A 144179-nucleotide genomic window follows, 5' to 3' on the forward strand; every position below is an offset into this window, starting at 1 on the left:
TAAACCTTCCGGTCCCTTCTCCTTACAAGAAAAGAAAATAATACATCTCAAAACCATAGTGGAACATGTAATAGAACGAAGCAAGTCAAAACCTGTCACAAAATAAACTTGGAATATATTTGAGGTGAAAATGTCATTGAATATGCCGAAAGGCAATAACATGAGGAATATAAGTTGTGAGGCTATGAGTTATTGATAATAAATATGAACTAATATGCGATAATTGAGCTTCCGCTTCGCAAAAAAGACGAAATTTATGCAACACATTCGGCGCTAATAAGTATTTTAAAACTGGATTTAATCCGATGGTAGAGATGTGAATATGAAACGTCAAACTTAATTGCAGATCACTTTTATTTTAAAAAAATGCAAATAACTGTACAGAAAAGATTTTATACATCATTTTTACTATTATACAGAAAGAAGTCACTGATAGTTATTCGAAAAAATTTATTAAAGGAAATAGTTTTCCATTAAGTCATAATAATGAACCTAATGATGATCGTGATGGCCAAACCCTCCCTGTCATCCCAGAGAGTGACCTCCCAAGTCTCCTCCCAGACTTCCTTCATGTCCCTCAATATACACTGGTATCTTCTTTTCCACTACTACTGGAACCTTCACAGGGTAAGGATGAGGGACAGGAACTTTAACGGGGTACGGCTTAGGAACATGAACTGGGTGAGGTACAGCGACAGGAACCTTGACAGGAACCTTCATAGGATAGGGAACTGTTTTATCTACAGGGTAAGGAACGTTCTTTTCCACATATAGGGGGTAAGGTTTGGATACAGAGACTGGATAGGGCTTCTGTACGTGTACAGGGACAATAACCTTAACAGGAACAGGAACTTTCTTCTCAACAGGGACAGGATAAGGGTGAGGGACAGGAACTTTTACTTCCTTTGTGATTAAATAGCCTTCACGTGAGATTCGCCGCCCCCGAAACTGCCACCGCCGAGAGAGTGACCTCCCAAAGACAGACCTCCTCCGTGCCCTCCTAGGGATACACCACCTCCGTGTCCGCCAAGAGACAGATCTCCTCCATGAGCATCCAGAGACAGGCTTCTTCCGTGACCTCCGAGGGACAGGCCTCCTCTGTGACCTCCGAGGAACAGGCCTCCTCCGTGACCTCCGAGGAACAGGCCTCCTCTGTGACGTCCAAGGGACAGGCCTCCTCCGTGACCTCCGAGGGTCTGGCCTCCTCCGTGACCTCCGAGGAACAGGCCTCCTCCGTGACCTCCCAGAGTCAGGCCTCCTCCGTGACCTCCGAGGGACAGGCCTCCTCCGTGACCTCCGAGGGACAGGCCTCCTCCGTGACCTCCGAGGGACAGGCCTCCTCCGTGACCTCCGAGGGACAGGCCTCCTCCGTGACTTCCCAGAGACAGGCCTCCTCCGTGATCTCCGAGGGACAGGCCTCCTCCGTGACCTCCGAGGGACAGGCCTCCTCCGTGACCTCCGATGGACGGGCCTCCTCCTTGACCTCCGAGTGACAAGCCTCCTTCGTGACCTCCAAAAGACAGACCACCTCCATGACTTCCTAGGGACACGACTCCATGACCTCCCACGGACAAGCCTCCACCGTGTCCTCCCAAAGATATACCTCCTCCGTGCCCGAGAGCTCCTCCTCCGTAACCCAAGTGTTGGAGTCCTCTCTTATCTGTTTTCTTGTCCTTCTTCTGGTCTTCAGCCAGAACTAAGGATGCCGCTACCAGTAGAACAGTGTAGGTCTGCATATAAAATTTTTTATTTATAAGTTATTTAATTATATTGTATCTTGTGACACAATAGCAAGTTTCTCTATTTTAGAGATGGTATAATAAGTATCGTACGCTAAGAATAGGATCTTTTGATACTAATTTTTCCGATTTGAATTCTTTCCTTTAGAATTGCATTTGTTTTATCTGCATTAAAGCACGCAAAATAAATTCTGACGTTTTGTACTTACGAGAAGCTTCATGTCGGCGCGTGTAGAACAGGATGAGGCACTGAGATGCTTCTGCCTACCGAGATGCAGTGAGGGGCTTATATACTTTGAAGTGAAGGCTTCCTTATGGAATTCCTATGCTTTCTATGACCGGTAAACACAACTTCTCTGGCGCAGAACAGATCCCATTCTTCACCTCATTTAGAAAGTCTGATTGTTGATACGATAATAGACTTGATAGTCACGTTATGTATACTTCGGTTATTTAACTTAATCTAAATCATTTCATTTCCACTTTCTGCTACCCGATACCGTAGGCTAGAGATAGATGGAGAATGTTGGTTGTTTTCGGGAGGACAGCAATTGGATTCCATTTACCTGCTATCCAAATTTGAACGTTTTAATTGTTTCTCCCAAAATATAGATAATTAATATAAATAAATAGCGGTCTTTTAGAGAAATAATGAGAAGATGACACAGTCGAGACGACCTTCATATTACAATTTGACAGTCAAAGTGCCGGGTGTATCTATATCACTTGCGCGCGAACTGTTGTACGTAAACAAATCAATTGCGCGCGAGCATTCTACATGTAGGCATATCAGTTGCGCGAGGAAACTTTCGTATTAATGAATCTGTTATAGTTGGGTGTTAACGTCGAACAGTTTGAAAGTTTTCATTGCATTTGATTCTTTATTTCCTCCCGAGATTTGGGTTTGGTATACAATTACTTCTAACACAACCAGAAGTGCATGCCTAGCGCTGCATAAGGCATTCTCTCTTAATTTTAATTCTGCACATCCACATATTTATAATCCATTTACGCTATCATTCAGACACACCTAGTACGTATAGCCCATTTAAATGAATCAGAGATAATATTTCCACGATGAGTTCTACATATAGAAAACGGAAACTGTATATTAAAGAACTTCTTAATAAATACAAACAGGGAACAATAGCAGAAATGATTTTTGAAGATCGTTTCGTACTGTAATAGGAGAATATGAATATAAAATTATTGATAAGATTTTTATTCCCTTTGACGAGTAGACTACCAACTTCATGGTATGATTGAAAGAAACATTTTTATCCTTACTAGCCATTCTATGTCTCTATAAAATGGGAAGAAGAATGTTGCGAAAATATCATGACCGCGCGCAACTGATGAGTACTCACTAGTAACCATCGCGCGCAACTGATGCACAAAAGTCAGGTAAAAACTTTCCTTGCGCGCAACTGATTAAACTCCCCAATTGCCAGCCCTGAATTAAGTATACCTGTGAAAGTCAATATATTACCTATGTGAATTTTTAAAATCGCTGTCTATATTTTGAGTAATGTACCTTCATTCAGCGACATGATTGCGAAAAGATTTATACTATGTATCTTGTAGGATCGTCAGAAATAGGATTACTGTCACAATCGTCCTATTTAAGTCATCGGGATCCTTCGTGAAGGCTCCTCTGATTTCAGTTGATTAGGCCTACATTACCAGAGTTGTCAATTTGATTTGTCAGCAAACTACGCCAAATAAAACCTAACATTTATTGTCTTCTAGTGGATACCTTCCTGTTCTTTTCTTCGTTATGTTTCGCTTCCTCCTACCATACACACTTGAAAAACAAAGGTGATGTACAGGAGGTTATTATGTTTTTCCCAATATTGCACAGGCACACACTGCAGTCTCCCTGGTAATGTGGTCAGAATGGCACAGGGGCCCAGCTAGACTTACACAGGACAGTGTATGACGAAGGACAAACACCCAGTTCCGTGGATGCGACGTTAATATTTCTCCCACTTCTTTCTATTTTATTTTTCTTTAGGGTATGCGGTACTAAGTTCTAGTGAAACATTTCATTTCTTACCATTTTCAATTTCGACACCAAAAAAAAATTTGGCTCATGATAAATAACTGTGCAAAGTTTTATTTTATTATTCCAACTGTAGAGACCTAAATATCCGTTTTTTTAACCCTCGATACGCACCTGGGGTCGTTTTTGATCCCACGCCATATTTTATTTTTAATATCTACATCCATATAGGCCTATTGCGAAACATTCCTGTAACCTAGATATACTATCCTTAGTTATTTAATTTCCTTTACAATTATAATTATTATTTCATAATAAAATATTCAGTTTTATTTTTTCATATTTATTTTTTGGTGTCGTGGATGGTCCCAGCTATAGATCATGTCTTTATTTTTTAGTTAGATTTATTTTTAATTTAAATTTTTACTTGATTTTTTACATTTAGTGACAAAAAGAAACTCATTGCTGAATTACTCCAACTGAAATATACACAAAGCCATTGTTGTAACGGAAGTTTTGGAATACAAATATTCAGTTACAAGCTGAGAGTTGATGACAAAGCAACACAATTTCATTCATCATGGATGATTTTGTAAGGCTCGAAGAGAGATAGTTTGAAACAAGCGCTACAGGATATTACCAATAGTAGTCACGATAAAAGTAGGCCTACAGCTATGGGTAAAAGGTTGTAGATTCAAGAGTAATAATTGTTTGTATTTATAAAATAAGGTTCTGTATTTTTACTGCAGCAGGTGATGAAACTACAATGAGGTAAATCAACCTGACTACTCGTATATTTTACCTTTAAATCCAGTTCCCCACATATATATTTACATTTTTAATGTACGAAATTGTATTTCTCAGAAATTAAGTATGATAATACAATGACATTTTATTGCACGTTTTAAGCACTGTGTTCTATAGAAATGTGTGTTATTTTTGTCCTTCGCAAAATACAGCTAGTATAATTTTTATGTAGGACTTTAAGAAAAAATTTAAAAAACATATTTTAAGAATGTTTTCTTCCAAACCATAAATGATAACAAAAAATATATCCGCAATTCCAACACTCAGTTTTATTATTCAACTATACTAAGTTCGCGTCACGCTTGATCCGAAGAATGCCGGCGGAAGCACATCTGTAGAGCGCGCGGTAACACGCAGCATTTCAGATCCGTAATCTCCGGCGTATTGTACTCATACAACTTTCATTAGTTAATGGAATGCACACAATCATCATTTTATGTCACTAAGTTGTGTTGCGATAGCTGCCGAAAGTGGTGTCCGTTAGCATTCAGACATTCCCGACATTTTTGATGAAATTTGAATTCACCGGCAAAAGTTCTTCTTTCGTTATCCTTCTGATTTCTGTTCTTATATTGTCTTTGAGTTCATTGATGGTGTGTGGGTTATTTCTGTAGACTCTGTCTTTTAGGGCTCTCCAAAAATAATAATCGCACGCGGTAAGATCTAGGAAACGTGGGGGTCATAACCCTGTAAAAATAATTGTCATCAAAAACCTTCCTTATAGTCTCCAAAGAAGTACTTGCAGTATGGGCTGTAGCTGAATCATCTTGAAAATATGCACATTGTCCCTCCTATCAGATAACTGTTCGCAAATACTCGCACAGTTCTTTTTTGTACGATACCTCTCTGAATTTACACTAAAAAAAATATCGGTCCCTTTTTCCCCATGGAGAGCCATTCTACTTTTCGTGGTTGCAAAGTAACGACCAGGATAACCTAAATAGAATAAATCGCCTTATATTGCAGCACTGTCAAAAATGCTGATTATCTGTTGCACGTATGTCTTTCTTCATCCGTATTCAAGTTTAGGACATACCGAAATACAATGGTAAACAGAGAAAAAAATACCTAGTTAATGGTGCCTTGACACGGGTAATACATTATGTTGCTCCATAACTTACAAAACTAAGAACGAATACATTGCATTGGTTATCTGCTTTTGAATAAGCACGTTACAATTCCGCCTTTAGGATAGCTCAAGCTCACTGAACTGATACTACAATCGCGAAGAAAGAGGAAGATACCGTCCTCAAATTTGGAGAATATCTCGCTCAAATTGACTGGATTTAAAAAAAAAATAAATGTTACTTTACTTGCCAGCCCATCAGTTTCACAACATTGTCTTCAAATGTCCACCTGTTCTTACTTACGCGTTAGAGACATGCACCTTAAAGGAAAAAATTGTATCTTAAAGACATCACATAGCCTAACTTCTTCACAATTCAGTTCTCTTTTTAGCCTTATATCTTCTAACGGCCTTATATCAATTGCGAAATCATGTGGCATCGGTGGATGTGATGGTATTTAGCAACATGAGGTCGAGGATTTACGTTGGCGCTACCTGACACTTGACACATTGTGTCCCAAAAGTCATGGTGGGGTTTCAGAGGATTTTATTTTTGAATGAATAGAGGTATAAGTGTACAGTAATATTGGTGTCAGATGAAAATAAAACTCTCAAAGTTTTCGTCTGTAAGTTTGAGGCACTGAAAGAAACCAATGACGGTAACAATCGAACAAATGCAATATTATTCATTGTTACAATTACTTATACAAGATGGATGTCCAAAGAAAGAAAAGTCCAAAGTGTTTTGTGGTTGTCAAAATTTGAATCTGTGATTCGTGTACAAAGTGAACTTCGTCGCGTATCTAAGGAAGAAAAACCACACGAGAATAACATTCGTCGTTGGAATAGACAGTTAAAAGAGACTGGAAGTTTATTGCAAAAAATCATACTGGAAGACCATCAACAAATGATGAAATGGTAGAAGCCATCTAAAGAGCATTTTATCAGAGTGTAATGAACAAAAAAGTACAAATGTGACATGTCCGGCGATCGTGAAGGCCATTGCTTTCATCCACTCCTCCCAATCCAGCGGAAAATCTTTCATTAAGAACATCCAAAACGAAGTTGGCATGATGTGGAGGAGCACTATTTTACTGAGAGATCACATTGTCATCAAACTGGGGCATTGCTTTTTGCACTTTTTTTTAACATTCAATGACAATTTCCTAAACACGGAATACCTGATAGAAGGATGTATATGTGGGTTTTTGACACGCTACGTGTACGTGGCACTCTTCCCAGTGTACATGTTGTATCTGAACGACAGGGCCAACAAGATGTAGACCGTGAATGAAGTGGAGAATGTTCCTAAAATAACTGAACGCAACCCAACTACGCGAGCAATTGTGCAACACTTTCATCAAAGAGATGATGCCAAGCGGCTGGAATTCTGTGACTGAATCATTGCTAATGACCGATTGATTCCACATATGTTTACGGATGAATCAACATTTATAAGTAATGGAATCAACAATATGCGCAACTATCACCTTTGGGCAGATGAAAATCCTTATCCTACTGTGGACAGTAGGTCTAATTTTCAGCGTTGTTTCACAGTTAACATGTATTGTGGTACTATTGATTACCTTATCATCGGTCCACTTATTTTAGACGACAGATTGAATCGAGCACAATTTCTTGAGTTCATGAAATCCAGAATACATGGAGGATGTTCCTTTGGTAACACAGGCTGGTATCTACGGTACGTTTAACAGGATGGGACCCCTGCACATTCCAGTCGCCAGTGACTTACGAATAAGACGTATGTTTATATAATGTTTTTATTTAAATTGCTATCACCTCTCAAAGTATAGCCCTTAGATCCTGAATCATTGTGTATACTAATAGCAGACACTACAGAGAGCATTACACGAATTATGCTTAATCCCATATCAATACAATCTACAAGTTTCTACTTATTTACTTATAAATGGCTTTTAGAAAACCAGGAGCATCATTACTGCCCTCACATAAGCCCGCCGTCGGTCCATATCCTGGGCAAGATTAATCCATTTCCTTCCATCATATCCCATCTCCCTCAAATACATTTTAATATTATCCTCCCATCTATTCTCTCAAAGTAAGAATCAAAGTTTCACAGCCATACAGAACAATCAGTAATGTAACTTTCAGCTTCCTTGAAAGCAGACTAGATTATGAAAGCTTCTCAATAGAATAATAGCAAACATTTCCCGTATTTACTGTGCGTTTAATTTCCTCCCGAGTGGCATTTATATTTGAGTCCTAAGTTCCAAAACTTGTCTTAGCTCGAAAAATCTAAATTCCAGATAAGTACACTACTGCATTCTATGATCAATACACAATATACTGCCACAAAATGATGTTCCAAAAAAATTCCTCTGCCACTCAATTTAATAGGAGAAATATGTTTGATGTTCCAAAATGTCTCTTATTCTCCATTTTCCATAACTTGCCTACTCCATACTTTCTAGAACTGTTATTATAAAGGGGCACAATATTTTAGATATTCAGCCTCAAGTTATTCGCAAAGAGAATATCATTAAATAAGCAAAATTAAATGATGTTAATAACCTTCTAACAAAACATTTGTTTTTCTTTTTCTACTAATCATTGACCTCCATAAACAATGAATAACTTTTGATTTAAAGTCTTGTAACACAAAATTTAATTTACTTTCTAATTATGGAAGTATTTTGAGCTTTTTAGAAAGGTTTCAGTTTTTTCCTAACCACTGGCATTAAAATACTTCTTTAGCAATCTATAACTTTTGATTAGAATTCTTGTAATACAAAATTTAATTTACATTGAAGATTTTTGTGGTTTTCCAAATCATGCCTTATCCAACTACGTTGTTTTCAAAACCTGCCTTCTCCTAGGTATAGTTCCGAAACTTGACTTCTCTAATTTTAACATTTAAATAAAAACCTTACTGAGCAACAAAGCAACCTAACGAGCTTCTATTCCTACTTATATACTATGAAATATTTATTTTAAAGTGTGAAATAATTATTTTGACATAAAAAATTGGAAAAATACGTTTCTTCATTTTTTAAAAACTATCAAAAGTGGATAAGACACGTTTTTTTTAACTGTAGGACTAATTTGTTACTGTTGCTCCAAGATATTTGAATTTTTTCACCTTTCCAAAGGATAAATATCCAATTTTTATATTTCCATTTCGTACTATATTCTGGTCGCGAGACATAATCATATACTTTGTTTTTGTTGGATTTACTTCCAAACTCATCTTCCTACTCGCTTCAAGTAAAATCCCTCCACTAATAACACAAAAGTAATAGCTTCGTGGGAAGCAAACCATTTATAATATAAGTATTACAAATAATTGAATTACAGACTAAGTGGATCCCTTCGGTTAACCTTAGTTGCAATCTCTTCTACATCCACTCCAGATACAAAATGAACTGGTCATAGTCCAACTTCTCTTTGGCACAATGAAAACAATGTTAATCATGAAAGTGAGGCGAGGAACCGTGTTAAAATTTGACAAAATACTGGCAATTACAAGATCTCTGGATCATAGACGAGGACATTTGCTAATAAAAGGGAAGAAGACGCAGAGATGTTGTTGATAAGGCCTCTGACAAGACAGAGGCTACTGGACCATAACAAATAATATTACATTTAAAATCGCAATTACTGTGAATGCAGTAAACACGTACGGAAGCAATTGAGTAATCACCTAAGAAGAATGGCTCCAAATGGAACTCCACAAAATCTCTTAAATTAACGGATCGACCAGAGGATGGCCCAGAAAAAAATGGGAGGAGAAATTTCTTCGTCATTCCTTAGACACAATTGGCCCTGAGAATATGGGAGGAGAAATTTCTTCGTAATTCCCTAGGTAAAACTGGCCGAGAGCTCTAATCCACAAATCTAACGATGGTAACAAAATGACTCATTCATTCATAGTTTTCTGCCCAGAGGCAGTCTTTCACTGCAAACCAGCATTCTCCAATTTTTCCTATTTTCTGCCTTCCTCTTTGTCTCCGCATATGACCCATATATCTTAATGTCGTCTATCATCTGATTTCTTCTGTCCGAATTATTCTCCCGTTCACCATTCCTTCCAGTGCATCCTTCAGTAGGCAGTTTCTTCTCAGCCAGTGACCCACGCAATCCCGTTTTCTCTTCCTAATCAATTTCAGCATCATTCTTTCTTCATCCACTCTTTTCAACACAGCTTCATTTCTTATTCTGTCTGTCCATTTCACACGCTCCATTCTTCTCCACATCCACACTTCAGATGCTTATAGTCCCTTGTTTATACTTCATCCTAATGCCCATGTTTCTGCATCATATAGTGCCACACTACACACAAAGCACTTCGCTAGGATCTTCCTTAGTTCCTTTTCCAGACGTTCGCAGAAAATGCTCCTTTTTCTATTAAAAGCTCCCTTTGCCATCGAGATCCTCCTTTGACTTCCTGGAAGAAGTTCATGTTACTGCTTATTTGCAGTTCTTCTTGGGAAACATCAATGCGGTAGCTTTCCGCACACCACTCTCTCTTTGGCATCTTCAAAGATCCCAGGGGTTCCCAGCTTAGAAGTGAGTAGAGTGGATTTGACTAATTAGGCCCTCTGGACTTCACCGAAATTCACTTCAAGGGTTAAATATCAGTTCTATCAGGGTTTTTACCCGATCAGAGATCAATCAGTAAATCTAAATTAGCATTAGCCTATTATGATTCTCAATTTCTGAATTACAATAAGTCCATAATGGCCAATGGACGCTTAGCACGTCACATTATAATGAAACATATGTGTCGTGTATTACAAAATCTACATCGAAGTACCTTTGTCATTACTACGAGCTTATCATAGCAACGTACTTAGGCTACGTATTTCAACAGATTATCGGTCTCATGTCTCTGGAGACGCATAAAAGAAGTCGGTAGAGCTCTTCGTTTTCACTGCGACGGCGTACATAAGAGCAGTTGCCTTACAACAAGACAATGAGAACATCGCTGTTGATCTTCGTCTTCGCTGCATTCGTGCCCTTCGTCTTGCTTGGTAAGTTCAATACTTCATTGCTTGGCTCATTGTTACCGTTACCAAATCTTCCAAATTTAGCTGCCTGGTGCACGAAATTTTAAATATAAAAGTTCGTCTTCGATTAGGCCTAGTCCATCTGATTCCCGCACTCTGCTTTTTGAAGACAACTTTTCTTCCAGTTCTGTGTTCATTTTCCCTTCCTTTCTTCATTTCCATTTCTTGATTATCATCATTCTTGATATCTTATTCTTCCTCTATCTGTTCGTCTTCCTCCTTCAACTTACCTTCACATCCTTCTACATCATAGTCTCATTCACCTTATTCACCATTTCGTTTTTCATTTTTGTTTTCATACCGTCCTATCATGATAGGTTTCGGCAACGATTTTATCCACAACAGAGACTCTGAGTAACAGTCACACGAAATTGTATGACGTCACGCTCTTGAAGTATGAGCGTTACAGTCAGTTTAAAATATTAAGGCTATCATAAATATAAAAAAAAGTTCGAGTTTTTATGTAGTATAGTGAAATGTAGCCTATATGTAAATATACAGTGTGATGACTTGGAACACGCACCATAGGGATTTCAATGCTAAAATTTATTTTTTGTTATATTAGCTTCTCTAACTATCATACAAGAAAATGTCATGGAACTTTTTTGTAGAGAAACAATTCTGCATCCAATCTTAGCATTAAAAACAACTTTTGGCAATTGAATGCAAAGATATTGTTGTTTATGGTTCATTTCTCAATCTGAGAAAAGATATTCCAGGAAAGAAAAAGTTCAGATTATTAAACGGTATTGTACTGGAAACAGCAGCTAACAAATATCAGACGAGAATTTTATAATAGACTTGGTTATTGCTTAGCAGCAAATGGAGGTCTATTTGAACATTATTGTGATTTACTAACTTACCATGAAATAATGTAAACATTGCTATTGTCATTGTTTTTTATTTTAGTTGGTTATTTAACAATGCTGTATCAACTACTAGGTTATTTATCGTCGATGATATTGATGATAGCGAGATTATATTTGGCGAGATGAGGCCGAGGATTCGCCATAGATTACCTTGCATTCACATTACGGTTGGGGAAAACCTCGGAAAAAACCCAATCAGGTAATCAGCCCAAGCGGGCATCGAACTCGCGCCCGAACGCAACTTTAGACCGGCAGGCAAGCGCCTTAACCGACTGAGCCATGCCGGTGGCTTTGTTATTGTTAATTTGTAAAAAATGAATTCACATTGATGTCACATTCTTTTGTTTCCTCTTTAATTTTATCATAACTTGTTGTATCCTAAACTATTTTGTTTTAAACACAAATATCAGTTATTCATTACCTACTGTAATTAAGTTTTCATTAAAGATGGTTATAATTACTTTTTTAATTTTAATTAACTCCAAACACATTCATAATCAAAATGTTAATTTAATAGAAAAAATGAAAAGTCCACTGCAAGAAATGGGGAATGTCGAATTTACTTCATTTTGCAGAAAATAAAATAAAACTTTGACATTTCCCCTTTTTGTGTTGCATACCAATTCGTCAACACGATATACTAGATCTGGAACTATCGTCTTTCTTGCAGTGCAACGATGTATTGTACGGGTATTCTGCTCCCATTGATCTATAGTGCTGAACCTTCATCTCATTTTTCACAAATTTACGACATTCCATCTTTTGGCACAATGGACTTTTCAAATCGATACAGAATTTCTTCTCTCCAAAACTTTAATGACAATTTCTTCCATAATAATTAGGGGAGCTAATATAACAAAATATAAACTTTAGAATTGAAAACCTATGGTGCGTATTCTAAGTCACCACTCGGTATACTAAAATACAGCGAGTGAAATATATAGTTAAATATGTAAATTCATAAAAAAATCTAATATTATGCAAGGCAAAGCAATTATTTTAAGCAACATTTATAATGCTTACAAAATGATGGCATAGGCATTGTTGAATAGCATGTATCTTGTTGCACAATACACGACAGAATTATTATATACATTTCAAAGTTTTCTGAGACCATCGATTGCCGCTTGTCAAGAAAGAATATGTTTTTTTTTTTTTTTTTTTTTTTTTTTTAACTAATGGCAGGTGCTTGATTTTCGTCATTCACCCAGCAGACAGACTATGCTTATAGGTTGAAAATATACTTTCACGACGCATTATATCACTGGGACATATTTTAACATACGAATTTCCTAGCACATGTACCCACTGGCAGATGTTGAATATGCAGCGAACATCGCAATACATATGTTCTTACAGAATCTCTTTCTTGAGCTGGTAGGATCCTACATCTTCGTTAAAAACTTTTGTATCTTAGTACAGGTCAGTTTATTTTTTATGAAGTACACTTCGCATTTTTGCTCCAATTGTAATTTCACGACACATCCATTTTTCCTTGTTGAAGTTTTCACAAAATACAACTTCGTAGTCGATTGTGAAGAAGTTGCTAATCGCAACTAACGATTTTAAGTTTGTAGCCAGGGAAGACGCAATGATGCCATAGCGAAAAAAAGGCTCGTATGGTAACTTAGGCCTACAACACTTTCAACCACTCATATGATATTAAAACCAATTTAATACATTACATGACAAGAATGCATGTAGATTGCGAGCCTGTTTAAATAAGTAGCCTATGTTGGGGAGGGGTTGTTCGTAATAAAATATAAAAGACCAGTACCCCATATCAGTTTTCAAAATTCTTAGAAAAATCCACCACAAGATTCAATGTGAGTAAACTTTATTGTGTGGGGACGTGGCACAATTTTTGTTATTCTACAACCAAAATAGTGTGTTTGCTTGTAATAACCTTAAATCAGTCATGTCAACTGATGCCCATAGGCTCAAGCGCGCGCTTTAGAGCTCAGAAGAGCCTGAGCGCTTTACAACGGAAAGGAAAGAGACAGACGAAAGAGGAGTAATATGCCGTTGGTCGAGCTATATACAGGTTGGCCAGCACTGATTCAATGGATACTGGGAAGAGAACTTATTAAAACTGCATCCATGTTAATTTTTAGATTTGTCTGAGAAGTGTAAGTGCATTATAAGAAAGTAAGTTTTAATCTGAATGCTCATTTTTTACAAGTTTGCTTTTTTATTCAAAAGGAATATTTTCTCAACTTCCTTTTACAGAAAAGTAAAATTTTCATATATGTTTATTTAGAAGCCTTACAGGTACTGAAACAATGTTTTCGTAAATCTAGTAGGCCTATATCGTAAATACGCAATATTGAATATAGTGTACTGAAAATTTTGAAAATATTCGCATGGAAAATGTTTATAAGGAAATGAATTAACAAAGTAACTACTGTTACATCATAAAAAAAAGATATGTGCCCATGTGTTGTAAAAACGTCAGCTTTATAGACTCAGCAGATTTCCGGAAAATAATTTAATATTCTGATGATAGGAAGTTGCTCACCAATATCACCTTAAAACCATAATGCGATAAGAGTTTTATTATCGAATATTAGTTACATTTAAAACATATACATTGCTTTGTAATATAATATTATTTTGATTACTTACTTACACACTTACTTACTTACTTACTTACTTACTTACTTACTTACTTACTTACTTACTTACTTACTTACTTACTTACTTACTTACTTACTTACTGGCTTTTAAGGAACCCTGAGGTTCATTGCCGCTCTCAAATAAGCCCGCCATAGGTCCCTATCCTGAGCAAGATTAATCCAGTCTCTATCATCATATCCCACCTCCCTCAAATCCATTTTAATATTATCTTCCAATCTACGTCTCGGCCTCCCCAAAAGTCTTTTTCCCTCCGGCCTCCCAACTAACACTCTATATGCATTTCTAGATTCGCCCATACGTGCTATACGTCCTGTCCATCTCAAACGTCTGGATTTAATGTTCCTAATTATGTCAGGTGAAGAATACAATGCGTGCAGTTCTGCATTGTGTAACTTCCTCCATTCTCCTGTAACTTCATCCTTCTTAGCCCCAAATATTTTCCGAAGCACCTTATTCTTAAGCACCCTTAATCTATATTCCTCTCTCAAAGTGAGAGTCTCCAAGTTTCACAACCATAAAGAACAACCGGTGATATAACTATTTTATAAAATCTAACTTTCATATTTTTGACAGCAAACTGGATGATAAAAGCTTCTCACTGAATAATAATACGCATTTCTATATTTATTCTGCGTTTAATTTCCTCCCGAGTATCATTTATATTTGTTATTGGTGCTCCCAGATATTTGAACTTCTGCACCTCTTCAAAAGATAAATTTCCAATTTTTATATTTCCATTTCGTAGAATATTCTCGTCATGAAACATAATCATATACTTTGTCTTTTCGGGATTTACTTCCAAACCTATCTCTTGCTTCAAGTAAAATTTCCGTATTTTCCCTAATCGTTTCTGGATTTTCTCCTAACATATCCACGTTATCTACATAGACAAAAATCTGATGTAACCCGTTCAATTCCAAACCCTCTCTGTTATCCTGGACTTTCCTAATCGCATACTCTAGAGCAAAGTTAAAAAGTAAAGGTGATATTGCATCTCCTTGCTTTAGTCCACAGTGAATTGGAAACGCATGTGATAGAAACTGACCTATACGGACTCTGCTGTACGTTTCACTGAGACACATTTCAATTAATCGAACTAGTTTCTTGGGAATACCAAATTCAATAAGAATATTATATAAAACTTCTCTCTTAACCCAGTCATACGCCTTTTTGAAATCTATGAATAACTGATGCACTGTACCCTTATACTCCTATTTTTTTCTCCATTATCTGTCGAATACAAAATATCTGATCATTAGTTGATCTATTACGCCTAAAACCACACTGATGATCTCCAATAATTTCATCTTCATATGGAGTTAATCTTCTCAAAAGAATATTGGACAAAATTTTGTACGACGTCAACAAAAGTGATATTCCTCGAAAGTTACTACAGTTAATCTTCTCCCCCTTCTTGAAGATAGGTACGATTATGGACTCCTTTCATTGTTCTGGTACAATTTCCTTTTCTCAAATAGCAAGTACAAGCTTATAAATTTCGTTAGATAATGCTCTTCCACCCACTTGTATTATTTCTGCTGGAATTTAATCGATACCTGGAGACTTATAATTTTTCAGATTTTCTATCGCAATTTCGACTTCTGAAAGTGTGGGTTCGGGTATAAACAATAGATTAATAATAATAATAATAATAATAATAATAATAATAATAATAATAATAATAATAATAATAATAATAATAATAATAATAATAATAGTCGGCCTAGGTAGCGTAGTCGGTATAACGCTGGCCTTCTGTGCTCGAGGTTACGAGTTCGATCCCGGCCTTGGTCAATGGCATTTAAGTGTGTTTAAATGCGAGGCTCATGCCAGTAGGTTTACCGGCATGTAAAAGAACTCCTGCGGGACTAAATTCCGGCACACCGGCGAATCTGATATAACCTCTGCAGTTGCGACCGTCGTTGAATAAACCATAATTTAAATTTAATAATAATAATAATAATAATAATAATAATAATAATATAGTATTAACAATAGCGATGTCTTGCTTATTTACTTATTTACACATCTCATCTTTATGTTGGGAGGTATTTTCTAAATGGTTCAATAATTTGTGGAAGTAATATATTTTCCTCGTGAACCTCTCGCAGACTATGTTTGTAATTAGTAGATTAATATGATCTAATATTAAAATGTATTTTGTTTGACAACATGAAATTGGTTGTTTTGATCAAACTGTTTTCGATTCACGAGATCTAAACAAAAAAATATAAATTTGTATGATCACGTGAAATGATTAGTACAAATTCCGAAAACCGAATGTCACTTTGAAATATAAGTTATGCTTAAAAATACTTACTCCTAATAATTTTGCTATTCTAGTTGTAATTGCTCTCTCCGTACGTATAATTCCTTCATTATCTTCTTCCTTCAGTTCATTATAGCCTACACCAGCGTTTCTTTTTTTTTTAAGTGGGGACTACTTTTTTAAGTCACAACAGTTCCGCGGACCACCTTACTCTTGTTCCCTTAGAAAGCAAATTTATCATTTTTGTAATATATTTTAATATCAATATACTTATATTTTAAAACAGAATTAATCAATTAAAATTAATTTAATTAAATTAATTTTATATTAGTAATAACTATTTAAGCTGATGTTAATAGAAGTAAATTCATTTTTGTTTCTTTAATAATTCAAGGCTATTAGAGTTTGGATAATCTTTAACTTATTAACTAAAAGAAAAAATAAATGTTGGTACTCACATTAATGAAATGGATAAGCCTGCCGATTCTTGCACAGTTCCATATTTGGGCGTATGCAGGTAAGCTTAAGTCGGAGATTGCCAAATACATCGAGTCGATTTCGGTAGCCTACTTTGTTTTTATTAGAGTTAGTAATGAAAACCCTTTCTCACACAGATACGCAGAAACAAACTGAATTATAATCTCTAAAACACCATTGTACAGTTCACTGTATTCTCTTTTCACTTGCGATGCGATCCAGAAATTAACCATACCTTCCGCTTGGAATTTCATTTTAAGTCCGGTCTCATTCGAGAGTTCAATTAACTGTTCTCTGTCACTCAATTAAATTTTGTTAGTTTCAATATAGCAATGAAAGTGATCACGAACCCATGAAAATTCGTCATATTTACTTGGAAAATAAGTTTCAAATTGTGACCTCAGAGTTATATTATTGGTGTATGACGTATAGTACGTGACCATTTCAGTGTGCAGACTGGGTGTCGGCAAAACTATTAAGAAAGTCATAAATACATAAAAAGGTTCGGTCCTCTTTTATGAACTTGGGTGGCCCCTGGCTGGGTTACAGGGGCGGCGCCAGATGTGCAGGGAATAGATGGCGAGAAACACCACGTTCATAGTGCTTTAAATCCCTCTTTTGTAGTTGAGAGTAGAGTGGGAAGTCAGTAGACGGATAGGGTAATAAATTTCATAAAATTTCAGTAATGAGAAAGTGAAAGGCTATTGCCATGTGTCATTTCCAAACTCTGAGATTTTCAGCTAGGGGAAGTCGGGGGAATATGGGCACCTTAGTACTATTTCGGGTGCAATACCTCTCGGTTTTTTTTTAATAATTAATTTTACAGCTGGATTATCTTCCTGAACAATTTAGCTATATTATATAAGAATCCTGACTGCGTACTCCTAAACGTGTGCAAGTAAAACTGTAAAATGCAAGTTAATGTGTTTTGCCCATATTCCCCCGAATGTGGGGGTAAAATGGGCATTAATGATGTGAATCACAGCCAACTGAAAGAAGTGAAAAAACACTTAAAATACTTGAAAATATAACTGTATTAACTATATTATAATATATTGTATATGTAATTTGTGATGGTTATTGCGTAAGGCCTTTGGCAGATGATGTGACTCTTTGGCGATTAATGTCGTTTGGAGATTCTAAGACATTTTAATCAGTGGAAGGAATTGTATGAATTGTAGGTTAGCCACCTGATGCTGCAGTGCCAATGTAAGCATAATCAGGAATGACACTCATGTGCAGTGGAAAAGGGCCTGAAATCCGGAAGGCATTTACAGCCAGACATACATTGACACATATCTTCCATGCTTCTTTGACAATGAAAGCAAACTAGACCTTCGTAAAAGGATTCCTATGTTGCCTGAAGAAAGTTGTAGCACCACTGATGTAAGTTTCCTTCAGAGGACCAAACAGACCCTTATCTGCTGATTGAAGCCAGGCTGTGGTGTGTGGAGGAAGACAAAATATGCATAATCAGTTTCCTACAGCAAAGTTAAGAGTGTCAGGATTGCAACTATGTGAATCACGCCCATCAACTATCAAAATTCCAGGTGCATGCTTACTGATGTTGAAATAAACAACGAAGTTCTTGATTATTGAGAAAAATATACGAGGTGTGATCATTAAATTCAGATATTGTGTTTGCTGCGGGCGAAGGGATCACGTGATTGACACGCGTGCGCAGCAGTGATACTAGACGACCTTGAAGAGACACGAAACAAAGTTTCGAAGCGCTATCTTCATTGAGACCTGTGTTACACAAGGTTTTGTCAGCACGTGCATTCGCGCATTTGCGAAATCACGACGGACTCTAAATTGGAGCTGAAAGCCAACGTCAAATTCTTTGGGAAATCGGCAACCGTAACCCATGGAATGTTGAAGCAAGCCTACGGGAATGAAGCAATGAGACAGGCAAGGTGTTTCGAGTGGCGTTCGCATTTCAGAAATAGCAGAACATCGCTGAAGGACGACGAGAGGTCAGGTCGACCACACACGTGCAACACTGTCGAAAATGTCGAAAAAATCGACAAATTGTGCGTAATGATCCTCACGTCCATTTTGAATATGAACGACCACAACTCTGGACAAAGAACACACGAATGCTCCATGACGACACTGCGCCAGCTCACAGAGCTCTCGCAACACTCCAGTTTTGCACCCGTAATAAGATGGTCGTCGTTCCTCACCCCCCTTATTCACCAGATTTGGCCACCTGCGACTTTTTTTTTTGTTTCCGAAGATGAAATTCAAGCTAAAGGGTCACTGTTTTGTCACTGTGGAGGAGATCCAACGGGAATCGCAGAAGGTGCTTGACAGGCTTCAAGAACGCGACTTCCAGGAGGCATTCGAAAAATGGTAGACACGTTGGGATCAGTGTATAGCTGCCCAAGTGGACTACCTTAAAGGGGATGGCAGCCAAATTTAAATAAGGTAATTTTATTTCTACTTATGGGAGAGGTCTCGGAATTTATTGATGACACCTCGTCTCTCCGTTAATGTAGGCAGACTGCTTGTTGAAGTACACCTTACTGACAGCAGGCAGCTATTCTTGAAGTCATTATTGTCCTCACTCCTTTTACAATGATACTTGGAGGAAAGTAATTCCCTGCTGCATTGAAGCAGGCCACAAGGGTAATGGTTTTTCCCTTTTCTTTAGGGTAAAAGCAATGCACCGCTTTGTGTTCTTTGGGTTAAATGACATCTTTCGCTCTTGTAATCATTTGTAGGCCATTTTCATCAAGATTGAAGAGTCATTTTTATGAAGTGTAATGCTTGCCCATATTCCCCCGAACATTAGCGCCCATATTACCCCGATATGTAGGGTTTGCTTTCAACAGTTGGCACTACTGTAAACTATTCACAAAACAATGTCTGACGCAATAGAACGGCAGTTCAAGTTGTGTATTCTGTATGTATACTATCAGATTTAAACTATTTTCTAAAGTCCATGTGTAATCTATTGCATATAACATATATAAAATAAGTATTGTGAAATTTTATTATACTTGGAAGTCAATACTCACGTTCCAGATGGCTATTTTAACAATACGAGACAATACTGCACAGCGCGCTTCCCACAGCAACCATTACGATACTCTCACTTTATACTAACCGTTATTAGCGAAGAAACATAATTCGTTGCAAGAGTTTCGACATAAAACGTAATATTGTCCATATTCCCCACGTGCCCATATTCCCCCGAATTCCCCTATAGAATGATACACAATTCGTTTGAATTTTATTTTTTCTTCTGCCTTTTTTGGAGGACCATAAGGGCAGATCTTGAGGACCACAGGTGGTCCGCGGACCATAGTTTGAGAAACGCTGGCCTACATAATATTAACTATAGATTCCTGAAGCGTAACCTACTCTGAATGACACACTGTTTCTTTGTTGTAGGAGTCACTGCCATGCTATTTCCTCTCTTTGACATTATTGTAAAAGAAAATCTAAACACGAGAGAAATTAATATTACCATTTCCTCACATCGGCACTCTAATAGATAGTACATCCTTTAAAATCGCAATAGCTTTACGCCTTGGTTGTAAACTCTGCCAGCCACACCTATGTACTCGTATTTGCGGAGGAATTGCTTATATTTATGGACATCATGCACTCACCTGTGCGAGAAGCAAGGGTCGCATTCCCAGACGTACATCACTCAATAATATCATTAAAAGATCTCTGACTTCTTGTGGCATCCCGTCTCTTTTGGAATTAGTCCCGCGGATGATAAACGACCCGATGGTCTCACCTTAATTCCATGGTCTAGAGGAAAATCTTTAATTTGGGACTCCACTTGCGTTGACACTCTAGCTCCATCTCACTTGCCGAATACCTCCAGACGCGCAGCATCTGCTGCTGAATTAGCGGTGAAGAAAAAAGTCAATAAATGTGCTCATCTTTTAGAGAATTATATCTTTATCCCCTTTGTTGTGGAGACCTTCGGTCCTTGAAGTCATGACGCTAAAGTTTTGGTATCTCAAATCGGCCAAATTTTGATCTCCATTACTGGTGATCGTCGTTGCACTAATTATTTGCGTCAACGCTTAAGTATTGCTATTCAACGCGGAAATGCAATGAGCGGTTTAGGTACTCTTCCCGAATCCAGCCCTTTGGACGAACTCTTTATTCTGTAAAATTTATGAAGTATTATGTATGTAAATATTTGTATTTAGTTTTATATATGTGTAATACAATGTATATTAGTTTATATAACTCCATCATATACACTGTAAATTTTATGTCACAAAGCACATCAATGCAATTTCCATAAAATGAAGATATTAAAATGTGAAATGGTGTTTGTATCGATTACCCCAGTGCATGTATCACTCCGTATGCTATACTTATTTACACTTACCTGACTATAATCTTGAATCCTAACCACAACGCAACACAAAATAACTATTATATATTAATATTAATATTGATATGAATTAATTATTAATATGTTCAAATTTCACTAGTTGCCAGTAAATCAGAAATTTAGAACAATTTGAATTTTCAGAATTTGCACTACCGACAACAACTGTCACTGTTGCCAAGATAACAGAATATCACTACCAGTTGTAGTATTTCTCAGAACCGAAATTCGAAACGAAGTTTGGCAAAAGAAAATTCAACCTGCAAACTATAAAATTACCACTAGGTTAGGTTTCACCCTCTCGGTATTAAGAAAGCTGATCCGTATTATATTCCATAAGACTTTAATGTGCTGCCACCCACGTAACCTGTTTCAACTACGATGGAACGGCTTCTACGTAGCGCTGGCCTTGCACCTCGCATACATCGGTTCAGAAAAACCAAGGCTTAAGAGCATCTGAGTTGGTCAACCCTGACAAATTAGATCAAGACAGATAAAGCTAAATATTCGAATACATATCATGAGCTTATAGCCTATCATATTCCCTTGAGCACTGACTTACAAAAATAGTGTCTGACGAAAAATGTATCGGGGGTGAAAATGAACAAATTAATATGTGATTCAGTACTAGTGAAGAAATAGGGGATAAGAGTGATGGCAGAAGTGAGGAGAGATAGAAGTAATTATAAGTTGGAGATGAAAGTGAATGATTATGATTAAATAGTGTTGGTAAAAGATAGTATATAAATTAAGGGAATTTTAAACGATAAGAAGTACTTCAGTATAAGTCAATATAAGTGGTGAGGTGATCACGAGCTAGAAGGGAAACTTTTCAAGGTGTGAGGTTAGATAGTAAATTGAGGGTATGTATTATAGTAATAGGAGTAGTAAAGGTGAAATAAAATGACTGCACACGTCGATGAAAGTTTGTATGTGTTATTGTAACAATTAGAAGGTGATGGAAGCACGAATATAAAGATGTGGCGGCGACCCATTACTAAATAAGAACTGTAAAAATAAATAATATCGTATCATAATATCACATCCCCACTGAAAGTGTCATGCATGTTCCCTCATCGTACCCATACGAACCATGTAAGTATACACCAATCCGCTCTGCGTACTATCATTGTTTACAAAGTTTTTTTTTTTTTTTTTTTCCAGAAGTGGCAATTGACAACACGTTCGAAGAGCCTGAATCCATTCGACTCACGAGGCAATTACTGGGTTTAGTAAGTGTGAAGAATAATTTTCGTAATTACATACTGAGAGAAACTTTTGTGTGAGATCGTGTGTATTTGCTTGTTTTCCGCACACAGCCAATACGCGGTAAGTGTGAAATACCACATTCAGTATTCCCAACGTAACACACATAACAATTTCCCTCTTCTTACCTAAGCGCGACATTCATTTTACTGCTTTAGGCTTTTAACATATTATTTTTAGAGACGTTTAACATAGTAATAATTATAAATTGGAAACTTACCACTGCAATTTCACCTAAATTGCAATGTTAATTATTGTTTTTAAATATTTGCAAAAATTAAGTAAAGTCTACTACTCCACGAAACTTATTGCATTCCTGATACAAGTAACATTAAGGAAGCCGTGGAAAAATCAACGAGATTCCAGATGCCCAATGCAATATGTTATATAAATAATATTGTTAAAATATTAAAATGAAAAATAAATCATTACATAACCTTACCGTTTGTTTTAATTTCGCATTTATACACTTGGGGGGGGGGAAGGACAGACGTATATCACGGCCTGCTGGAGTATAGTAAACATAGAAAACATTTTACAGCAACAATGTTGAAGAAAGATATTTTGGTGTTCCGAAGTTGGCGTCATTAAACAGAAACCAACATGGAGATTTCATTGCAACTAATTAGAAATTCGTCTTTCAGGTATGTAATAAACGATCTTCGCACAAAATAATGTACGATACACGAGCGGTATGTTTGTTTTCATGTTCTCGGAAATTAAAAAAGCTCAACTACGTTTCGCTTTTTCAATCTTTTCCTCGACCATGAAAACGTCAACATACCGCTCTTGTAACGTATATTACTATTAAGTATTGGTAAAAAACAAAATCATGTTGTTTATCGTGGAAGAATTTCCTGTTAATATTCATGGATCCCAAGCCGTTTTTGCAATTGTAGCTAATTTCCTTACAGAGTGATACTTTTCTGAAAAACCAATGGGTCAACTATGTGATCCAGAAATGTATAAATGACACAATTCTCCTCGAAATTAAATTATGTGAAGTGTAAAATAATATCGAGATTGAAAGGTGAACATTTAACTGCTGAACTTCGGATTTCTGTCAGATTTTAAACTTCACTTTGAAGTCTTTGCATTTTCAGAAATTAACATCATTGATGATGATAATAGAAATGAAATAAGTCATATTAATACAATGATGATAATAATAATAATAATAATAATAATAATAATAATAATAATAATAATAATCAGGGCCCGCATTCTGATGACATGTCATCTTTTTTTCCTTGTATTGGAGATATTGCTCGTTTGTTTATAAATCCCGTGACGTCCACATTCTAAAAATCTATAATTTATAGGTTCGTTTTTTGTCTTTTTTTTCGCATTTTCTCAAGTTCTGGGTCAATATTATCTCATTAACGGGATTTCATAAACGCAATCAGTTTTCTGCATTATATTTTGTCGTATTTACTTTGATATACTGAAGAAACGACAGAAACCTACGGTAATATATATCACATCGCGTGGAGTTTTCGTCTGCTTGCTGCGAACGGAAACGAAACAACATAAATGGCGAACGATTATACCCAGTATTTAATCGAGCTTTAGGAAGTGCGTAATGATATCAGCAGCTAATGACATGATGCAGACGTTTAAATGTAGCCGAAAATAAGAGCGACGCGACTATAATAAACGAATTCTTCTCTTGTGACAAACTTTGCAACAATGAAATTTATAATTCTGATATACAGAATGATTTAGACCACCAATAAGAGTCATTATTTCGGAAACTAGTGCATGAAAATTTTCGAGACAAAAATATTTATAATTGAACCACATGTGAACTTTCACTTGAGCTTGATTTCATCAATCAGCCTTAACAGGAAATAGGGTCAGTGGCGTATTACTTTAAAATTCAAATGGGAGTCGTGGTCAAATATGGTACCATTTAATAAAGCTCTTCAAAACAAACAACTTTCATAGGAAACGTTTTTATTAATTCCTACTTTTTCAATGAGAAAACGTACGAAAAGATAATGGGTGATTCAAACCACCCGGGTAAGTCATTGGTTTCGGAAACTAGTGCATTAAAATTTTCAAGACAAAAATATTTTCAACTAAACCACATGTGAACTTTCACTAGAGCTTGATTTCAACAATCAGCTTTAACAGGATGTAGGGTCAGTGGCGTATCACTTTAAAATTTGAAATGGGAGTCTGGTAAAATAAGATATCATTTGATAGAGCTTTTCAAAACAAACAACTTTCATAGGAAACGTTTTTATTAATTCCTACTTTTTCAATTAAAAAACGTACGAGAAGGCAATGCCATTAATATCGAGAATTGTTAAATTAGAAATACTCGTATATAAAGAAGATAAGACCATTTAATGTTAACATAGTACACATGCATAATTATTACCTGGCTGAGTATAGACCTGGTGGCCGGCAGCACCGTCGAGGGATGAATAAAAGTAAATTAACCCTTCCTCTTTGCTAGCTCAACAGCGTTTCTTTTAGTCACAGAAATCCAGTACCTACAGTACGTAGACCAGGTCTACATGTACAGCTGTCAAAAAAAAAAAAGTGGCCGCACTCGTGAACAGCGAATATTTTCAAAGTCCACTTCGGGTCGCGGCGATGTTACACGATGCATGTGCTTGTACAAGCAATTCCCGAACTATGAAAGTGTCCCATGTCTGCGCCTCGTAGGCCAGCGGTAGAGTGCTTGTTTAGTGATTCAAAGGTTGTAGGTTCGGGCCTTCTTCAAGTTTTCATTTTATTTTTTAATCGTTCTTTAGCGATGTAAATGCTATTCAAATTATCATTTATATTCAGTTATCGTTCTTTATGGATATCACGTTATTTATATTTTGTTATCGTTCTTTAGAGATATGAATAAAATTCAAGTCATCATTTGTATTCTGTTATCGTTTTATAACGATATGAATAACAATTATTATTATTGTATCTCCAATGGTGGTTAGCCCTATTTTACATATGTATGTTAGGGCTATAGTTTCATACACAAAAAAGATAAGCATAAAGAGAAATAGAAAAGAAAATTAAATTAGCTTACGCGATGTAAACAAAACCTAAACAAACCGTAAATTAGGCATTGCGATTGCAAAATAAATATCAGGTATCAATTTGAAACATACAAAAACATTAACAACACACATACGTAACACTTCTATAACACAAATACGCAGCCTTCCGTATCATACATCATAAATTAATACACAATAGTCACACAAACACAATCAAACTATAATTATGACATTGCGACGACATCAAGCATCACATAACTGACTCACATACATAACAAATCAAGCATCCGTTACAACACATACACTTCAACATAGTAACCACACTTTTAAAAGTTACAAATTTGGCTCCAAGAAGAATAAATAGGACACTGTTACTAATTACTATTCTTCTACAATTTCTTAAAAATATCTGTAATAAATCTGTGAAATTCCGATATGAATAATATTCACGTTTTTTATACTGTTATCGTTCTTTAGCGATATAGATAATATTCAAGTTATCATTTATATTCTGTTTTCCTTCATTAGCATTATAAAATAATATTCAAGTTATTTATATTGTTATTGTTCTTTCGCAATATAAATAATCTGTATTTTATGTAAGTAATTATTATAACACAATTAACCATCTTTCTTTATAAAATAGGTTATTTTATTTAGATAATTAAATACGTATTATATAATATCTTATATTAATTAAACAAACCGATATTTATCATTTATATTCTGTTATCGTTCTTTAGTGATACTGTATAAATAATATTCAAGTTATTTATATTGTAATCGTTCTTTAGCGATATAAATAACATAAATTTAATATTAGGTTTGGAAAAATCCAGTTGCATAATACTGGTATTAGTTTTTCTTTTTGTATTATTACATTATACTATCTTGAACCACAATAAAATGAAAAGAAGTAACGAGGAATTGAACCTGAGACGTTGACATCTAAATTTCGACGTTCGTCCGCTGAGCTACGAGGGCAAAAGTGTGGAAACATTTTCGGAAAAATTGGCCCAATCACACTCTAAGATTTTCTGATTATTCGTAGAAGCTAGTCCAGGATGCGGGGGGCAAAGGCTAATTGAGATTTCCCGGTCTCTGATCGGGTCAGACATCCTGATAGAATTAATATTTAACCCTTGCCGTGACTTTCGGTGAAGTCCGGAGGGCCCAATTAGTCAAATCCACTCTCCTCATCTCCATGCTTGGGTCCCCTGGAATTTAATAAGATGCGAAAGAGATAGTGGTGTGCGGAAAGCAACGGGATGTTACCGCATTTAGGCCTATCCTTCCCAAGAAAAACTGCAAACATGAACAAAGGAAGCTTTTAATAGAAGAAGAAGGATCTTCTGCGGACCTCTGGAAAAAGAACTAAGGAAGAGACTAGTGAAGTGCTTTGTGTGGAGTGTGGCATTGTATGGGGAAGGAACATTGACATTACGACGAAATGAAGAGAAACGAATTGAAGCATTTGAAATGTGGATGTGGTGAAGAACGGTGCGTGTGAAGTGGACAGACAGAATAAGAAATAAAATTGTGTTTGAAAAAGTGTGTGAAGAAAGAATGATGCTGAAACTGATTAGAAAGAGAAAAAGGAATTGGTTGGATCTCTGGTTGAAAAGAATAATAGAAGACATTAGGATATGTGGATCATATGCGGAGACTAAGAGGAAGGCAGAAAATAGGAAAAATTGGAGATTGCTGGGTTTGCAATGAAAGACCTGCCCATGGACAGAACACTTATGTATGTGGGTATGTTCAGAATGCCTGGAATATCGTGTCTAAGAACAGTCGCTATTTGCAAAGACTAGTCGATTCCATGCCCACTCGGCTGCAAGATGATCGAGATAAGAGGAAGATAGACTAAATATTGAATTGTGGCTTTTTGTTTTGTTTTTTGAACGCTTAATTGTTTGAATGTTTTAAGGCAGACGCCAGTAAATTTGTTTTGTTTATGCCACGAAAGATATTTTTATTGAGAATAAAATCTTTTTTCTTTCCATTTGCAGCCACAATATCATAAGGATAAAGTCATGGCATAATATATTAATGAACCTGATGTTAATTACTAAAATAATCGTAAAAGAGAAAGGAGCCATTATGTATAGTTTGTCTCTCTCAAAAACAACAAAAAAGAACATAAAAAGCACGAGGTTGTAGTCGAACGCAGGACCTCATGAATAAGAGGCCTGAACGCTACCATTACGCTATCGAATCACAGAGAGAATACTTCAATTATAACTGTAGATATCAGGCAACGTGGTCCAACAACATGTAACATCGCCTGTCTCCGAATTATAGCGAAGATACCCGAAGGGAACTTTGTTCCAATCCACACCTGTGGAGTAACGGTTAGCACGTCTGGCCGCGAAACCAGGTGGCCCGGGTTCGATTACCGGTCGGGGCAAGTTACCTGGTTGAGGTTTTTACCGGGGTTTTCCCTCAACCCAATATGAGCAAATGCTGGGTAACTTTCGGTGCTGGACCCCGGACTCATTTCACCGGCATTATCACCTTCATCTCATTCAGACGCTAAATAACCAAGCTGTTGATAAAGCGTCGTAAAATAACCTACTGAAAAAAACTTTGTTCCAGGAGAGCGGCCACTTTTTCTTTTGACAGCTGTACAATGCACTTAGCCAGGTAATACGCTCAGGTGGAATTGCCTAGATTAAGAAGGAACTGTTTTGTTTTCTCTGCACCTACGTACGTACATTTTTCAAGTTTTGCAATTACTTTTGTGACTAATAAAATAAGTACCTAAAAGTTAAGAGTGATTACAAATACCTTCTAGTACTTCAAACAGTAATGGTTTACACAAATCAAGAATGTATTGATGTGTTGATGGTATTGGGCGAATCTCGTACAAACTTTCGGGCTTCCGAGCTTTTGTACCCACAAAAGTGCTCGTCAGTCTTGCAATGTTTCCATGCGTCTTGCTGCTCGTGTACAGGAGTGGCAAAAAAAAACTGGACCGCCGGAATAATCAAAGTCCTCGAAATGAGCCACTGCACATGCCACGCCCGCATTCACAAGGTAGCGAGTAATCTATTGAAATTGTTGTAGTTTCAACTGCTGACGTAGCCCATTTCGAAAGCCATTAGAAAATAAGCTGAAATTCATGTTCTGGGAATAATAAGTTAATTAAGTAATAAAATATCGCAATGGAAAAGTATTGGGAATAAATTTGAATAAGGAACAAAAAAAAAGTTTCCCTTCCTTTCGAACCACGAAAGTCTTAGGCTGGTATTCATAGTCGACACTTTCGATTAAAGTGTCCTTTGGAAGACGCAAAGTATCACTTTTCCGTTGCACAGTTGACACTTTGGTGCAAAGGAACACTTTGGATGAAAGTGTAGTTCCGACCACACTTTGAGCCGAAAGTGGCACTTTGTATAAAAATGGCGGACATCTTGGAAGTTGTCGAATTATTAGAACGTGCGGAGGAGCTGGCACAATTGGTGGACAATGTACAAATTAGAGATAGGCCTAAAGACAATCCCGTGGAATTTTATAATGATATAGAATTTAAAAAACGGTTCCGATTTGATAAAGAAACTTATTGAGACTGCTTATATTTTCGATGACTGGTTGACAAAAACGAATAATAGACGTTTGCCAGTGCCTCCAATAATACAGTTATTGACTGCATTAAAATTCTATGCTATAGATATGTACCATACATTAATATATATAATATTATAGTTCAGATATTTCTGTAGTAACATTCGTATATTTAGGCTATAACCTCAATTCGATGAAGTGATATGTAGGTAGAATGCCTATATAACCTATTTTTTATTACTGAAACGAATTTTTTAACTTGAACAATATTAAACTACTAACTTCAATCTAATGTAGGCATAATTATTTTAAATTAGCATTGAGAGATCTCACGTGCCTGACTTCTAAGCAGATTCCATAATTATATTGGGTTTAAAATGATTTTGATTTTTGTTGATTACCTGTATTTTGAGATAAGATTTATCTTGATGTTGATATAATCATTACTGTTTTGATACCCCGGTAATATATATTTTCACGCCGGTAAGCAATACATCTACTGTCTCTAGTTCATGTGCAGTCATAACCTCACCATGAAAAGAGATCTCATACTATTAGGCCTAGTTTGTTTTGCATTATAGAAACATTTGGCATTCAAAATATTCGTGAAGAGCAGGCAATAATGGAAACGAGAGAGAGAAAATAGTAATAATAATAATAATAATAATAATAATAATAATAATAATAATAATAGCAGTAGTAATGTGTTTATCTCATTCTTTTTTTACTTCTGTTCACTAGTCACGAAAAAGATAAAAATGAAAATAACGGAAATAATACGATATATCAATAGAGCAGATACGTATAAAACCTAACCTAACGATATAAATTTAATGATTTATATATATATATATATATATATATATACACACACACAAAACTTAACCTACTCAGTCCAACTTAACCTAACTATATAAACTAATAGAAGATATGTAGGCTACAAAATCTAACCGAACTGTATAAATCAGTGGAGCGGATACATACAAAATCTAACTTAGCGACATAAATCAATGAAAAAGATATGTACAGAACCTAATCTAACTATATAAATTAATGGATCAGTTATGTACTGTACAAAACCTAACCTAATTTCGCCAGCAGTATCACTATTTAATAAAATGTTATATATCTGAACTGACTGAAATAATCTAAACTATCGGCAACAAAAACTAGAAACTGAAATAAAACAACTTTAAATATATATTTTGTTCCTCGCGCAATGAATAGGCTCCCAATTCAAATAACAAGCATTGTAATTTGTAGGTTATAGGTCATTAATTTGTTATTGTTTGTTCACTTGTTTTGAAAGGCATTGTGGGACTTCTGTTACCAACCAAATTGTAACTCTACACTTTGCTGGCGTAAAGTGACACTTTGTAAAGTGCACTTCTTCAATCGTCTATGAATACCACTAATATGAAAGAGCAACTTTCGTCAAAAGTGTCTCTTTGCAAAGTGGTGATATAAAGTGTCGACTATGAATACCAGCCTTAGTTACCAGTCTATCGTGTTGTCATTGTGCTACGGAATCACTTGAGAACCAACCTTCCTTGAGAGCAAGGTCCGTGGACTGTCGGTCTCTATCGCTCTCACAGGTCCCTTCATAACAGCGTTTAAAGGGAAAGTCAAGAGGGTTGTAAATCTGTGACGTCACCACGGGAACACTATACTCATTGTCAACCCTCAGCTTGCACTTTCTAGCGATAAACAAGTGATTTAAAGACCTATATTTATATATTTGTTTGGGTCACATACACACTGAAGGAGTAAGGGCTTAGAGATAGAGCTCCCACTTCAATGTCCCATCTTTTTTTTTTAATCAATGATCGTTTACTTCCCAAATTCTTATAGCAATATAAAAACTATTACGAATGCTTCATTGTACCAACTTGCTTTTGTATCTCTAACCTCTGTAGAATATTTCGGTCCAATTTTAGAGAACGTTATTAACGAATGCGCATTGCACAATAGGCATATTCAGTTTATTTTACATATCAATTTCTGTTTCCGAGCATCAAAATATTAATTGTATTAAATTAGTGTTCAATAAATAAAAACTACATTGGCGAATGACAGAATTTAAATTACGCACGCAAAATGTATTAAATTTCCCTTAATAACACTGGACTAATTAATAATTAATTTTATACAGAATTGTTAAATGAATATTTTGTAAATTAACCTATAATATTTTAATAAAGTGGTTTTCAATAGCAGCGGGGAGTGAAAGTATCCCAATTTTAACACTGATTTTACAAATGGAACAATTTATTTTAAGAATGTTTCACAAATTTAAACTGACTCACCTAGTCTTGTGAAGGACGCGATGAGCAGCTCTTCAACCATTGTTTCTGCTTCATACGGTTTCTTCTTTTGACGTCCTGTTTCCTTCTATTTAGATAAGGAATTCTAAAAAATGCCCATGCTCTACTAATTAACTTCAATAATTCCGGATCTTCATGTGGAAACTTTTTCCTCAAAAATCTAAATAAACGGCCAATGACATTCTTTTTTCTGTTGACTGATTTTTTATGCAATTTTCTAAATATAACTTCACACTTTTCAATTGTTGCCATCCACTGAGAAGACGGATAAACCAATCCACCACGTGAAACGACCTCTATCCATCCTGGAGATTGTTGACTGGAATTAGCATCCGAAACAGCACTTTTGTTATTACATTTTATAGCAATATAACCAGCAACATAAATGAGCGCTTCCATTTCTTCTCTTTTCATCAGTTCTGTTGTGTCAATTCTATCACCAATATCCATCTCTAATGAGTTTAGTTCCACAGGGATTTCGTTCACGCTTTCATGAGAAATGTCTACGAGATCCTGAAAAACTTGCTTTGTTATTATTACTCCACCTTAATATTCTACTGGAGCACTTGTAGGGTGGGGCAGTCGACATCCTAATATCAATAGGCGTAAGCGATTTTTTACTTCGACGGGCAGAGGGTTATTATAAAAATGTCCCATCCCACGAATTTGGGAAAATAGGTTTTCCAGGGCGTCCTGATTGAGTTTCCTGGTCATTATATAATCAATTCCTTTTTCTTTTAAATGGCTATACAACCCTTTCAAGCTCTTAATAGAGGTAAGGAAGCCATTCTGAAAAGGTAGAAGAGTATTTTTGCCTCTGACTCTCAGTTCTTTTATTGTTTCCTCCATTCTATCTAACATCTCTACTTGTTCAGTGTGGTTAATTCTGAAGGCACATTTCAGTTTATTGTGTGTAGGATCTTTCGGAATTCCCGAGTTCATTACATCTGTGAGGTCATTTATGAGTTGAAAAAATTCATGAACTTCTTCACTTTCGGGTACCAAATATTTAATCAGAGCAGTAATGTGATGTGAAAAAAGTTCCATGGCTGGTGCAATTCTTTGCCTATCATTCTCTTGCACAGTAATGTGACCCCAATGTAATTTCGGGAATAGCTGCAACTCCGAAGAATCGGATTTAATAATCCGTTCAATTACATTTTTTCTATAATTGTGTCATTCAATTGAAACCCACTGTCAATAAAATGGTTTCTTAATTACTTAATCAGGTGGGGCAAATCTGCAAAAACCCAAATATTTCCATCCGAAGCAGGATTTGAAAAGCAGGTTTGATTTACATTTATTTGCAACTCATTCCACAGTCTTCTATTGCCGCCACCCAGATTAGAAACAATTGCAACTACTCTGAAACCTGCCACTTCAATTTCTGTTATAATTTCAAACAGTAGCTCTCTGTTCATTGTTTTGTCGAAATCATAATAGATGGGCTGCTTCCACTCACCTGTCAATCCTCGGATCATTACGATTTGAGCATTTCTGTGAGGGCCCAATATCGACTCATCCTCGTGATCGTAACAAATGACATCATTGACACTCAACTCATCAAATAATAACACTGATAACTTATCCATTTCACCTAAATACAACCCCTGCTCTTTTAAAATTTTCAGTAGTCTACTGGTGTAAGAATACCAGCAGAAAAGGGCAATTTTTTATCCAACCCTGCAGAGTAGCAACGCTTGGCAGAGAATTCCCACCTGTGATCTCAAATGATTGTACAGTTTATCACTAATTGCTCGCTGAGCTAATGCCGGAATTATGTCTTGTTCTTCCCATCTTTGCTTTCTTTTCCCGCTAATAAGCATTTTTATTTGCCCTGGAGTGAACACTTTAGCTAATAATTGTTTTACTTTTCCATTTACTAAGCGATTTAAACACTTTATTTGTCGTTTGAATTTTGGTTGACCCTAAGATGTGCTTCCTTTTTATATTTTATTTGTAATTCCTTTAATTTAGACTCTAAATTTTCAATGTCTAATTTAAGTTTTTCATTTTCTATACGTAGTTCTTCATTTTCTTTTTTGAGATTCAGCCCCTCATTTTCTAATGAACAGACGAAAGCTAACACACTCACTGGGTCGTCCTGCCTCACTCTTGTCTTTGCATCTAATTGTTCACTTACTTCAGACAACTTTTTTTCTGAAAGTTCTCTCTTCTACACGTTTACTTCTAGCACTGTTTATCTCACTGTTTTGCACATAGCACACTGGTAAATTCAGCGATGGTTGGGCGTTTAATTTCAATTTCTTCTTTGCTGGTATGTTCAAAAGCTTGGCTTTCAAATCACGCTCATAGGAATCAGATGTGAAATGTTCGAAACAAATACGCGCAGTTTCAAAATTAAATTCATCTCTTCGAAAACACTTAATCTCCCAAACCTTTCGGAGCTTTGGATCAGAGGGAAACGTGTGATAAATAACATTCGAGCCTTTAGTTTTCCTGCTATAATTCTGGCACTCGCTCACCACACAATTTGGCACTTTGCATGCTACAATAGTAACAATATAGGACTATTATAAATAGCACACTAGCAAGGTCTATACAAAATCACAAACACACCCCGCGTTTTCTAAATTCCAGTAATTACTAATAAAGACAGCGCAAGCCAAGGGGTTGACAGTGGAGTGTGTCCCCGTGGTGACGTCACAGATTTACAGCACCTTCACTTTCTCTTTAAAGGCTGTTATGAAGGGACCTTGCTTGAGAGTCTGTCATACAACAAGTAATTTAAAAGGAGACTACGTCCTACGAGTAGCTTTAATGTAGAACTAATTTCACGTAATTTGCATTACTTGTGAAAACAAACGTTTCCGTTACATCTCTTAATTTAATTTAAGTGTCACTGGATTTAGAAACTCGCTATTAAATCACGTTATATGTTGCACCTTATCACAAATTTGTAGTCGATACAGAATGCTATGAACAGATTCTCCTCAAAATGGCCACTGCTAGAGAAACATGTATCATACTGACAGCTCTGCTAGATGACGGATATTTCATATCTCATGATGCAGATAGGCTAGGAATGGCAAAAACTACTGCGAAGAGGTGGGCTCGTCGATACCTAGAAACTGAGGGGGGGGGGGGTTGAAAGACGCCGTGGATCTGGTCGTCCGAGAGTTTCAACCGGAAGAGAGGACAGGACATTGCTCCGAATTTGTGATCGTAATCCTTTTATGTCTGCAAGTCAATTACGAACGGCCTCTCGATTCCCTGGAGGCCGTAAGACGGTTGGCAATCGCCTTAAAGCGGCGGGTATTAGGAACTATAGGGCTGCTCGTAAACAAACTCTTACAGAGGAGCAAGCCATAGCCTCGCATATGCTAACAGTCTAGATGGGGTCGATTGGGGAAGAGTCATATTCACCGAAGAATCCCAGATCTCGACTAGTTATGCAGGACCTGTTCATGTCTATCGCGAGGCTGGCCGACGGCACAGTCGTGCTTATTTGGCTCCAAACCCAAAGCAGAGGCGCATTAGCGTCAAGTTCTGGGAGTGGATGTCTCGAGACGGAGCAGGAATACTATAGCGGATAGATGGGACTCTGCGCACGGATCAGTATATTCATATTTTGCAGCACATGTTTTACCCTTCCACCTGTGAACGTTATCCGGATGGACCATTATTATTCCTGCAGGATAACTGCGCAGCACACAAATCGATGGGCGTTCAGAGGTGGTTGTCGGAGAGGCCAGAAATCGAAGAGATTGCTCTGCCTCCCCTTTCGCCTGATATGAACGTTATCGAAAATGCGTGGGCCAGACTAAAAGGAAGGACGCGCAAATTGATTGCAGACAGACCACCTCGGAATCCTTGTTTTGTTAGAGGAAGACCAGATGCATCTTCCAAATAAATCTTTATTTTTTTAGCCCAAATAATAATCCACATTTTGTTTCACTAAAATGAAATTAAGTCCATGAGCTGTGACAATGAATATTACTGTCGTATACTTAAAAAAAATGCCTGCCATGGGAATCGAACGTGCGATTGTTTGCACGATAGCGGTGCGCCCCAAGCATCTCGGCCATTCAATGAAGACGGAACCAGTAACCAGTGCGTGGCTGTTGTTCAATTGCACAGTGGTTTCGGGTCCAAGGAATATGCACCGACGCTCTGGAGTGAACAATGCTCTGAAATCAGCTACGAGGGTGGGTCCGGTTTTTTTTGCCACTACTGTGCAAGCAAGTGGACAATTGCAGCCTAACCTTAATCAAAATAGATGTAACAGACGACCTGTGCAAGACGAGAGATCAGCTGATGTCATTGCTGCCGTTCTTGTCAATCCTCACGACTCGACCAGAAGAATTGCTAGAGAATCTGATATTAGTCAGACAACGGTGTAGAGGGTTCTGAATGGCAGTAAATACCAACCTTGCCACATCAATATACACCAGCTTGAAGGAGAAGATTTTCAGAGTCTTGTGGTTTTCTAAAATTGGTTGTCAGGTAAAAACCGTCGGTTTCATCGCAGTATTCTTTGCACAGATGAAGCGACATTTAAGAGCAATGGCGATGTCAATATCCATATGCTCACTACTGGTCTCAAGTCAATCATCTCTGGCTGAGAGAAGTGGACAACCAGTATAGGTGTGGTGTCAATGTCTGATGTGGCATCTTTGGACACCGAATCATTGGACCTTTTTTCTTTGAAGGTGCTCTAAATAGTGTTATGTATGCTGACTTCCCGAAGAACATCCTCAACCAGCTTTTGGAGGACGTACCACTGGCAACACGAGCAGTAATGTGCCTTCAGCAGGATGGTTGCCCAGGTAATTTCTCTTTGGTGGCCAATCAGCTCTTCCCAGGGCGATGGATCGGGAGATGCGGTTCTGTTGCGCGCCCAGCACCATCTCCTGACTTGAATCCTTTGGATTTCTATTTTTGGGGACGGTTAAAAAACATCGTCTATCAAGTTCGTCCCACAACAAGAGATGATATAAAATAGCGAATCCGGGAAACCTGCCAGTCACTTAACCCTGCCGAAGTATTAGGAGTCACTGACAGTGTTCGTAGAAGAGTACAGGCGTGTGCTGCTCAGAACGGCAGATAGTTTGAAAATTTATAAAAAAAATTAATGGAATTATCCAGCCTTTCAGTAACATGTCAACATTAATTATCTTGCTTACATTTTCGTCTTGTAACATTTCTCAGTATTGATGATATTGTTTTTTGTACGTTTTCTCATTGAAAGTGTAGGAATTGATAAAAACATTTCCTATGAAAGTTGCTTGTTTTGAAGAGCTCTATTAAAGAGTGTCCTATTTGATCCGACTCCCATTTGAAATTTTAAAGTGATGCGCCACTGACCCTACTTCCTGTTAGAGTTAATTGATGAAATCAAGCTCAAATGAAAGTTAACATTTGGTTTAGTTATAAATATTTTTGTCTCGAAAATGTTCATGCACTAATTTTCGAAATAAATTATTGTTACGAGTGGTCTGAATCACCCTGTATAATTTGCAAAAATGAGACTTATTCCTTGTTATGCGAACGCGATTATGAAACCGTTTAACCTTCAGTTGCAATAAAGTTTTCAGTGAAGAAAGTTCCAGTCACAATATTTTAGTTACCGGTACTGTTAAAGAAAAGAAGGCCTACTGTATTTAAAAAACTAACCCGTTCCAATATTAACGTTATTATGCCTAAGGTTAATCCTTCCATTTCAGACAACTTGTTTCAGAGTTCGATAAGTAAATATTGTCTACAGATGGTGAAATTTTATTTTGCAAAGTGTGTGAAGTTAAAGTATCGACAGATAAGCGGTTCACTGTGTAGAAGCACATTGGCCGCAATAAACATGTACGCGCTATTCAGAATGCGACCAAGAAAACATCTCAGCTGCTAATTGGACAAAGTGTATCTGCAACTACAACTGCATCTTCCGTGTTTTTCACGGATTTGTGCGATGTTCTTGCTTTAGCTAATATTCCTTTATGAAAATTATCGAACAGTAAACTCACGCACTTTCTGGAGCGGCATACAGGTCGTTCCATCCCTGACGAATCCACTTTGAGAAATAACTATGTACCTGTATGCTACGATAACACTCTGACTAGAATCAGGGACCAAGTTCACGGAAAGAACATTTTTGTTTCCATCGACGAGACACCCGACTTCGAGACCTGGTGCGTAGCTAATGTCATCGTGGGGACGCTAGAAGTCGAAGCTCACAGCAGAAATAATAGAGTCCGTCAACCATTCCACTATTTGCCGACTTTTCGACAAGACCATGTTTTTCCTATGGCCTGATGGTATGCGGCACAACGACATCCTGATGCTGCGCCATACATGGTGGGAGCAGCCAAGTCCGTCACGTCGTTTTATCCTAAGATGATACAACATGTTTGCCTCATGCGTCGCACAGAGTAGCGGGCGAAGTGAGGAAACACTTTTGTGAAGTTGACATAGTCTCGAACACAAAAATAATCTTTCTGAAGGCCCCATTGCGAAGGGAACTCTTTAAATCCCTAGCTCCGAACGTTTCTCTGCCGCCGGGTGGGGTACTTGAAACGATGCCTGCATTTATTTTTTTTTATTTTATTTTATTGCGTTATTTTACGACGCTGTATCAACATCTAGGTTATTTAGCGTCTGAATGATATGAAGGTGATAATGCCGGTGAAATGAGTCCGGGGTCCAGCACCGAAAGTTACCCAGCATTTGCTCCTATTGGGTTGAGGGAAAACCCCGGAAAAAACCTCAACCAGGTAACTTGCCCCGACCGGGATTCGAACCCGGGCCACCTGGTTTCGCAGCCAGACGCGCTGACCATTACTCCACAGGTGTGGACGCCTGCATTTATTATTGTAACAATTTTGAAATTGTTAAAACAGTTATCATTGTTCTTAAATCGGAGGACGCGAAGTCTATTCAAAATACCCAAGAATTGTATTCAAACTGTGAACTGGAGGGTAAATAGCGTACATCAAGTCACATTTTGGGTCTATATCACCAGCTGTAGCGCAAGTTCAGAAAAAAGGGATGGCTGTAGTGGATTCAGTGGCACTTGTAAGAAAATAGAACTAGATATGGACAGTGGATTAGGTGACGTTGGAAAAATGAAGGCAAGTAAGCTGAAGCGTGTCCTTTAGAAAAACGCAACTTTAAATACATTGTGCAGAATTTCAAAAGTGCTATCAGAAGACGTGTTTGATACATCAAATATTAAAAAATAACTCACTCCCAGTGACCTAATGTACTTCAAGTATGCACATTGTTTCTTCGAACGTGGAGAGGAACATCACAATGTACAAAAGTATCCTGGCAGACAATGTAGCGGTCGGCGGTGGTCGATCGTCGTTGTTGCCCACGACGCCTTTCCTTGCCCTCGGCTGCCAGCTCCGTCTTATATGGAAAGTATCTCAAGGAGGCACGTCGATGTCAATAATTAACTATGTACACTGATTAATTTGGGCGCCAGCCTCCTCGAGATTACTCCGGTAGAGGATGAGGTTCCCAGGTCAGCTGCAAAAACGGTCGGGACATGGGGTTTGGGAGACGTGCTCGTAGGTTGAAATGATGTAGGCGCACACCAGAAGTTGTTGGTAAGAACTATGAAAACGTTTATTATTATTAAGTGTTCGTTTCAGATTAGCAGAAATGCGCGTCTAAGTGTATAATATCTCGCTCTCACTTCCCGCAAGTTGGTAGACTAATTTCTGAGCTCACGTAATTATATATTTTGTACTATAAAACACCAGTAATATAACGGAGAGTTGATAACTTGATGACAATTTATTCCGAATGTAATAATAATGATGAGAAAAGAATTCAGGCTTATAATAATGATACAACACACGACTTTTTACTAAACCCACTGAAAAATTCTAAGTCCGTAAATTGTTATACTTCAGAGTTAGGTACGCCGAGAATATGTGGAGTGCAACCTCTCCGTACGCGTACTATATGCCTTCTGTCCATCTGCCAAATCTATCCTCCACTTTCAACCACCAAACATACAATTTCGCCCTCCTATCTATATATCACGTGTCTCTATTAAGAATCCTGATTGGCCATGATTACACTTACGTCACTTAAGACGCGTTCTTCAAAAATTGTTCGTTAACTAGAACATCCCCTTACTTCCGGCGTCCTGACAATTCTCTGACATATACCAGATCATCTCTTTTGGAACCTGGCTTGGCGTCATCTTGCTGACCACCCGCAGGCAAAGTCCATACATTCCCTCATCAGTCAACTCCACGCCTGGACACATGTTTCCTGTCCGTCTAGCTTCCCTTCGGCCTTTCTGTCCACCTGTTACTTCCGTCTCACATTCTGAAACTTACTTACACGCCCCATACTTACTATCCATATGAGAATATTAACACGAAATACTAATCTAATCAAAACCTCCTTATCCTATACGAGGAACCGTCTCAAATGCCCTCTCATAACAAAGAATATTCCCAAGGGAATATTTGTTGTTATGAGACGCACCATAAACTACCTTCGGTACTAGTCTCCGGTGTCCCCCAATTAGTCACACTTGGATACACCTTTTGCTGAACTTGTAAACAATGTACACATTTACACTTACAAACATTACATATTTACAACTATTTACATGTATGAATCTATATACACACCTCACGCCTGTTTACACCTCACACGCCAGTTTAACTGACCTCTACCTGACCTATATACAGCATCCAATCGTAACATTCAGGGCACATCCGAATACAATGGCGCTCTCTCACTCACATTCATGATCGGTTCCTTGATACATACTTATACTTATAACATAGAAATAAGAATTATGAACCACAATAAAAAAATACGCTAAACAATACACAATACATTTTAAAATACCAATTAACCCTTTATATCATACTTCATACATTATCTGCAACCTTGAAAACACATCTACATTCATAAAACCGAAATAATAACCATTAACCAGAATCAAAATTATACTAAACGATACACAATACTTCTGAAATACTAACTGCCTCTATTTATCATATCTCATACACAAGCTGCAACCTTGAATACACATCTCGAATAACGTCCCCTCAATATAGAGGACAACTTTATGTCTCGAACTAAAAATGATGGTCTGGCACTTAATATTGATTCTAAAAAAATGGATACATATTCAAATTGATACATTCAACTTCTACAGATAAATGAACATAAATGAAGTTAATTAAAAATATATTCTATCATTATTATTAATCATTATTAACATTATCTTTAAATTATTGCCACAGGGAATACTACTTATCGCGTGATCTTATAAGAAAACACACAAAAAACAACTAATTCTGAAGGTGGCAAAAAGAAAACAAAAGTAACAACGGAGAAAAATTATCTCCGGCGCCGGAATTTTTCTCCGTTCCATCACTCTTTCATCGTATGATGATGCAGAATATCTGCATGGAAATATCATATGTACTTCGGTACATTAAAATAATAATATATATGATATGCGTAAATCACTTCGTGATTTAAGACGGCGCTTATTCCGTCGGATCCCGGCCAACTAGTCACTCATATAGAGTGTACCTCAGCACATGTGTGGACTTCGGTCCTGCGTTCATAGACATCTATGACGTAGTGCAGAGGGCGGCTACTAGAGGGAACCCAAGAGTTGGAGCTTAATCTGAGACGATTCTAACCGGCGTCGGAGTTGTATCCGGTGTGGCTTAGTGGATAAAGCATCAGCACGTAGAGCTGAAAACCCGGGTTCAAATCCCGGCGCCGGAGAGAATTTTTCTCCGTTCCATCACTCTTTCATCGTATGATGACGCAGAATATCTGCATGGAAATATCATATGTACTTCGGTACATTAAAATAATATTATATATAGAATCGAGAAATGCATAGAGTGTTAGTTGGGAGACCGGAGGGAAAAATATCTTTGGGGATGCCGAAACGCAGATGGAAAGATAATATTAAAATGGATTTGAGGGATGTGGGATATGATGCTAGGGACTGGATTAATCTTGTACAGGATAGGGACCTATGGCGGGCTTATGTGAGGGCGGCAATGAAACTCCGTGTTCCTTAAAAGCCATAAGTGAGTAAGTATTATTATTATTATTATGATTATTATTATTATTATTATTATTATTATTATTATTATTATTATTATTATTATTGGTCCTAACATATATAATTAACCACCCTGAAACCGAAAATCGCTTTTTTGAAATTTTTGTTTGTATGTCTGTCTGTCTGTATGTTTGTTACCTTTTCACGCGATAATGGCTGAACGGATTTCGATAAAAATTGGAATATAAATTAAGTTCGTTGTAACTTAGATTTTAGGCTATATGGCATTCAAAATACATTATTTAAAAGGGGGGTTATAAGGGAGCCTGAATTAAATATATCGAAATATCTCGCTTATTATTGGTTTTTATGAAAAATGTTACATAACAAAAGTTTCTTTAAACATGATTTCTGATAAGTTTTAGTCTTTGAAAAATTTTGATAGGACTGATATTTAATGAGATAAATGAGTTTTAAAATTAAAATAACTGCCATCTAAGGTGGTGTATTGAAATAAAAAACAAATGACTTCGTCTATAAGGGGCCTTGGACACAACAATCGAAAGCTATGAAACATAGCCTACAGACAATGTTTCTGTGTTTGTATGAAGTAATATCGGAAGCTAAATTAACCGATTTGTATAATTAATTATCATTTCATCATTGGAAAGTGTAGTTTCTCTGGATGGACATAATGCTATAATGTTATTACAGTAACTTGTGAGTGAATTGAGGACAGGTAAGATTAAAATAACTTCTTATGCACAGAAAACTTGATAGGTTATTCTGTATTTTCATTTCCTGTATTTCTTAAAATAATGTTTATGAACATATTCATATTTATCTCAGAGAATTAACGAACAACGAGAGTGTATTGATTTAGTATGCAGTAATAGTACGTTAGCTTAGCAATGCATTATTTTATAATTCAAATTTTAACTATGCTCAATTGAATCGTGTTAAAATACATAAAATATATATGCAATAAATGCAATGCAAAAAAACTGGGTAACGAGCCAAGCAGATTATGTTGCGCTGTTGTAAAAGTTGTTCCTCCTGAGATTCAAGAGCTCCCACAACAAATTAAAAACTTTCTAATTCGAGTACATCCGTTATCAACACACTTTTTGCATAATATAATATAATATAATATAATATAATATAATATAATATAATATAATATAATATAATATAATATAATATCTGTAGCCAAAATTTTTCTGTTAATTTTCTCTTTTCCAAAAATAATTGGTAATAACAATTAAGAAACATGTTAAAGGAATTGTCATTGCACCAAATGAGTGATCTCTGGATCAAAATGATCGCATTTTAATATTTTAAATACAATTTAAATTAAGTAACATATTAAACTATTTATCCTTCTATCAAACACGAATGTTCCCTGGACCAAATGTCCTATTTTAATTATGTAATTACTTTATATTTATTTCTAACGGGTGCAGCGGAGCGCACGAGTACGGCTAGTTACTGAATAAAACAAAAGAAATGAACCGTACTAAAAATATCAGGAGCAAAATTTTTCTAATAATAATGAAGCCCTCCTATTAAACATCGTAGAAGGTTTTATTAATTATAATAGAAAATAAGAACATGGATGGTATTTGGGTGATGCAGAAAACATAATTTTTCGATCCCGATCGCTTCTGGATATTTGTGGAATATTTCTTATTGTTTAAAACTTTCTTCATCAATAAAATCTATTAGGTCATTTCAGAACAATATAACAACTCACTTTAACTATTTCCTTTATAAATTACTACTATTTCACTGTAAAACAACATATATATGATCACTGATCAGCCACTAATCCGCAAAAATCTGTTCATCAAATCAAATGGAAAATTGGTTTTCGATAAAATACTATTGTTCTTTCTGCAACGAAAATAGAACTGATTGCCGATCAAACCTTCCTTGATCGTTGATCATATCTGATCGGTCTTTCTGCAACCGAACCTTAGTAGGCCTATATGTATACAGAAAAATTAATCCAACCATTTCAAATCGCATGGTACACGGTGTTCCGCTTAGAAGGATCGAGAAATAAATGATCACCATTTAAAATCAGATGAAGCTATTGTTGTGATTTACATCTGACAAGATGCAGAAACTATCCAAGTTTATGCAACAATGGTTTAAAAGGAGCTGCATGTTCATCCGCATGCGCACCAATGTTTAACGCGTAAACAAGCCTGGCGCGATTCAGTAGTCATTGGACCATTCTTCTTTATCGATGCGACAATCACAGGGAATGTGTATCTGGACATGTTGCAGAACTTTTATTGCTTATCAACTCTCCCCAGGATCAGTTTTTCAGCAACATGGGGCTCTACTCCATTGCTATGGAGCAGTTGGTGAACTTCTTGGATTCAAACTTTTCCAATAGGTTGATCGGAAAAGGAGTTTCCCTTACATGGCTACCTAGGTCATCCGACCTGACGGCACTTTGATTTTTTTTCTGGGGCTTTGTGAAGGGCGTTGTGTACCAACGTGGTAGAGGTGACACTTTGAAAGAACTGAGGTAGCACATTATAAATGCAGCTGTGCTAATCACTCCACAAATGTTACAGAACACTAGGCAGGAGGTTGAGTACCGTTTAGATGTCTGCAGGCCAATTCGAGGCATACACATCGAGTTGCATTGACCATCCATCGAAAATCGCAGAGTTTTTGCATCAAGTTATGTAAAAATGTATGCTATAAAACCATTAGGCTTATTTACACTTGAAATTATCACATATTTCTGGTTCCCCATGCGGATCCACGGTGTATTGTTGCTTAGTCAAATGTCCGAAGACAGGTCTGAATCTCACAAGTGATGCCAAGAAGGCAGCAGTTATAAGGCAACTAAGCCCGGAGATACTGGGGTAGGGTGGCAAGTTCCTTTGCCCCTCCATTGCATACATCGCCGACTAGCTACACATATTACATTAATCAGACTTCAGATGCATACAAACAATTGTTCTTCCTCTGACACATATCTTCAAGAGAGATGTACTGCCTGATAACAGATGTACATATCAGCCAGAACCTCAATCAGAGCATTTGCATAATATACTGTATAATATACCTCCTCTCAAACTGCGCACATTGTTATATCTCAACAGTTTATAGACAATTAATACCAAAAATTAATTGCTGATATGAACCGTAAGGTTACGAAATTAAGCTTGAATAAAATATCCAAAAACTGAGTACCCTCGGCCTTAAGTAATTCAGTGCTCACTCGGCTGGCACGGTTCATATCTCGCACGTGACGAAGCAGAATAGAGAAACATGCAGAATGCCAACTCAACCACCTTCTCCTCGTACGCGCTGTGGTTTCTTAATGCAACATTCCAATTAAGTTTAGACGGAATTCATTTAAAGTCAATATGGACAGATAATTGTTTATAGTTGTTCACCTGCTATGGAGATCCGTGTGCAGTTTGACGAGAGGTTTCGACTTGACCTTATAAACAGTTGTCTTTCAGGGTCAACTGTGCAAAGACAGGCTGGAACATCATAAATAGAGACCGGAATCTGAGCCACTACTCTCTGAAGTTAAGTGAGTGCGGAGTTTGTGCAATTAACCAAATGACGACAAAGAGTGGTGGCTCGCGGCGCTGTACGATGTAAACATTGTAAATAGACTACTTCCGCATCAAGGAAACCACAGTACACTCATAAAAGAATGGTTTCAAGAGAAGGGTTGTGATGTGTATTACAAATAAAAAACGTAGTCTTTGCTACCAACTTTTAAAATTAAAATCTTCCTACTTCACAGGCACTACTTCTAATGAAATGAAGGGCTCGGTGCAATAAGGTGCTAACCCTCACTTTTGTGAAAATTGAGATTTATATACAAACATACGTGGAATAATATTGTGCACTTTCTGTCAAAAGATGGCTCTGATATGAGTATAAATTTAGTAGCAGTAAATGCATATCCTTTTTCTAACCAATGTTAAGAGTCATTTGTTTTGAGCAATAAGGCGTCAACCTATACAAAGCTGGAAGGAGAAAGTAGCCAAATGAACAGATTCTAAAAAAATAAGTTAATTGAAACGATGAGGTGAGTAACTACACTGATGATAGCATCGACGACCCAGATTATATTATATCAGACTGGAAATGAAGGCACATCGGAAGAGATAAGGATTAATTTAATTTCTCATTATCAAAATAGTATTGAGCGATGACACCTTCTTGGCCGGGCAACTATGGTATCAACTATACAGTACTCCACCACATTTCAGACTTCCAGTACGCCAATGGTTAGATCACTATTTTCGAGGTAGATGGATTGAAAGGGGTGGTCCCATTGCCTGGCCAGCCAGTTCCCAGACCTAACACCATTGGACTTCTTTCTCTGGGGCTCCATGAAGGAGAAAATGTACCAAACGGAGATAGCAAGCAGGGAAGAGCTCGTTGCAAAGATTAATATGACTGCAATGGAGATACACCAGCACGGATTGGATAATGTGCAGCGAGAGGTCAGACGGCGTGCTGAAGCGTGTGTTCATGCGAAAGGGGGACATTTTGAGCATCTGCTCTAGACTACTGACAATTAGCCTACCTTCTCTCAAGCAGACACGTCCATTAGGTGTAGAATCAAATGGGGATAGATACGGTACGTGATATTCGTGAAACTCGGAAACGGGGATGAATATTGAAAAAATATATATTAGGATTTTTGTTGCAAATAGGGTCCTGAATTACCTCCTTAAGGCTTGACCTGACCTTTTGATACACTCTGTATAATCTTAAACGCTAATACAAAAAAAGAAGTTTACAGTAACGAAGATGCATCAGTTGGACTTAAAAAATGTTCGTCCATTGACTGATTCAATACTGAAGAAAATAGTTTCAGATTCAAAGAAACCTCTCCAATTTCCAAACGCCTCTTTGTTTAAGATTGACTCAGCTTTACCAGGCATTTTAGAGGTTTTTTTGCAATTCATTTTGCATAATTTTCAGAAAAGTCTGTGAATATGTTAGAAATTTAATTTTTCAGTCGTTGACTTTACTACATTATATATTTTGTTAGGTGTTAACCTTTACATAATAAATTGTGTGATGTATGAACGTTTTCGTTGACCATGTCAACATCATCAGATACACTCTGTCATTTTACAATATCAATACTCTTAATGTTATCTACACAATTCACATACAATACATGTTTACTGTCATATGAAGGTGAAACCTATTGAAAAATTATATGAATTAGTTTTATAATGTTGAATTGTGGATACCCCAACTGTCAACAATTAAAATATACTTATATTATCATGGGTATACTCTTTGCAAATCATCATATGTGAACGATAATATGAACGATGTAATGATATGAGGCTAAAAGTAAGATAAAATATAAAATATAAAAATGATGAACTAACTCTATTTAATGCTTTACTATGCATGTGAGGATTTGCAAATTACAATATTTTGTTACAAGGTATTCACTTTTCTATATCATAATATAAAATTCTGGCCTGTTATAACTGCCTTTATTTTGTAGATCTTGGTGTTATTGTTTATGCCAATATGTTGGGTTTAACCTGTTTATAGTTAATCAGATGATGGGCGTATGTTCTGTTGTTGTTCATGTTACACTGAAAAATAATCAAAGTCGTAGGTAGTTAGTCTAATTTTGAAACTGATGGATTTGATTTTAATAATTGTAATGTATTAAATGAAACTTACGGATAATTATTCAATGTAGTAGTGATGTTGTAGAAGTTTATTTAACATGGTGTGAATCGAAAGTCTGAAATCGCTGAAAAAAATTAAGTGTTGGAAATTAATATTAGCTTAGTTAAAACAAATGTGCAATTTGTTATATAAATTTGATTGAAAGTCCGGTTTCAATTAATGTTGAAAAAATATGGGATGGCTACGAAGTACACTAAATAAAATGTAAATGTCGGTAATAAATTCTAACTTTGTTAGAGCAAGTCGGAAATGTTTAATTATATTGACTACATACATTGAACGATACTCACTAGTTGTAGAAGTGTTTTCTGTGGATGTTGGTCGTGTACTAGCTAAGTGGAGACTGTGTACCTATGTTTGACATAGTTTACGTAAGAAGCAAATAGTGCGCGCATGAATACACCGCATCACATGCTGTATAGTGTGTTTTGTAAATTGGGTAAATTTTCATTAATCAATGATTTATCTTTTTTATAATATTTCGAAATATAAAATTCTTCTGCCGTGTTTATTTGTGTATTATCTTTATATGTTTTGATTATTGTTAGGGTATCATTTATTGATCCAAGTTCATGTCCATATTGAATGAGATGGGATGCATATTTAGATTTTGTTCTGTTGTGTTTAAAATCGGAGATGTGCTCTTTGTATCTTGTTTTAAAATTCCGTTTTGTTTGCCCAATATATTTGGCATTACAGGTTTTGCACTTTAACATGTATACTCCTTTCATGTTAATTTTATCGGTGTAGTGTAACTGATTGTTGATATTATTATTTAATTTATTGTTGGTTTTATATGCTAATTTTATATTTTCTTTTTGGAAAAAGTTTGCTAATTTGTTGGAAATTACTTTATTATATGTTAACGTTGGCCATGTTTTGTTATTTTCTTTAGTGTTCCTGGATAAAGTAGAAGAACTTTTCGTTCTTTGTTCATTTTCTTTTTTATGTATTAGTTTTTTAATTAAGGTTCTGCTATAACCATTTTCTTTTGCGATGTTAAGAATATTTTGTATCTCCTTTCTATATTTTGTGCGAGATAAGGGAATCTGTACTGCTCTGTTTATTAAATAATGAAACGTGCTTAATTTATGAGAAAAAGGATGTTCTGAGGTTGCTGGTATAATATGATTGGTGTGTGTTGGTTTCCTATAAATATCAAAGGATAAGCTATCTTTTTGTTTTATTATTTTTATATCCAAAAATGGTATGGATTTATTCTTTTCCAATTCAATTGTAAATTTTAGGTTGTTATGGATTTGATTGAAATCATGTACGATGGAATCACTATTCGTTTTGTTGTTATATATTATAATGGTATCGTCTACATATCTGCTGTAATATGTTATATTGTGTTTATTTAATAAATTTTGAACATGGTTTTCTTCTATGTGCTGCAAAAAGATTTCTGTTAGGATGCCAGATAACGGACTCCCCATTGCTAAATCAGTATTTTGTTTATATACTTTTTGATTAAAAGTGAAATAATTTTGTGACGTGCAAAGTGTTAGTAACTGGATTACTTGTTCGATTATGGAATCACTAACTTTGTTTTCACTGAGCTTTCTTTTAATTAATTCTATTGTTTCTTGAACCGGTATGTTCGTGTATAAATTTTCTATGTCCAGAGATATTAATTTTGTATCTTTGTTGATCGTGATGTTTTTTAGTTCATTTACTAAATGTTCTGTATTTCTTATAGAGTATGTGTTTTTCAAATTAAGGGTTTGTTGTAACCATTTTTGCAAGAATTTACTTAGTTTGTAATTGGGTGAGTTCATGCTATTAACAATTGGTCGCATTGAGAGAACAGTTTTATGAGTTTTAGGCAAAGCTTTTAGGGTTGGTATTGAAGGGTTCATATTTATGTATTTGCTCGCTTCCGTTTCTGGAATAATTTGTGGTACTTATTTTAATGCTGTTCTGATTTGTTTTTGAAAAGAATCGGTGGGGTCCAGTTTTATTTCTTCAATTTTGGATTTTACTAAAAAATCATTATTCTTAACATCGCAAAAGAAAATGGTTATAGCAGAACCTTAATTAAAAAACTAATACATAAAAAAGAAAATGAACAAAGAACGAAAAGTTCTTCTACTTTATCCAGGAACACTAAAGAAAATAACAAAACATGGTCAACGTTAACATATAATAAAGTAATTTCCAACAAATTAGCAAACTTTTTCCAAAAAGAAAATATAAAATTAGCATATAAAACCAACAATAAATTAAATAATAATATCAACAATCAGTTACACTACACCGATAAAATTAACATGAAAGGAGTATACATGTTAAAGTGCAAAACCTGTAATGCCAAATATATTGGGCAAACAAAACGGAATTTTAAAACAAGATACAAAGAGCACATCTCCGATTTTAAACACAACAGAACAAAATCTAAATATGCATCCCATCTCATTCAATATGGACATGAACTTGGATCAATAAATGATACCCTAACAATAATCAAAACATATAAAGATAATACACAAATAAACACGGCAGAAGAATTTTATATTTCGAAATATTATAAAAAAGATAAATCATTGATTAATGAAAATTTACCCAATTTACAAAACACACTATACAGCATGTGATGCGGTGTATTCATGCGCGCACTATTTGCTTCTTACGTAAACTATGTCAAACATAGGTACACAGTCTCCACTTAGCTAGTACACGACCAACATCCACAGAAAACACTTCTACAACTAGTGAGTATCGTTCAATGTATGTAGTCAATATAATTAAACATTTCCGACTTGCTCTAACAAAGTTAGAATTTATTACCGACATTTACATTTTATTTAGTGTACTTCGTAGCCATCCCATATTTTTTCAACATTAATTGAAACCGGACTTTCAATCAAATTTATATAACAAATTGCACATTTGTTTTAACTAAGCTAATATTAATTTCCAACACTTAATTTTTTTCAGCGATTTCAGACTTTCGATTCACACCATGTTAAATAAACTTCTACAACATCACTACTACATTGAATAATTATCCGTAAGTTTCATTTAATACATTACAATTATTAAAATCAAATCCATCAGTTTCAAAATTAGACTAACTACCTACGACTTTGATTATTTTTCAGTGTAACATGAACAACAACAGAACATACGCCCATCATCTGATTAACTATAAACAGGTTAAACCCAACATATTGGCATAAACAATAACACCAAGATCTACAAAATATAGGCAGTTATAACAGGCCAGAATTTTATATTATGATATAGAAAAGTGAATACCTTGTAACAAAATATTGTAATTTGCAAATCCTCACATGCATAGTAAAGCATTAAATAGAGTTAGTTCATCATTTTTATATTTTATATTTTATCTTACTTTTAGCCTCATATCATTACATCGTTCATATTATCGTTCACATATGATGATTTGCAAAGAGTATACCCATGATAATATAAGTATATTTTAATTGTTGACAGTTGGGGTATCCACAATTCAACATTATAAAACTAATTCATATAATTTTTCAATAGGTTTCACCTTCATATGACAGTAAACATGTATTGTATGTGAATTGTGTAGATAACATTAAGAGTATTGATATTGTAAAATGACAGAGTGTATCTGATGATGTTGACATGGTCAACGAAAACGTTCATACATCACACAATTTATTATGTAAAGGTTAACACCTAACAAAATATATAATGTAGTAAAGTCAACGACTGAAAAATTAAATTTCTAACATTTTAGAGGTTGGTTACACTTACTAGCATGAACTGTCATTACATTCAGTACACTCTCAAGAAATGGGGTCGTCATAGTTCAACAATTTCAATTTGTGATTTACAACCTAAATATTCAACACAACTTCCTATAGAGAGTCGAAAATTAGCAAATGTAATGTTACTTCTGGAATAGATCCCACCAGTACATCATGTTTTCTACAGGAATCTCGTTACTCACGGTACTACAGGTGAAGAACATTAACCTGAAAATGTGGATATACTTGATGATATATATAGTGCACGATAAAATTGAATTGCTGTAATGCCATTTAAATTTCGGCCAGTGTATGGGACCAGTGCCCACCCAGCATCGTGATGCACAAGGGAAGCTGCGATAGGTAGCGAAATCTGATTACGAAAGCCGCTATAACGGCTGGGGGGATCACCGTGCTAACGACACCATACCTGCATCCTGGTTGGATGATCGTCCACCTCTGCTTCGGCATGCGGACGTGAGGTAGCAGCCGGCTGGACGATCATGGTCCTTCATGGACTGTCGTGCCTCGTATTATTATTATTATTATTATTATTATTATTATTATTATTATTATTATTATTATTATTATTATTGTAAGCTAATCTTTTTGTAAACACAGAATGTCCAAGTGTAGAGGACAAATTCAGATATTATTCATTATAATTCTAATTTAGTTAGGTTGTATAAATGTTCAGAATAAATTTATGTTTGTAATTCATTCGTAATCCCTCTCAAAGCAGTGTCCAACCATCTGGTGCAATAAGGTGCTAACCAACATAGACATCCCCGATTATCAAATATGCCTGTAATAAAGGTCTTCCAAATTCGGTAAAATGTTTCAAAATTACATAAATGTAACTTAAGAGTCACAGCTTCACATTGAAAGCAGTTTCAGCATTTAAATTTCAATATTTGGAATTATGCCTTTTTCTAAACTTTAAAATGCTCATATCTCAGAAGCAACTACATGTGGGTTAACACCTTATTGCACCGAGCCCTTCAAGTGTTGAAGCCTATATTACAACAATCTTTTATGTAAAATTTTAACTCAAAATGTTAAATGTTAATGCAATGTTTAAGCCCATGTTATTGTTGTGAAATTTCAAATTAAAACACCGGTATAACTGTAACATAGGTATCGCTCTTAATGCAATGTTTAAGCCTATATAACGATAATCTCTGTTGTAAAATTTTAAATTAAAACACCGGTATAACTGTAACATACTGTAGGTTTCGCTCTTAATGGAATGTTTAAGCCTTTATAACGATAATCTCTCTTGTAAAATTTTAAATTAAAACACCGGTATAACTGTAACATAGATATCGCTCTTAATGCAATTTTAAGCCTATATTACGATAATCTTTGTTGCAAAATTTTAAATTAAAACACTGGTATAACTGTAACATAGGTATCGCTCTTAATGTAATATTTAAGCCTATATTACAATAATCTTTGTTGCAAAATTTTAAATTAAAACACTGGTATAACTGTAACATAGGTATCGCTCTTAATGTAATATTTAAGCCTATATTACAATAATCTTTGTTGCAAAATTTTAAATTATAACACTGGTATAACTGTAACATAGGTATCGCTCTTAATGTAATATTTAAGCCTATATTACAATAATTTTTGTTGCAAAATTTTAAATTAAAACACTGGTATAACTGTAACATAGGTATCGCTCTTAATCCAATATTTAAGCCTATATTACAATAATCTTTGTTGTAGAATTTTGACTTAAAACACCGACATAACTGTATCACTCTTAATGCAAGTACAGGTGTACCACTTACAAAAGAATGTGATGGCGGATTCCTGCCGCCCGTTGATTTTCCTCCACCATTCGCAAGGTTTACATGCAGATTCAGTAATCGCCAATCACAGTTACAGCATGACCTAGAAATCGAGCTGTCATTTGCACTGTCGGTGGCCCAAGCCATTAACAAGTGATTTTTAAGAAGTGGTAAGGTGATAACTAGACTTCGAAATTGAGGTTCCAGTAGGAGAGATACAAGTTAACTGATAACGCAGTATTGAGCGGAGATGGGGGAATAGACTTGGGCTTGTTTACTTTTCCATATATCGGATCTATCCTTTGCGCTATATAGTTCTGGTTGGAGATTTCGTACGTACTATCACAGAAGCTGGGTGAATTGAGAGAACGTGAAGTTATTGTAATGTCGGAAACGAAATTCAATTGGAACAAATTTTTAATATATAGGCCTACATGTTTTAAGAGACAAATTGCGTCACAATTGCTTGCAAAAAATTACAGCCTTAATTATGGATAACCTTTTTATAATGTCATGATTTCGAAGTACCTATAATAAAAAAACTAACATTATATAAATTCAAATTAAAAATAAAAGAGATATGTAGAATTCGCTATTTAAATTACTATCATATTTTTGACTGATATCTACGTATTTAAATTATCTTATGATTTGGTGATATTTAATTTTAATTCATTTTATTCTCAGTTTACTTTTCATTATCAATTTAACCTAGAAAACTTTCAATCTGATTTCTTACTAAAATGCTAAATTTTTGCTAAACACAATACTCGAGTAATTTTCATTTTAAGTATAAAATTATCTTCCTTCCTTGGAAACAATATATTAAGCTGCTTTACGTTCAACTTCTCTCTTCCCCGAACACGAGTTTTAAATAGAACATATTGTTATCTAAAAGTTATTTCTGTAATATTAATTAATATTATTATTTAAGACAAGTCTTCGCTTCAACCCATTAAGAGCAAATGCTGGGTAACTTTCGGCGCTGGACCCTGTACTCATTTCGCTGGTATAAACACCTTCATCTCGTTCAGACGCTAGATAATTATCGCACTTGATAAAGAATTGTAAAATAACCCAATTAAAAACAACACAAGTTTATTTCTGTGACTTATACTTCATAATTACGGTATTTATGTCGCTTTTCTTCTTTGTACTGTAATTCATGCAGGCCTTCATTTGCAAATGCAGGTTCTGATATTCTTATAAATTATTATAATCATTATTATTATTATTATTATTATTATTATTATTATTATTATTATTATTATTATTATTATTACTGCTATTTCTACTGCATCTGCTACTATCACTACCACTCTACTACCACTATCACTACTACTACTACTACTACTACTACTACTACTACTACTACTGCTGCTGCTGCTGCTGCTGCTGCTGCTGCTGCTGCTGCTGCCAGCACTACTACAAGGTAGTTGTAAATGGTACTCCTCTAAATAATTGTTTATAGAAACGATAATACTGTACAACTCGTTTCAGCTCACTTACTGTTAGTCAAACATTGCACAGTCGCCGTAGAAAAATAGTCTGTCATCTGTGGGTCAGTCTGGGTATGATCAGTAGGCCTTGGGTGCAGTTGTATTGCGTGTTTATAATTTGTTGTGGCTTTTTATACTTTATTACTGATTAATTTAGTTATAACATAAAAATAATGTGCATTGAATTAACTTTAGTTTCATTTTAATACAAATTTGTAATATAATTTGCAATGAGAGCGTGGAATTGTCACACAGAATATAGCTAATGTGGAACTGAGAGTGGAATTGTGACAAAATATGGAAACTTCTCCAAAGAAGGAACCATCTCCTAAGGTTTATATTTCTCAAATCAGGATGAAATTCTGTAGAGATAAAAAGGGGGAGGTCTCTTCTTCCATTAGAAAAAAAAGTTGTAGAAAGAGGACTCTGTAACTTGAGACACGAACAATCTAATGCTTACGACCCCGCAACTCGTCTCACAATCTGCAATCAACGAAGTTCTCTTGTAAAAATCATCAGTGGCGACTTCACTCTCAACGGTAAGCTGAGCTGAAACGAGTAGTACATTGTATCCTATCCGACACAATATTTATGTTTGCCCTTCAAGTGAAGGTTACTCCTTCCCTTGCTGGACCTGTATTACGTATTATCCTAGGTCATATATAGATTGATAGGTCGGCCTTATAGGTTTTAAAGTTAACTTTTGTCAGGTTTACTACGCTGCCATCTAGTTGTTACATAAGGAATCACGTCATAATTCCCATTTGAATTGCATTAGCGACTGCACTGCCATCTCGTGTTCGTTTACGGCGGACGGGTGGCGGTTATTCTCTTCAAAGTGCAAACGATTTTAACTTAGCGATGACCTATCTGTTACATATATGATCTAGGGCAGCGGTTCCCAAACTTTTTCAGCCACGGAGCCCTTTTTGAAGCAAAAGTTTCTCGTGGAGCCCCAAGAAATGTGTACTTTTTAGTTTTATCTGTCTGCGTTCTATGAAGCATACTTCACACGATACATAAACGGAAGTATATATATATATATATATATATATATATATATATATATATATATATATATGTTAATAAAGGAAACAATAGTAAAAAAAGTACTGGATATCATTTATTTAAATCTACAAAATGATATTAACAAGTAGTTAAGATATTTAAAAAATGTTACACTGTTGCATGTACACCCAAACTTAATGTGAAGAATGTGCCTGTTTCTTGCGACAGAGTTTGTCAATGTCCGGTGTCATAGAAGTCAGTTGAAGAAGTATATCTTCTTCTGTGTCCAAACAAGTTCGATATTTTGTTTTTGTAACCGTGTAGGCTACCTCGAAAAGGTCGTTTCACTGAGGTCCACAGTACCAAAAGGCAGTGAGAGAAATTTAGCTTTTGAACTTAATATCAAAAGATCCTCCCCTAACTTAGCGCAAAATTTGGGAAATAGTTTGCTTTTAAATTATGCCTGACAGTGGCTGTTCGAAACCATGTCTATAAGGACCTCATATCTGAAGCAGTGACGACTGCTGGTTTTGACATCACTGGAAATGGATCTACAATCCACTCATATTTCTTTAGAATCGATTCCTGAGTGTCCCTTGGAAAGTATGAATTAATATTTTGAAGCAAATTGTCAAGGTGTTCTTTCATTATTGCTATGAATGGGACATTCATTGTTATGTTATGTTCTTCTATAAAGTTTGAAGTCAATGAGAAACGTAAGATCCTTATTGTCGACGCTTTCTATATAGAACGCTATCTTTTTCTTCAGTGCGACAATTTCGTCATCAGCATCGAATATATTCTTCCGTTTACCTTGTATGTATGTGCTGAATTCAATTTTGAAAAATGTCTGCCAAGTAACATAATTTGTACAACCATTCCTGATCATTCAAATAATCTGCTAGCAAATTGTTCTGATAATTCAAAAGTGAAGACTCCTCCGTTCGAAGTTCATGTAATCGGGACAACGCTATACCGCGCGACAACCATCGCACTTCTGTCTGTAATATTACTAACAATGACTTGTGTAATACTACCCATATCTTCACACAGGATTTTAAGTAGCCTACACTGAGAAGGTCGTGCCTTTAACAAAGTTGATAATTTTGATGGCGTTGTCTAGTACTTGCTTTAATAACGCTGGTATTTTTTTTTCGTTGCGAGGGCGTGTTGGTGTAGTGCACAGTGTCTACTTGTTCAGTTTTTAAAACTTTCTTGATCCTTGTAACAGCGCCAGCAGGACGAATAGAAGGAATAGTGTACGCACTCAGCAAGTTTGCACGGGTCCGCCGCAACGCGGCGCTTCTATCGCTAGGCTCCTGACTTGGAGGAAGTTCACAGTTCTTGTTACGCTAAACGTAGTCCTTTTTAAAAGCAAATTTCTACCATATAACCCGTCTATTCGTAACTTGAGGAATACCTGCATAGTCCCTTATTCATAATTAATAGCCTTCTCTCAGTTAATACTATTATGAACGTTCGTAACAGAAAATACAATGGGATCTGAAACGCTATGAAAGCGATAAGTTCAGTATTTAACAAGTTGCGAATTCAGAGACAGACTTTACAATATGTTAAATAAAACCAGAGTTGAAAGATATTTTACGTGCTTATAAATTAATTAAATTACTCACCATATGAATGATTAGTTAGGCTGCCTGCTACCTTCGACAGTTTGCGAGATGACATGGCGGATTTACGAGCTTGTAATTTTCTTCGGATTTCCTTTCTCCTTTAGAAGAATCGGCACTTTAAGTAGTGGTAAACCAATTTAGGAATAATATCCATGATGTGTTCTCTGCAACAACTGCTCCCGAAGACTGGATCGTACGAGCGTCAATAGTGTCAAGACAGTCATAGAAGATAGCATCCCACATTGCATTCGCTGAGCTAATCTTTTCTTTAATTTTCATTTCTGTTTGAAGAAGTACGTCGTACACAGCTTGGGAGGGATGGGTTAAAAAACTGACGTTCCTACCGGATCCGTAGTCCTTGATTTGGGTGAGAGCTGCACAATTACTTTTCTGTCGAAGGAAATGGACACAGAGGGTACACGCAATAAATTTAGAGGAATGATTTACGACATAACCTGCCACATGTCAATTAACACGGCAGGAGCGGTATTTACCAACTCGGGCATAGCACTTTCCCAGTCTTGACCATGCATTTCTTCACAAAGAACAATTTTTTCTTTTATACAGACTTCTTAACTGCCTTGTTACGTAATTCCGCATTTCGCGCTAATGTTCGCATTTGGTTCACAAAAGATGTCAGTAGGTCATCATCACTTTTCGGTTCACAGTTTCCTGTAATGTTAAGGACCTGCTTTGCAGGGACATAAATACATTGTAATAAAAGCATATGGGGGAAATCTATCGTCGAAGGATGGTCATCTGAACTGAGTGAATGTAAAATTCCGAAGTCACATTCCAAGGGGTCTTGGGTGAGTTTCCCCGTTAGGACATATTTGTATCCTTCGCTCCAGAGCCATTCACTCATTTCTAAGGTACTCTGCAAGGTTACTACTAAAGACTCCATTGTTATAGCAGAAGCAAATGTGTTGGTTGTAGTTCTGAGACATTGAAGAAAATCAATAAGGAATTTGTGGTTAGAAGAGTCTTTATAAAGAGCCTTAGCAGGAGTGTGTGAATTTAATGCGTCGGAAATGCAGTTGAAATGCCTTGTAAATTCTTCAGTGTCCTCACTGCCCTCGAAACCCGATGACCCTACTTCACGATAAAATTTGAGACTTTTGGCGACACTGTCACTGAAGAGTTGGAACGCAAGTCTGACATTCATTCTCTGAAAGGACGAAGGATCTAAATGAGCTGTTGTCAACTTAGGACAAACCCTAAGACCGGCACATCCAAATAAATCTTCCTCAAAAAGTCTCCTATAAAAACTGAAATTGATGTTTTTCTCCTTGTAAGAGAGTTCGACTTTATCATAGAAATAATTTATTATGCATTTCAATATGTGCACAAAATCTGAGAATGTCCATATCTTCCTTTTTTCGTCAGACGGATTAGAAATGTAGCATTGTGCTGGAATTTTTTTCCATTGATTTCTAAAGATGTCCAGGCCTTTTTATTTGTTTGACTGCCATCACAAGTGAAACCGAATACTCTCGTCCCAACTGCTTCTAATTGTAATATAACTTGAATAAGAATTTTAACACGAATATCACCTAGAGTAGCGTTTCTGCTAGCGTAAATAGCAATTGGTTGAATCCAATCTTGCATAAATACTAATGCATGATTTGCTAATTGATTCTTTTGGACATCAGACGTGAGATCTCCGAAATCAACAAATACGTCCACTCTAAGGGTTGAATTTCTTCTCTGAATTTGACCTCATCGAATATTACCACTCCGCAACGTTTATTTTCATATATTTCATAATTTCGGTAAATTGGGGAAAATGTGAGTTACAACTCTTGGTTGTAATTTTCAACGCACTCGCGGTATTTCTGTCTTATGATGTTTTATATTAAGACAGTCTGATCGGTTCTTTACCGAAAGCTGTCTATCTTTCCGCGGAATCGCTCTGGCCCACATTCCAAACTCATCTTTTTCTTTAGGAGATGAAAAGAAATGTCTTGTTACACTATTTCTACTGTATTCCGATCTATAACCCGGAACAAAACAGTACGGAATTTTTGTAATTATTTTGTAAACCACCACACAATATTCTTTTGTCATTGGTTAATTCAATACATCTACATAACTCAACAACAAAGCATATTAACAATCCCTAGCAACTTTCATCATTAAACGTGCGAGAAACATATTTTCGAGGTGTCTGACTTCAGACAACAGTTGGAGCTAAGCGATCGAAGCGCCTCTAGTTGTCAGGTCCGCCACCGACAATAGCAAAGCATAGAAGTGCGTACACTTTTTCTTCTATTCGTCCTGGCGCCAGCAACAGGACCTACCATGGTCTTTGCGCCATCTATGCATACGTCAATGCAATTGTCCCACAGTATCGAGTTTTCAATGAAGAAGAAAACAATTTCAGTACCGCTTGTAGACGATGGCAATGGCTGCAGAACAAAATATTTCATAAAAGAACCAGAAAATTCATACCGCACAAACATCATTAACATAGCTAATCCGGCAAAGATCGTGGATTTGTGAAGTTGTAACGAAAATTTCGTTTAATTGATACGGGAAATCGTGATATTTTATACGTCTTTTCGTAGATTCTGGACTCGATTATGCAGTGTTATTTGATAAGGACATACTGGAAATCAAGTTTGCAGTTTTCTCGTCCACCATGCACTTCACTACCTTCACTAATAGTGGTTTCATAAGAGTTTCAGCAAGGGTGAGGTTTACCACCAAGAGTCTCGTCATGACTAACCAAGTACGACGTTTTCAGTGCTTTCTCGTTGTTTGTTTTTACACGAGGTAAAATTTTGTCTGGACTGAATGGAGTTTGTCACTTTTTCTTTCGAAGTAGTCTGCATTTTATTTGTGAATTTTTGAATTGAGAAATGCCGTCTAAGCTTGGCAGGGAACATAGAGTTATTGGGAAAAACTTTGTTGCATATCACACACTGTGGACGTTCATTAGCAAACTCAGTGAATCCCATGTCCAAATATAAATCACAATGAAATACATTAAAGGTGACATGTTACAGTTGTATGAACACTAATAAGTAGTGTTCGTACAACTGTAACGTATCACCTTTAATGTATTTCATAAAATCAATGAACACTGTATTATTGACCTAACATGTGTGTTTTATCATTAAATATAAATCACAATATTTTCGTTTGTTACTTTCAATATCTCTACACTAGGCATCGTAGACTCTGAGACAGGATCATGTTCAACATATTCCGAACTCAATTCCCAGGAATTCGCACTATCTTCTTTGAAAATAAGGTTATAGCTGTTGTTATCTCTCTTTGACTGAGCACTGGTTGATGGCTAATGACTCTTAGGTCTTAGGGAGCCCGTCTTAAGCCACAGTCCCGGTTCAACGAAAGTTTAGCTAACACATCTGCTATCAAATTAACATGCAGGTATACATATATATTTGAGGTAACGTAACAGTCGATAGATTGTAGATTCCACCTACCACGAATAACAAACGCTGCCTGCCCGGTATATAAAAAATGAAATTAATTTCGAGAATCATTGAGTACTTGGCAAGCAAGAAAGATCGAGATAGTTCCAGTGACGAGTAGATCTAATATTAATGCTTCCATGTAGCAAGAAGAACGCAAACTACTTTCTCAAAAAGTATTTTTCACTTGATGGAAGTAATTTCCGTTTTCCCCGCTAGAGACTAGATGGAATTAGCAATTTTTGTCATCTTCATAACTTCCGCTGGCGGAGCCCTTGAGAGGAGCACACTTTGGGAACCGCTGATCTAGGGTATTATACAATGGCTCCATTCGGTTGACATGGTATGTGTATGAGGGCCAGTTGCTTTGTAAACACGTTCTATCCTGTGTGCACGTAACTTAAGAGATAATGTAACTCAACTTCGAACTCTAGTGATAACTCCTGCTGGTGGGAGACATAGCGCTTACGCAGATGGATTATTTTTTGCGTGTGGCACCGAGCGTATGACAGTGTAAGTTGCCCTTACGGAAGTTATCAAGAGACGTGCTTAAATATTTTGTTTCTATGCGTTAGTGTATAAACTTACATTTTACCCACTGTTATCAGTGCGTGCCGTGAGCCTTTAAAACACTAGTGCGTAAAAAAGTAAGTAATCACTTTAAGCACTGCCAAAGAAAATGCAATATTCAATGTACAATGCATTACAGCGATCTTTCATGGCGTAAATATTACATGTAACACAAACAAGTAACAAATTCAACATTCATATTTACATTTATACCGTGTAATTCTGAAGTTAAATGTGTAGTACTCATTACAACAAGATGTAACATTCAACTTTTCCTAACCGCTTTTTTTATTTATACGGCCGGATTAGACGACCATGAAATCGTGATCATGAATAAAACAGCCTATCATCCCATGGATACTTATTTCTTAATAGTTCTGAGTATAGACGGCCATGAAATAGCGATCTTATAGCCTCTCCAATTTCAAATATTTATTTAATGTAAATTTGTGCTATTGTAGAAAAAACAATTGTACGATACACGTTCTTAACATTATCCTTTCGGTCCTCGTATGTTTGTGAAACGAGGTGAAGCCAAGTTTCACAAACTTTACACTTGTGCCAAAAAGAAAACCTTTAGGATCGTGTATAATACTGACTTTCTATGCCCAATATTGCGGATTCGATCCCGGGTCAGGTCGATAGCATTTAAGTGTGCTTAAATGCGACAGGCTCATGTCAGTAGATTTACTGGCATGTAAAAGAACTCCTGCGGGACAAAATTCCGGCACATCCGGCGACGCTGATATAACATCTGCAGTTGCGAGCGTCGTTAAATAAAACATAACATTTAACATTCTTGTAGGCCTATAGTAAATAACTTTATGTCCACTTTACAGACTCTATGATTGGACATAATTTTCATTGCTTTCCACACCACAGCTACTTACTCAAAAATATCTGGTATCAGACGCGTATGAGGGCGTGGTTAAATATATATGCAAAGTACCAATATTACATTATAGTGCACAAGCTTCACATCCCTAGTCATCATCCAACTATTACATGCAAGAATAACGCCTTATGTAAGAGTATCTATTTTTTGTGTTCCAGGTACGTAAAGAAATTATCGACATCCTGATCAAATGGAATTGTTAGTATCAATGGAAAACTTCCGTAATGTATTATTCTTCCCATTTACATTATCAAAAGGTAAGGCCTCCGTGTTCATTATGCAAAAACGTCCTCTTTTTCTGCAGGTAAAGTGACTGACGAGACAATTGAGCAATGCGCCGTAAGTGTGTCGTGCTGAACTTCAACGACTTGTTACACTCGAGTCAATTAACAAATGACAAAATCAGTTTAAAAGTCGTAAATAAAGCAACACAAAAATAAACTGAATTGATTAAGCTTTCCAGAGTATACAGGTTGAAACTGAAATAACCTTCCTGATTGTAAGGGATGATTAGGGTACACTAAAATGAATAGAAAATCTATATTACGTTTTGTGATTAAATCCACGGTTAATTAGAAAATTAAGTGTGAAGTTTCAGCAGTCCGGCAACATCGCCGTTAACACACTCTTCTCGTGATATAGATGTAAGAGGTCAACGCACTCGATGTGTCTCGCTAGATAACCTGTACTCTGGCGCGAAGTTGTAATCTGTTCTCAGCGTGCAGTAGCTTGGAATTAGAGGTTTTTAAAATTAAATTTACATGAAAACCGTTCACGCTATTGAAATACACCGGAGAGATAAATTATACATTATTAGATTTCCTATCGATATGGACAAAAATCACGATCCTACTCGCAATGTTACCGAACACGAGGTTGTTAAGCATTTGAGAAAAATTTTTTTTTTTCCTGAAAAAAAAAACTATTAATTTTCCAACAATATATTACAGTTTCTTCTTAGATACAACATGAGCTATTAGCTCTGAATATCTGCAAAGCTATTTCACTTCCATTCTGTATATAAATGCAACATATATTATGATGCAGTCCACACCTGTGGAGTAACGGTCAGCACGTCTGGCCACGAAACCAGGCGGCCCGGGTTCGAATCCCGGTCGGGGCAAGTTACCTGGTTGAGGTTTTTTTCCGGGGTTTTCCCTCAACCCAATACGAGCAAATGCTGGGTAACTTTCGGTGCTGGACCCCGGGTTCATTTCACCGGCATTATCACCTTCATTTCATTCAGAAGCTAAATAACCTAGATGTTGATAAAGTGTCGTAAAATAACCCAATAAAATAAATAAAATATTATGATGCATTTCATTTCTGTATCCTGCAATAAAAGTAATAATGTATTGAAATTTCTACTCATAACAGAGCCTGAATTATTTTAAAGAGTTATAATCTGAGCAAATCTAGAGTCTCAAATGTCATAAAAAATACAGGGAACTATATTTTCTGCTATCTTGCCGATAACCGATGTACAGAGTAGCCAAAAAAAATGTGTACACTGTTTGTTCATAAATGACTTTGGAACAAATTGAGATAAAATTCTCGTTTTGGGGGGGGGGGGAATTGCAGTTTAATATAGGTTTTCGAAGTGGCCACCATCAGGATCCAAACACTGTCGATGCCGCCAAACTACAGTACGTTCTGTAACTTGTCCAGCGTGAAAGCTGTACAAGACATTTCGATTTGTTCTCATAGCGCATCCAGTGTAGCTGGCTTTTACCGGTAAACAACACCCTTTACGGTCCCCCCATAGGAAGACATTGAGAGGTGTTAGGTCTGGGGACCGTGCTGGGTACTCGACAGTACCTCTTCGACCTATCCATCGTCCGGGTAGGGTTTCATTAAGATACACCCTGATATCTCAATGGTAGTGGACTGAGGCGCCATCTTGTTGCAGATAAAACTTCTCGTCACCGTACAGGTCTCGAATGGCTGGTACAATTGTTGTCTGAAGCATTTCGAGATACACTACACCGGTAACTGTGCCTTCAAAGAACAATAAAGTCAGAACTCAACCTACCGAACAGGTGGATACCGCTCCTAAAATGAGTTTTAAATCGATAGTGCACTATATTTAACATCTGTACTGCAGAACTGTCAAAACAACCTTTGCAATATGTTTACCACAAGTTAAATTTCATATTGTGTCAGTATTATTTTATTACAAGGTCGGTACTAGGCGGTAGGTCTCTCTATAATAGATAGTATTGTTACAATTCGAACGTGCCGCAGAACCTAGCACAGGGATTATACCCATTTTGAAGAAGGAGTAGGAGAACTTTATCTTATGTTGATACAGATTTTGTTACTCTGACAGTGAGAAATTAGGGAAGAGAAAACTATTATGGATAAAAACACATTCAAATATAAATATGTAATTTTTTTAAGTTCTAAAGGGAAGGTTCAAACCCGGTAACTCCCCCTTGCGTACGTCCATGGAGACTCCATAATATCGCAACAGTAAATAAAACTCACATAATGCAGTTGTGAAAAATTTCTCGGTGAACCTATTTCAATCTCAATCAACATCAACTCATAGGCCTATGTGGAGAATGTTTAATGTATTGTCTTAACTTATAAAGCAAATCTAACTCTTCTCTTGAATAATGAATGCATCATTGTTTTGGCTGACGGTACTTGTGATTATGCTCCCATCCATTTCTATTAAATGTATAGCGTACGTCCGAAATATAAAGGGTGGAAGGGGACCGATGCACCAAAATTTAAGAAGTGATTCTACATGTTAAATATAACAAAACTTTTATTGAACTTTTCCTTCGATGAAGCACCGTTAAGCAGGAACAAAAATAAGTAGTCTTTGCAGCGCTCTATTGCAGTAATGGCCCGAGAGAAATGGTTAATTGCTATACAAGCAGATAAGTAAAAATAATCTGAACAGTTAGCGTCTTGAGTTTTTTTAGTGCAGTGGTTACCTTCTACCCTATATCTAACATCAAAGTTACATTCAGACTTACCTTTTACATAATTCACAGATGGTGTTGATTTCGAAATACAGGTTAATATTTTCTTCTTTCTGTTTGCAGCGGGACTTCATCGAAAGGTGAAAAATAAGGTGAAGAAAACTTGTAAGGAAATAATGGAGGTACGTTGAAACATTTTCTAAAATAATATCCTACTATTTTCAAATTGCAGCCTCTTTGAAGACTCGTACTCCATAATTTGGACAATCAGGGAAGAAACATAAAAAATTAGTCGCGAAGTTTGACGCATACTTTCTCATTAACATTTTAAGTCTTTCGTAACAGTTCAGTTCCTTTATAATAGTATTAATGTTTATAGTTTATTTTCTTGATTTATTATTTAAAAGATATACACAAATGAAAAATAATTGTTTTTCTATTCACCTGATAGTGTTGCACGGCTATTCGGTCTTCAAAGTGCAGGTGTAGGATTTCAATGAAGTGGTCAAGACAGAGTGGAACTGAACAATATGCATATCTTAAAATCCACTTTTTCACATTCAACATCACTTCCACATTCAGCAGTCCAATATCAAAAGCCACACTATTTACATTTTCATATCATATTAGAATAGTCAACCTGCCTTTTGCCAAGCATATTGCAACATACATAGGTTTGTACTTTAGTGCAGAAATTTGATTGTATATCACAAAGTGAAGTCTGATGATCAAATGGCGATCAGGTAACTTTACTTGTGGCTTTTCACATTGCAGTCTTACAAAATCAACGATTCTTCTCGTATATAACTTATATTTCCTAAAGAAACATAAAGAGATTCGCAATATTTTATTATTTGTAGTTGATGGGAAACATGGCAATATAATCACGACATTCAAATATGTGTTTTGTTCCTATTGTATTGACATTTTGTTTCTTTGCTTTACCAAAGCTGCTTTCTCCTAGATCTTGAATATGTGACCATTCAAATGTCTCTCGTGGTAAAACGCGCAGTTTTGTATGGGAATGACTCAAAGCACTATTTTCGTGATAAGCGATTTATGTTACAAGCATGTTTTTGTGCGATCTGGGCGTTCCAGGTCAAGTATATCCCTTGTGAGCAGAAACTTTCCTGCCATTCAATTTCAAGTATAGCGGTAATGTAATGCAACCTCAGATACTGTATTCTCTAGGTGCGAGAGGCTTTATCTCGAGCGATGTCTGCAATTGAGGGGCTTTGTGGAAAAGGGGTCCATGCCACAAAAACTAAATTTTGTAGGAGACGCATTTATACCACTGTGATTCTCTCTCTTCAAGTGAAGAAGAGGCATTTGTAAGTGCTTACTATGTCCGGTAGACATATGCCACAAGACTGGAAGTTCATAAAAGAGATCCTAGATAGCAAAATCTTCCGTATTATCGAAGAAACTAAAAATCAACAGGAATGTGGCATGGCCTCTTTTTCCATTGGGCCCATCAATTCATTCATTAGCCAGGCAAGAGAAATACATTCAACTCTTGGATTTAGCGTCGATGGGATTGATGATAGCAAGATGGTATCTGGCGAGATGAGGCTGAGGATTCGCCATAGAACACCTGACATTTGCCTTACGGTTGGGGAAAACCTCGGAAGAGACCAACCAGGTAATCAGCCCAAGCGGAAATCAAAACCACGCCCGAGCGCAACTCCGGATCGGTAGGCAAACGTCCCAACCGACTGAGCTACACCGGTGGCTTAATAGTATCTAGTATTTTATTTAACGAAGAAACGAAAATCTCAATTTTATTCCTCTCACTGAGGAAATGAAGTTGCGTACTTTAACACCCTCCACAATCCAATTCACACACCCGGCCTTAAACTCCACATTCAATGGCAACCATACACCACGACGATGAACCAAGAATGTCATGCGCAGCACCATGAACTTAATTATTAGTTTTAATCACGTAACACTTATAACGAGAAAGTATGTGTTATCTTCGTAATGCTCCTTTTCTGTCCATTAATCGGTAACAACAATGTTTCAAACTGCACATTTTTAAGTCTAACTGCAAGTAGAGCTACCACAGTCTTTCGTAAAATCAAACAGAACTCACATATGATTTTATTTTAACATTTTAAGTGCAAAATGCTTCATTGCGGTTAGTGGACTAGATGTAATTCTCCGGAACTCACAATATCTGTAACATGCGAATACAAAACTTTTCTTTACTTCCGCTTCATTTATTTTTTTTACAGCGGGTACAACAATTCATTGACGCTGCGAGTCCTGAACATAAAGGTGAGCTAATGATTAACCATTTTCCTAGTATTGACGACAAGTTAATGACATTTTTATTTGTAGACGGCTAAGACAATATATCGTATAAAGAAATAGTACAAAAATAACCCACTAATTAAATGTAATTCAAACATGTAATTCTAAAATATCTAGAGCAAAGCTGCAAAACTGTGGTGACGATAATGATGAGGAGTTGAGAAATTTACCTAGCAATTTAATTTAATTCAACAGAAGTAACACCGACATAAAGTTACAGGAGTACAACAAAATCAATTCAATAATTACACACAATTTTCGGAAGCAAAAGACAATACACACATCTTGATTTAGCAATGCGTATTATATCAGTGAGATTAATGTTCAGTAAATCGCAGCTACTTCGTAGAAACGCCATATTATAACTTATTTCGTAATAGTCTAGTTCAAACACATCTTTATTATAGCTATTATAATTAGTAGTAGTAGTAGTAGTAGTGGTAGTGGTAGTGGTAGTAAATTAAATCCTGGCAATTTGTAGAATACTTCTAGGTAAGGCAATAATGACAGTAGAGATGTCAGTCCTACGTGTCCGCCGCCTTTGCTCATGCTCATATTAGCGCTAGAATTTTCATGATTTAGCATAGTTTTTATTAGTTCAAAGAATGCTAAAATATACAGAAATGCATCATCTGAAAACAAAATTAATTAAGGTACTTTGTTAGAGCATATTTGTGCATATTTGACAATTTTATCCTGATAGGACATATTTTAATGCTCTATTGCTCATATTCGGCGTATTTTTACCTTCTGAAGCTTTTTATACACTTGTCTACATGGAAAGTTGGTTTCCTTCGTTCTCTGAATTTCTTAGAAGTATGTTCTTTCATTTTCATCAAAGACGTTATAATAGTATACTAGACTCACACAGAGCGCTGGTGTGCTGTCCAAAATTGAAACCAGTCTGCGCATGTTTACGCCGCCATGCTACTGGTAGAAATAGAGCGGTAAACACGATTGTCATACTTGTCCTTTGTTTTGTCTCGGGTGTTTTTAGTGAATAGTGTGAAAGTAATGGCAATATAATTTTGAAAGATGATATATTATCGCCGCGGAATCATGCTTAACATGTCGGCATCATACAATAACGTGCGGTGTGGTTTAAAAAAATAATTTTGCCGACCGATTGTTGCTCTGTAGGTTTCACTCTAAGCGTCACGTTGTCACGTCTACTTTCTCGATAAGAATAAGCACTAGTTTGTTATATTGTTAAATGGCTATTATTATTATTATTATTATTATTATTATTATTATTATTATTATTATTATTATTATTATTATTATTATCATATACGAGTACGTTGGCTTTCTTAACTCTTAATAATAACTCTTTAATAATAATTTATAATCACATACCTTAATGTTCGTCTTCAGCACATGACATTGCAACCTCGGGTTTAGTCTACGTGGATTAGACAAGTAAGTGTCATTTAATAATAATTGAAGCAGCTTATTGGTTGCATTATTGAAATTGAGGCGAGTGATTGGAGCGGCGACACAAGAAATTGAAAACAATAATACAATTAAATTTCAAAGACCTGCCGAACGCATGAGGCCGCTCAAAGACCTGCCGAATGTTAACCATGAGAGCGCGGCGATAATACCATCCCTGTTTAATTTTCCAAGCTATTTGCAAAAGGTACGATATAATATTATCTCTGTTGTTACAATATCAATATCATTAAAAATCAATCAGTAGTTTACGACAATAAAGAATACTTAATTGTTAGTACAGGTATATCAGACTGTAGAGAAATCCCACTGAGTGAATTATTTAGACTTACACATCAGATGTTAAAACATTAGTGGAAAGATCACTTTTTGTTTTTATTATGTAAATGAATTTATCTGCAAGATAATAAACTTTCATTCAAGATCCATATATGGATAAATAAATATACAGATAATAAATAAATAAATAAATAAATAGCTATCATAGCTAAGCCTCCTTTGTGAATTTATGATTCAGAGTTCACCTATAAATAACTCTTTTACATTTTGCCGGATATATTTTATTAACAAAAGCAAGAAATGGCATCTTATTGATATTGCACATGTGCATAAAAATTATGTACCATCACTCCGCAAGCAATGATAATATATCTGTTTTATTTATTTAAAATAAAAATATAATATGTAAAAAATCCACACATAAAAAGTATGTGGTTTTTTTTATCTTGCATAAAGTGATTGTTTAGTTTTTAGGTCTTCACGTTACCTATTGTTTGCAATGTATTAGGTACCGATACTTTTTATAATTGATAGCATTCCCTTTATTAATTGAAGAATGAATTCAATGTAATTTGGCTACCTTCGCATATTATATTTTGCAAGATTACCTATGTCCTGTGGTCTAAAAGTACCGGTAATATAATTTATTTTTGATTCTCTAAAACTTAACAACAAGTCTATACTGATTATCGCATATTTATTTCACTTAGGAATTTGATTATAACAAGAACTTGTGTAATCAAGGTGCATATATTTATGTCTTGTGATCTAAGAGTTAATATGTTAATATAATTTTAGATTCTCTGAAACCTAACAATTTGCTGATTATCGTAAAATTATACAATCTATAATGTGTATTGCGTAGGCCTATTTATAGATGTATCAGTATGTTTTCTATAAATTGCTGCATACGTATTTTCTTTTCTTTAATGTTCTAACACATATCAATGAAACTTTGAATATATTTATTTCGTCCTAATTTTACGTTAAACGTCGAAAATGGCCATAATATGTCAATTTTAGATCATCACAGCGTTAAATTGCGTGATTTACGCACTGCTATTATTTCTCTGCTCTCCAACAATATGGCGGCAAGCGCAGCGTTCAATTTGCCCCGGTTTCCTAGTTTCGCGCAGCCGAGACTGTAGGGGCTTGATTTTCATGTGGTAAAATTTTAATACTCTAATATTTTCATCCTCCCCTATACAGTGGAAGTGCAAACCCTAAATGGTCACGAATCACGACAAATATTTGTCTCTTGTTTTCATGCAGGTAGAGAAAAGGGTGGATAGGCATCTCACTTGAAACAACTGGATGGGGAAGTAGGGAAACCACTTTGTTGCCAAATTTTAGAAAGAGGAGAGTGTGTGTGAGAAACAGCAAAAGGAGTACAAGGGTAGATTTCTTTTGTTACCACAGCTAGGACAATGAGCGTATTCCGAATCTCAGCGCTGAGCAATCTGATGGCATCACGGTGTTCCGAATTTCACCGATGGAGTCATTGATGCTCCACCGGTGCCATCAGCTTGCAGAGATGGTGGCAGTCTCCATCAGCCGCCATCAGTGAATCTGATTGGTTCTTGTATAGGGCGGGAATTAGCAGACGAATGACATCGTGAACTGTTGTGTCATGGCGGTGTGTTCTGCTTTAGTTTTGCTGTTGTGTTTGTATGAGGACAACGTAAAAACAATATGTTAATGGCTTATGAGCGATCATGTCAACGGACCAGTTATTACTACAGGTTCAAGAAATAAATTGTTTATGCTCTCTTTTCTTTGAACGAGATGGCAATACGGAAATTTCACAAAATTTTGCTAGCGTAGCACAGACAACAACTAATAAGGTCGCCATGACAGCCATCGATCCTTCCAACAGTTTTGTTCCTATTTCGCTGCAGCGTGACGTCATTGCAGTCCACCGGTCCGATGAGATTCGGAATACGGTACGCTGAATGAAACTTTATTATGTACAAACCTTTGTTTGCTCACAATAGACAACATTATTTTCATTTGAAAATTTGCACAAAGTACTCATTGTACATTGCAACTCATATCTCATAATATAGATATAACGAAATTTAATGAAAATAAGTTAGCATTTTCTGTTTTGAATAAAATTTTTTTAAATTTCAATTTTTTTCCCTTCTGGTTGTAATCCTAGGTATAATCTACACCTCCAAAGTAAAGTATAATAATATTTAAATTTGTTATGGCATATTTCTATGTTTGTTTTGTGATCCTGCCATGTGTATTTTCCTTTCTGCTTCATGAATTTCACTTCTGCTGCGGTAATGCGGGATTCATCTTTCTTTTTATTAGCCCAGATCTCACATCCTACAAAAGTGTTACACATTTTTTATCTTGTTTTTTCTGGACTTGGGAAGGTTTTAAGAATTTATCACTCCAATTATTTTGCAAAAATGTCATGGTATTGGCAATGGTATGATTATCATCCTTTTCATTTTGATAAAGTATTAAGCATCCTACGTAATTAAGATATTTATCTGTTCTATTGTGTTGTTATTTATTACTAGACTTCGTTGAATTGCCACATGCAGCATGCAATCAGGTTGCCGATGTACGGTAGTATAGAGGAGGTGAGCGACCGCCCGGTCTCGTAGTATAAGCAGTTCATGTTAAGAGATGTGACCTGTCCAAATAGGTAGAGTAGCTACAGCTAATGTATACCTATGTAAGCACTTGTTTTTGGATTACTATGGTTGGAATAGTCAAAGCTTAACATTTGTTCAGTGCAGACAAGAATTCAGTCAAACATATTACAATGAGAGTGTTGCTGTTCCAAATAATTGCCTCTGGAATATCCTTACCCCCGCAGCCAGTCTTGACTCGTTGAGGAACGTGGTTGGATGTTGTTAATTATTATGCAAAATATTACGGCAAAATAATGGAGGTAATTGATGCATTGGATAGCACAGACAGTTCCACTTTTGTAGCTGTAAAATCGTTGCCTTCCGAACAGCTATTGGAAGATATTCTGTTCATTGACTCTAATTTTAAATCTTGTCCAAAAGCATCACCCTGTTAGAATCGTCTAAACTACAACTCTCAGAAGCTCTTAATATAGTGGATAAAGTATCACAAATCGTTATCCAAAATAACAATTCAATAACTTCAGAAAAAGTGAAATGTAAGTTGAGAAACATTATTGCTAAAAATTCTGCCTATTCACAACGTCGTATTATAAATAATGTACCATCAGGTCACGACAAGACATCTGAAGTTGGTGTACTAAAAAGTAGTGACTTTCCGTTCTTCAAATATTTATGTATTACATCGTGTGATGTTGAACGTACATTTTCCCAAAATAAAAACTGTTTAAGTGACCATCGGAAGAAATTACTTTGCAGTCGCTCAAAATGTACGTAACTCTTCACTGAAATGCACATATTCAAGGATGATGTGAGTATCTTACATTAAATTTTAAGAGTTAATATATCTCACTATAAAATAATTGTGTATTCACATGTTTAGATATATCCTACTTCAATGATCATTCATTATATTTCTTGAATGCAGGATACAGGTTGTATTGTAACAGCAGTATACTGCTCAGTGTTTACATTAGAGGCATACTCCATCCTTTGCACGCCCCCTTCTCATACAGTCTATACCGCGTGCGCAGTAAACCCTGCGATTCTCGTGGCAATTCCAGGAAGTCTATTTATTACTATTTTAGTTTTTTTGGCTTCTCTTTATTTGAAGGTCATAGTTTCAGTTTTGTTACTTAAAATGTTTAATCCACATTTTTCTGTAATTAATTTTAATTTATACAGGATGATTCACGAGGAGTTACAGCCACTTACAGAGCGTATTTCTGAAGATATTTTGAGCAAAAAATGTCATATGAATATGGGTTGCGTCCTATTGTCAATATTTTCAGAGTTACACTAATTTCAAGTTGTTTGTAAAATGTCATTTTTCTTTAGTTTTAAGGATAAAAGAATATTACAAGTAGAGAATGAGCCATTTATAAGTATATTTCTTTAATTGGCTAGTGTTCTGAAGCTAAAAATTTGTTGTGAATTTCGGAGTTACTTCGAACATTTCTTTCTTTCAATTTTTTAACTACCAATTACATTATTCTTAGGCATTTATCGCAATTGTTACAAATCATGCCACAACGCCACTTTCGTAAACTCTTTAAGACTCTACATTGGAATGCAAAATTGAATTGTAAAGAATCAAGTCGCTAGAAGTGGTGCGACTTGTAACAAATGTGATAAGTGCGTAACAGCAATATAATTTTGTAATTAAAAATGGAGGTGGGGACTAATACTGTACAAAGCAACTAAAGAATTCATAACACATTTTGAGCTACAGAATACTAGACAATTAAAAAATGATACTTCTGAATACTTCATTCTCTCTATTTGTGTTATTCTTTCACCCTTGAAACCAAATAAAAATGGTATTTTTACAAACAACTTCAACTCTGAAAATATTGAGAAGAGGACCCATGTTTATATGACTTTCTTGTTCAAAACGTTTTCGGAAATAAGCTCCATAACCGGTGGTAACTTCTCGTGAATCTCTCTGTATATAGATATTTTTAATATCTTCTTAATTTTCTCTTACGACTTATCATCTGCATATAAATTGTCTGGATATTCTTATTTTTGACAGTTTGATTCCTTTTTCTATCTTCTTGCTACCCTCCTGAGATTATTTCATTCAAATATCTGTGTGTGCGTGTTGAATAAAGTGGGAGACAGGAGGTCTCCTTGTTTAACACACTTCTTAATTGATATGGATGGATTTTGTTAATTTTCAATCTAAATTGACTTTTATTTCATTGTGGATTGGGTATGTTTCCATTCTGTGAAATATTGATTAATAATGGTCTTCTGATGTCATTGAAAAGCCTTTTCATAATCTAAAAAAATGTATTTCTAAATTGAACTCTCGTCTTCTTTTTAGTAGTAATAATTTCAGAGTGAAATCTATAACTATGCAAGAACGACATACTACTTTTCATCTATAAAATGTTCTGTATAAAATTTTAATTTCTCATTTACTATTTGGACATAAATATTACAGCAGGAATTCAATATGCTTAATCCTCTGTAATTTTTGGGGTTTTTCTGATCCCCCTTATTGAATACTGGTACAACTATAGCTCTTCGTCATTCTTTTGGTACTGTTTCTTGTATTTCAATAAGCTTATTTTGAATTTTACCATTACTTCTAAGGATAAACTTATAACCTTAATACTCATTTCTGTTAGAGGCTAGTAAAACACCAGGGCCATTATACGGCCGAAAGGATTAGATCAATGGTGAAAATTCATGACCCCACCGGGAATAGAACCAGCAACCTTTCGACTTTTCATAGTTACATGAAGACTTCTAGAAAATCTGTAGTATAATCGAAATCCAAATATACTGTATCATTCTCGCGAAGAATTATACAGCAAGAAAATTTCTAACGACAAATTAATTACGAGGTTGAAAACAGTAATTTGTAACTAGACAGAAGACTGGTTGCTTTGGACACCTTAAAAACAGAATTAAACTATCATTCTTTACCTTATCAATCACGAGCATTATTAGCAGTCACTTTAAGTAAATGATATATTAATGGATCTTGACAACATATTTTATTTTAATTTTATCCAATCTGATGCTGAAATATAGTGCAGGTGAAATACAAACCAATGCAATCAACACAATTATTATCACACAAGCATTTCTGCAACAACATACATCTGTCTTATGTTTCAACAGGGTACGTTCAGACATAAAGATGAATAATTCTTCCGTTTGTTTCAGCTGCAATGGAGTACGTACTGAAAAAAAATCAAGGAAGTAAGTACGTTCAATATCACCATTTACATTGTATATACTAGGTTTGTTCGAACAGCAGTTCCAAACTGGTTTCAACAGTTCCGAGCATGCGCACATGGATTTTACTGTTCGCACAGCGAAATCTTCAAACCCTGACCATGGATAAATATAATATAATAGGATGCGAAACTTACTGAGTTTCCCGTAAACACATGCCAGAGGCGCTAATGTAGAAATTGATCTTGCCGCCACCTGTTGGGCGGTGGAGATCTTATTACAACTAGCAGCGCACCAAGTAGCGAAAATAAAAACTTATTACTCTATGCATTTAGCAGCGCACCTTGTGACGAAAATTTTAAACTATGCAGAAAGTATTCCCTCCCCCTTCAGTTTTGCTGGAGGTGATTGTTGATAGCAACCGCGAACTTTGAACAAGAATTTTCGCATAATTAATTAATTTTGACAGTGTTCAGTTAATTTATTGTTATTAGTGGTTAGTGTTCTTATTCTGTGGTTTATTAGTTGTACAGAAATAGTTTTCTTTTCTTTTTTAACTTTAGACTTACTAAATAAGCGGTTGGAACTTTTCTTCGGAAATGTCGACCTACAAACAGACACCATATTTTCACAGAAAGTGTATAGAAAAGAGTTTGCCTTTTCCATCACCAGCTACTAGTTTTTGAGAAGAACCTTCTTGAGGAAAATGGAACAGATCGTGAAGTAAGTGAAGCATTTTTGAATAGCTTAGTAGCACAATATGAATTAACATATCAACAGAGAGTCAAGAGAAAACCCACGAAACAGTCATCAGAGGGTTTCAAAGTACCAAATGAAACTAGTAAAGCAGTTCATTACCAATCTGAACCAATTAAAATAAGTAATCAGTATGAAGTTTTGAATCCTGTAGAGCAAATGGAAACAAGTGTGAACAACGCAGATCTCGCCACAACAACAAAAATAAAAAATCCTCCGCCAGTTATTGCCAATACAATAAAGATTTTCAGCAGTTATTAATTCTGCTAAAGGCAGAATTCCACCCAGATACCACAGCAGAATACTTACCTAATGGTCAATTGAAAATAAAATCCACCACTAATGAGGAAAGAAATAACATTATGAAAATTCTTCAAGATCACAACATAGGTTACTGTACTTATGGTGGGCAAGAAACTGCTAATATTAAGTTTGTGATGAAGGAATTACCACCTTCTTTTAGTCAAGAAAATATAGTCAGTGCATTAGCTGATAAGCAAATAACTCTGCTTAATATAAGACAATTGAAACGCAATTATTATGATAATGAAACTCAAACAAAACAAATTATTTTCCTTCCTATATGGGTACTCACTATTCCTCGTACATCAGAATCGACTGAAAAATTGAAATCACTAACAGGAATTCATCACATAAAAATAACAATAGAATTATATAAAGGTAATCCTTCCCTTTTGCAGTGTTTTCGATGCCAAGGCTTAGGCCACAAAGCTCAATTATGTACTCTTACACCGAAGTGTGTTAAATGTAGACAAAAACACAACATAAAAGACTGTGATAAACTTTCTGAAACTCCTGCAACCTGTGCAAACTGCGGTGGGGAACACCCAGCAAATTATCGGAATTGTCCTCGAATTATGCAATATAAAAAACGACAAGTATCTCGAACCATGTCACAGAATTTGCCACAATCACTATAGCCTATATGTCATCATTTCCTCAATTACGACCAACCACTTCAACAATTCATGGATTCCAGCGTGTTAAGTCTAGTACAACTTCACTACGAAGGAATTTGAAGACATTAAGAGCATTTTTACATTTTTCAAGACAGATAAATTCAAACAAGTTATCACAAGCTTCAAAACCTTAATTACAGCTATAAAATCACAACCAGATAAGATGTCAAATGCTTTTACCTTAGTTCAGGAATAGTTGACATCATTGCTAATATCTTTAAATAAAATAATTATTAATTCAATCAATATTATTACTTTTAATGCTAATGGCATTTCTACTAGATACCTATTGTTTACAAATTTGTTACAACGTTACGCTATTGATATAGCCCTAGTTGGCGAAACCCGTCTACCTGAAAAATTCAACTGGCGTATTGTAGATTACCGAATTTATAATGCACTAGACTAGACAGCATTTCGGAAGACGTTAGCTGCTACATGCGCCGTAGCATTTCTGGTATGTGACGTCACAAACTTGTACAGTAGAACCAATCAGAATCAGTCTATAACAAGTACTTCCCGAGTTCGTTTGTTCACGTGTGAGTGTTTCAATACATTGAATAAGTAAAACTAACATTTACTGTGTATATGTAAGATATGGAAGAAGAGACTGTAAAAAGACAAGTATTGCACAGGCAGGCGCGGAAAATAATGTTTAAGGTGTATAATTATTTTAAAAACGTTGACGAGCAGAACGCTGACGGCCATCTTGATGCTGACTGCAACATTGCCAACGCGCAAGAAACGACTGTAGAAGCATGTGGTGTGGGATTGAGAAACGTGCACAGAATATTGTTAGTGAAAGAAAGAGAGTTTGTTTGGTGTCATGCTTACAGTAATCAACGGCTAAGCTCATTATTGTCTTTTGATAATTTAAATTGTCTCCTGCACTATTTGTATTGCACGTGCTCGTGAAGTACGATGTGGCAATGTTGTACGCTGCCTTGCCCTCTCTATCTGTCTCTCTCGACGCAAACGCTAGCAGACTACCGCCTTCCGAACTGCCGTCTAGTCTAGGTCCTACGCCGGGATTTGGTGATACAGCTATTATCATCAAATCTAACATACCTCACATAGAATTTACACCTCCACAATTAAAGCATCTTCAAGCCACTACTATTACCACAACAATAAACAAAACTGAATATCTTATCGCTGCCATATATCAACCTGCGAGTAAGAAAGTAATTGAATCGGTTATTGTTGAAAGGAACTAAGTCCACTTTTTAAAGTTCTGAGATAATCGAAAAAAAACTGTTTTGTGGATAATATATCGAAGATTAAACCAACATATATTGTACACATATTTTTTATATGTTGGTTAATCTTCGATAGATTATCCACAAAACAGTATTTTTCGATTATCTCAAAACTTTAAAAAGTGGACTTAGTTCCTTTCAACAATAACCGATTCAATTGTTGAAGATGTGGATAAACTAGTAAAGTTGAAATATAATTTTTTCGGTTGATATATTACCTACGTAAAATGGACGACTGCAAGACAGTGACGATTTCTACGGTAGATATTGATCGGCTAAATAAATCTAAAAAAACAATTCAGACAAATTAATATTAATAAATCGAAAGGTGTGTCACGAAAGTCGCTGAGAGACAGTGGTCTTGAATATAAAGGAAGACGAAGTCGCAAGTTATTGCGAAAGATTCCCCAAATAATGCAAGTTCCTGTCTGTTATTCTTGTAATATTTTATTAGTTATTTTAATTCACACGTTATCTAGTGTTAGTTGGTCTATGTTGTGTTCTGTCACTATAGTTTTTCTTAGAATTTTATCACGGAATTTCGTTTCAGGAAAATTTCAGGAACAGATTTGTGAAAATTCTTGTAAGGAGATGTGTTCACAACTTGCTCTCGATGATAGAAAGGAGCTGTTTAAAATGTATTATTCTCTTACAGTCAGCATTTAAAAACTGTGATTGTTATCGTTTTCATTATTAATAAAATGTATACTTAACAAATAAGCCATCTGTTGGGATGAATACTTACTGAATATTCGGAACAGGCACTCAAATTCCATCCCCCAAAAATTTCTCAACTGTAATATTTTATTTTCTTTATTAATTTGTTATTGTTACAACTTTCGTTAATTGAATGGTTTCCCTTTATCTCCATACTGCAGTTATTTTCTAATAATAGTATTATTATTTGAACAATATTGTATGTTTATTCGTAATATGACAGTGAGTGTAACTTTAATAAATGACATTGTGTTAATTCATATTAATATATAGAATTTAAAAATAAATCTCATAATCATTTTGATCATAATTTAACAATTTTTTTTTTTATTTTCCATATTTCATAATATTCTGATTGTATAAAATTGTTTATTGTCTGTATTCCCCAGTAGTATATCTGTGGAGTTAAAAAAATTTTTACAAATTTTTATGATGTGTAATAATAATAATAATAATAATAATAATAATAATAATAATAATAATAATAATAATGGTTTATTTAACCTGGCAGAGTTAAGGCCATACGGCCTTCTCTAACATTCAACCAGGACTTTCAATAACATACAATCGTATACTTCACTTAGTGTACAAAACATATTGATGGAATAACGTTCTATGTTGCCCGTCCGATAGAAAATTTATGAGCGGAATTACGATGTAACATTTTTGTTCCTCCTGCACAGTTAGCAGATAGTAACATAGATCTTATTGGGCCCAACGCTTCTATTGGTCTTTCAGATATCTGATTCAAACACTTCTAGTGATAACAATATGGAATATATGCAGTGGGGATGAGTTAGGCTTCTGGAATTATTTGAGGAAAGAGACAGGCCCAAAAATGGAGCTTATTTTAAACATTATTATCCCTAGGTACAATAAGAACGAATTTATTATTTCCGTATAACCGCCATATAGCAGAGAATCTCTCTCAACAATTTGAAGTATCACAATATTTTAATTAATTGATTCCACTGTCGTAAGTTCAAACACTTAGACGGCAGTGGTTCCAACCAGTTTGAAAATGCGTTCGTACAGCTGAAATCACGGATGGTTGAAATTAGTTTTCAAACCGATCATGCGCAATAGGTGAGGTTGCAACAGTTCGCAAACAGTTCTCAAACCATCACAAACTTGCTGCACGAACAAACCTAATATCATTTATTTACTTCTTAATTTAGTGCATTTTATTTTTACTTCTCCATTACTATTTATGTATGTAATTATATACATAATTTATTATTTACTTTTTTATTATTAATCTATTATTTATTTATTCACTAATCATAACGCATTTATTTGCTTACGTAATTTTTCTGCTTCATCCACTCTTTGCTAGTTATAATTTCGTGTTAACTATACAAAAAATAATCACGTACCTACGTAATCGGAAATCAATCTACTAGAAATACGCGATGCCAATTACTGACGAGTCTAGTGCCCGCCATTTGTTAAGAAAAAATCCTTTACTGAATATATGCTAATTCAAGGTAATCCAAGACCAATTAATTTACGTAATTTATATTATATTTCTAAAGAAAGTTGAACTTCAAAAGCAATATAAAAGTCAACAAATAAATTCGAAATAAAATCAATACTACGCGTACATAAAAATAATTAGGGATCCTAGGTTCCGGGATTAACGTTGAAAGATATGTCTAAATATTGGGTTTTGTATTAAAACAACTTTACCTTGGAATTCATATTGAAACTTTATTGCAAAATTGCTACTGAATTAGTACCTACATTATTTATTTACAGCACGCGAAGTATTTATGTTATTCACTATTTTATAATAATAATTTAATTATTTATTTATTTAATCTGGCAGAGCTAAAGCCAGTAGGCCTTCTCTTCCATCCAGCCAGACTCTAATTCTAATTGAATACAATTATTGGTTACATAGTTATTACATTAATATCTAGACCATAAAACAACATGAAAGTAAATAATGAAAGTTGGAGAAGTAATGTTAGTAAGACAATAACAAACAATAATAATAATAATAATATATATATAATAATAATATATATAATAATATATATATATATATATAACCATTAAACATTGAGAAACCTGAAACAGCTATTAGACTATTGTTAACAATAATTGATAGAAAAATATTTCCTTAGTCTATTCTTAAATTGGTTTGATGTCTGACAGTCCCTGACATTATTCGGTAGGGAATTCCGAAGCCGAGGAACAGCCACAGTGAAAGAAGATGAATATGAGAATGTTCGGTGGGAGGAAATGGATAATATTGAGGAGTGTTGTGATCGTGTGTCTAGGTTACAGTGGGTGATAAATTTTGAAAACGAGACGCAAGATAGATAGGAATGGAGAAATGCAATATGTGAAAGAGGAGGGAAAGACAGTGGATTTTCCTTCGATCTTCTATGTTAGTGACTTGAAGAGTGTGTTGATTCATTGTACTTAAGGTAGGCGTATGGTAGCTGAAGTATGAGACGTACTTCAGGCAGGATAACTTGACCATATTACTTCCAAATACCATGTCTATGTTGATCCTTGGGCGAGATCGAAAAGGATGTCAAGTTTAAAATATGTAATTTCATAAACTCAACCAATTCTGCGTTGTAATTAGGCCTATCTAACATGTTAACGTTAAAGCCACCCGATAAAATATGATTGGCATGTCCCCACAATCTCTACAAAAGTGGTTCTAATCCTAACACGTAAAACGAGGATCAAAACGGATTGCATGTTTGAAAAGGTCGTATTTCACTTGCAATATGTCCTAATAATCATCTTTCGCGGTTTACTCGTATTTAGCGGTTGAAAGTCTACAAATTAGAAAACGTTTTACATGCGTTTATGTTAATTTATTGAACCAAAGATTCTTCGAAAATAGCATCAGTATCATCATCATCATCATTAGTATTGTTCTTGTTACTATGATAACTTGCAATGAAAGCACTCATTCTCATAAAGTCAAACCAATTCCCATATTATTATCTTGTCAGCTCAACATCTACACTGAGCTAGAAGAGATGTATCTAGGTTCTCCAATAATGCCAAACCAAAATCTCTTTATAAATAACTAGCCGTACCCGTGCGCTCCGCTGCACCAGTTAGAAATAAATATAAAGTAATTACATAATTAAAATAGGACATTTGATCCAGGGAACATTCGTGTTTGATAGAAGGATAAATCGTTTAATATGTTACTTAATTTAAATTGCATCCAAATAATTAAAATGCGATCATTTTGGTCCAGAGACCACTCATTGGTGCAATGACAATTCCTTTAATACGTTTCTAATTTGTATTACATGCAACCATAGTTTAATGAACATTGACATCATTTAAATTTAATGTGTATACTTTATTTTACTTGTTATATGCTTCCATTGAATTATAGTAATAACTTAATTTTAACCCTTGTTTTCTACGTATTCAGTAAATGGCGTTTGGCCCACTATGGTTCTGAACCCTTCAAATAACTTAAATTATATTATATTATATTATATTACATTACATATATTATATTATATTATATTATATTATATTATATTATATTATATTATATTATATTATATTATATTATATTATATTATATTATATTATATTATATTATATTATATTATATTATATTATATTATACTATATTACATTATATTATATCAGAAGTTACTGTAATAACATTATAGCATTATGTCCATCTAGATAAACTACACTTTTCAATGGTGAAATAATAATTAATTATACAAATCGGTTAATTTAGCTTCCAATATTACTTCATACAAACACAGAAACATTCTCTGTAGGCTATCTTTCATAGCTTTCGATTGTTGCTGTCCAAGGCCCCTTACAGACGAAGTCATTTGTTTTTTATTTCATTATACGGCCTTAGATGGCAGTTATTTTAATTTTAAAACTCATTTATCTCATTAAATCTCAGTCCTATCAAAATTTTTTAAGGAATAAACCTTATCGCAAATTATTTTTAAAGAAACTTATGTTATGTAACATTTGTCATAAAAATCAATAATAAGCGAGATATTTCGATTTATTTAATTCAAAAACCCTTATAACCCCCCTTTTAAATAATGTATTTTGAATGCCATATAGCCTAAAATCTAAGTTACAACGAACTTAATTTATATTCCAATTTTCATCGAAATCCGTTCATCCATTATCGCGTGAAAAGGTAACAAACATACAGACAGACACACAGACAGACAGACAGACAGACATACAAACAAAAATTTCAAAAAAGCGATTTTCGGTTTCAGGATGGTAAATTATATATGTTAGGACCAATTATTTTTGGAAAATCGAAAATTACCAGAAAATTTTCGGCTACAGATTTATTATTAGTATAGATAATAATAATAATAATTATTATTATTATTATTATTATTGTTGTTGTTGTTGTTGTTGTTGTTGTTGTTGTTGTTGTTGTTGTTGTTGTACTTTCAAGACGAAGCGGCACCAATTATTGTAACTTTTAACCATGTTCTTCGTTTTTTGCATGTTCTAACTGTCGGACAAAGTGATAAATGAAAAACGAAGTTGAATAACTGACGTGGATTCTTGCCTCAACATATCAATCTTACTTCCTTCAAGAAAACCTCTATGGTCTGGGAAAACATTGTTGTTTTATGATATTGTTTCATTTGTTTTATCGTGCATTTCAAGATTATGCATAAGTCAATAATAAACAATTATTAATTCATTAAATCACATTCTTTATTTATAATTTAATGTGTTATTATTTCTACTAAGGTACAGTTTGTTGAATACTGCCCACTATATACCTTAGTGCCCTGCAATGTTCGAACAAGAGAGAGGCAACCAAGACTTTACAGACTTCGTCTTATTTCATATGAAAAATTAATTGCAAGTTCTGTGCTAAAATCCTTAAGCGGTTAAAACAGGAAGTGATGGGAGTGGAGGAGAGCGAATATTTTTATAACAAGGTTGAGCAAACACGACAGATCACATTCTGCAGAGCAAACATCGACGAATATCAAACTTCACCATACTCGACAAACTTGAATCCAACATGGCGCTTACAATACACGTCGCTAATATACCTACAATCACAGTAAACAACCGTACTGTTACACTTTCAGGCAATAATAAAATTTATTGAATAAGAAAGCTTGCCCATTTGACTGATGCGCAGAGAACGATATTCGGTCCTCGTGCCGTCATGCTCGTTACAGGGCTGCTATGAATCACCTAATGCTGATGACAGGGCGCATTCGAAAGCGCTGTCTTGAGCTGTTCGTATCGTGAAATGTATTGTGCAGAGCGGGTAGAAGCCAACGTATGAATTACATATTCTGCGTTTTATCCCTCATATCAGGATTTTTATAGAGTTCAAAGTGTGTTTGTAAAATAACAGAGTTCTGTATAACATTATATGTACTTAACAATGCCCCCCGTTGGCTCTAAATTAGGAAGTGCTAATAAAATGTTACACATTCAAACTAGGGAATTATTTATAACGTTTATAAATGTATGAAAAACGAAACAGGCTCCGCTCGTAACGTAAGGAGTATATACAGATTAAAATAAATCGACCATAGTACCACGCTAGTTATCGGAACATTTTAATAAAATCACATAGTATTAGTTATTAGCATTTTATTACGATGTCAAATATCAATTATTACACGATGACATATTTCTTATAACATCTTTGTAATTTCATTCAGTGATTTTATATGTAAAAGAATTCGTGCTTCTGTATTTTCAACAATGTTATGATATTTGTTACTCTGCAACTAGGTTTAGGTTCCGTTACATGCCCTGTGATAACTCTCACTCGAAACATCAAGCCAGCAGACGACTGAGGACTGACGACAGTTTGCCAATCGAATCGAAGCGAGGTCGAGTGCACCCGAACGTTTCCGAAAGTTCGCGCAGCTTTCCGTGGCAAGCTCTTCTTGCGTTTACTCTACGTACGAAACATAAGGTGTGGAGCAGCCGAGGAAAGGATGCCTGGAACGATAATAATTGGAGCTGCAACGAACTTGAGAATTCAATGACTGACGAAGAAAATAAAAATGATGATGATGACGACGACGAAGTTGTGGTCAAATGTCTTATTTCGAGATCCATTATAGTGTGAAAAAAATGTGTGGGAAAACTTTTCGAGGTGATTGTTGTAGTGTAGAAGTACAATGTGTTAAGTAAACATGTGTTATTATAAAACAGGTAGAAAGTAATAATGTGTTGTTCAGAAGAGGTATAGATTACACTTCTTGCAATGCTGTTAATGACTAAGGAACTCACAACATTTCAAAAGATTTGTTTTTATCCTCGTATTCAGTGAAAAAATGGCATGAGTAGAATACCTTACTCGTTGACTTTATTATAAAAACGACATCTTATTATAATAATGGTAGAATAACATGGCACGAGAAATGATAGCTAGACTAAACCGATGTTAAATTCCAGACCTCTGTAATACATTACTACCTTTTTCACGTGTGAACCCTGAGCCACCGCTTCTATTTGAAGCTGGAAGTACAGCAACTAAAAACGCGACAGACTGGAATTTTCGTTGTCAGTAGATCGACAATTTTTCAGCGAACTATAATTTTATTTTACTATACTTTGTCAACTTCCATCGGAAATAGAATCACCAAACAACTTATTAATTAATAAGTATAACGCATTGAAATATTTCCTTCCCTTCTTTTTTTTAATAGGTTATTTTCGACGCTGTAGCAACATCTCAGGTTATTTAGCGTCTGAATGAAACAAAGGTGATAATGCCGGTGAAATGAGTCCGGGGTCCAACAACAATAGTTATCCAGCATCTGCTCATTGGGTTGAGGGAAAACCCCGGAAAAACCTCAATCAGATAACTTGCCCCAACCGGGGCCACCTGGTTTCGCGGCCAGACGCACTAATCTTTACCCCACAGGTGCGGACCTTACCCTTCTTCACAAAAGAAAAAGTGACAGGACTACATTTGGGAGGGTGAACAAGTTGAGGTTCTTCCCTTGAATCCATGGATTACTTTTCAAGCTTCCTTGCAAAACAGCTACAATGAAAATATGAAATACTGTATAAGATACATTCTCCTAACCTTCTGGTGATTTCATTTTAATTATAGCACTCGAAATAGAATTCAACTGTACAGATATTTATATTTCAATTTGAAAAATAATAGAAAAGAAAAAATAAAACATTCACATTTGACAAACTGTAAAGGCCCATTCACAATGAAAATCTAAGCGGTTATGTTTGTTCCCATGGTGAGCGATGGTATGACTTTTTGATTCTACGGTGACGTAATCCATGACAAGTCCTCCGACTCATCTAGTCAAGCATAATTTGACTATCACCGTCCACCAACTACACCGACGATAGGTAACCTCGCACTGGTCACAGCGTGGTTAAGTAACTGAATAAATTACTTGTAGAGTAACCAGTATATTTTCAGGTAATATAAGATACCCAACCTATAATCGATCTCTGCCCAGACTATCTTAACTTCTGCAACCTGACTGAGCACAATGTTCTTTAAGTTCCCATACTTCAGTGCAGGCATTCTGTCCTTCAATATAGACCCACTAACATAAATACAATGGCGTGTTAATCTGCAATGTGGGTCAATCAATCAAATCATCTCAGTAGTAGTGGTAGTCGAGAAATTGGAGTTTGTGTGTGAATACAGTTAAGTTTGTTATCGACATCACATAAACACGTAAGCTATAATGTAGTGAAGTCTATTGCTTTGTTATAAAACATCATGTATCTTAGACTCGGTCCGTGCCAATAAGTTTTCAGATCTATTATATAGAGCCTGAAAACACAACACAATTAGAGGTAGACAGTATATGTCAATGTTATGTATATACAAGTATAATTATTTTTATTTATTTATTTATTTATTTATTTATTTATGTGTATAACAGGGCAAAGCCCCAATTGCAATAGACAGTAAATATATTTGTTTAAAAACATAAAATTGCATATAACATGAAAAAAGAGATAAAACAGATACAAATGCAAGATACAAGTGTAAATACAAATTGAACATTTAAAATGAGAAGAAAAAAAAACAGACAAAAAGATACTACCTAAATAAAAGACTCAGATATAGATATAAATGAAAAATACAAAATAAAAATAAATGAAAAATAGTTAAGTATAGATATGTAGTCAAAAATGTAAAATGTAGCTATAATTGACAAATTACAGAGTAACAAATAGATAGCAATATTATTTAAGATCAACTACCTTCAGTATATTAATAAAAAAAATTTTATATTCCATGTAAGAAATGCTGAAATTTAGATCCCATGTTTTACATATTTCATTGAAATTTGAACACATTTTTAACACTGGTGAATTTTTATGTGCTGAAGTGTTTGGTTTTTTATAATATAACAATTGACGATTTCTTAAATGTGATGTTCTAGCGTTAATCTGGATTTGTGATAATATTTCGCTATTATCCAATAGACCGTTGAATATCTATACTAATAATAAATCTGTAGCCGAAATTTTTCTGGTAATTTTCGATTTTCCAAAACTAATTGGTCCTAACATATATAATTAACCACCCTGAAACCGAAAATCGCTTTTTTGAAATTTTTTGTTTGTATGTCTGTCTGTCTGTCTGTCTGTATGTTTGTTACCTTTTCACGCGATAATGGCTGAACGGATTTGGTTGAAAATTGGAATATGAATTAAGTTCGTTGTAACTTAGATTTTAGGCTATATGGCATTCAAAATACATTATTTAAAAGGGGGGTTATAAGGGGGCCTGAATTAAATAAATCGAAATATCTCGCTTATTATTGATTATTATGAAAAATGTTACATAACAAGAGTTTCTTTAAAAATGATTTCTGATAAGTTTTAGTCTTTGAAAAATTTTGATAGGACTGATTTTAATGAGATAAATGAGTTTTAAAATTAAAATAACTGCCATCTAAGGCGGTGTATTGAAATAAAAACAAATGACTTCGTCTATAAGGGGCCTTGGACATAACAATCGAAAGCTATGAAATATAGCCTACAGACAATGTTTCTGTGTTTGTATGAAGTAATATCGGAAGCTTAATTAACCGATTTGTATAATTAATTATTATTTCATCATTGGAAAGTGTAGTTTCTCTGTATTGACATAATGCTATAATGTTATTACAGTAACTTGTGAGTGAATTGAGGACAGGTAAGATTAAAATAACTTCTTATGCACAGAAAACTTGATAGATTATTCTGTATATTCATTTCCTCTATTTCTTAAAATAATGTTTATGAACATATTCATTTTTATCTCAAAGAATTAACGAACAACGAGAGTGTATTGATTTAGTATGCAGTAATAGTACGTTAGCTTAGCAATCCATTATTGCGTAATTCAAATTTTAACTATGCTCAATTGAATCGTGTTAAAATACATAAAATATATATGCAATAAATGCAATGCAAAAAAATTGGGTAATGAGCCAAGCAGATTATGTTGCGCTGTTGTAAAAGCTGTTCCTCCTGAGATTCAAGAGCTCCCACAACAAATTAAAAACTTTCTAATTCGAGTACATTCGTTATCAACACACTTTTTACATAATATAATATAATTTAATATAGTATAATATAATATCTGTAGCCAAAATTTTTCTGTTAATTTTCTCTTTTCCAAAAATAATTGGTAATAACAATTAAGAAACATGTTAAAGGAATTGTCATTGCACCAAATGAGTGATCTCTGGATCAAAATGATCGCATTTTAATATTTTAAATACAATTTAAATTAAGTAACATATTAAACTATTTATCCTTCTATCAAACACGAATGTTCCCTGGACCAAATGTCCTATTTTAATTATGTAATTACTTTATATTTATTTCTAACGGGTGCAGCAGAGCGCACGGGTACGGCTAGTAATATAATATAATTTAAGCTATTTGAAGGGTTCAGAACCATAGTGGGCCAAGCGCCATTTACTGAATACGTAGAAAACAAGAGTTAAAATTAAGTTATTACCATAATTCAATGGAAACATATAACAAGTAAAATAAAGTATACACATTAAATGTAAATGATGTCAATGTTCATTGAACTATGGATGCATGTAATAAAAATTAAGAAACATGTTAAAGGAATTGTCATTGCACCAAATGAGTGCTCTCTGGACCAGAATGATCGCATTTTAATTATTTAAATACAATTTAAATTAAGTAACATATTAAACGATTTATCCTTCTATCAAACACGAATATTCCCTGGATCAAATGTCCTATTTTAATTACGTAATTACTTTATATTTATTTCTAACGGGTGCAGGGGAGCGCACGGGTACGGCTAGTTTTATATAATAAAAGTTACTCAGCAAGTAAGCCTAATCTATGACTTGCAAGAGACATTAAATTAAATTCAGCAAGTAGATTGTTGTACGAAATTTTGTTATGGAGGGCCGAACAATGATATTGTATAAAATACAGATATGTAGAGAATCGTTTTTTAATTTTTTACTATATTTGCAAGTGGGTGACCAAATTACAGAGGCATATTCCAATTTAGCGCGAACATGACAATTAAAAAGGAGTGTCAAAGTCGAAGTGTTTTGTAAAGTTTTTGAATTTCTAATAACAAAACCCAGATTTTTAAAAGCATTATTTGTTATATTAAACTATGTGATTATGAAAAGTCAAATTATGATTAATAGTTACACCGAGATCTTTTACACAATATATACGTTGTAATGGTTCATCGTTACAACGAATATATTGTGTATATATATTGTATATGTTCATTCATAGGACAGATCATTCACTGCAAACCCAGCATTCTCCGATCTTTCCTCTTTTCCGCTTTCCTCTTAGTCTCCACATGTATATATGTGTATGTATACGATTCATGTTTGCAGTCTTTTTGGGGGGGGGGGAATATAAATTCGGTAGCTTCCCGTTCCCTTCCACACACCACTATGGGTTTGCCTTTTTTGCCATTAGAAGACTCGTACGGAACCTTCGACAACTTGATGGACGACTTAGAGGAAGCTTTTGTGTCGCATATAGAAACCACCTAAATCCGGGGAAGATCGGCTAGAGGTCGTCATCGTGCAATTCCTCCCCCATTTCCTCCACGTCTATGAACTCGTTAGTTTAAGACGAAAGAGAACGAACAGTGTTGTGAAGGCTTCCATTCGAAGTTTGTAAACTTGATGGTAACACAGCATGCTAACATTAGATGGCATTAAGAGTATGCAAGTGGAGACTGAACACATAATTGAGCAAATACGAGGTGGGTATTTGCAATATACACAGACAATCTTTATTTAAAAAATGCATAATTAACCAACAGCAAACTGAGCAAATTGTAGGTAACTATGCACAATACTAAGAAAATGGGAATGAACGGGACTATCTAAGGACAATAGCCTATAATTTAAAAGAACACATTTACCAAGATGATGATGATGATGATGAATTTGATGTAGCTAATTAATAATATGTAGGCCTTCCTTCCTGTTTTAAAACTCTTTTAAAATTTATGTACCAAATATGTAATAAAACTGTTATTTTTCATTTTTTCAACGATTTATTATAAATCACGATCACTGGACATTTAATGCTGTGGCTAATAGGTAAAATGGGCAAAAGTACCAAAGACAAGTTTAACATTGACTGTAACTGATTTGAACGCAAAAATGGACAAAACATCAACAAAAAAATATATATATTATAAATTCTGGAAAAACATGTTAATAAATTTTATTTAGAAATAAGTACACGAATATTTCTATAAATATGATGTTTTTTTTTTTTAATTTTTGATGCTATTACTCGACAATCATCATATCCTTACCTTGATAATGTATTGTTTAACACAACTAATAATTCCTGGAAGTTTGAACCTGATGTTTATAATAGGTCATTTTGTAAATTATGCTATCTTCAAGGCTCAAAGAAATATAAATAAGGTGCTGAACACCTCCTGCTTATTATTCAAAGAGATAATTATGAGGGTTTAGATTCTCATGTAAAGAAGAAAACATGGGAATCACTACAGTACATAATTACTAAATACTGAAAAAAGTTTTGAATTGTTTTATGAAATATTAACTAATCTAATTAATAAACATAAAAATAATATCAACATTAAGTACCTATTCTTGTAAATTTAAGAAAAAACAAATTATTACGCAAAAAGTTGGTTGCATTACGTAAAAAGAATATCCGAATTAATTCAGTAACTACTGGCCAAAAGAGAAACGGTGTTAAGAAACCGCGAAAAGGATGCCTGGAACGATAATTGGAGCTGCAACGAATTTGAGAATTCAATGACTGACGAAGAAAATAAAAATGATTATGATGATGATGATGATGACGATGACGATGACGATGACGATGACGATGACGATGACGATGACGATGACGATGACGACGACGATGAACTTGTGCTCAAATGGCTTATTTCGAGATCCATTAAAGTGTGAAAATAAATATGTGGGAAAACTTTTCGGGGTGATTGTTGGAGTGTAGAAGTACAATGTGTTAAGTAAACATGTGTTATTTTAAAACAGGTAGAAAGTAATTATGTGTTGTTCAGAAGAGGTATAGATTACACTTCTTGCAATGCTGTTAATGACTAAGGAACTCACAACATTTCAAAAGATTTATTTTTATCCTCGTGTTCAGTGAAAAAATGGCATGAGAAGAGTACCTTACTCGTTGACTTTATTATAAAAACGACATCTTATTATAATAATGGTAGAATAACATGGCACGAGAAATGATAGCTAGACTAAACCGATGTTAAATTCCAGACCTCTGTAATACATTACTACCTTTTTCACATGTGAACCCTGAGCCACCGCCTCTATTTGAAGTTGGAGGTACAGCAACTAAAAACGCAACAGACCGCAATTTTCGTTGTCAGTAGATCGACAATTTTTCAGCGAACCATAATTTTACTTTACTATACTTTGCTGTACATTGTTAACTTCCATCCGAAATAGAATCACCAAAATCGATGGTCCCGTAAATCTGTTTCGCCAAGACTTACAATTTAGTTTACTGTGTAATTTTGACGTAAATAAGGAATAAAAGTAGGCGATCATTTATCGAAAAAACTTCATTCGGCGCTTTCGGATAATTAGTAGCCTATAGTCTTGCTCACTTTACCGTATTTCCTAATTGATCGTCGAATAGTGTTGTTATTTACCGCTACAGCGCATTATTTCATTGTGTTCTGAAGTGAACCTGGAAATAAAATGAATACCTCTTTAACAATCTACAACCTGGTTCATTCACTATTTTCCCAATCTCATTTCATGGCTATGTTCTTTTTTCATATTACATTGCTATAATCTCAATTTGATAAAGTGTAAAGCTCTTCACACCGTTGGCCTAACAAAATAAGCTTCGCGTCATCCATTTAATTTGTACTTTCAATATTATCACAGTCTAGTATATAGCCACGAAGCTTGAGTTGTGAGGGTGATAGGAACAATAGACTGTGCCGGTACTATTACGCATTGTCTGCAATGAGGCGATATTAGCGATCCTAGTGGTTAGCAACTATCTATGGATGCATATTTAGTACGTATTTAGCTTCGTGACTGTATATAGTAGACTGTGATATTACTGCGATTGGAGGCTTTGCAGTCGATATAATTGTCGGGACATTCTTTATTTTCATCATGGACTGTACGGAAATTCGTTTAGAATTCTCTGGCCAGAATTCTGGAAGGAATCCGGTCATGCGGCAAGAGGCGATACGGCCAAGTGAGCGATGTCCCATTTAAAATAATGAAAAGAATAACAATCCGAACGCGCCGAACGAATCCGTGGGCGCCTACCTTAAACAATTCCGTTAATTTCAAGAAAGAACAGAGCTGAAAGTGGAAGAATTTTTCTTTTACCTCTTAGTAGCTGCGTTGCTTTTCTTTTTGCTGTCGCAATACAAAACATAGATATAATTTAAACAATTGGACCCTAATTTAACTGTATTAGATCTACTGAGTGCACAAGATTGGATGAAATTATAAATGAAATAATAACAGAAGAACTGAACATAAACACATCAGGACAAAGCTATGACACTTTGTGATGATACAAGAGGAACATCTGTATTATTTAAGCAGAAGCTTTTTAATGTTTTTTTTTTTTTTTTTTTTTTTTTTTTTTACTAATGGCGGGTACTTTACTTAGGTACATCATTCACCCATATGAAGCCAATCTTGTAGACCAATTTACCGACAGAGTCATTGCTCAGAACGAGGCCGGTCTACGGTACACCCGAGATGAGATGAGATGAGATGAGATGAGATGAGATGAGATGAGATGAGATGAGATGAGATGATGATGGACATTTGTTGAGATGCCACAGGGGAGCCGGAACTTCCGGAGAAAACCTCTGTGTTACCTGTACCACGGGCCTGCCCAACACAGTTATAAATCGGGGGTGCACTGACGATCGAATCGGATCCACAGGATTATAAGTCACTTGACAACCGTTGCGGAATACAAGAATTTTTTAATGTAAATTAATAGAATTAACACTGATATGATTAATTAGTTGGTTAGTGGTAGTGTTTTGTTTAGTTTTATGGCCTATTCAACATGATTTTACATACTCGTCTCAAGTTCGGAGTTCACGAAACAAGTTCAATAAATATGAGTAGTTAAGACACCAAATGGGTGAATGGGTAAAATTTATACACATCTATACGTAAAATTTAATGGAAATTCGGAATATATAATACATTTTAAAATAAAGTGATATTTAAGAAGTAAACTTTACTGTCACACCTTGTATGCCTGAATAACGAACATTGGTAGGTACTCATATTGCAGGGTTGATTTAAAATGGCTTTTATGTGAAACTTTTTTTTTTTGTGAAATTAAAATTTAAGAAGTTATTAGCAATATAATATACCATTGTTCACGTATAGGTTATTTGCATTGAGAGTAAAGTATAAACAAGTTCAAACAATACCACAGTAAAGTAATAGTAGCTGTATTGTGTTTAACGATGCTTCCAACTACACATGTTGTTCAGTATCTAAATTCAAAGTGAGCGAACAATGACCGACAAAAATATTGCCTGGAAGCCACTATCAAAGACAGTGATTTTTAAGATCGCAAATCTACAACATGGGACCCACAGCTTCAGGCCTACTTTCTACTCGAAGGAAACCATGCTAAGGATTTTATGGCCATTACAGTCTTTCTTCCTCGGCCGGGATTGGACGTCCGAACAGCGGATATAGACGCTAGCCTGGTGACCGCGAGATAACAACTGAGGACAAGAGCTTAATTTCTTTGTTCTTTTTATTGGGTTATTCAACTCGCTCTGTCAACTGCAAGGTTATCAAGCGTCGATGCAATTAGTGGCAGCGAGGTAAGACTAAGGTCGCCGTAGATAGCAGGATAATCTCCTCGTAACTCAGCCAGGTATCAGTCCAATTCTCGTGTCAAGATCGAGCCCCTACCACGCCATAGCGGAAAAGTGAGAAATATGTTCCCAGATTGAAGCAGCGGAAAGCCGCCATTTGTTGGTAGAAAACGCGCGGGATTTCGAAACCGCTATTTGAATACGCGTTGTATTCCGTATCCGAAAGCTAAATGTTTTTATTTACAGGAACAATACTTCCTTTCCGATATACCTTTAATAACATGTTTCTGCTGTGAGCAGAGTTGCTAGGTTTTCTGCGAGGGAAATCGGGATATCAGAAACTGACTTAAGACATTAGACTTATCATCACTTTATCATAAGATTTATAATTATTTTCTGCAAAGTAATGTTCGCGTGCTTTTAATGTAATATTCGCCTCCTTGAGAAACACTAAAATACGAAGGACACACAGTACAGTGAATACTATAGGCTAATCGTTTTTTCTTTTATTGACCACGAATATGTTTTAACCATTCGCTACTAAATTACAGTAACTTTGCAACTTTTCTTTTTCGGGTCCGGTACTGCAACAGTACGTCTGACAATGAATCCATGTTTAAACATAGTTCACTAAACTATAAAACGCAGCAATTGTATGTGTCTGTTATTAGTGTAAAAATACGATATCAAAACGCTATCTTTTTTGTCATTCATTCAACGCACCTAAACTACACAATGTTTATTAATTGAGAGAGCAGCAACTAGGTACCGAAACGGATTAATCAACAATGCTCTAGAACTAGGGGAACTATTATCTTGCGAGTAGAGTAAGTTGCCTTACGGCAATCAGCTGGGTTACCTCACAGACTTACTAAATTTCTGCGGGTTACCTCTATGTTCACAGTGTTACCATTTGAGTCAATATATAAATAAAAATATCGGATAATAGGAAATGCAGACTAATTTGTTTAAATTACGTTCTAAGCTGTTATCTCTCAAATCGGAATTTTTACCAATCTCGACTCGCTTTATCGGGATTTAACCACGAAATTGGGAGAATCCCGCCTAAATTGGGATACCCGACAACTCTGGCTGTCAGGCTTTCATCATTTTCATATGAACTCTGAATGTGAATATTCATATCCACGGTTAATGAAAGGATGTTTACTTTTTAATTTAATCTGTAGGTTAAACTGCTATATGAAATCAAAAAGCATAATAATAATAATAATAATAATAATAATAATAATAATAATAATTATTATTATTATTATTATTATTATTATATTATTATTAGTAGTAGTAGTAGTAGTAATAGTAGTAGTAGTAGTAATAGTAGTAGTAGCAGTAAGTAGTCGTAGTAGTAGCAGTACCTAGTAAGATAAGAAACTGTTTAATTAATCCGTAACTAAGACAAGAATTACTTTCAATCAGTCATATCAAAAAGCATAATAATAATAATAATAATAATAATAATAATAATAATTATTATTATTATTATTATTATTATTATTATTATTATTAGTAGTAGTATTAGTAGTAGTAGTAGTAGTAGTAAGTAGTCGTAGTAGTAGCAGTACCTAGTAAGATAAGAAACTGTTTAATTAATCCGTAACTAAGACAAGAATTACTTTCAATCAGTCATATTAAAATATTAACGTTTTTATAATTTATACAGTTTCTGTATCTTTAAATTCGGCGAATAATTATCTGTTTGAAGAAAATGAAGGATATGGAGTGGATGAAGGACAATAACAATCTACATGGTACTAACGTAGTTTGAAAGTAGTTCGAAATGAGTTGAACAAATTGAATGATTCGTTGTAAGGTAGAAATTCTCTCTGCGGATTACACCTATCCACATACTGTTAAGGGAATCTTTATTCAAAGGAAACCTAAGCATAATACAGTCGTTTAAGTACAATAGTTTGTCTTCTGTAACGTAATACGGAGCAAAAATCTTCGTAGAAATGAAAGATTGACTAATCAGTGAAATGTAACATTCCTTCCTTCTTTATCTTTACATCCGTGTATATTGCTGCAATTAAAAACAGCACACGAACGAACCATAGCTATTCAGCTCAACCAAACAAATGGCCGCTCGTCGGCTGTTCAATTTGGGAGCATAACACTAGCGCCAGTGAGCGGTCTAGTGGTTATTTAGCAAGTCTATGGCAACGAGTTAGAAAGAGAAGACTATAGAGTGGTCATGTTGTCCTGTACAGCGCTCTTTGCGGTGCCACCGCGAAACACGGCAGATCTGAGCTAAGCGCCCACCTTTGTAAAAATTCGTCTGCTTACAATGTTGTATAACGGAGGTAAGAAGCACAAAAAAACGAAGAAAAAACATGCCTGTTGTGTGTGCTGCATATAACTGCAATGTCAAAAGGAAAAAGACAACTGATATATCATATTTCACGTAAATTTTATGAAGTTAAGTCCATAGTTTTGTTAATTAGCAGCATTTTTTTCATGCATAAATGTGTAACAACGCCCGGCATAAACAAAATAAATGGTTCACTGGTAATGTACTTAAACTAAATACGGATAAAATCAATACAATTCCGTTTCAGACCCAGTGAAAAACAAATAGCAATACAATATTAAAACTGTATTTCGACACCGGCATCCTTTATTTCTGCTCCTTCTGTCATTACAAGAAGACGATGAGCTGTAGCTTATAAGAAGTAGGCCTATTTCGAAGACAAACGATTAATCAAATAAATGGTTCACTAGTAATAAAGTTAAACTAAATACGGATAAAACCGCTACAATTCCCTTTCAAACCTAGTAATAGCAATCAAATATTAAAATTGTATTTCGACACTCGCATCCAAAATAACGCAAAACTCTGGGGTAGGTCGTATTGTTGTTAGTATTTTGACTGGAAGGACATGAAAGTATATAATTGAGCACCCACGTGCAATAATGGGGTAAGTATGAATATATATTTTCGTAACTACTTAGTCTACCCCATTATTGTACGTGGGTGCTCAATTATACACTAATAATTATCTGTGGTGCCACAGGCCTTGAAAGGCTCAGATAGACCAGCCGGCTGTTGGCCTCTCGTTCACATTTCGATAATAATTATACTTTACTGTAACAAAAAAACTGAAAGCGAGTTTTTTCATGTTTCACCCACGTTACAAGCTTGGAGGTAAAGGTTGTTTACTACAGATAGGGCCTACTTTCATTCTATATCTTATGGTATAGTAAATAGTTTTGCAACGTGTAGAGACTGGGAAAACAATTTAATAAAATCATCCGAATCATACTCGTTCATTTTATAGGCAATCTTGCAGGTCGCATTTAAAAGAACCTAGGAATATTAACATTTTCTTCAATATATTTGCTAGGACTTCTTGTCATACTGCATGACAATTTTAATTAGGTTATTCTTTTAAGCATTCCTTCTAGGAATAGCTCAAGTGTTTTAAATTTAGCGTACATAAGTTTAGATTAAGTTCCTAGCACGTATTTGACGAAATACTAGGTTTTTCCACTTCAGTTTAACTGATTTATGCAAACGAAATTAAGACAGCTGACGATTCTAATGTCAGTTATCACCACGCCCACTTTGTTTTGGGCGCATAAGTTCATTACCGACGGTCGCAACGAGCACAGAATGCATAGAGTAGATATAAACAGCTTGGAGGTGAAGCCGCTATTGTGGACAGTCGCCATTATGATGCTACCAAAACATTGCGCTCCCGGTTAGCACATGGGCAGTTGATTGTGATGTTGCATCGTTGTTTTAATTAATAAATTAACTAATTTCAATATGCCTACATGTTCTGCGTATGGCTGCACAAACAGGTTTCCAAAAAAAATTCCTGGAATAACTTTTCACGGGTAAATATGCATGTGTGAAATGTACTTATTACCGGTAGGCTAGATACGGTAATGAATGATTTAGCCTAAGTTAGTCGGTTAGATTCGTATTGTTCACGTATTTGTTTGATTAAGAGAAAGGATTAGTGTATTGATATTATTGTAATTAATTTTTATAATCACGAAATCAGACATGCTTTGCAGACTTAGCATTTACGAGCGAAGCTAACCTAACAACCCATGTTGGAAGTTTGTGTCGAGTGCTATAGAAAACTGGTGTACCGAGGTTTCTCTTAAACCGAATGCACGTATTCGTTTGATGAAGAAAAAGAAATAGTGTATTAATATTATTGTAATTAATTTTTATAATCACGAAATCAGACTTATGCTTTACAGACTTAGTAGCTTCATTAACTCGGTCGTGAACTGACTTGACCCACTTGGTAATAAAACTTCACTTTTGTTCGCCGTTATAATCTAATTATATACTATAAACGAAGAGCCTATCAAATATTATATGGTTAAGAGCATTCCATTTTTTCTCTAAACAAAATCGGGACATCTATACGAAATACTGGCAAAAGGAAGAGAATGATAATTTGCGTTAAGAAGCAAGTTTCATTATTAAATCGAAGCAAATGGATCAACCTATAAAAGTAATTATTATAGGGTAGCATTTTTATTGGACTAGTAGCAAAATAAGGTCAAACTGTTATTTTCCTTTTTTATCATTATTGTTTGTTTAACCTTCCAGATTATCTATTAAATACCATACTGCAATTTGAAGAGCTGCCAATTTAAATAACCTGTATATATGTGATTTATCGATGACAGTTTCGTAATTTTTGCTAAAAATACGTGCATAGCGATTCTGTATTACGAAACAAACAAGAAAGTGTGAGTCCTACAAGAAATTAGGGACATATGGAATTCTTATTATCATAAGATCTTCTATAACGTAATAGCTATTTTGCAATGTTTTGATAGTAACAAGATGGCGTCAGGTCCATCAAACCGGCTTCACTCCGTCCAATGGTATTAAGATGCTAGTGTCTACTCTATTGTATTCTGTGCTCGTTGGACGGTCGTTCAATTTTCTTCAAACATGGCGGCGCAATGACCACTCTATATCTTTCTCTTTCTAACTCGTTGGTCTATGGTCAAGATATCCTTTCCTCACTCCCGCGCCGCCGATGGCCTCTTCGTACCGAGCCCCTACCACGCCGTAGCGGAGAACTGAGAAATATGTTCCCAAATTGAAGCAGCAAAAAGCCGCCATTTTTTGTTAGAAAACGCGCGGGATTTCGAAACCGATATTTGAATACGTGTTGTATTGCGTATCCGAAAGCTAAATGTTTTTGTTTACAGGAACAATACTTCCTTTGCGAGATACCTTTAATAACGTGTGTCTGCTGTCAGCAGAGTTACTAGGTTTTCTGCGAGGGAAATCGGGATATCATCACTTTATCATAAGATTTATGGTTGTTTTCTGCAAAGTAGTATTCGCGTGCTTTTAATGTAATATTCGCCTCCCTGAGAAACACTAAAATACGAAAGACACACAGTACAGTGAATACTACAGACTAATCGTTTTTTTCTTTTATTAACCACGAATATGTTTTAATCATTCGCTACTAAATTAACTTCGCAACTTTTCTTTTTCGGAACCGGTACTGCAACAGTACATCTGACGATGAGTCCATGTTTAAACATAGTTCACTGCACTACAAAACGCAGCAATTATATGTGTCTGTTATTAGTGTAAAATACGATATCAAAACGCTCTTTTGTTTTGGCACTCAACGCACTTAAAATACACAATGTTGATTATTTGCGAGAACAGCAACTAGGTACCGAAACGGATTAATCAACAATGCGGTAGAACTAGGGAACTATTATCTTGCGAATAGAGTTGCCTTACGGCAAATAGCTGGATTACCTCACAGACTTACTAAATTTCCGCGGGTTACCTCTATGTTTACAATGTAACCATTTGAGTCAATATATAAATAAAAATATCGGATAATAGGAAATGCAGACTAACTTGTTTAAATTACGTTCTAGGCTATTATCCCTCAAATCGGGATTTTTATCAATCTCGATCCGCTTTATCGGGATTCAATTAGGCTGTCAGGCTTGCACATTTTCATAGGAACTCCGAATGTGAATATTCATAACCAAGGTTAATAATGTCTACCTTTTAATTTAATCTGTAGGTTAAACTGTTGTATAAAATCAAAAAGCATTATTATTATTATTATTATTATTATTATTAGTAGTAGTAGTAGTAGTAGTAGTAGTAGTAGCAGTAGCAGTAGCAGCAGCATAAAAAACTGTTTCATTAATCCGTAACTAAGACAAGAGTTACTTTCAATCAGGCATATTAAAAAATTAACTTTTTGTAGTTTATACAGTTTCTGTTGAGTCGTCCAAAGGAACGATGGTGTGAAAATTCCTCTAACAGGCTATGTGGCCTAATACTTGTTCTGGGAGATGAATTTGAAATGTGTTATGCCATTACTTAATGAGTGGATAGTACATGCAGTATTAATGAACATGTTTCAGCTTTTAGGCTCTGAAATTTGTTTAATACTTTTTTTAAACAGGATCTATTTGTACCGTCCCGCGTCGTGGCGTCATGGTCTAGGCATGCTGCCTAGGACTCGCGTTACGAATGCGCGCTGGTTCGAGTCCTCATGGGGGAAGAAATTTTGTCATGAAATTTCGGCCAGTAACTTATATGGGACCGATGCCCATCCAGAATCGTGATGCACTTGGGGAGCTACGATAGGTATCAAAATCCGGTTGCGAAAGCCAGCTGTAAAGGCTGGGGGGGGGATCATCGTGCTAACCACACGATACCTCCATTCTGGTTGGATGATCGTCCACCTCTGCTTCGGCATGTGGGCGTGAGGCCAGCAGCAGGCTGGTCGGTCTGGGCCCTTCACGGACTGTAGCGCCACGGATTATTATTATAATATTATATTATTATTATTATTATTATTATTATTATTATTATTATTATTATTAATTCTGTATCTTCGAATTCGGTGAATAATTTTATTATTCATGTATGCACTGAAGCAACAGCTGTTTGAAGAAAGGGAAGGATATGGAGTGGATGAAGGACAATAACAATGTATACGGTAATAACGTAGTTTGAGACATAACAACTATCTTCAAAATGAGTTGAAACACTGAATGATTCATTGTAGTGTAGAAATTCTCTCTGCGGATTGCACCTATCCATTTTCGGTTAAGGGAATCTTTACTCAGAGGAAATCTGAAGCACAAACAGCCGTATAAGTACAATAGTTTGTCTTCTGTAACATAATACGGGCCAAAAATGTTGTAGAAATTAAAGATTAACTAATCAGTGAAATGTAACATTCCTTCCTTCTTTATCTTTACATCTGTGTGCATTGCTGCAATTAAAAACAGCACACGAACGAACCATACTTATTCAGCTCAACCAAACAAATGGCCGGCCGTTGGCTGTTCAATTTGGGAGCATAACACTAGCGCCAGTGAGCGGTCTAGCGGTTATTTAGTAAGTCTATGCTTCGTACTGATCCTTCATGAAGGCCCCTCTGCTTTCAGTTGATTACATTACCGGAGTTGTCAAGTTGCTATGTCAGCAAACTACGCCAAATAAAACCTAACATTTATTGTCTTCTAGTGGAGTGATGGATACCTTCCTGTTCCTTTCTTCTTATATTTTGCCTCCTCCTACCACTTCACACACACACACACACACACACACACATAATGTGATCAGCACGGCACAGGGCCCCAGCTAGGACTACACAGGACAAAGATAAAGTCCCGTGGATGGGACATTAATATTTCTTCCACTTTCTTCCATTTTGTTTTTCTTAAAAACCTCATTTCATTGGTAGTGATTCGGTGTTCAGCACATTTACGTAAGGTCCAAGCTTTACTTCCATAGGTACATGAGAACAGTTTCTAGTTTTGCTAGAAATGTTTTATAGGCTTTAATTCTTGTATGTTTTAGGACAAGAGAAGATTTGAAAAGTTATTAATGGAATTCATTGCATAGTTAAAGTAATTCACGAAATATCTTTTTCTTGTTCATAGCTTAAATGATAACCCAAATATTTAAAATTTGAGACTTGTTCTACAGGTTTATTATAAAGGCAAATTTTGTTACGGAGATGATTTTTTCCAGTGAATCCCATTAGGTAGTTCAGTTTTATTAACAGAAATTTCCATCCCGTATTCCGCAGAAATGAGTTGTAATTGGAAAACAGAACGTTGAAGATAATCTTCAGAATATGCTAATAATATTACATCATCTGCAAACAGTAATATATCTAACTTTAAATTTCAATTGATGCTCAAATGATTATGTTTTGTTCTTTTTCATTTCTAATCATATGATTCATGTATATAGTAAATAGTAATGGAGATAGGCTACAACCTTGTCGAACACCTTGATTAATTAATTTCCACTCAGTTTCGTTGTTTCCAGTACATACCGAAATATAATTTTCACAATATAAATTATAGGTTGCATCTATTAATTGGTTTGGAACATGACCTTCTTTCAGGATTTCAAATAATGTTTTTCTATTAATGTTATAAAAAGCCTTTTTAAAATCGATAAAAGCCAAATACGTCTCTTTATTAAATCTCTTTTTTTTTTTCTACTATCATTTTTACAGTAAAGTATCTAACAGCACATGAACTGCTTTTCCGGAGTCAATTTTGTTCTTCCATTAATTTGATTTCATAAAATGTATATACTGTATAAGAAAATTTTTGTTTTAAACGTTTTATGTAAATTTTATATCCTGAATTTAGAGGACTAATACCTCTTTAATTTTCACAGTCACTCCTATTTCCTTAAAAAATTACTATTACTAGAACCTTATGCCAAATATCAGGGGGGTTTTTCCATCTAAAATTCTGTTATATAATGTTAATAGTCGTGCTTTGAATTCACTGCTGGTGTACTTGTAAAAAAAAACAATTGTGGCCATTGTAATTAGTTTTTTTTTATAAATGAATATAAGTAGTATTGGAGATGTGAATGAGATGAAAAGTTTATAAACTGACTACGTCCTAGGTGTTTGTCGTTTGATATTCACGTAGCATTTAACGTAGTGAGAATAATCTCAAAAACCTATCCTCACGTTTGAATACCACGCAAAGTTGAGCAATATGGCATTCAATAGTCCTATGTTGTGGCATGTCTTACGTACGACTAAATAATGAATTGTTTTACGTTATTAATTTATCTTACGTTAAAAAACTTAAATTAACTTAAGTGCAAAAATTGAGTTTGTGAAAATAGCAAGGCATCGTTACGCAGCCAATTTCATGAAAGATCACTATTAGAGTATGTTTCAGAGAAAGAACACTTCCGAGTTATACAGGATGCCAGACATCGTACGTAGAAGTATTTGGACTAGAAATATTAGCAGGCATCGTATATTCTTCTGATGGCTGAAAATATATTTCCGGGTCGAAATGAATAACCAAACATACGCAATTTAAATACTGTGAAATGGTTGCGAAGAGACGAAAGATTATAGGATTACTCACTCATTTCATAGAGTTACAAGAAATGTTCTCTACCGGGCGATTTACTTTAAGAGACACTAGGATGAGCTTTTACAAAAAAAAAAAAAAATTGTCAAAAAATCAACTTTTGTTTGTTTGTTTTTTTTTTTTTTTTTTGTACGAAAATATTTCTTGTGCACTTAGGAAGTTGATAGTAAAGAAGTTTTTCGCCTCTACGTCGTCTTTGAGGCTCAGAAACGATTTTTATATAGGCCTGCTCCTTAAGTCAGTATTGTATCTCTTTTTAAAAAAATGCCTTTTTTTCGAAACTACATTTTTGATGTACAGAAGGCTCCAAGCGCATGCAGTTTTAACTAAATGCAATGAAAATATTCGTAAGAGTCCATGCATATATTATCTGAGTTCTAACATTGAGAAATCTTAAGTGTCTTCAAAATTAGGGGCTAAAATATTATTACGTAAATCAAAAATACAAATAAATAAATGTCTCATTTTCAAAAAAATTATTGTGCCTAAAGTAGGTAGTCAAGATATTATGGATTTCTGAGTTAAAATATTGTACGTCAGTGATACGATGCTTCGGGGTTTCCTAGCAGCGCACTTTTTATGTCGCGTATAACGTAAAACGCTAACGTAAAACGCATTTCTCAGTGCGCTGCGTACTGTGTTCTCCTAGAAACTTCGAAAAACGCAGCTGATGTCGCAGACTCTCAACAGCTGTGATTGTATGAAGAGTATGAACTGAACTTCAAAATGAGCTGTGCATTAAAACGGAAAAAACTGTGTTCGTTATTAGTGTTACTTGACTTTGAGGATGTAGAAGAAGAAATCGATTACCTGGTTCATCATTATTGCATTAGGAAGTCTCTTAGTGAAGTATTTTTCTGTAGAGAAGAGGAAGAAGTTTTCAGAATACTGATCGAAAAACATCTACTAGACGATGAAGTGAAATTTAAAGCATATTTCAGATTCACCCGAGAACAGTTCTATTTCTTGTGAACCTCGTTCAAGATGATTTGTCTACAAAATCATGGAATAGAGTGAAAAGGCCTATCTCACCAGCCGAAAAACTTGCTCTAACTCTGAGGTATGTATTAGGAATGGTGTACATACAGAATGATTCATTATTTCACCTCTACAGTACACACACAAAGTATTTACACGTAATAATGAATCACTCTGTATATTGTATAGCTATAGCTTATATATTTTTTTAATGAATTTTGCATTTTTCGTACAACTACATAGGCCAAGTTTATTTATTAATCTTATACATAACACATTTAAGTTCAAAATCCCCAAAAATGTCCACTAATATCTTCAGAACATTCTACATTTGAGTTTGTAAACATTGAATTGTTGTCTCAAGTAGATGACTCAAGAGTTGTGCTGGGTGAGTACTGTGACTGCAAGCCTACTGCTGACGGCTCACCAGTGCTGCAGTTCGAGTTGTAGGATGCGTTTAAGCTTGGCCTGGAGTTCTCCGAAGCATATCCCACACGTATAGACCTGTAACTGCGGACTTCCATTTCAGTCACAAGACTAACAATTTTCATTTTTGCTTCAGTTCTGACTTCAGGATCATATTTTTTCACAGTCGCAGCCATGGTTCTGAAGAAGAGATCAGTTTCGTCTTCTGCTTCAGGCTTCATAATTTTTTCCAAGTATTCTCTGGTCTGTAGTCGCTCTTGTTTTCTTTCATTAAGTAAGTTCACAATGTTTTCCTTTCTGACTTTTTTGGTTTTTATCTCAGACGTCTGGCAAGTTGAACGTTCTGGTAAATTTTCTTTCTTTCTTTTTTCTTGATTTTCAGATTCATGTCCTGTGCTCGTAGCATACGAATCGTAAGTTAATGGATCATCCGTTGCTTCGGAAGCAAGACCACAAATCGTTTCTTCCAGGGTTTCATTACTGTTTCCGCTTTCAGTTTGCGTATTAGAAAAACTTTCTCGTTCATCTTCCACTGTATCAAGGAATCTTAGCCTATCCCAATATGATGCCCTTTTCTTCGTAGCAGCGGACCCTGTTCCTGTATTCTTTTCTTGTTTCCGCTGTCTCTTGTAATGGTCCCTAATACTTTTCCATCGCATTTTGCATTGTCCATCTAAAAGAAAAAAACAAGTTATATGTACGAGGATTTTCACATAAAATATACGGTACATAAGTTAATGCTTTTCCATTGGGAAATTTCCTATTTAATTTTTTCTTTCCTTTCCAGATTTCTTGCAACTGGGGAGTCATTTCATTCATTGGCATTTTCATACAGCATATCTTCTTCTAGTATCTCCACATTCGTACCACAAGTACTTCAGGCGCTCAAAAGAAAACTGCTACCAAGATTTTTACCTAACCCTAATAAAATTGATTGGGAGACAAAGGCAGAAAAATTCTGGGATCGCTGGGACTTTCCTAATGTTGTTGCAGCACTCGATGGGAAGCATGTGAGAATTGTAGCACCTAACCAAACGGGGACTTTATTCTACAACTACAAAGGCTACTTCTCAATAGTCCTTCTCGCTATGGTAGATGCTAACTACAAGTTTCTCGTCGTCGATGTCGGTTCCTACGGAAAGGAAGGTGATGCTGGGATTTTTAATAAATCTGAAATGGGTCAGCTGGTAAAAATGGGGTCAATATTTCCACCACCACGAATTTTACCGCAATCAAACATTTTGTTGCCCCATGTTATACTAGGTGATGAAGCCTTCAGATTAGATGAACATATCATGAAACCTTACTGCAAACGACAAATATTGGAAGATGAAGAGAAAAGACATTTTAATTATCAATTGAGCAAAGCTAGAAGAGTTTCTGAAAACGCATTTGGCATTATGTGTTCTACGTTCAGAATTTTTTTTCACGCCTATAAATGTCAAGCCTGAAACTGTAGATTTGCTGCTGTCTGCACAATTTACTGAGGGATGATTATATTGCTAAACATCCATGTGATGGAGAGACACAAGACATAATTGATGAACTTCCAGCGGACAATATGATTCTCTTAGCACTGGCGGTTTCGCAAAATCTGAAGGTTTAAAAGTCAGAAGCAGTTTTACTGAATACTTCAACGGTAAATATTTCAAAACTAAAGCCTCAAGTAAAAGAAACAAAAGAAAATGAACATGAATGAGTGCATTGTTTGTAAAAGTAATTTTAAAGAATTGCAAATTTAATTTTCTCATGTGTTTCATTATTTTGTTGTTCATTAATAATGTAATTATTTTAGTTCAAATTTAGATATAAGTTAGATGTTGAAAGACTGGGTCGGTGATATGTAATAAGATTGCATTCTAGAAATTTCAATTCAATGTACTTCAAAATGTAAGATATTTTCTAAAATTCTAACGACTATAATAATAACTTAAAAATAATACATTCACTCAAAGAGCCGCAAATTACCCAACTTTTTCTGATTATAATTACATAAAATATATTGATGTGAATTAAAATTATAGGCTACTTCATTCATAAAATAAGTTACCTGACTTATTCACCATGTTTCCAATCTCCTTCCAAATTAAGTCCTTCTTTTAGGTATTCTTGAACTCTACTTCCATCATATTCCATAACACAGGATGTTCAGCAACCATCTCAATCAGCTGTTCGTCTTCTGCGGCTGAGAATCGAACTGAAGGGAGCGCCATTGTTAAAGAAACAATATGTATGAAACAAAAAACCGCACACAACTTCTCTATTACGCAGCGCACGACGTACTAGACTCCTCTAGTTCGAGTTGGTTTACTGCGCCAAGCGCATTACGCTGGCGCACAACGTACTGCGCATCCTTACAGAACACTTCAATCATTTTTTGTTGTCCGAGTCTGCAGCGTATTACGCTCCACGTGTTAACGTCGTACGTAACGCAGAATGTGCGCTGCCAGGAAAATCCGCCTTTGAGCGCGAGCTTTTTTAAGCTCTCTCTAAAGGAGCGGCGCTTTTTTGCCTGAGACACATTGCTAATACAGCAGTAAGAAAGGGTGTACAGCACATACAACGTTGCAGACCATGTCAGATCGGAAGTGAGATTACAATAAAGATTTGTTTTAATGATAAGTAGAAGGTTCAGTTTTTATACATTGAACATGGCATTGAAGAACAGTGTTTAATGTCAAACGTCAGAACGAAACACAACACAAACACAGATAAAGACATTATTCTGGATAAGAGAGAAATTGATTTTAGACAAGACAACACAGGTGCAACTATCATTTAAGGGGACACTGTGGTGAAATAATGCTGAAAATTTAAGAAAATCCATATGTAACTACTATCGTAATTATATGATCTAACCATAATACTGAAGTTCGGCCAAACATACGATGCGTGAATTGAAAGAATTTTTTTTGTAATGCTGTTTTCGCGACTTTAAAATTTTAAGCAGTTTATTGCATAAAAAAGCGCCTTGAACAATAGGTATTGTCATATATAGGTCTGAAACTTCTCACAGAGATCAATTAAATTTTGATAAATAAAATTTAATTAGCATTTGTATGGAATATTAAGTTCATTCGGGAATATTCATTTTGCATTTAGATTAAATTTAATATGCTATAATGGACAATTCATAGAGTTTGAACGTTTATTGGTTTCTCTATTTAAACTGAGCTCTAAAACCTAATTAATTTTTATTCCCATAACTATTTTCAAGATTTTGAGCAAATATAAACTAAAAAGTTTGAAAATTTTGACGAAAGAGCCTTTTTAGTGACGACAATATAAAATATATTTTTTAAAATACAATTTCAAAACTAAGACCTAATGGCACCAAATTTTGTACAGTAGTTAGTATTGCAGATCTCTTTATGTAGTTTACATTTCTCAAATTTTGGATGAAAATTGTGGAAGTTTTAAAAATCATGTCCTCTTAAATGATTGACTCCAAAAATTACGATGGCTCTTCAATAGCATAATTTAATGAATTTGCTTTTCCGCGTTATGTGCATCCCACAAATCACTCTAAGAAAACTCATTATATAATCATGACTGGAGAGTATGGACTACATTTTCACAACTACACAATCAATATATACTTTATTTCAATTATCATTCTCATTTTTTTAAACAAATGCTCAAAAGTACTTAGGTAGATCACACACGTGAAGCAGGTAGATCCTGTTAATTCCTCCTAGACAATGAAGTGAAGTATATACAGAATACACAACTGCTTTTCACATGAAAATGGTTTACAAACAATTTATTCTTCTCTTTCTCTTGTTGTTCTCCCCTCTCCTTTGCAATTTGTTTATATATATATATATATATATATATATATATATATATATATATATATATATAAAGTAATTATTACAGAGCCAGAAATTTAGTAACGCAAGTTATTATAATAATTACTGCCTTTATTCGCTGCATGTGCACGTACATCCCTGTGTCTACGTTGGGACCCTATGTAGTGGATGCACTATGCGCTCGTGATCAAGGTCGAGCTCTTCTACCGTGATTGAGAGCTAATATCGTCTCATCCCTGCTGTACGTGAATCAGTGTTCTTATTTAAAAAAAATTGGACTTGCTCTGTTTAAATGTAATGCGCATGGAACATTTTGATTATAGCACTGATTTGCATAATTAAAATAAAATTAACTTGGAAACTAGCAGTCCGATTGAACTCAGAATTTGCACACACTTTATTGTTAATGCATCTAACAAACACTTAAAAAATGAAATAAACGTGAATAAAATTGTAAACATTTCAAGACTCAGTTCTAGTGTCCCTTAAAATCGGTCAGTAAGTTTGGTTGCCTAATGTGGTGGGCGTTTGAGCATTAGACTTTACTAATAACGACTTGCAGCGCGACAAATTAAATATCTAATCTAAGATTGCGCAACTCACTTTTATTCCACAAAAAGCCTAACATAAACATTACTCGTTTGTTTCCAATCAACGAATACGCAGAAAGATATTAGTTATCAGGAAATGGGAAAGTAAAGAGGAACATAATGAATTAATAAAATCTTCATAATGAGTGTGTGGAGTGATATCCTAGGAAATCCGGTGCTAGGCCCCGAGATAATCGAAGAAAACGTCACTGAACCCCCGTCCACTCGGTTACTTGAAGAGGGACTTTAGAGGAAGTACCATTGTCAAGATGGCTTCATTTGTGGTACCAACAGAATGTCACCCTGCGCACACGTCACTTACTGTACGCGCAGTTCCCAATTGGGAGTATTACTAAAGATGGATTGGTATCCATGGACCACAGGGAATGGCCTCCACTATCGCCGGGTATAATTCCAATGGACTTCTTGATATGGGGTTATGTAAGGGAATGCACCACCGTGCTGGAAGAAGGGGGAGAATACTGCCTTGCTGGCGATCAGTGGAGAGTAAGTTACACTAACTTGTGGGTGGCGTGTGTACATGATGTCTGAAAAGTCAGATATAGTAATTTACGTAGGTCTTCTACCCTTATGTGGTTTAACCCTTAATGGGAGAAGGCATTTGTTTTTCCAAAGATTGAAAATATTTAGTTATATTTAATTTGCATTTTGATCTCAATACACGCCTTCAAGGTAAAGATCTTGCAGTTGTTGGGAAATATGAAAGTTTCCAAACAAAAGCTGCTATTATGGAAAATTCAATTACTTGAGTCGACATCATACATTTTCAAAATCTTACTTCTGTTGTTACGTCGTACGAAATATTGACTTTCATTACGTATGTAGAAATGATGTAGCGACTACTAGAAGAATATAAAAATATATTTCAGGATATTGCTAATCCAGAATACGAGTTTCAACTGTTTACACTTCCATTTTCATTGGACAACAAAAATACTGCCTGTAAAATAACATTAAAACTGAATGAAAAGTGCAAAGTAGACGGTAGACGAAGTATTATTGCGTCTTATAATCATATCCAGACAGAAATATTTCCAAAATTGCATCATCTGACAGCATGCATTTCTAGCATGTTAGCTCAAGTATAATGAAAGTGGCTAAGACATGCATATAAATGTAACAGACTCACGAATGAGGACTTAAAACCATCACTGAGGCTTAACTGTGCTCAAACATTAGTCTCAAATATATAAAATTATTTGAAAAGGAAAAGAAAATTTGAAAGAAAATGCCAACCATAAATACAAACTATTTATTTTCATAATATCCATAGGCTACTTGTGTTAATTTTAAAAACATATATACTTCTTGTAGTTTTATTTCATGGTGTTTATGTCCCTTTATGCATTTATTATTGCTTTGCATAAGGGAGTAACACAATTTCAGACGAGACATTTTTAAGTCATTGGCATTATATTATAAACGAAAATGCTGCGTACTTATTAATTATATAAAATATGCTTATTTAAATGTATAGGTACTTAATTAAACTGTTATTGCCGAAATCCACTAACGAGTTACCGTACGTAATTTCTGGTACGAGGGAAAAGCCGCCTCTTCACCTACAGCATACCCGCCAGCAGCCATGAATGCACCAGCATGCTTGCTTGTGAGAGGCGCTAGCCCGAGAGTGGACTATTATGATGACCGCTGCCTTAACCCATTGTCTTACTTTAACACGAAAACATGACTTTATTGATTGTGTAATAACTTCATTAAACGCATACGAAATTAGCATCTTCCAATAATAAATTATTTAAAAAGCAAGCACTTCAACTGATTTTAAATACTGATTTGTAATGTAATAAATTTTATGATTTTTTTTTTTATATTTTCATTTTTGATATTTTTCTTTTTTTTTATTTTCCTCTTACATTAAATTTTGAACAAAAAAATATATATATATATATTAGGGCCTAATGTTAAAATTCAATAAATAGAATAGAACTAAAAATATCATTTATGTATATAATATATTACTCTATTATATTATTGCATAATATTTTGTATTTATTTTATGATTGTATTATTTAATACTTTTCCATTTTACTTTATTATTGTTTAAAGGAACTATCGCCCATTGTACTTTCTAGTTAACCTACTCTTTTCTGTATTACTTGATATAATTTTATTGCATTTCTTGTAATAGTATTTTGGTATTTTTCACTTTACTTTTGCTTATTTATATTTGATTAATTAAATTAAACAATTATTTTAGTGTAGGCTTAAGCGTGTAATATCACTTTTTAATTATTTAATTTAAGCTTTAACTTCATCGGGAGTGCCAACCAAAGTGTACTATTATTATCTTTCAAAGAAAAATTATTATTATTATTATTATTATTATTATTATTATTATTATTTTTATTTGTATTATTATTATTATTATGCCTATATATTTCAGTACTAATTCACTAATTAATCACTGAGAAAACAAAACTGCCCAACCCAAGACTTACAAATACGTAAATTATGCATTATTGGCACACAACTTAAGATCACGTGGTATGGTAACACATTTCAGAAGGGATCCTAAAAAAAGAGATCACCTTGTTTTAAAAGAGAATCTCAGAACTGTTTTTCGCTCATCTAAAATATAGCATAAATTCTTTTGTTTATTTTATTTCAAAAACGACTTATATACTTGATATACTGTAAATTAGAATATGAAATATGTAACAACGAAAATATCCAAACATACACACAATAAAACAACAGAGAAAGGGAAACGCAAACGTAATTTGATTTCAGTTTTCATATCACATGTAAAGCAAACTAAATTTATGCACTTGCATACAAATCCGATGTCTAGTAATCAGCCTACACCATGGTAGTATATCACTGCCATCTAGAACGAATATTATCCACTTCTAACAATTCTTTGTGTTCGATAAAAATAAATATCACATAGGCTCGATAAATAAACCAAGATGGAGGGTCAGATGGTAAATGATAGAATTGAAGTTTGATAAATAACAACAGCGAAATTGATTAATCTTCTCTTTATAACTAAATTTCATACACTTCTCTAGCCATCTCACCGAAAGTCATATTATAATATTTAATATTATTTTCGTCAAACTCTGGCCACTTATCCAAATGTTCCTTATCCAGATAAGATCTGTGTTGCATTAGCAGATGCATAGAAATCTGCTGACGCCACTCTTTCCAATATGTTTGATATAGATTGTAAATTAACATGTGAACACCGAATAATAATTTCACTCGATGTACAAGCTCTGGTCTCTTGTAAAGAATTTCCTCTGTAGGTTTGCAGCCTGCATTGTAATACCATTGATCCGGGTAATATTGTTTATAAGATTCCAACCAAAGTTTCAAGAATCTTGCATTTTTATTGGCAACTAGAACCTGAGTGCCTATACACTGATTCTCGTCCCAGCCAATTGCCAATTCGTATTTTCGGTATTTATTAAAATTCTGAACTACATAAACATCATTGTCTAGAAAAATCCCTCCATATTTCATAAGTATTCTAATTCTCGTAACGTCACTTGCATGCCATACATGAAAATCCTTACTAAATTCCTGTTCATATATATGAGTCGGAAGTGTTACATTAACTATCTCATACACAATACCGGGTGTATTCTTTATTTTTTCCCAGTACGGACCGACAAAAGGTTCGACGTCCGTATGAAACATGATCTTCTCTGGATGGTGATTCCTGACTGCGGATAACACACACACGGCGTCCACAAAACTGAAGTAACTTTTCTTGAACCTTAAAAAGTGTATGATGTTGGGAACTATGTATTTCCCATCAATTGATCCCGTTACGTTGTTAAACTCTTCAAAAGAAATTTCATTTATTAATGGAACGTGTAATTTTTCACTGTGAACACTTTCCTGTCTTGGTATGAGATTGCGAAGCAAAGTCAGAATGCTGGTGTGCCATATGAATAAGTTGATCACAGTAGCGACAGCGAGTAGGGCCAGGAACCTACTTCTCATCCTGAAATCAGAAAACGTATCTTAAACAGCACATAACTTACTAGTGATTGAAATCTTCATACTACATATTGAAAGATATATACTCGTACATTATTTGACCGATAACAGTGTAGATTGCAGGTCTGTGACAGAAATGTATAGTGTCCTAATTAAATTTGTGTGAAAGCCGTTGCCAATACCACAAAATTTAATCCAAGTTGTCCTGTGTAAGACTTCCGTGAACGTTTGTTAGAATAGCGGTATATATAGAATGGAAGGTGCTGAATGGCAACATCTTCGCAGAGTAAATTCCAAAGGAACAGAATTCCCTTTACCATTTTGCGCTATTTCTTTTTATTTAGTAAGAAATAGATATTGTTTCGATACTAGTATTTTTGAAAGATGAGACATGACAGGAGCGTTGCGATCGGAAAAACAACTAAATGTCACATAGCGTGTAGGTCTGTTGCTATGGTAACAACGGTTGTGTTGCCAAACTTACAATTCCCACGTGGCGAGTGCTTAATAGCTCTCTTAGCAACATTTATTGTGAACACATTGTTAGTATTGGTACGGTTCGTCTTTGATTCTCTGTCGATTTTTGTATTGTTTTTTTACCTTCGCGTCAATTGTTAATTAATGTTTTAACACCAGTCATTTTAACGTCAATTGCTAGCTTTCATCAGCTAACAGCGTGGTAGTCCATATTGGCAACATAGCGCTGTAGTTCCAAGTTCGGCCACTAAACTGTCATGTCCCATCTTTCAAAAAAACAAGTATAGAAAAAATTACAACATCGCAGTAAATGTATAAACATTATTGTCAACGCATGGAAACACTCTTTCTCCGCAGCAGTGTTGCCAAGTCAGCGGTTTTGTAGCTAAATCTGTTGTTTTCAGGACTATGGTCAGTTACAGTATTTTACCGTCAGCGGCTAGCATTTATTTGGCGTTTTTTTTATGATTCCAGCAGAGAGAGACGATATTTTTTTAAGTTTTTTTCTGTAAAGATGTTATAATTGTTTTTATACGTATTTGCGGACGACAATATTAGTTAATCATAAACCAGAGATTAATATGGTATTATCACAATTTTTCATTGTGCGAGTATAAAATATCAATGTTTTATGTTAACTCGATTTCGTACAACCATGTCCATTTCCTGCCTCGTCCATTGTTGTTGTACAAACAAGGTATGCCACATTCGTTAAACTCTTAGTCTAATCATATATGCATTGTTTTTGTAAATGAATTGATATGTTTAATCATAAAGAGTAGATAAATAACTGAATTATTATTTTCATTTATGATAACTTATATTGTGATTCATTCATTCATTCATAGTGTTCTGCCCATGGGCAGGTCTTTCACTGCAAACTCAGCATTCTCCAGTCTTTCCTACTTTCTGTCTTCCTCTTTGTCTCCTCATATGATCCATATAGCCTATCTTAATGTCGTCTTATATATTATTCCATTTATCATTTCGCATTGTAGTTTATGTAACACAGACATACTTAAAACTTAAAACCAGACTCATTGTTGGGAGGCACGTCTCCAGCTCAGTGTGAAATCAGATTTCCAACGGACTGGTGTGATTGTGAATGTGATTGTTTTCGAAGTGTCCAGTATATTATTCTTGATCTACTTCATTCAATTTTGATGAAATATGCCGAGTAAAACTCCATACATACAAAAGTTTAGAGATGTGTGAAAAAAACCATACTGTGTTGAAGGATTGGTTGGAAAAAGTTGCCGGTGATAGTTGGAAAGCTGATGTAAATGGTGTAAGGTGATATTGAATGCAAAATATTCAGATTTAATTGTCCATACGATTTTACATAGAACATAGAGTCTACGAAGTGATACAACTTTACATAATTTAGTCTATATTTTTATAAAATTCTCCAGTTCCTAAAACTGTATAGTTTGTATTTCATATTTGGAAGTGATGTGTTAAGAAAAATCTGGAGTTTTTCAACTACAGTTTAGCGGTTTTTTTAAACTTGTGCAGCGGTAAATGGAATTCTGAGTTGGCAACACTGCTCCGCAGCAGTAAGGGCGGTTATGTAGTCAATGTCAACATCAGACCTTTCCCATGGTAGTCAGGCGTTAAGTTGAAGCACGCGTCTGGTAGCAACGTTGCCAAACATCCATTGTTACCTGAAGTTATTTATTATTATTAATGTATTAAAATGCTGTTAAGTCGTATTCGGCGAAATAAGGCCCATTATTCACCACGTGATTACCTGACATTCGCCTTATAGTTGGAGAAAACATCGTAAAATTAGGTAGTTAGTCCGAGCGGGTATCGAACTCACATTCGAAAGCAGCTCAGGATCAGCAGGGCAAACATGTTACATTTTGAACTACGCGAGTGACATCATTTGTTGAATTTCCTAATTTTTATTTGTTCGTAAACACTCTGAACCGGTATAGTCTATGTGTATTTTAATAATAGCAATCCTCTGTGCACGTAAAGGCTAAGACGCGTTGTTTCGTGGAAGTACTATAGTGTGATCTAATCTCATTCAAGTCATGGATATTTGTCCTTCCAATGTACTGTCTTGAGTTGTTTTAGACAATGGTCGGGAATAGTAATGTCCTACCAATGTACTGTCTTGAGTTGTCTTAGGCAATGGTCGGGAATAGTAACGACACAACGTCCCAGGAGACATACCATGTGTCTGTCTTAATGTCAGATTTAAATTGCCATAAAATAGAGGCCAATGGTCCTGAAGGACTGTAACCACAGTCTAGTATATACAGACACGAAGTTCAATACATAGTAAATATGCATCCATAGATAATTGCTAACCACTAGGATCGCTAATATCGCCTCATACAGACAATGCGAAATAGTACCTGGCACAGTCTATTGTTCCTAGCAACCTCACAACTCAAGCTTCGTGACTGTATATACTAGACTGTGATATTACTGTATATGCATCAACTAGAAGATGAGCAACAAATTTTAACCCTTAAATTCGCAAAGTATTCTATAGGATACAACAGGTTAATAGGCTATATGCTATAATTTTAATGGAATAGAAAAAAAATTGGTAGGAAAATTAAAATTTCACAATACTATAATATTGTATAACATATAAAATATGGACATTGCGATAGTTGTTTTCTTTACAGTCCGACACGGTTTAATAAACTAATGTGCCAATTTAAGGGTTAAAATTACCATGATTATCCCTTCTCCAGCTAATAATGGGCTGCATATAATTCAGTTGATGAAACGAGTAAATGAATGCGAACAGCTATACAAAGTGAGCGGAAATTATATAACTCTTTCTGTGTACGTGCATATTAAATATAACAGGGAAAAGCTATGATCTAGTGTGAAATAATAATTAGAACACATGGAACAACTTTATGATTTCTTCTTAGCTTCTACAAAGTCGTTTAATTTTATATATGATCATATACAATAAGTTGCAAATTAAACTCTGAGACATCTCCTGTTTTAACATTATATAACGAACCTAACTGCACTCAAAATTCTTCCACACAGGATAATACTCCATGCAATTCACAATATATGAGCATGCCTTCCTCTACTACGCCTTGCCCCCACTGTGGAAAATTTTATCGTGGGCAACATGGCATTAAAATTCATATAGCACGTGCCCAGCCAGAAAAAGATAGGATTGCTATAGTCGAAAGACAGCCCAACTGGCAAAATAGAAAACATAGTAGCAATGAACACAATGATACAACTTTAATATCGTTAGTTAGTCCTGACGTTATTTTGGATCCCATTACCACAGAGAAGTCTCCTGTCAGACAAACTCCACATAACTCCTCTTCTAGGCAGTTAAATCAATATCATCAAGAAATGTCTCACTGGAAAGCTGAATTTAAAAATATTACTACTGAAGAGGATTTCTATAGTAAAGTTGACAATTTTTCTAAATTTCTTGCTAACGCCATTACCTTACTCCCTGGCCCGAAACACCCAGCTCGTAAATATTACGAAGCAAGACAGGATAAACGTTTACTCAAGAATCAACGCTCTTACGAGCAGTCTAGCAATCCCGAGAGATAGGGAAAAACGTCGATCGAAATACATGTACCAACTTACACAATTCCAATATTTTAATCAAAGAAGAAAAGCTGTTCATTCGGTACTGAGACAAAATAATCAGCGCTGTACTATTAACGTCAACAAAGTACACAACTCCTTCTCGAAGAATTTTTCCGTCCCTAATAATTGCATTCGTCCTTCTTACGAACATGTCTCCGATACAGATGATTTAACCCCGACTGAAACGTTTAGCACTACCATAACCAAAGAAGAAATTGTAGCGGCTGCTAACAAAATAGCTGTTGATACATCACTTGGACCCGACCACGTGCTTATGAGAGCAATTCGTAATGTAGTTTGCTATGGAATAATTTCTTTAATTGCAACACGTATGCTGTCGTTGTGTGAAATACCTCCTTGCCTCACAAAAGCACGGACTATATTAATCTACAAAGGAGGCGATGTTACTGACTTAGGCAACTGGCGACCAATTACCATTTGTTCCATATTAAGAAGAATCACCGAGCGTGTACTCGACAAACGTCCTAGGAAAATTGTTACATTTCACGAGTTCCAACGTGGATTCACGAACAGCCCCGGTACTTTAATAAACACTTCCTTACTTAATTCTATTTTAAAAGAGGCCAAATCCAGAAAAACGAACACCACCTTGGTATTCTTGGACATTCGTAAGGCGTTTGACAATATTGCCCACCTCCATCTGAGAAACACTTTATCCTCTCTCAATGTGCCATCTCCCTTAGCCGAACTTATCGCTAAATTACAGGAAGTTAATACCACTCAGATCGAGGTTAACCACAGAAAAACGGAACCTATAGTAATATCAAGAGGTGTGATGCAAGGTTCACCCTTATCGCCTTCATTATACAACATCGCGACGGATCACATCCTTCATGAGCTTACTTCCGAAGAACTTGCCGAAGAATAGCCTATGGTTTTAAACTCGTATCAGGTCTTCCCAATGTAACCGTTCTGAGCTTCGCTGATGATATGGTAATTGTTGGGAAAGACTCTAAAGCTGCCAAACACATTGCCGAAATAGCAACTAGAAGACTTCATGAAATTGGATTGGAGATTAACGCGAAAAAATCTAAATGCATCTCCATTGTAAACGGCAAACTTAATACGTCTTCTATTTACCTCGATTCCACTACAGAAAAGCCCGCATTAGACATCAATGAAACCGTCAAATATCTTGGAGTAACTTACAATGACGAAACTGTTTTCGACTCCGCGAGAACTATGGAAGCCCTCCGATCTCAGTTAGAACGTCTGACCACCTCACCCTTGCTCCAGCCTTACCAAAAATACAACGTGGTTTCTTCCTTCATTTGTCCGAAGCTTGTATACCCTTTTTAAACAACCCCTCCCGATAAATTACCTGTCAAGTTCCTCAAAGATGTAGATCTTCTTATTAAAAGCTCAATTAAGGACATCCTACAACTTCCTGGAGATATTCCAGACAATATGTTGTATTCCGAACAAAAAATTTAAAGGCTTAGATATTTTCTGCGCACGTTGGGAAGCCTACTTGCAACACGTCAATTCTTGCATGAAGTTGAATATGTGTAATAATATGTACATAAACAACACTAGATGACTAATGGAGGTAGCTAAACATTGTTTGAACAACCTTCAAATCGATGGAACTGAACACCTAACTTCTAACTCAAGCTTCGTGACTGTATATACTATACGTGCTATGCCAAGATATTAGGTACTAATTTTCAGTTTCCCTTTTATTGTATCTTTGATATGTTATTTTATGTACTTTTAGTGTTTTATCTACGTTTATCTGTTTAAAGTTGACTTTGAATATTACATCAACATTTTAGGACCGTATAAATTATGTTTTATCTGTAGTAATGTTACAAGAGGTCTGAAATTTACCGATAAATCTACGATTGGATTTATCTGGGAAATCTCAGACCTCGAGTGACATTTGTTAGAACTATTTCGTGAATAAAATAAAAATGTAATAATATATCTCTAAAATTCGCTAACAAAATGTTAACAATATGTAGTATATAAATGAATACTTAACCTATTCAGACATTGTGAAGCTGAAATAGATGAATATCGATTACTGCAATAAAGAAATTGGACGTTATTCAGTAATTCCAATTGAGAAAAGCGAAATACAGGTTTAACAATTTTAATTACATGTACTGCGCTTTTCCCTTGCTATTATAACAGAAATACATTTTCATTACCTGCTGAAATCATAATTTAATTCAAACATTTTATAATAGAATTACAAAATAATAACCTGATTAATACATTAATTGAAATGAAGGAATGTCGTTATCTTTAGATACAATGGACATGGCTTTAGAAGATGAAGATGTAGATGTGGAAGTAGGATTTCGCTCTTTACTTAGTACAATGCATTCATGTTCATCGATTTACGGGGAAACAATTGGCGACACTCACTAAACAAAAGAATTGATAGTGATAAATTGAGCTGCAAAAATTATCGCGATGTATGACTGTGATTGGTTGAAATTAAAAATTTCATTCCACTTCATTGGTCGAAAATGGAATGACGTCATTATAAACGAAATATTCTGTTTAAATTTACTTTGAACATTACATCAAAATGACGCATTTGTTTGCCGTTTTCAGATTTTTGTGAGTAGACTTGGTAGCTTAGAAAAGGGGTTCCCAACCGGTGTGTCCCGACACACTGGTGTATCGCACAACCCCATGGAGTGTGTCGCGAAATTTTGTAATTGAAAAATAAATTTTATACTATCCATAAAGTCTCTTTACAACGCACTTATTATTTACAACAAAGTTTTTGATGTGGTACATTTTATTTTGAGACAGACTTTACCAATAAAACGTGAACACTTGCAATCATGCTCTGTTTAATTTTTCTTCCTGGCGATAGTCCGAATGAAAGTGAACACCTGCAATAATGCTTAGTAATTCGCTTACTCTTCCCACTTAGTAATAACACAGTCTAGTACATACAGTCACGAACTTGAGGTGATTTTTTTGCACTTCTCGCGATACAGCGCTCCAAGCGGCTAGCGACTAGGAGTATTAGGAACAATATAGTCTGTGTTGTATTTCGCATTTTTGTGAAGAAAAGGATAAGTTGTGTAAACTGTGACATGTTCGTTATCGGTTGTAATATGTAATTGCTTATAATCTGAGGTAATGCAGATTACGAATTAAAGCGTTCTTCCTGAGCTTAGATGAAGAGTAGATGGGGACTTTACCTTTATCTGTGTGACTGTACAATGATATTACACTGTTCTTTACCTGTCAGGTAGAGTACTGACAATTTTATTATCAAGCCGATTCACATATTTTTGTCTTCAGCTTGTCATGCGTAGGACTTAGTTACATCATTACTGTAGCTGGATATCTGAAACAATCAGAATGAAATTGTTAATCAGAGTTGCGCTACTAACAACATGCACCAACAGGAAGAAGAGAAGATTGTAAAATCTAAAATTCAATTAATTTTAAATCCGAACCAGACTGTTTTTCCAGAGACTCCTAGTCAACAACCAAAATCCCCTTTCTCTTCAGCTGCGTGTTGACCTATCTTAAAAAGGAACTTTCCAAAATAATCTAGTAGAAGAATCGTACAAAACGAAGAAGAAAGTTTGAATACAAAAATATAACTTACCAGTAGGAACTGTAATATAGTGGAAGCTCTTAAGTTCGACAGAAATCAAGTTCGACATCCTATAGTTCGACTCCTTACGTAGGAGAAATAGACACGCCTCTATACGGGCACTAAGGAATGGGTTTGCCATTTGAATGGGAATTGGTTCTGTGTCTTGTAGTGATACTTTTGTTAAAGGAAAACATAATATTTTATTGATTAGGACATCCACATTAATCACTGATTTTAAATTAATGAACTCTTCTTTTTCCATTTGAGAATTGTGCCGTTTGTGAGACGAAATTATCGAAATCCACTGTGGTACTAGAAGCGCATACACAAATCTCGGGATGGGCAGAAAATGCAAGTACAGTACCGTACTGTATTCTTGAAGGATAATCAATAAGAATTTGTATTCATTTCACCTGCCACACCCACTACCCTTATTGGACTGAACTTTCAATTCTGTTTTGTCGAACTTAGGAGAGTCCACTGTACATCCAAAAGTAACTAAAACTAATCTTTTGTCAGGTGGAAAGAATCATCAACAGTTAGACCTGTAGTAAAATTTAATCTTTCTTCGACTATTTACATCATATTGCATTTCGATTGGTAGACAAGACATAGAAATTTTCTCACATTTTAGGTCTTTATACCATTGATAATAATTCGTTCTTCTACTCGGTTACAAAAATCGTAACTCAGTTCCGAACAGTCTTGTTTATAACACATATCGTAACTACAAAACGTGATGGTAGCGTAGAGTTCATGTGAAATAAGCGTATTGCCTGTTAAGAATTTTGTTGTGAATAAAACATCGATTGTGGTTACGTTAGTTTCACATTAAGCCCTCTGACTGCTTCTCTTGCAGTACAAAGTGCGACTGTGAATAGAAGATTAGAAAAGTTATTCAAGTAGGCCTACTAATAGAACGGAACGTTTTACGCTACTTTTCAAACTAAATTTCCGTCTTAAAATGTATAGTAGTTACATTATTTTACTTTATAGTATTTTCTCGTGTGCATATATTAAGGAATGTTCTTTCGACCTCAGGTTGTGGAAGATTTCCTTTTCAGACAAGTATCTGCTAAAAATGTGAAAAGTATATTAAATAAATACATTGTTCCTAAAGGAGAATTTACATACTTACTTACTTCTTATGGCTTTTAAGGAACCCGGAGGTTCATTGCCACCCTCACATAAGCCAGCTATCGGTCCCTATCCTGAGCAAGATTAATCCAGTCTCTATCATCATATCCCACATCCCTCAAATCTATTTTTATATTATCCTCCCATGTACGTGTCGGCCTCCCCAAAGGTCTTTTTCCCTCCGGCCTCCCAACTAACACTCGTAAACAAGGGTGAAACGGGTCACCAGATGAATCGGGTCAGTTTTGAAAACACCGCCCTGTCACCCAAAGAGCAAAGAATACTGAATTGTGCGCTAGCTAGCGTTGAAGTTGGGAACTTCTTCAATGCAGAAAGGCGGGAAAGCAATATAACTGTTGTTTCCGGTGCGGTGTTTGAGGTAGAAAATTGCTATTGTAACGATAAGTAACAATATTTTATTTAGTTTCTTGAATTGTAGTGTTTATATAATCTGCGTTTTACCAATTATTATTCTGATACTTATATGATTTAGTAATTAAGTTGAAATTGGACTCTTAAATGATAGGTTACCCATATGTTGAGCTTCTCAGACCAATCAGTATGGCAAACCTTACGATGCAAAATATTACTGCTCGTTGGGTGATTTGGGTCACTATTTTAAGGGCGAAAAGGGTCAGAATATTTTTAACTGATTTCACTGAAATATGGTTTATATTTGTCCCAAATGGGGAAATACAGAAGGAAGACGCAGTCTACATGATTACAGCGGTATATGTAGAGGGCAATAAAAACTTATCGTGAAGTAAGAAGCCCTTCAATGTACCACATTACTGCCTACAAAGACGTCTGGAAAATGAGGTCAACCAACAGGTAAAGAATAGGGGAGGACAAACCGTGTTCTCAGTTGACCAATAAAAGCAATTTGCAAATAGAATACTTAGGCCTAAACTTTCAGCTTGTGGGTTTGAACTGAATGTTCGATGTTCGAAAAGGTGCCCATCATCATCATCATCGTCAGGAGATGAATCATCAGGTGACTATGACACTGCATGTGGTTTTTGCAATGTTAAATAGAGTGATCCTCTTTCTTTAAAGCTCGGAAACTGGGTACAATGCATGGGAAAGAGGAATGAGTGGTACCATGAAAATTGTGTTAGAGCTGAGAGTAAGAAGAGATTTATTTGTGGAAGATGTTCATTGAATAATTAAAACAGGACATGTGTTGCTTGTGGTGAATAATTAGTATTAAATATACAAGGTGAGCCATAAGTGTTTTTGGAAAACGTATGAGCGTGCTCCTGGATAAAAAATAAGAACAATTCCTTATATGAAAATTTGACGGAAAATAGTGATTTTGGTTTTCATAACAATCTGATCATATTGTGTTGTTTTTGTTTTGATTTTGTACCAGTGTTTGTTTACAAACAACACAGTAACAATACAGTAGTACATTGTTTTTTGTTTTGATTGGACGTGGTGGTCCAGTACCTTGGCCACCCAGATCACCCGACTTAAACCCATTAGATTTTTACCTTTGGGGTCACTTGAAATGTGTCGTCTATTCAACACCAGTGATAATGCAGAGGAGCTATTGCAACGTGTTGAAAATGCATGCCAATTGATCCGTGATGAAAACATGGTGTTTAAGCGAACTCACCAGTCGTGTGTACATCGTGCTCAGGCATATGAAACAATGGAGGGGGACACACTGAGCGTCTTTTGTAAACGTTAAATGACAAGTTTCCCAACATGAAGTTGTGACAAAAAGAGAACAAAAAGAAAGTATGACCATTTCTCCAATAAATAAGCATTTTCCGTCAAATTTTCATATAAGGAATTGTTCTTATTTTTGATCCAAGAGCACGCTGACGCGTTTTCCAAACACACTTATGACTCACTCTGTATAATTTGTGTGGATCTGAATCTTCATAAGTATTTTAAATTGTACAAGTTTACGAATGAAAATGAAAAATAATAATGTTTCCATTCGCCCTTCTTGATGACCCTATTCACCCTGGCTACTTAGGGTGAAAAGAGTCATGCAGTACTTTGTTTAATTTCTAAATATGCTAAATTGTTGCAGAGTTAATTCTTATATAGACATTTAAACGTGTAGCTAGAACTTCAATCTTTCTGACGAAGTATCACACTTTAGCTTTGATGTTAAGTTATCTGAGTTATTAGAGTAAATATGAATTTTGACCCTATTCATCCTTACTTACCCTATATGAATTTCAGGATTCGCCCATACGTGATACATGCCCTGCCCATCTCAAACGTCTGGATTTAATGTTCCTAATTATGTCAGTTTCATACAATGCTTGCAGTTCTACGTTGTGCAACTTTCTCCATTCTCCTGTAACTTCATCCCTCTTAGCCCCAAATATTTTCCTAAGAACCTTATTCTCAAACATCCTTAATCTCTGTTCCTCTCTCAAAGTGAGAGTCCAAGTTCCACAACCATGCAGAACAACCAGTAACTTAATATAATTGTTTTATAAATGCTAACTTTCAGATTTTTTGACAGCATACTAGATGACAAAAACTTCTCAACCGAATAATAACAGGCATTTCCCATATTTATTCTGTATTTAATGGAGAGTTTACATACTAAAATTTAATCCATAAGTATAAAGACGTTAGCGTCGTACATTTTATCCAATTTTGAGACAAATTTCAGGCACCACTTCAGCTAGCTCGTAATCAGACAGTTGCCAACAGTCATTAAAAAGGATCGAGATATATTCGTAAGTAAATTCTGTGATATCTTTGGTGATTAAAGCGCCTGTGAATTAGAATTTCTACGAATAGATCCTATTTAATATTTTTCTTCTACTTTTAATTCTAGATCCTATTTAATATTTTTCTTCTACTTATAATTCTACCATTGCTATGCTGTCACCAAATCATAATGAAGCGTATGATTTTAACTCCCTAATTATAAACATGTCTTCCGCTTAGTGATAACGATGCTGGTTATAAATCTAGCGGAAACGGACTCCATTCCTGGCATGAAATAACATTAGTATTTCGCCCACACCGTTCTGGCTGTAATTTCCTCGTCTTCTTTATGTCCGAAGCTGTGGCCTTGTGTTATGTTTACCACATAGCTACGAAGCCTTGTTTTTGCGAATGTCTACAGTGAAGGTTCAGAGTCTTGAGTAAGGAAAAATTTCAAGTTTCCAAACCTTGAAACTACTATATAAGATTATTATCATTGCAAACTTCATAATGAATGGTATTGTACAGCGAACATTGTTGGTAATTTCTTTAAGTAAAACGGAATGTCACGAAATGTTAAGTGTTGATAATCCATTTTGAATCTTGCGTACACTACTTTTAACACTTGAATATAATTAATTGATTAACTAGCGGACTTACTCGTGTTAATTATGTAAATTTGTGCGGCTTACAGAGGCTCTGAGGATGGTGTGATGAAGCACCGAAACAGCTGTAAGCCGCAAAAACTTACATAATTAACATGAGTAAGTCCGCTAGTTAATCAATTACTTAAATGTTAAATATATTCAAAATTTTATTAATGATTTAAAATAGAATGTCTAAAAAATGTGTACCATAATTCAATCCTATTTACCATAACCAGTCGAAATGCGTAATATTGATCACCCAGACATTTCTATTGCACTCTTAAATGTGTTGCAAAAGTTTTACAACATCTTAGTTTCTAGAAGACAGAGTTTCTCCGAGTACTTCGTCTTTTAGTGCTTTTCTTTTTCCAACGTTTGCACCATTATTTTCATACCATTAGTTTCTGACAACCTCTGTTATAGAAAGAGATGTAAAAAGCCATAACCTAATAGACAATCGCCGTAACTATGGCACAATGCCTTTTTAAACCTCGAAACTTAGCTGCTTTAGAATTTCATGCTATCTACTTATCTAGGGTCTTTTTGACCCCAAGGATATTTTTTGTTAATAATTAGGATATCCTCTGATTGAGGTTCTGGCTGATATGTACATCTATTATCAGGCAGTACATCTCACTTGACGATGTGTCGGAGGAAGAACAATTGTATGTGTACATCTGAAATCTGACTACTGTAACATGTAGCTAATCGGCGATGTATGCAATAAAGGAGAAAAGGAACTGGCGACCTTACCACATTATCTCCTGATCTAGCTGCCTTATGAACAGGGTTGCCAACTCGTCGAGTTTGGCCCGTAGTCTTCGGGTTTACCCTCTCGACTCATGGCTCCGGGCAAGAGGAGGAAACCTTCGGGATAATTTTGATGTTGTCCTTATTAGTTATAATTTGCTGAAGAATTACGTAGTTTAACTTTCTCGCTACCACCGCCCTCTCGATCGCATTACTGCTAGGAATCATGGTCTCTTAGACCTTTGCTATAATGTTGGGCATTTGGCAATATTGATCATGGATCATTGGATGATGAGCTTGCAGGGTTTCACATCTTCACATCTTGTGCATAATATTCAAAGACCTTGTAATTTAATTGACAATATTAGTTTTATTATATTTCTACAACAGGGTGCACATTAGTTTTAGTCGCGGTTCCTGCCATGTTCCCCATGTTATGGTAGGCTTGGGAGGCAGAGCTACATCTGGAGCAACGTCTTTAAATGTCTGAATTCGTGACGGGAATTTCAGAAATACTTTCTTAATACTGGAAAAAACTTTGTCGATGGCTGAAAACAAGCATCGTACGTTTTTCGACACCTTATGCTTATGGAATCCATGAACTATGTAGGTCACATGAAGCAAGTTTGGAAATAACATTTTTAAATAAGATTCAATTTTATTCTTACAACCGTCAAACTTATCAGTATACAAATATTGAAGACACAGATGCTAATTACATATGAAGTGTCCACTGCAAGAATGATGGATGTCATTTGGAATACATTTTGCAGGAGAAGCAATTGAAAGTTTGAAATGCTTAGCGCTCAAACGTTAACTGTGATTTTCCGATCATTACTGGACAATGACTATCAGTGTTAATACCATATAACTCTGTATGTACATTCTATATGTCTTAAGCTATCCACTGACAGTCTTAGTTCATTTTCGACAAAAAGTGACATCCATCATTCTTGCAGTGGACTCTTCATATAGTAGAAGAGAAGGCCGAATGGCCTTAACTCTGCCAGTTAAAATAAATTATTATTATTATTATTATTATTATTATTATTATTATATTTTCGGTTCAAAAGAAATATCTTCAAATCAAATAAGTGAACCTACTGAATACATTTTCTAATGCAAACAACGACAGCGCTCTGGAGGATGAAGCATCATCGACCACAGCAGCTAAAAGGCTTCGGGAATTAAGGAGGTGAAAAATGACGTAACTTTCATTGCAGCTGAGTTGAATTTCTTACCAGAAGTGGTCACTCGACTGAAAGAGAACAGCCTGTGTGGAAATCAGTGAAAATTATGGAAGATCCAGTGCAACGATTAGACACTGTGCCAAGAGAAAAGGGTTTATTTGCAGGGGAAATGTGTAAAAGACTGTTTCCTCAACATTATGATTTGTAAAAACTTAAAAAAAAATTACAGGAGGACAGTTCTATTGAAGTTGAAATGAAATCATATATTACTGTGCTTCCTATTTGCCCTCATAACTTCTGTGGATGTCGAGAAGTCATTTTGTCGTATAAAAACTGTGTTATCTGGCAGAAGACAGAACATGACAGTAGAAAATTAAAAAAAAAATTGGTTGTGATGTTTAATCAAGAAGCCAATGCAATTTCATAAAACTTTTCTGTCAAGTGTAAATAGAAACATTTTTAAACTTAAAAATTATAATATAATATCCTCCACTATGTCACAATAAGTATATGGATTGATTCATCATGTAAACAATAAAATGTATAAGCCTAATACTATGTTTTTCTTTATTGCCTTTGTTGCTTATTTTAATTGATTATAATGCCTTTTTGCGCCCTTATTTGAAAGATTTATAATGTCTGAACTTACGGTCTTTGCTAATAGATTTTCGACGTTGATTTTTGTATATATATATATATATATATATATATATATATATATATATATATTGTACGTACTAAAATATAGCGACGATATTTGATTTTAAATTAGGAAATACTACTGCTAAATGTAATATTTGTTGATGATCATTAAGCCACTATAGAGAATAATTTGTGAAGAACTCTTTTTACATTATTTATATTCTGTAGCCATATCGAATAACTATAAATATTATTTGTTTAAATTATAGCATCTTTTTTATCGTAGTCAATGAAAACTATCCTTTAGGAAGACATTATTGATGTCCAAAGACAGGTTTCCATCATTCACGAGGCGACTAAGACTATAAAATAATATTCATTTTATTGCATATTATGTCCTCAAATGTCATTGAATTCAATCCCAAAATATTTCGTCTTGAATAAAAAAGTTGTAATTGTGTATTAAGCCAGTGATTTATTTGGGAAAAAATTACAGGAACTAACCTTATCGATTTAGCAATGGCCAAATGGACTGTTATTGGGTATCAAGTTTGGCATCCTGAAATTCCGATATTCATACATTTTTTATTTTGCGGAACGCAGTTCTTGTGCGTTCTCTTCCAACTAACCCACTGATTTGGAAAATCTCTGTCAACACTAATCAATAAAACTAAATTAGAGTAGAAGTTATTAATTTTCTGTCACCAGATATGCATTTTGTATCATTGTGCGATGGAACGGTCGTAAGTCAGGTAGAACACATTTATTGGACTTGCAATCCATTCTGTTTATAACAATGAATTATTTACGCAATAAATATTGTTTTTATTGCTAAAGTTGCATCATACCTGATCAGCACTAGCGGAGGTCCAATTGCAGAAACACTACTCCACACTACAGCGTGTCGGTCACTGAGAAACTGTTGTAGCCTACGTCCTGCCCTAAACCAGTCATGCTTTCAGCTACAGATGACGTTGAAATGAAAGATAATGTTATCATCCTACTAGGGCGTAGATGAATTGCCACAGTACAACGAATTATATTCAGCACAATTGCATTATTGGCCACAATAAATGTGCTCTCACATTTCTCTTCTACTGTATTCTAGTCGATGTGCTACGTAGGCCTAAGTTGCTTCTTATATTTTGTGCGTAGAATATGGACTATATAACCTACAAGAATTCCAAGGGCTTTCAAATATGTACGGTATTCATAAATTCTTCTAAAACTTGCGTTAATATATCCTCTGACACTCAAAATATAGCCTAACATTTTAAGGAAAATCAACTGTAATTTTAGACTTTAATGATGTGTTCTGTGAAACAGGCGTTGTCATAATGTAGTTCCAAATTGAAACGAGTATTTTATAACAGTATGTATTTTATACTAGCTCAGAACAACACTGTTGTTTTGGAACGCAGTTACGTTATTTTTTCCTCATTTCTACTGTGCTTCAACGGTGAAACGCTGGCTCAACGGTCAGGACACCACATTTTGCGAGAGTGGCACAGAAAAACTTGTCTCACTGTTAGACAAGTGCCTCAATCGCCATGGAGACTACGTGGAAAAATATAACACAGTGCATAGTGTGTTACAGATGTGGCCAAATTATTAGACTAAAGTGATTACATGTGCAAAAAAGCAGTATTTATCGGGAGAAATAATGAACGAAAATGTATTTTGCACAGAAATAATGAACAGAAAATTGGTCTGGTTACTAATGTTTTGTGAACATTACCTTATTCTTCATTAACATGTTGATTTTTGTCAGGGTTGCTCGAAACCAAAGGTTGACATTGTATTTGAATATCAACTTAATTTAGCCAGATATCACACAATGCTTCAGCAAGTCCATGTTTTGTTGTAAGCTTCTTTTTGTTCAGTTTCTTCTTCAGTATAGACCACAGATTTTCAATTGGGTTCACATCCGGCCTTTTGCAAGCCATAGGACAACATACTGTTGAATATCTTCTGCATTATAAAATAATTAAAACACCAATAGTACATATACAGCGAGGCAAATATATCCAACCGTTGGAAAAATATACCAGAAGATGTAAAAAATAATATTTACAACAATACAGACTCTGTAAATTATATTGACAGTTGATATGACGAATTATATTATGTTTCAAAGAAAAACGTTTTAGTCTAATAATTTAGCTACCTCTCTCGTACAAACTATTATATAATATTAAAAAATATGCATTGTGAACTTACTTTTGGGACATGCGGCTAATAGACATGCGGCTTGAGAATCAAGGCAGTGGATTTTAAGGGACAACAAAATGCTTTGTATAACTCCCTCGATCTCGTGTCGTGCATATACGACATATAGGAGATAAGTTATTGTCCTTCATAGAGGTCATCATGAAAAAATGTCAGACATTTTTTGATCAGGTTGAATTTCGACCTGAATAAACTCTGCACGTCAGAACGTTAAAATACTACTACCACCACCATCATCACCACCTAACCCAGCGGTGACCAAATCTCGAGCTGCAGTGATTACATGCCTATGAATAATAATAATAATAATAATAATAATAATAATAATAATAATAATGATTTATTTTAGCTGGCAGAGTTAAGGCCGTAAGGCCTTCTCTTCCACTCAACCAGAAAAAAGGTGTATATACATATGCATGAATTTACAAAGAATTCAACAATTTGATTTAGATGAGAGTTACATGTATACAAGAGTTATTTACAAATTAAACAACAAAATACTATGAACTATTAATTAAACACTGAAATAAACTGTGTAGCAGAATTAAACTAAAATACATAGAATTTTAATATATTTCAAATAATATTAGATAATAGAAAGAGATTATTATGAGACAATTAAAATACAGCACAATCAGGTTGATGTCTAAAGAAAAAAGTAACAATGTAGTCAGTGATATTTTAAATCAATGATTGGAGTGAAATGCTAATAAGGTTATCTTTTAAGCTGTTCTTAAAGGTGTTTGTTGTCTTGTAGCCCCTAATATGAAGTAAGGAGACAGAGGAAAGGTACTTGGCATGAAAACTACAACCAGTGATGGTTCCTGTATCTTGATCAATCCGGCGGATAAATATCTCAAGCTTTGCTGTGTCAGTAATGGCACTGCTCTCATCAAGAGCCAGTGAATAATATACGATTTTTCTTGCTTCTTTTTTTAACCTTCCTCTTGAATATAATCAGGAATTTTCTAAATTCTTCTCTCGATACTTGGTCGAGAGATTCGTAGTTTTTCAAAATTAACAACTTCTTATGGACAAGTTATTTAAGCTATTTTAGTCATTACTCTTTTGAGATATTCTGTTCTATTAAAAGACATTACAGCACGAGATATTTCAAACCCCATTAGGTAGCTGACTTCCTTACATTTATTTATATAGTCTTTCTCTTCCTGGCTATGATTTAAGACATGTCAATTTCTGGCGTTTAACAGTTCGTTGGCACATAATATTGGATCAGTTATTCTACAATATTATTATTAAATGAGTAACTAATAAATAGGTACCCTCATCTAAAGATTAAGAAGATTAAAATTGAGATGAACCCTGATAATTTTATCCTTCTAGGGAGAAGATCTAAAAATATCAATATTCATTCACGTACAGAAGAATTATAGAAACACATACTTAGTGGTCAGTAATAATAATAATAATAATAATAATAATAATAATAATAATAATAATAATAATACATTATTCAGCGTGACAATTAATGTTTTTATATACTCCTAATTGAACCGTTGAGAAAAGTAAACATATTACAGTTTGTCCCACAGAACAACAAAAAAGTTCTCCTTCTCCTTCTCATTCTTTACGAAACCACCTCTTACTGCTTGTAGAGACAGAGCTTGTAGAGCGACATGATACCGCACTGCTTGCCTTCAGTATGTGAATGAAGCACACAATAATGTACAGAAAACTCCTCGTACCCATTTGAATGTCTGTGATTACACGATGTAATCACGACACCCGCTTTTGTCACCGCTGACCTAACCGGTGCGGTGATTCTGCCTTGCGGCATTTATGTCCTAAATTTATGTGACCACAGGGAATTTTGAGTTTTCTTCTGTGAAATACGTTGAAAATCTTTCCCAGTGATTAAGGATGAGAACAGACTAGACTTGGTTTCCTTATTTTTATTCAAAAGCTATTTTTATATTGAGATACTGAAATTGAATAAGTTAATACAATTTATAGGGTAAGTGAAGGTATTAAACGCCATCAGTTTTAAAAATGAGTTACAACTGACCAGAAATACAGACAATAATATTGATATTTTATAATATTGATCATTTGTAGCCTTTCCTATGGAATGTACATTTCAAAAGCGGTAATTGTGATTAAAGTTTTACAACAATACATAAAAGTATGACGAATACGGGCGCTATTACCAGCAGTGAAGGTAATAACGCAACTTATTTTTTTAGAACAAAGAAACATGTTTATAAGCATTAAGTGACAAGTGTGAGATTATGTTATAGAATTAAACAACTATAAATGATTAAGGACAGCAAAAAAGTCTCAGTACTCATTATCACATAACTTTAAAAAATGAAATTGAAGTCACTGTCATTGAGTGGTGCACAACCGTCTTCACATAGTAAAGAGTCCAATTTTCTTTGTGCTGCTCATGTCGCAGGTTTCGTGGTATCCAAGTCCGGTCGATTGTCCTTAATTGAATGCCTGCCTAGAATAACGTTGTAAATCCGTTTTTGACCAAACTGAGTTTTCGGCTGAAAAATGTTGTATCGCACATCTTGCGTCATGTCCTGCCATCATCTTACTGATATTCACATTACTTCGAGAGCTGTAGTATTTTGATTGTGTTGCTGAGCCGAATAACGTTGTAACGCAAATAAAAATGGTCAATCATACTTGTAGCGTGTCACATGGGTAGAGGTTATCGCCAATGCAAGGCAAAGCAAACCATTTGAGGTTGTTCATAAGCAACAAGAATACTTTAGCGATATAGGACTAGCAGAGCAAACAATAAAGAAGGATCCAGACCTCAAGATAACAACAGCTGGCTGGTTTCAGTTCAGTTCTGACAATCCTATGTCTCTGAAAATGCGGAAATTCCATGATATATTGTTACCATGGACAGTGTATTCTCTAATAGAAAGCAAACGTGAAAAAATAAGACAGTAAATCATATTTCACATGATAACTTACCTCGTCTTTATCATGGCTCTATTCCAATCACAAAAGAGAAAAAAACATGATCTGATTGCAATGTCAAGTTTTCTTCCTCTTGGTCATGCTTACTCTGAATTCTACTATGGCCTAAGAACAGAATAAATAAAAAGGGATTCTTGTGTGTGTAATATTGATATTGTATGCCTAAACATGATCTAAGTTGTGTAATTTGTTTCAAATTCTTATGATATAAATTTGTCTTATTATTATTATTATTATTATTATTATTATTATTATTATTATTATTATTATTATTATTATTATATAATGTACTCAAATGTAACAATCATAAAGAATTTACCAGGAAATATGGACAATATTTAAGTTTCTTTGCTTTACAAAGTTGTTCTTCTGGACTGACATACGTTTTTCTACTGTAAATGTTGCAAAAGTTGTCTTATTTGCAACATGAAGGTAATACGTACATATATATATATATATATATATATATATATATAATGGTGTGAATACTTATTGAAGTATCAATACAGACCTTTACATACTAAATCAAAGTTTATTCTCGCAGCGAGATGGTCGTTATCTGCAGTTGTAAATTTTATTTTAAATAAATAATTACCATAATATAATAATATACATTTTAAAACACCATCATCCACTAAATTTAAGAATACATATAAACAAATTTCTCATAACAATTTATCATTCTGTATATTTCAAACTCAATTATCTGTACTCACTTTATGCAGAATACAATATTCACATCACTGGACGATCAGCTCAAGCACGAACTTCTTCACTTAAAGGTTGTTAAACTCGCACTAAATACAGAAATCCGTTTCATTGTTTGTTCCAGATGTTTAAGAAAGCTTCCTCTAAACACCACAGTTTTCTGACTTGGGATGCCAACACAGATTTTCATGCAACTAATTATAAAATATTAGATGGCGTTATAATCTGCATAGCGTTAATAATACCTTCACTTACCCTATTTAATTTTATTCCACGAATATTTACAGTATTTTACACAATACACACAATCGTAAAAAAAATTCATTCAGAATATTACATCTTTCTAACCACAATAACTCACAATAACAGAAATCCTCTTAATTATTTCATTATATCGTACTGCATACTCGTTACTTGCCATTGAAATACCAGTTACCAGTAAATTCTGAATGCCACAGACTCTTGCGTGCCGGTGCTTCAAAACATAAATAAAATAAATATTGTTAGTGTGCCACATAAAAACTTTCACTTCTTATGGCGCACTTAATAATAACAGTGAAACGTAATTAAAAGGAAACTGGACTACTGTACAATGAATTGTCATAACGTTTTGTAAGGAACTATTATAGCTATTAAAATTATTACGAATATTTTGAGATATTGCTTTCTTTTTTCATTGGACGAAGTGGAATGTCAGTTTTGTCACAGAGTTCTACATAATAAACATATGATTGATTTTTCTAATGATAAATTGGCATCAGATTAGCAAAAGCCAATTATTTGCTTGGTTTTGGCAAGTTTCCTAATACGCCAGCGGCACCATCGTAAACATTTTAAGTCTACTGAATACTTCGTATTCCGCAGGCGATTACTGCTCCTGACATATTGGAAACGTTTCACAATATGTGAGCTAGTCCATGACAAATAATTATTTTAATTACTGTAAGCATTTCATTACATTTATATTGATAAGTTTTTTAGGAATACTAGGGATATATAATATGTACTTTCTTCATGTTGTGTCAAACTCTTATATAATATTTTTCTTAATTTATAGCATCATGTAGCACATAAGTGACTGGAATTCGTATAAATGAGTAAATGAACTTGCTTTTCAAATTCTACCTTAGAGCCTGAGTCATCTAAACAGTAATGTTACACGTTTAGGTAGCCTATAGGGGAATGTCCCACAGCCCCGGACAGCTCCCAGTATCAGACAAACATAGTTCTTGCTATGTGCGGTAGTTGGTAGACAGCAACTATGTATCGTTACAGGGGATTTGTTGATTCACTGCATTCGACAGGTTGAGACATGTGTCAGGTCTCTACAGTAACTTATGAGAGCGTTTTAATCTGAGGTGTATGTTTTCTAAGTGCTGTGTTTTATTTTCTACACTTTCTACTGTCACCTGAGGTGACCGTAGCATTTGTTATATGTACAGTAGTTATTGGATTGTATATTAAAAGGGTTACGTACTATATAATTGGTTTTGATTTGCGAGTGACAATGATATGGATGCGGAAAATTTTAGGTCATTGTGCTAGTCACCCAGTATCGGACAGAATCTGTTCCCCCAGAACCGGACAAGAGAATATCATTAAAGATAAGATTTCATAGCCTATTTCTTACTTCAAGGCCTTTGTTCTGACATGGAAAATAATAAGAGAGGCAAATGGAAAGAGAATAATATGAAATCTTCATGGCAGAAAGTTATAGAAGAAGGGATCACTATCAGGGATACTTAGGATAGGCCTACATAGTTGAGCAACTAAAATCAGGGAATTCAATTACTACAGTGAAAATCTGGCCAAGGAAATGGAATCATAAAAGAGAACTATCGACTTTAATAGAATATGAAACAGAATGCATAATCTGTTTGGAAACTAGGATTAACTCGGATACAATAAACTTATATGCAGATTGGGTGCATTTGGACTGTACCGATTCAGATAACATTGATTATTTTGTATGTGATCATTGTCAGTAAATCCAATAATTGTCCCCCATAATCAATATCTTCAAGTAGTGTGGCAAAGGATTGTTGTGATATCTGTGTATAATCAATATGCTTATGTAGATGTTTATTGTTTATAAACATAAAAAATATCCATTTTCGATTCAAAATGCGTCCATGCTAATGATTTCTTGTTTTTAATTGCTTGTATTACAAATGGTGTTTACTGTATGTCCGATACTGGGATCCATTTTTTGCTCTACTTAAATCAAGGTTGTTTAACTTTAATTGTGTATGTAATTTGTCTTAACTCTAGGTCATTAAATTCATGGGAATTGTGAGAATAAAAGTTAATTGCTCATATTTGCAGTACTATTATTGCAATCAAGTACTTAAATTTTCCATAATTGTTGAAGAGTCTTAAGTATCCCGTACTGGGAGACCTTCCCCTATTTCATTCTCTTAATTTTTCAGAATAACAATGGTGGTATTATTACGCGTATTATTATTATTATTATTATTATTATTATTATTATTATTATTATTATTATTATTGTTATTGCTATATTTCATTTCTATGTCAGCTAAGTGTGAAGTTAAGATATTGTTATGAAATAACCATTAACTACTATCCATTAGATAATTTTGGAAAGACAATTTAATGAATTCGACATTTTCTATGCCATGTGCTTCGAAAACTACGTACTTGGCGTTCATTCGGGATAATGTATGGGACTCGGGACTGAGGTTGCATTGGCCGTCGTCGGTTTGAATTGCTCTTGGACCGATTATCTGATTGGGCTTTACTCTGAGTTTTTTTTTATTTAATTTCAGGAAATGTTTAGTATTTCCACGGGAAATTCTCGGACCTAATTTCTCCATACACCATTTCGCTATCACAAATTTCGACGATGCTAGGTAGTATCGTAGTTGATTTAGAGTCGTAATAAGTTAAAAAAAAAAAAAGAATACACACATGCACATACACTCATTAACAATATTATAGACTTGACAGCATACAATGAGTCATATTTTCAACTATTTTACACATCTCATTTCACTTATCAATTCAAATCTGCGGTCTAACTTACATTTCGATTATAGTTCTTACATATAAGTGACATTATTTTGTATAGTACTTGCTAAGAAACAGTGGCGAAGCTCTAAAGAGGCTTTTGTGGCTTAGCCTTCCCAAAATGTTTGAGTTATTATATCTAGCAACAGTATAAGTTCATAATAACGATGTATCATAACACTTGATTTTACTCGGATTCTTCTATATATTAAATTCACTGTTGGCAGTCATTCCACTGCGAGAGGCTTGTGGCAAAAGCCTCATAGCGAGATGCGACGACCTCGCTCACAGGCAGCGGCACAAGCAAGCTTGAAGGGTGGCCAGGGAGGAGAGGTTATGATTCCCTACGACTCGGTAGCAGAATATGGGGATAGCCTCAACCGCGATATAATATGCCGCGCTATGCTCGTTTGCTGTAAATGTGCTGCATTGTTGAGTGTTAATTCAATTTAAAAAATGCATGCGTGTTTGGTTTTTTGTTTCGTGATGGTTAATACAGGGGTCATTCAATAATTAGTGACAACATTTGAATTAACAACAAAGAAAACCTTTTTGGAACAGTAACATTGTTGCAGTGCTCAGAAGTAATCTCCTCCAATATGAAGAACCCACCTCCACACCTCAGGGAGACGACGGATGCCATCCACAGCGTCTTGTTATAGTAATCTTCGAACAGACTGCACTACTTGCCGATAGTGGTCTGCCAGCTTCACGTTTTTGATGAACATCTTCCCTTCAATTTCGAAATGCATATGCCCACCTAGCCACGGTACGAAGCCTCTCTACCACAAGCTTCTAGTAATGCTGTATGGCATTGTCGATTGCCTCTTGCAATTTGAATTTTAATGAAGCACCTTTGTTCGTACTTGCTAAACATTTTAGAGCACTACAGATAACAGTCTAAAAATTAAACTCACTACAAATATCTTATGAATTAGATCGTTGTCTTCAAACTCACAGATAACACACATCAGATGCTCTTCTTTCTCATTGTTATCAGCTTGCATCATTTACCGCTGATAGCGCCACATACAAACATTGTTGCCACTAATATTATTGAATGACTCATGTATTATACGAACCTACCGACATGGAAGTTCATCTCAGACTAAACCTATCTCCCCCCCCCCTTCATACCCATTGGTGATATAGCCGCGGCAAATGATGAGGTCATAGGACAGATCTTGCCTCCTCTATTGTAGTTTACTGGCAAAGACCATCATTTCGCCCGTAAAATATTCGGCTTAAAATATCGGTAGGAAACTTTGCAAAGTTAGATTTTCCTAAACTGTTAACAGCATTACTCACTCATTTCATAGAGTTATGAAAGTATTGTCTACATATACTAGTCATAATTGGCATTTTCTTAAAATGTTACAACGTACACGTAGCAGTTGTTGGAATTATACGGGATATATCCCTATCTTAATATTCTCTTTCAGTCCTTTTAAAGCGTGGGGATTTTATCTGTAGGCCTATAGTTTCTCTTTAAATTCTCCCAAAGGTCCTAACGTCACGGAGAGATTTCGGGAAGGGACGTCCAATTTTTAACTTTTCTTTTCTCACCGCCGGAGTTTGGTTTTCATTTGCTTATCTAAAATATACCGCACTTCTTTTTACAATCATTGTCACGGTCCTGATGGAAGCAGTTTTATCAAGAAGTTAAAAAAGTAATATATTCTACCTTATGTCCAGATTGACTCAGCTTTCACCTAAGTATTCTACAGAAAACAGTCTCTTTACGATACTCTTGGTATTGACACTCAGGTACTTAGTATCAGCAGCTGACGAACTCGATTTCGCACTGATGTGACTTCATGTATTATCTGAATTTTGAGTGCATTGACTTAACACTACGCCGATAAACCTTAGAAGAACGACATATCGATGCTTTATTAGCTAAGGGTACGCTATGCCACACAATATATCAGTAAGTACTTCCGAATTACAGGAAATTTTATATTTACACCATGACTGAATCACGTAGTTATAAGTACACCATTGTAACAAAGTCATTGCTACGAGGAGCTTTATTTTCAACGAAAATCTAACAAAGCTTCGTGTGCAATTGACTTAAATATAAAATATACTAAATAAATAAACCAAAATGAAAAGTGAGATAAAATATTGATAATTACATAGCGGAATTTATGAATATTTTTGTCGTCAGGAAATTCCATACACTTCTCTAGCCATCTCACCAAAAGTCATATTATAATATTTAATGTTGTTTTCGTCAAACTCTGGCCACTTATCCAAATGTTCCTTATCCAGATAAGATCTGTGTCGCATTAGCAGATGCATAGAAATCTGTTTACGCCATTCGTTCCAATATGATTTGTATAGATTGTGAACTAACATGTGAACACCGAACAATAATTTCACACGATGTACAAGCTCTGGTCTCTTGTAAAGAATTTCCTCTGTAGGTTTGCAGCCTGCATTATAGTACCATTGATCCGCGTAATATTGTTTATAAGATTCCAACCAAAGTTTCAAGAATCTTGCCTTTTTATTGGCAACTAGAACCTGAGTGCCTATACACTGATTCTCGTCCCAACCAATTGCGAATTCGTATTTTCGGTATTTATTAAAATTCTGAACTACATAAACATCATTATCTAGGAAAATCCCTCCATATTTCATAAGTATTCTAATTCTCGTAACGTCACCTGCATGCCATAAGTGATAACCTTTACTGAATTTCTGTCCATATATGTGAGTCGGAAGGGTTACATTAACTATCTCATATACAATACCGGGTGTGTTCTTTATTTTTTCCCAATACGGACCGATGAAAGATTCGACATCCGTGTGGAACATGATCTTGTCTGGATGGTGATTCCTGAATGCGGATAACACACACACGGCGTCCACAAAACTGAAATTACTTTCCTTGAATCTTAAAAAGTGTATGATGTTGGGAACTATGTATTCCCCATCATTAGAACCGGTTATGTTGTTAAAACCTTCGAACGAAATTATTTCAGTTGTTACTGGAATATGTAATTTGTCATTTTGAACAACACTGTCTCGTATCTCTATGGTATTGCGAAGCGAAGTCAGAATGCTGGTGTGCCATAGGAATAAGTTGATCACAGCAGCTACAGTGAGTAGGCTCAGGAACGGATACACGTTACTCCTCATCCTGGAATGCAATCAGACATTGTTCCTTTAATAACAATACTAATAACTAGTAATATTACTGTGGCCGGAAGGAAAAACGTCTTCAGTGAATTTTTTGTGAAAATGAGATTTTTATATATTCTGAAAGCGGAAACAATTTCTACAATCTGGTAAAGTCAAATAAGACTCCTGACTGGATTTAGAGAGCGTTACCAAATGTTCAAAGTACTGTACTTTTTTAATCGAGCACACACAGAATAAAGGATTTAAGAATATTTAATATTTTATTCCTTACAAACATCACATGTTTAATTTCCATGCTTCCCTATTAAAAAGTTCTAACTTGTATTTTAGCCATTTTATCACATACTGATGCCCTTTCCCTTTAAAACTTTAAGCACCAGGGAAACAGTCCTATAATTGTTTAAGACCCATTTTGCATTTCTAATAATTTACATTTCTCACTTATTTTGACATGAAAAACGTCTGTTTAAATAGTCCCTTCTACTCAGTTTGAGTTCTAGTCTTAAAAGGGTTTAAGTGCGGCTTTTTTTGGAAATAATCAAGACAATTGTTAAATGAGCAACATTACCTATTTTAGAAGAAATATAAACTAATAATATCCAGGAAAAACCTCTTAATTAAAAAAACTTTATAATTGACACCAATTTCAATCTTTCTACTGCTCTCCAGAAAAGTATAAAATTTTTACTTAAGACCTTTCTCCTCCCGACCACATCTTTAAAGAACATTATTTGTTCTTCAAACAGAGGTACATTATTTGACTGGTAACAATTCTGCAGTAAGTGTAGAAAACCAGTGACAAAATAATATATTCTATACATAAATAATTACAACTGTGTGAATTCCGTTCTTGCAACCACAAATCCAAGCTTTCACATTAATTTGTAAACTGATGTGAAGATTCGTTATTATAGCATTATGTTATATGTACGAGTAGATCGTCCGTTATTTAAATGCCTTTTATGTCAGTAGGTCTAAAAATAGTGTTATGTTTACTTCCACTGTGCGAACATTGCAAAGGCAGAGATATGGAGAGAATTTAGAAACATCTCAACATGTGGCTTAGCTTGGTCTTTCGATGACCGGATTCAGGACGTATCCTTACACTTAGGCTTACTTTGGTCCATTGTGAATTATATACTATATATATATATATGATATTTCTCAAAGTCCGATAGGTGGCATGGGTGGCATTCGTGAACCCGATTCTAACAGATGGGCCATCCTGCCTTAGTCTCTAATAAGCTCAAAAACCTGGACCCCAAGACCTTATATCAGCATTGTAACGCCGTACTACCAGCAAGACTTCACCTCAACTTATACGAGGGTTGTAAATAAAGTAGTGGCACCCATAGACAGTATGAACATATTATGGAACTTACATGAAAAATACATTTACATCCCTTCAACGTGTTCCTGTATCTTTTGCCAAATCCGTGGTAACCGTTGAATGCTATTAGCGAGGTTGTCTCTGTTGAAGGACTGCCCTACTGCATGAAGCACTGATGCAGTATCTGGAAACCTTTTGCCTCTAAGTGGTTCTTTCAACCGTGGAAATAAGCCGTAGTCACAGGGAGTCATATCAGGGGAATACGGAGGATTTTTCAATACTTCCCAATCCCATCTCTGTAACAATTCGACCACTGCTCCTGCGACATGACAACGAGCATTATCATGCAAGATGAAAGGTGAATCGTATCCCAGGTAATGTGAATGTTTTCGCCGCATAGCTGGACGCAGGTTGTGTTCGAGAAAATGCTGGTAGTGCGCTGTATTGACATTTTGATCGTGAGGTACTGTATGGCTAATGATAACACCTTCATTGTCCTATGCCACTATCAGCGTGACTTTCACCCTAGAGGGTTCATATCGCACTTTTTTGGACGTAGTGATCCTTTGTAGTATCATTCATTAGATTGACGCTTTATTCAAGCTCATAATTATGCCCGTGCCCATGTCTCATCAATGGCAACAATACGTTACAGGAATACGTCCCCTTCGTTGTGGTATCTCTGTAGGTGTAGAGCTATTGCGTATCGGTGCCACTTCTGTCCTTCTGTCAGGTTATGAGGAACCCAGCATGCTGCAGTTTTTCTCATGTGAAGGTTTTTCTTCAGGATGTGCCACACTGTTTGATAACTGAGTCCAACCTCGATGGATAATTCTCGTACAGTCCAACGACGATCAACAGCAAGGATACCTCCCACTAACTTTACTTCGTCACAAATGGACGGGCGACCTGTGCGAGCCACATGTGCCGTCTCATTCCGACCCGTACGAAATGCAGAGACCCACCTTGGTTCGATACGGTAATGCATCGTATACCACAAGCTTCAAGTAACCCTTGATGACATTTACGTGCATTTCTATCACTGGCTACCTCGATTTTTATCCACGATCGCTGCTCAAGTTTAGTAAACATGCTTTGGAACAGTTAAAATAGTGTTCTACATTTAACCACGTACAATAACAACATCTGTTGCCATAGCAACAGGTTTTATCATTCAGCACATCAACAATATCTCTAACTACGATCACCAGTTGTCTCGTATCGCATGCGAATGCGCATGAGACATTCCCGGCAGTGTTGCCTCTACTTTATTTACAACCCATGTATTTTTAACTATTGCAGATGACAGATAAAATGAGATGAAAGGTGAAGAGTATTGGTGGAAATTGATGTTTTGTCAACCATTTATTCCATCACGACCTGGTAGGGGATTAACTCGGTCTGCCTGGATGAAGACCAGCACGCTAGAACTAAGCCTCAAACCGTCAGACGCGGTTATTCGTTAGATTAGATTAGATTAGCAGTTTATTGTTGGTCGTCCTTTACTCTAATGCTTTTCGTGTCAGTGCTTTAGTGTTGTGTTTACGTACATTGTATCGTACGAACATCGTTAAGGCCGCGACATGAGATGAGGATAGAAGCATTTCAACATTTTCACTGCAAGTATTAAAATGAGATTTTGGTTCTAATGGAAGGACTCTGTTTAGACTGATCTTGTCTCCTTTTCATGAGAGTAACTCGCTTGCCTGCAATCTGTAAAGAAATAATATCTGACATAACTTGTAGTATTAATCGTCCAAGACAATAAATACTTAACATTATTGCGATGTTAACATACATTAAAATAACTGAAGTCCCATTTAGTGTGATACGATGCAATACAATTCCTTTTCTATGTATAATTCCAATAATCATTGATCTACAGGTCGACCTGGTTGGCGAGTTGGCATAGCGCTGGCCTTCTATGCCCAAGGTTGCGGGTTCGATCCCGGATCAGGTCGATGGCATTTAAGTGTGCTTAAATGCGACAGGCTCATGTCAGTAGATTTACTGGCATGTAAAAGAACTCCTGCGGGACAAAATTCCGGCACATCCGGCGACGCTGATATAACATCTGCAGTTGCGAGCGTCGTTAAATAAAACATAACATTTAACATTTGGTCTACAGTAGCGCATAGCCGTCTAAGCAAGCTCGTGTTCGGGGAAACTCCTACAAATAATTTCTTACTAGAATTCAATATAACAAAAATTCAATAAAATTAAGAAATGTATTATAATAATTACAAAACAGCAATTACTAAGATAAATAAAGAAAATCGTATCAAGATCGTAATAATATGTTTGAATAAATAAATAGCCTATATTGATAATAAGAAAAAGGGAAAAGAGAAAAAGGTACATGAGTACTAAACAATTTGTTTAGTTTTATTCTCAAATTTATCAAAATTAAATTTACCTAGGTCTGCATTTATTTTCAATATGAAGTTATACAACTTGGCCCGTAACTTTGACTCCGACTTAGTCCAGTGATTGTGTAACATTTTTAGGTTCAGCTGAAGAACATGCCAATTTCTTCTGGTAAAATATGAATGCGGTTCTTCTTTATACGTTTTACCATTTTTATGATAATATTTTAATAATGTATGTTTATATAGCCTATTTGCATAATTTTGGAAAACATTAAAATCTGAATAAATCAAATTTGGTCGATAATAATCAATTGACTTCTTTAAGCAAATTTTAATTCAAAGGTACTAAACACATTTTCAATAACAATACACACAGCAATGAAAACAGCAAGTGACTAAAGCTAAGTGAGTCAAACGACATTACTTAACAACATGTAAGAAAATAATATTCTAAAGCGAACAGCATTAAATTGTAGTGGACACTTTTATTCAAGCTTACAACGGGACTATTAAAGATGCCGTGTCGATACCGCCCCTCAAACTGAACATTTATGTAGAATGACTACTCCCACTATATGTGCATTGTTGTTTCTTAATGTACAATTCGAATAAATTTTGACATACTTAAGGTTAGTAGTAATTGAATATAATTAAGAGACGGGGCACTACGATCCAGCACTGCGACCTTTCAAAACCTCAAAATCTCAGCTTAGCTTAATGGTGAGAGCGCTTGGTAGGTAGAACCAAGGACTCAGGTTCGATCCCTGGCGCCGGAGCGAATTTGTCTCCTCTAATATTAATTATTACCATAACAGATATATTTTGTAGGACCAAAAAAATAATAATCTTTAGTATGTACATTTTACTAAATTCTTTCAAAATCTATTTCGC

The 144179-nt window shown here is 35.1% G+C and overlaps 2 protein-coding genes, 1 long non-coding RNA gene and 1 pseudogene across 15 annotated transcripts in view; 2 read left to right on the forward strand and 2 right to left on the reverse strand.

Moving 5' to 3' along the window:
• Window positions 1-427: 427 nt before the first annotated feature.
• On the reverse strand, window positions 428-1994 carry LOC138698851 (keratin, type I cytoskeletal 9-like). Of its 2 annotated transcripts, XM_069825067.1 has the most exons (3): window positions 1949-1994; window positions 1604-1730; window positions 428-1510 (listed from the first exon to the last, which is right to left on the reverse strand). In XM_069825067.1, exons 1-3 carry the CDS (start codon window positions 1958-1960, stop codon window positions 912-914), a joined length of 738 nt encoding a protein of 245 aa, XP_069681168.1. In that variant the 5' UTR covers window positions 1961-1994; the 3' UTR covers window positions 428-911. The 2 variants fall into 2 exon arrangements, with proteins under 2 accessions (XP_069681168.1, XP_069681167.1); XM_069825066.1 differs by having other exon boundaries at window positions 428-1730.
• Window positions 1995-10533: 8539 nt separating this feature from the next.
• On the forward strand, window positions 10534-74577 carry LOC138698852 (uncharacterized). Of its 2 annotated transcripts, none has more exons than XR_011331961.1 (4): window positions 10534-10626; window positions 64829-64887; window positions 66943-66985; window positions 74542-74577. It is a non-coding gene; the product is annotated as an uncharacterized lncRNA (long non-coding RNA). The 2 variants fall into 2 exon arrangements; XR_011331960.1 differs by lacking the exon at window positions 10534-10626 and adding an exon at window positions 60765-60954.
• A 29046-nt stretch (window positions 74578-103623) lies between these two features.
• On the forward strand, window positions 103624-106431 carry LOC138698853 (uncharacterized; annotated as a pseudogene).
• Window positions 106432-111818: 5387 nt separating this feature from the next.
• Window positions 111819-144179, reverse strand: part of LOC138698058 (uncharacterized) — a 130673-nt gene continuing 98312 nt past the window's right edge. For 10 of the 11 annotated variants that reach the window (XM_069823745.1, XM_069823740.1, XM_069823748.1 and 7 more), the window contains one exon: window positions 133257-139587. In XM_069823745.1, the coding sequence (XP_069679846.1) occupies window positions 138606-139587 (982 nt within the window). In that variant the 3' untranslated portion in view covers window positions 133257-138605. Of the gene's footprint in view, window positions 112805-120105; window positions 120212-128365; window positions 139588-144179 lie in introns of those variants that run through there. The other variant, XR_011331675.1, reaches the window with a different exon arrangement.

This window comes from Periplaneta americana, chromosome 4, assembly GCF_040183065.1.
Source record: "Periplaneta americana isolate PAMFEO1 chromosome 4, P.americana_PAMFEO1_priV1, whole genome shotgun sequence".
In the NCBI taxonomy this organism is placed as follows: Eukaryota; Metazoa; Arthropoda; class Insecta; order Blattodea; family Blattidae; genus Periplaneta; species Periplaneta americana.